A 144179-nucleotide genomic window follows, 5' to 3' on the forward strand; every position below is an offset into this window, starting at 1 on the left:
CCTCTGATGTTATCTCAAGGGAAGAAGACTTAGTCTTCTTCTTTTTTTAATTTTCTAATAAAGGGACTCACTAGCAAAATCAATATCTCTGCAAAATGTTGACACTTCCACAAAAACAAAACAAAATGAAACTAAATACTTATTTCCTGAATAATGTTGCACCATTCTGAATTGTACCATGACCTATGGACATACTTTGAACACAAAGTCCCTCCAGGGATGAGAAATGGAGTCTGGGTGAGATGGAAAGAAAAGACATGGTCTAGAAAGCCTGACATGCTGTGCCCTCTTTCAACTCCATTATGTAGACTGCTCATGCTAACATATCCTGAACTCAGTATCAGAGAGGGAAAGAGGCTGCTGTGGGAAAGCTGGATGATTTTCCTGTTGCTTGTGGGAACAGAGGCAGTCTTAGCTGCCAGCTAGGACTAATGGCAGTGTTTTAAAAAAAATGCTGGGGTTGTTTAAAACCATATTTTCCCCAGTTGTCTAGCATGGTGACTGAATCTCCCAAAGTCCAAAAGTCTTTGTCTTGGTGCCATGTGGGATCCCAGCCCTTGGCATTGTGAAATGCTGGATGAAATCAATTAATTGGCTGCCAGGAATATTCTTAGGACCAGGCAAGGCTCTTTATTTCTGCCTTTCTCAAAGTTTTAAATTTCCTTAGTAGTGATTTTCAAATCAAACTCCTACAGAACATGTTACTTGTTCTGTGACTAAAATGTTTAGCGCTAAATTGTTCTGCCACTAAAATAAAATAATGGAGACTACATCCCAGTTCACAGAGAAAACAAAATTACAGAGTAAACTGATATCCAATATAAGCTGTTTCTTCCATAAATGTTCAGTAACCCTTCAACACCCAAATAAAAAAGTAGCTCATCAGAATGAAAAAGAAATGTAAGAAATATTTATGCAGGTGATTAAAAGCTTAGCCCTTGGAATTCTAACTTGGCCATTTATGAGGGCAAGTTAATCCACTGCTTTACACTTCAGTTTTATCATCTGTAAAAATGGGGGAAAAAATAACCTCATTGTGTAGTCGTATTAAATCAGATAGTTATTAGATAATTATAATTATATAATGCATACAATCATTTTACCTGGTACATGCAATACACTCAGTAAATATTGATCATTTTCTAAAAGATGTGGATAACTGAAAACATGAAACATCATCCTCTGTAAAGTATTTTTTTCCTAGTTTGTGTGATGGAATTGTATGCATGAGTATTTCACTGGGTTCAGAGATATGCCAGGAATTCTCAAGGCTCTACCACTTAACCAAACTTACCAGTAAAGCAATTAGAATTTTTATCCAGCCTTGAAATCCTTTCCACTAAAAGTGAAAAAATTTCCACTCTGCCAAAAAATCCACTGTTTTCTAGGAAGACAGGGGCTCTTGTGCTGAGTCCTAAATTCTACTTTTTTGTTTCTCTTCAATTACTTTCTCATTCTTTTTGGTCAAAGGATGGTCTTTCTGTTGATTCAGTTTTCCCAAATGCTCACATTTTCACCAAGCTCATGCTCCTCTTTCACAAAGCTTCTTGCCTTCTTGCGGCTCCAGACCGCAGCGTTGTTCACTCTCCTCTACCATGTATGAACCCATATAACGGTGACCTAGTTCTACATTGTTCTGATTTTTTAGGCTTTGTTTCTTTTGTATCCAAATATTTCTCCATGACTAGATTATGAGGTCCTGAAGATAAAGATATTTATTGTTAATTCTCATAGCTCAAGCAAGTGTAGGGTTTGCACTTGGTGCATAATGAATACTTGCTTACAAACTCTTCTTTAGGGAGTCTAAAACAAGGGTTTACTCAGGCAATTCAAAATGGCAGGTAAGGATGTGGATTTAATACTAATAATCAGGTTTGTTTTATTGTATGTCAATTAATCCTCAAAACAACTCAGTGAGGTAGGGAAGAACTATTATAGTTATTTTTACAAATAAGGAAACTGAGTCATGAGAATTGAGTTACTTGCCCAAAGTTGTGCGGATTAAAAGCTGTCAAAGAAGCATGAGAACCAGGTAACCTGATTCCATATCCCATACTCTTCCCATAGTTCCGTGCTGGTCACCAACTCAATTGATGAAATATTTTCCTGCCAAACCTCTATACTATATCTAATACAACTGATCTGAGGCACAAGGTGCCATACTTTGGTCCCTCTGCCTGTTGTCCTAGAGTCAAGTGCTCTCACAGAGAAATTCCCTTCCCAGCTTTCTTTGCTGGAACTAAATTTACATAAGACTTGAGATTCTGGTCAGGGACAGAATTTTTGCATTATTCATTAAAATGTTGTCTTTCAGAGAGGAATTTATGGTATGCCATGGAATTCAGCAATTACAGCAAGTTCCCAGGTTTGGAAAGGAAGTCAGAAGACAATAACATAAATACTTTTAGTAGCTAAAATAAATTTTATTAAAATATCTACTAGCTAAAATTCAGTTTCAATAAGAACATGGTACTGCTTGTAAACAGGAACTCTGCGTATTAAATATCAAATACAAACACTGTAGGAATGAGGTAATGTTAAGCTTGTTCAAGACTCTGGCTTTGATTCACTCTCAAGCAGTTTAAGCATTGTACTTAACCTGTTGGGTTAAATAAGTCAGATACATTACTTATTTCTTCATTGTTCTGACTGGTTGCTTGATGGAACAATTTAGTGGTAGTGCCTGAATTTCTACTGAACTGATGGTGCCCATAAATGCAGACTAGAGAGGATAATGTGTTTTTCAGATTGAAAGACACATTACAGATTTCCCAGTCCAAGGACAAATAACATGTACCAAATCTGCCTTAGCACAGCTAATCTATAAAACCACATGCTGGAGGGAATTTGGAAGAACTAATAATACTTTCTGGCAATTTGACATTTGATTCTTGCATGGTACTGGAAAGAGGCTGGGTTTGAGGGACAAAAGATTTGAATTCAAGTCTTTATTCCTGTCTCTGTAAAGTTGGGCATGTCACAAACTCTTGATGCCTACTTTCTTATCTATAAAATTGGATGATAATACCCACTGTACAAGTTTGTGGAGGAGCAATGCAGTTGTCTGTGATGTTTGTATTCAATAGTAATAAGCATGTGTAACTCACATGTCACTTGGGTCAAGCTGGCTCTTACAGATGGAGGTGAATTTCAATTGGAACCTCAATTTCAATACATATTTGGTAAATTAATGAAGAGAAAAACAAATAAAGCATATGTTACCTCCCAAATTCTGGAAAAGACCTCTTTCTGTTTCTAACTATCCCAATCCTTTTCTGTTTCAAGACTTACTCAAGTCTCACTGCTTTCATTAAACCTTTGATTATTGCTCTCCCTCTCATCAGATCTGTAGTGTTTGGCTTCTGACATTTGTTTTTATGGATTGTCTTTCATTGCTCTTGGATCATCTTTGTTCTACCCAAATAAATTGTGAGTTGCTTGAGGACCAGATATCTTTTATTTCGCTATGTCCTACTGGAACCAGCATGCTGCTATCCCCACAAGAAGCATTTAGAAAATATTTGAACAATTGTCTGAAAACTAGCCTGATGGTGCAATGCCTGGTGGCTGACAATGAGAGAACATATAAAGGAATGCAATTAGCTGCTATGCATAATACTAACAAATGCAATAATGTTAATATTATGCATCCTTAGTTTTGAGAATGCGTATTAAAAACTTCTTGCTTTATGAAATTAGCTGCATGTTAAGAGTATTTGCATTTGCATTTTCTACTTACCTTTTTATGACACAATCAGCTTTTGACTTGTATCAAAACTATTCATGGGAAGTGGATGTGGCTCAACTGATACAGCATCTGCCTACCATATAGGAGGTCCAGGGTTCAAACCCAGGGCCTCCTGGCCTGTGTGGTGAGCTGCCCCACACGCAGTGCTACTGCATGCAAGGAATGCTGTGCCATGCAGGGGTGTCCCCCACATAGGGGAGTCCCATAGGGGAGTCCCACGAGCAAGGAGTGCGCCCTATAAGGAGAGCCACCCAGCGCAAAAAAAGTACAGCTGGCCCAGGAGTGACACTGCACACACGGAAAGCTGACTGCAGCAAGATGATGCAATGGAAAGGGACAGATTCCTGGTGCTGCTGAGAATGCAAGCGGACACAGAGGAATGTGCAGCAAATGGACACAGAGCAGACAATGGTGGAGAAGGGAGGAAAGGGAGAGAAATAAATAAGAAGCCGATCTTTAAAAAAGAAAAAAAAACTATTTATGAAATATTGTTCACAGTTGAAAACCTTTGATGAGAAATGTAAATCCCCTAACATTCTGAGATACATTGAATTTAAAACCTGCTAGAAAGCCTGATCTTTGTTTAAAAGTTCATTTCCTTTGCGGCACTATATTTTTCCTGCTGGCTCACTACTAAGGCTATTGTTAAATACTATTGATTCAATACCCATTAATGAGCACCTACTATGGGTCAAAAACTGCAAGCTACCAGGATTTGAAGATAAATAAGACAAAAGCCCTACTCTCAAGGACTGTATTTTCAGGGGAAATGAACATAATTTTAAATAATTATCCTTAGAACATTGTGGCAAAAGCAGCGATGGTGTTTTGTACATGGTATTTTGGGATCACGCCTGAAGGCCACCTACCCTGGCCTGGGAGGAATCAAGAAAGGCAGGGGGTGGGGAAGCAAGAGGCAGCGGACCCTACCACATGGAGGGCACCGGTGCTTTGATAAGAAGGTGAACCTACACCCATGGCCTAGGGGGAGCATGGAAAGTACAAGCTGTAGAGTTGAAGATTTCTGTGTTAGAATGATCACTCTAGTAGCTATGGGCCAGTGGGATTTGAAGGTGACAGGCAAAAATGGGGACAGGGAGACAACTTAGAGAGTTGTTCCAATGAGTTCTACTTGTAGTTAATTTTCATGGAGCTATAGACTCTCCTTTAAATATTTAAATAGTTAATAGTTAGTTAATAAATGCCAGCTATATCCTGGGCACCAAATACAAGGGTCAAAGAAAACATTTAGTTACTGTCAAAACAGGAAAATACAAAAGCATGACAAGTGCTATTGTGTATGTTATGGCAGCATCAGAAGGGAACTTCTAACCCATCCTGGGAATCAGGGAAGACAGAACTAAGAATTAGCTAGAGAAAGAAGGTACATGTACAAAGGCATCCAGGCACAGGGTAAATAAAGTGAAACGGCACAGAGGCCTAAAGGGACATGGTCTATTCAGGGAAATGTAAATAATTTTACATGGTTGGAGCATAGACAAACATGAGGCAGAGAGAAGGACACTAAACCACTCAAAGGAATGCGTGTTTTGCTTAGCAGGTAGATAGGGATCTCAAAAGTGTTTTGAGCGGAAGCAACAAAACTGGATTTATGTTTTGGAAAAATCTTCCCCCAGCAGATGGAAGGATTTCCTGAGGGAAAGTCTGGATCCAAGGAGATTGGGAAGAAAGAAAGAGTCTGAATAAAGGAATGGATAAAAGAATTCAAAATCAAGAATTACTTAGGAGGTGACAATTATAGCCAGTGTATTTCACAGTACTCAGAACACATGTGAATTCATGGCCTTTACTTGAAAGGGCTCAGTTAAGGTGAGGTGGTGAGGCATGTGTCTGTGAAAAGATGGAGGATTTATTGTTATGATGGTTATGAGTAATCTTCTTTCCTGTTTTTTTTGTGTTTTTTTTTTTAACCATGGGTTAGAAACTCAAAGAGCACAGTGTAAATGTTTGGGAACACAAGTATGAGAACAACAGTGAAAAATCATTGAAAGAATATGTATTAAGAGTATGGAAGAAATGATCAAAGGGCTTGCCACTTAGAAAGTTAGTTAGCCAAGAATAATCAACCAAGTAAGTCATTCATTCACTCAACAAATATTTATTGATCACCAACAATGTACAAGATACTTTGCTAGGTTGTGAGGATATACTAATGAACCATGTATAGCATAGCAGCATTAATTGACCCCAAGGTTTCAAATGCACTTTGACATGAAGTTCATTTGGTGCCCATGCTGGATGAGACCTTAGGTGGTGAGACAGCAGATGACATTAGTAATGTAAGCTAATGACAGTATAGCACAAAGTCTATATTGCAACACTTATGCTATGGGGTCAGCCAGGCCTGCTTTTGAATTCTGCTCTGATGTGTAAGGTTTGACCTTGAGAAAGTAACGACCTCTTTTAGCCTCAGTTTTCTCATCTGTAAAAGTCACTTTGTAAGGCTCCTTAAAGTATTCAAATAAGGTTCATATAAAGGGCTGTGCAAAGTGGCTTCTTAGAGTGTACACAAACAGAAGTGTTCATTATTATCTTCTTCATTATTTGGCATACACATTTAAAGCCACAGTTCAGTTAAAGATCTGGCCACTTTAGGAGCTGGAGACCATCTCTGCATTCACTGAGGCCAGTGCAGGCTGGCGCTGCACATGGCATCAGAGGCAATTAACCTTCATGGCCACTGAAATTGATACTTCATGTATAATGACCTCATGGGTTGTAGCTACTGTTAGCTTCATACTTTTAGTAAGTGGGATCTTTACAAGGTCTAACAAGAGCTGAACAACCTTCTTCCACTTCCTTGGGTTGTGTCCAAATTCCTTTACTGGGAATTAATGCTAATTAAAAATAATGAATGTGTCTATTGTATTTGTTATAAATTGCAAATTCCAGTGACCAATTTGGTTTATGATGCAGGTAACCTGCACACTCTGAGATAATATTGGAAAACAGCCTCATGAGATGGGGTAGGCTAGAGCTTTGAGATCAGCCTAATATATTTCTGCCAATAAACCAAGTCTCCTGGGGTTTAATCAACTGAGGAGAATGATCGTGTTTATTGAACGCGCTGATTCACTAGGCAGAAAGATTCCCAGAGCACACACAGCAAAGATAAATAAGACTGGGAGTCTGTATGGAAACAATTGAGGAAACTGAAGGTTAAAGCAAAGGCAATTACTGTCTCAGTTGTCAGAGTAATTGTGCTTACTCAGGTTCGATTGAGTTTATGGAATTAAGAGTTTGTTATTTAGTGATCATTTTAGAAGGAAGACAAGGAGAGTTATTGTAGTTCCATGAAAATTTGAATCTGTGGCTGATTTTATTTTGGTGGGTGAGGACTAAATTTATATGAAAAAGTAGAGTAGCAACATTATCATCTTCAGACCAATCAACTGACTTTTAAGGCCTCCGGTAAATCCTGTAGTCTACCTTACAATGCCATATTTTCTTCCAAGGGCAATATTTAAAAGATTGGAAGAAACCTGAGAATCATTTCTTCATATTGTGTAATAGTCAATTATGGAATATAAAAGCAGGGTATGAAAATGTTCTCTCTCATTACTCCCAATAGGAGCCCTTAACTCCAGGTTAGCAGAGAGGACCTGGGCTTTGAAAACAGTCAAACTTGGGCTTCACTAGCTGTGTGACCTTGGGCAAGTTACTTATCTTTGAGAAACCATTGAACCCATGTCTAAAATGGCAGTAAGCATACCAATCTAGGGCAGCCACGAGTATTAAAGGGGAACACCTGTTTGCACATGGCGTGCAAGAGTCTGCAATCCACAGCATCTTCCTCTTGCTTTGCCTGCCTAAACAACTGAATGGTGACCTGGCAGAGTGTAGGACAAGGTTAAGATCCCGGGGTCCTGAATTCTAAATCTTGCTTTACCGCCTACAGGGTGTTCTTGAGCCTATCATTTACATGTGAATTCTAGCCTCCTTGCCATTGATAAGATGTGAGAACTGGACCCATGAGCTCAGAGGCTCCCTTCTGCTCCTTGGGGATCTTTACCTCCATATGTTTTGATCAGGGAGTCTCTGCTCCTGGCATGCATTTTCTTCCCCTTTCTACCTGTGCTAATCTCTTGTATTTCACCAGCCCATAATTATCCTCCCACCTCTGCAACAGCCTAACATTTACTGTATCACTCACAGTGTGCTTAACTCTAAGCAGGCTTCTCTTATTCATTCACCTTTCAGGTTTTTAGTTTTTGTCACCCTATCTAGATTAAAAATCTCCCAGAGGAAAGGAGTATGCTTTCTGTTTCTTGGTCTTCTTTTGGTTTGTGCCAGGATCACAGCAGGCGATTAATAATGCCTTGATAAAGGAACCATCGGCGTTAGTGTGTACAAAAGGATGGTCACGTGAGATTATGGACTTAGAATGAGCGCTGCTGCTATTCTGGGAGGGGTCGAGTGTGCTCTCCCCATCTTACACCATCTTCACCTCTTTCCATTCCTTCTCCAGAGATCCGCAAATTTTCTTGAGGCTTATATGGAATGTGTACATGGAGAGAGCTAAGAACCTGGCTTCACTCCGTGTGAATTTCTGCTAAGTGAAGTCCCTCTGCAAATGAGCTGTGCTGTTTCATGCCACGAGAGCTTTTCCGTTTCTCCCTCCTGGAAGCCAACGGGCAGAACCAATCTGCATGACATTGTGCTGTTGCAGTAGGGGCAGGCAGACGTGACTCAGAGCATGTTTGATTTCCAAGGACATTTTTCCACGGGGTCATGGCTAATGAGTTTACCTTTGAGCCTGCCAACAAAAGAGGCCCACAGAGACAGCCAGGTAAGCTGAAATCCACCAGCCAGAGAGGGGAGATGCTGGACACCAGCATCGCCTCTGAGTGCTTGCCAGGCAACCATACACTCAGCTTCAGTCCGGCTAGTGGGCAAGAAAAAGCACGGTCTCAGCAGGGGTAGCCAGAAAAAGCCAGGGTTATATAGGCTATCTCCATGAAATCACCACAGGTGCTAGCATTTGTCTAACTCTCCTTTATTTATTCATCAAATACTTATCGAACACTTACTATGGGTCAGCCCCTCCTCTAGGTGCATGGTTATATATCAGACCCAAAGTCCTACCTCCTGGAATTCATATGCCAGTCTAAGATTTATTGACAATATCAAAATTTGCACAAGCTTACATCTATATTATTAACCCAAGCCCCTTTGCCTCTCATGGTTAGTCAGCAAGGTTTTATCTTATGTCTACCAAAGTCCTGGAGTTGTGCTAGCTGCTCAGATGTTGCTCTCAGGACAGGTTCACAGGCATTGACACCAGTATTGGCGTTCAGTAACCTAGCATGGTGGTATGCACTTTCTGAACATGCAAGTGGCAATTGTTGGCTGAATGCTGTTGGCTTGCCCACTCACTCATCATTTGTGCATAACCTCTTAAAAGGCTGGAATTAATGATTACTCAATGATGCTGGAGGAAGCGAGCATGAGATGGCATTAAACCCCATCAAACCCAGAGCATCATCAGAATACCTTGCCTCTTAAGAGAACTTCATAATTTTCAGAGTGTTTTTACACTTATTTTTGATTATTGATTGCTTAGAGTTTTAATAGGTCTTCCCACTAAAAACTGAAAATCAACCAAAATTCCAGATTAATTTAAAAACCTGTCTTAGATGCCCACTATGTGTAAAACACCTTTCTAGGCACTGGAAAACTACCAGGTAATAACAGAGGCAGGATCCCTGCTCTCAGCGGCAAAATGAGGACAGAATCCCAAAGGAGAAGGAAGAGGACCCCTAACCAGTCTGGGGAGGCTCAGGAAAGTTCCCCCGGGAGGCTGAGCCTATGCCTGGAGCTGAAAGACCAGTAGGACTTCTCTGGTGAAGGGCAGAGGCGGGGTAGATTTCCAGTGACCGTTTTAAATGTTAGTTTCTCATTGGCCGTACGACAGGCTGAACATCTGTTCCATTGTCTCTGGGGATGGTGAGAGACGTTGAAAAGAGCAGGTAATTCTACATATTAAATTATAACCCACCAGGTGGCCATTTAGATGAAAGGGTCTGGCTTTACAATCTCTTTCTTTCCATGAAGTCACCATATGCTCATCTTTCAGCTGAAACCTGGTCCCAGGGCTGAACTGCTTAGCAGCCAGTGACTGTTTTTGTTCCATAAGATTAAAATCAGTTTTTTAAAAAAATTATAAACATAATTGATAGTGGTTGTGGCTGGAAGTTGGAGAAGGGGAAAATGCATAAGGAATAAAGAAATAATTAGTAATGCTACAACACAGAGTGAACTGTAATGTACATTTTGGAATATTTCTCATCAGCGTTTTCTACTAATACATACGCACATACCCTCACCTTGATAACTGGGCTCCTTCTGGGTGCAGAGTGCTACATTAAGGTGAGGAGAAGAAAGAGGTCACACACTGGTAGATTTCCATACCTAGCAAGGTGGTTTTCCCTCAGGGGTGAATCTAATAAACATGCTTTAAAACAAATATGGAGTTTTGATTGTTTTTCAGTTTTTATGCAATAATGGATGTTAAGTTCTGTGAAAAGCAGTAAGCCCCATGAAAATCTGCGCTATGTGTGGATATACTATTCCTTACAATGACTTTTGAAGCAGGTATGCTTTCTCTACAAAAGAATAACTTGAGTAAAAGAGATCCAACGTGTAGTTCATGGGTGAGAGGTAGCACACCTGTCTAGGTTCAGGCACCATTTTTAAAGGGTCCTGCTTATCCATATTCACCAACTCTGGACCCCAGGGTGGTAGCCTGGTTCAGGTCTCCCTCCTCAGCAGTCCCAGAAGTGGTTTAATTACAATTGGTTGCAGCGCTATAAGGTGAGTGGATGCTATTGACCATATTCCTGTTTTGTTGGCTTCCTTGAGGTACAAAAAAGTTCGGGAGTGGGTTCCATCCAGCAGCATTGCCCCTCATTAACAGAAAGAGAAGAATCTGGGAAAGGGAGAAGAGAGCCAAGGTGGCTGGGGCCACATGCCACATGGGAAACAGCCAGAGAGAAGGAAACCCCTAATGGCAGGGGACCAAGAAAAATTTTGGAAGAACGGGAATATCTAATGTAGATTTTTCAGCTATTTTTTTTCTGAATTTGTGCATTCACTATGCTTTTATGAGAACAGATTCTTCTGAAAGAACTCAAAAAAGTGTGGACTCCCTCACTTTATAATCTCTTGGAATGCAGTGGCTGGTATATAATAAGAACTTAATATCTTGGTTGTCATATAATAAGCACTTAATTTATTGATTTAATGACTGAACAAATTCCTGAATTAATCAGAGCCAAAATTAAGACCCACCTCTTTCACAAACTTTTCCTATTATTGACCTATACTATAATATCCATCTTAGCTGATGAACCTTATTTTAAATAGATACTAACTTATACTCTTTCTCCTCTTATGTACAAGCTACTCTGTGATGCTTATTTAATTCTCTCTACAACCCAATGGGATGCGGTTACTATTATTACCCTTACAGGTAAAGAAATAGCATCTCAGGGAAGGTAAGTAACGTGGCCAAGGTCACACAGCTGAAAAGAGGCAGAGGCAGGATTTGTGCCCAGGCCATCTGAATCCAGAGCCCACAGTCTTTCCCACTCACTGGAGAAGTCCTGTTTGGCCTTCAGGGCCAAGCACAGACTCAGCCTCCTGGGGAAAATCTCCTGCACCTCCCAAGACTGGTTCGGAGCCTTCCCCTGCTTCTGGAGCATATCCCTCAACCCTCTAGTTCTTTCTTGTCTATTTTCTCATATTTCCCCTATAGACCATTGGGCCTGGGAGGCGGGAGTCCTGTCTCCCGTCTTCCCCTCATGTCTTTTCATGGGGCTATTCTCGTGAAGTTGGGAAAGGCATTCCTGCCTGTACTGGGCAGATGAGGCCGCTCTCCCCCAGAGCCAGCTAGCCTCCATTCCAGCTGCATCCACACACCCAACCCAGCAGGGAGAAGGAGGCCTTCAACTCCAGCCCCAGGCTTCTTCCCCTGGAACAGACTGCCTTACCAAAGCTCTGTACAAGTACTTCAGTGCAGATGTTAGAACTCATAGAATCCTAGAATTGCAAAAAACCACAACGATGACTTAGCTCAACCTTCTCATTTTAGAGGTTAGGCCCAGAAAGGGGCTGTAGCTCCTCCTAGGTTGTGGAGTAAGTTAATAGAAAGACAGGCAGAGAAGTAATGAAGGCACAGAGAGAGAGAGCACCTGCAGTTAGAAAGTCTGGGATTTAATCCCCACTCTGACTCTCAGTAATAATTGATTGACATATAAAATAAACTCTTCAGATTCAAGCAAAAGTTGATAATGTCCTTAATGTATGCAAATAGTGACTTTTTTTTTTTTAGTATTAACTTCCACATTGATTCCACTTGGCACAGGCTGATCTTTTTGGATTGCTTTATCTTCTATTTTTGACTTGTGTGTGTTCTCACCTGGTCTGCTCCTCATGGCTGCTGGCCTTTCCACCCCCCTCACCCCCCACCTGCCCACATCCTCTCAGCTACCTTTTATTTTCCTCACAGCTGCCAAGGCAGCCAATCAGCCTTGCTTGTCTCAGTTCCAGCTGTGTTCCACGCACCCAACCAAGGCCACTTCCTGGCTGCCATTGTAAACCACCCCTGCAACTGCTAAAATATTAATGGCTTCCTTTGTGGGAAAAAAGAGAAAACAAACCAAAACAAAACACAGTGAAGCCTCTTGTAAATTAATATTGCCAGAGAGAGGCAATGAAATGGAAGAATAAAAGTAAAAACATACTTTGAAAATATGTTTTAGAGTTGAAGCAAAGGACACCCTGAGCTTTGCTTTTCCCGTCAAAATACTGGAATCTCGCCGTGGGAAATGCAGTCACCTCCGGCTGAGATTCACCACCTTGACGGCCTAGGTGGGGTGGATTTCATCTAGGTGCATGGTCCCTGTGGCTTTGCCTGACTGGCTCCTCTCCTGGGCCCACTGAGAAAGGAGGAGGAAAAGGTAGGATCAATCAGAAAACAAAAGGTTAACAGTGCGGATAAAGGATACAGTGTCTTCCTGTGGTTAAAAATGGAAGGGGCGTGTTGGTGGGAGGAGGGCTGAAGGATGCTGAGGAAAGATCAGGATAGACTCAAATGCCAAGAAATGTTCCATCATTTGTCCAACCTTTAATTAAAGCACTAGTTCTTTAGGTTTTAATTATCTGGTTCCCCATCCATATTCTGTCATCGCCCTCATTGCCCCTCTGGTACCTTGCATGACACAAATCACAATGTTCAGCTGTATTTCTGAATGAATGGATTAATAATCGGGAAGGGGAGGAGTTGAGAGCAGAGACTGATTCTTCATGTTTGCAGGATAACGAATGTTAATATTTTTATTGCTTTTATGATGGTGGAAGTACAAAGGGCTGGGGACTTCACAGGAGGAAGTAAGATAGTGCTATATCTTTGCCAAAAACATCCCTAAACTATGCTTAGAAGAGAAGTAAAGAGGGTTACCCAGGGCAGCTGTTCCCACCCAGCAGCTCAGGACAAACTAGCACAAACCAGCAAACCCAGGTGCAGTTTGACAAGAGTTCCCTGGGGCTGCAGGGCCTTCTCAAGAGTCCTGACTCAAACCTCCCTATTCACTTCCCAAAGCAACCAAGCCACTCTCCCCAAAGTTCCCAAACTGACGCATTCTCTGTGCTCTCTCTTCTTCCTTTTTATTTTGGCTCTTGAACCCATTTTCGCTACTGGGTATGCTAAGATTCTTCCAGTTTAGGAACTTTTCTGACCCTAAGTCTTTCAGCTATGCCTCCTTCTATCTCCCCATTTCACGTTCCACTTCCCTCTCTCTTGGTGCGCAGAGCTCTGTACTTGCACTTCTGAGCACGCATTGCTCACTTGGACATATTTTTAGTTGGGGATGGAGTGGAAGTATGTCCATCTAGGCCAAGGGACTCCTTTGGTAAGGTCCCTGAATTTCAGTCAACAGTCCTAGCTGCAGAGAACCCAGATTTTGGCCCTGCCCTCCACTACTCAACTTCTTTGCAGATACTGCTCAGCATCAAGCCTATTTGCAACTCATTTTGTAGTAAAAGCAGTAGCAAGGCTGTGACAGGTACTGCAGGAGCCCAGCTTTTTTCCTGGCTATGAGCATGCACACTGTGGATGTGATGTGTAAGAAGACCATTGCCAGTCACATAAATGGTTGCTATGGAATGCGTTGAAAGTGAGAAATATAGTTTAGCTGTGGATTTATTATAAGTGTGATACTAGTCAGTAAGCCCTGGGAAGCTGGCATTGCTGCTACCAGCCCAGGGAGAGGAAATGAAAGCAGCAGAAACAGCTCTAGGAGTTCCATGGGTGCGTTCCTTCAGATGCCCTGCCCCTTTCCCTTCACTCAGGTTTGGTATGTGACAAATTTAAACATTTGCAAATTCACAGTCATAGTCAGTCATCCGGCACATTATGAACTTCCACTGGCGATCCCTGTGGGGAGAGTCAGAAAGCCAAGGTCAGTGAGAAAATATATCACCAGAGGAACAATTAAGAGGTGGAGGGGTAGGAACTGAAGGGACACTTTGCTCTTTGAAGACATCGCTATTAATTCTCTAGCAAACTGACAAATAACCAGCTGTGAGGTCAGGGGTCCTGGGCTCCTCCTCGCCCTGGTGGGATTGCACCTTCAGCATGAACAACCAGGTCATTCACTGGGTGTGTGGTCAGCTCACCACTGCTCTGCTCCAAGGGTGCCTCAAGGACATATAGGTCAACGGCTTGGAATGAAAACATTTATTTAATATTATCTCCATGATTTTAGATAGGCCATCCATTTGCACATTGATTGTTTTCTTGTAAGGATTATTTAACATGTTCTAGGCTCTGTGAGTTTCCTTTCAGAAAACGTGATTACAGAGAAATGGAATGAGGAGAAACAACTCTAAAACCCTTACAAGTGGAAAAGAAAATGTGTCATTCTTGCATAACAAATTGAATTATTTGGTTTAAGGTTGAAATGTTTGGTTTAAGAGTCAGGGGGAGGTATGAGAACACACAGGATTGCTCAATTTTTTAAAATGTCGTGTGGATACATTTCAAGCATTGTTCTTTTCTATGGGCAAACCTATCTTTCTCATTCATCCATTTAACAAAGATCGGTTAGGAGTCCATCCTGCATGGCACACCTCTCATCTGATATCATTTAACAATGATTATGGCAATGATAATAGTTGCTTCTATCTAGAGAGCACCTCCAATATATCCCATGTTGCACTTATATGCTTGCATACTGAGTCCTCACAATAATTCATTATATCGGTGAAGAAACAGGCTCAGAGAAAATATGACTTGCTTTAAAATAACACGAGTAATAGGTGATGATTTGAGATTCTCACCCAACTTTGTCACACTCAAATCTTGCTCTTTTTCTTACACCACACTCTCCCCAACTAGGAGCCCACAGTCCCACCAGAGGACATGACTGTCACACCCTTTGCACAGTCCAGATGAAGGGTAAAAAGTAAGTGCTATTCCATATTTGATCACACAAATCCTTCCAAACCACAATGGGATCATTTGGTTTAAAATGCTCCTTCCCCCTTTACAATCTGCAATACCTCTTCGCCGTTCAGTCCATCCTAAGCACCAAGACTGAAAAGGCTTGCACCAACCTCTGAAATGGAAAGTGGATTTGACCTCTCTCAGTTCTGGGAGGTAGCTCTTCCTGGTACCTAGGAGCACACTGCTCAAACAACCCAAGGCAGGCTTTATACTTCCGAGACTTTTGGTCCAGTGTTTTTGATTAGGACAGTTGGATGTAGGGTCCTCTAGCAGGAGTTTTTGAGGGTCTGGGTGATCAATTACTTATTAGTATTCCTGCAATTTTTGTCATCAGAGCCCAATGGCCTATTTTACATGGATTTTAGCAAATTGGTAGCATGCGTGTTGGTCAACTGAATTTCACTACTGCAAACCAAGAGACATGGATAAATAAAATCTTATGGCTAGGAATTCACTCTACTTTTTACAGATGTAGAGCAAAATTCAGACCTGGTCCAAAGAGGCTTGACAGGCACTCAGCCAGGCTCAGTCTCTGATTTCACTCCAGGACAGATTCTCAACCAGGAGCAATTATGCCCCCCAGGGACATTTGTCAATGTCTGGAGACATTTTTGGTTGCCACAATGGCAAGATGGTGCTACTAGCACCTGCTGGGTAGAGACCAGGGATGCTGCTAAACATCTACAATGCAAAGGACAGACCCCACAACAAAGACTTATCTGCCCTCACGTGTCATTAGTGCCAAGGGTGAGAAAGTCCATCCCAGGAGGATTGCATATGGATTGCAAAGTCCCAGCAACTGTATCTTGTGCTGACAATATTACTCGGTAACCTCAGCATCTTCCAGCACAAACAAAGGAGGTCAAATTATGCATCTTTTAAGCAACTGATTGCTAGTGACTGCAGCAAAATTGCATAGATATAATTCATTTTAACAAACTCAATGACCTATACATCAATTTTCTAGAATTCTGGACAATGTACTTAACTGAAAATTTCCAAGTCAACTGGAATTGGGCATTTTAACTGTCCTAATATATTTATTTTGTCATAATTTTAGATGGTAGTTTTTCTTGACTGTATTATTTCCTTCTTTCTGAAACAAGAATATTAAATTATTTCCTAATAAATTTTCTTATAGCCTTGGAGACATCAGTAGGAATATTGCGTGCCCACTATACTGTTATTCAGCCCTGCTTTCTGACGCTATACGTCCTGCTGAATGACACCAGGCTTCTATGCTATTTGAGCCCTTGAATCTTTTTTTTTCTTTTGTAAAACATATTTTTTGTGTATCATTTGTCATTCAGCTATTTCTTCTCATTGGTGAAGAGAATTATCATCTTCCCTGTTCCTTTTCTAATTTTCTGCTTCTAAAAAAATAGATTACCAAGCTAGTGAAATATGTTCCTAAAATAAATATGAATGATATGTGATACCTGAGGGATTCTCCTACATGTAAACATATGGGTTTTAGTTCATGGAGCTTGAAACATGTATTTTGCCTTTCCAGAGTTACTTAATATCTTTTTTCCCCCTCCAAATTCTGGCCAAATTAAGTAAACTTCAGTTAAGTGAGATACCAATTCATTTAAAAACAAGCTTCCACAAAAGATAAGTGACAATGAAATTCATCATATTCATTATCTATTGAGCTAATGTAAATTATATTTGGGTTACAAAACCTTTATCTAGAACACTGTAAGAATTAATTTGCTGTGAAAAGTGATTACCACCTAGCTAACAGGGTAGGTTAAACCAGGATTTTGACACCTGAATTTATCCTCGCTTCTCTCTATACAACTAGGGAGACGAATTCTTGTTTTCTTCTTTTCTTATTATTCTGTTTTGATATATTTGCAAAAGGATTGGGGAACCGATTGTGAGGGAAAGGGGATGCAAAAAAGCTAGGGCTGTTGTTTCTTTAGGTTATTTAAATTCTCCTCTTTCCCTTCTAAATATCATTGGTAAGTTACCAGTCACCTCCCCTTGTTTGCTCTCTCCCTTCCCACAAGGTGGAGGTTATATAGGGGAGGGGGTTGGAAGGGATCCAGTTTGGCAATGGGTACTCCTTCAACCAATTTTGCCTTCTCCTCCTGATGTTTGGTGAGAAAAGTGCTCTTAGAAATTGAGTGAGGGGACAGGCTTAGAACATCATGGCTCTACTCTAGAGGCCATCTTCCTCCCCACAGGTGAGCTCTCTGAGAGATAAGTTCTTAAGAAGAGTTCACTTCTTATTGCCTCCCATTGTTCAGCCAAACCCCCAGCTCATCCCAGACCAAGGAGGAAAGTAGAAGAGGGAAAATCCCAGAGAAAAATTCCTGCTGAAGTTTTTTTCTGGTTCCTCTAAGCCCTAGTCCATGGCGAAGCCTCACCTTTCCACTGCAGAGAAAGTGGTCGCTGCTCCTCGCATATAGTGATCGTAATTGTAGGAGATCATGTCTATATCCTCACCATAGTGGCCTGGATATTCTGTTGTCAGCCTAAGATAGAAGAAAGGGTTAGAGAAAAATGATAAAACAGATCATTAGTGCAGGGAGTAAGCAGGAAGCATGTTACATAGAAGAGATAGAGTTTGAATGTCTTGGGATACCCAAACCAAATTTAGATGACATCCACCAAACCACTCCAAGCTGCAAAAAAACAGACGCTGTCCTCCAACTTCTCATCTTCCCTTTTCTTGCTATTGAACTATACCCTGGAAAAGAAATAGGGAACTACAGGTCTTGAGGAAGATCACCTAATATCAGTATTAGTCCCATTCTGTTTGCATCAGTTTGAACAAAGTCCTCAAACTGTGAATTGTGACCCATTAGTAGATCATGAAATCCATATAATTGGCTATGATCAGTTCTTAAAAAGAATAAATAAAACAGAATTTAAAATACCAGAGAATGCATTGCACACAATAAGGATAAGCTCTTGAGTACATATGCACTTGTAAAAGCTTAGTTTCAAATATGTAGGTGTGGTTTAAATGATGTTTATATTGTGTGATAGTTTAATAAGTATTTCTTACTCTTAGTCATTATCAAAAAAATGTTTGAAAATATTTAACTAAAATGTAAACTCAGAAATGGGAGGGTCTTTTCCTTGCCCACCATTATTTCTCTAACACCTGAAACAGTTCATGGTACATTGCAGTATTTGCTGAATAAATGAATGACCTGGAGGGAGTGACCTAATCTTAGTTTCCTGATCTATGGAAGAATGAAAGCTATCTTATAGGTTTGTTATTGGGATGAATAAGAATATGTGTGATATAATGGCGCATGGTGAATGCTGAATCATTAGAAGCTATTTTGTTTCTTCTCCCTCCCTCCCCCCAGAATTAAGTCAATCTTGGCCCTCCCTATGCCTAGGCTCATTATTGTCCTGGAATAAATCTAGTTCTTTCCAAAATCACATAGTTCTAATAATAACTTCTGCCCTGGGAATCTTCAAGACCAAACCAGTCTTTTCATGTATTAACTGGCTTCCCCATAGTTTTTATATATACCCCCAAGGCTGCTCAGGAAACACCTAGTTAGTGAATTCTGGTAATTTCATCTGATCAGGGTCTTCAGATTACTGTATATTGATGATGGAAAGATTTTGTCTATGCAGAACAATGGCCGTTCTTTCATTGTAAGGATTGTCATGAAATCTTGAAAAGATGGGTTTTTAAACTGGAATTCCTGGTTCCTAAGAGAATCTCAGTGCTTAGATGTAGCAAGATCAATAGTTAGCCCAAGAAAACCAGGAGTTAGCCAGAGCCCTGGGCTAAAATCTCATTCTCCTGATTCATAATCTTCCCTTTTTACTCATCACATAGTCTCTTTTATTCTCTGCTTTTTCCTCCTCTTAAGACACAATTATGCTCTAGTAGGGTGCCAAGCCCAACCCAGAATGGGTTGCATGTGTTTTTGCTTAATGTGGCCATGATGGGAAATAAGACCCTGTTAATTCAGAAACCGATTTTGTGCTTCCAAAAAGACCTAGAACCAGTTCTTCCTCTTTCTAATGAAAAAAAAAAAACAAAAAACAAAAACCAGTTAGTTAAATATCTCATAAATGGACCTCATAGTGCCTCACTTGGATCTCACTGGTTTTTGATCCATGAAGATTCTAGTTAGAGCTGGACTAGAGTTTACATGGAGAAGAAAGAGGGATTTGTTGAGAAATAATGCAAATTAGGATTACAAGAGAGGGGAGAAGGGAGGTTTTGCTTACTTCAGAGAACACAAAATATTTTTCAGAACTTTGAAAGCACTTTTTGGAGACTGTGAAAAAAAAAAGCTAAGTAACAAATATTTCTACTAAGGCAGAATTGACACATGGCAACAATGCATTAAGCCAAACCTAATCACCAAACCTATTTAGAAATAATAATGCTAGATTTGTATTTTTTAAGTGTCTACTCTGATCTTCCTTCTGATTACTTGGATAGCTAAGCATTATACATCTGGAATAACATGGGAAAGAAAGGCTTTCGTTTCTTTAACACATTAAGAAGTTTTAAGTATCAAAGGGAAGAAAAGTTATCCAATGCTCTCTTTAACTAGAATTACCTAATGCTTCATTTTTGGTGGTGACCAGACACAGGCCCCTATCCAATTGGACAGCTTGTCCTGGGGAGCCTTCCTGGGGTGACTGCTGTCCAGAGTGCTCCTAGAACATCCTGGAGAAGGTATGGGCATGTTCATTAGTGCATTACATCTTGGTCCTAGTCAGAATTTTTGTTTTTTTTTGTTGTTGTTGTTTAATTGGTTGTTGTTGTTTTGTTTTGTTTCTGTTATAAAACCATAAGATCAAGTTTAGACTATCTTACAGAACACTGGGTTAATAGGGATGGGGGAGGAGGTTGACTCTTCATGGACATGACCCCTATGTTGTGAAATAAAAAATACAGGGGGTAAAAAGACCCCATTTGTTGGTAGAAAGTAAATATACTAAACACCACCCATAGTAGAAGTGCTGCTTCAACATGGCCCAGGAAGTTGTATGTTAGATGTGTTTCCATTTAGGCCTTGATAAAACACAAAAAAAATCTAATAAATAAAAACCTCCAGTAATAGCTCCTCATAGAGAAATTAGAATTTAAGCTTTGAGAACTAGACACTGAGACAAAGACATGGGGACTTGCCAGGAAACTCAAAGGAGCTACACGGAAGCAGAATGATCATGGATTAAAAACCTATGGCATGGGGCTTTGGGAGGATGGGCGGTAGAAGAATTCAGTATAGTTCTAGCCTCCTTGTGAATTATGAGGTCATTTCAAGCAGCTTTTTTTGGCAAAGCATACTTCATTCTGAGCATTGCCACACATTCCTATACCAATTAAAACAAAAAAGTCATCCATTTGGCAAGATAAAGGCAGGGGCAGGTCAGAGAGGCATTTATTCAATTTACTGACATGAATCTATTATTCAAGCTCTTCTATCTTGAGCCTGAGCTTTATTTATCACTTTTCAAAAGACTACTCTGTGTGTTCCCCCTTCCAATTTTGGATGAGGGCTTATTGGGTTACAATTTCTACTTCACAATATTTTTTTCTGCTTTCTACAAGCAAGACAAACAGATAAATAAAGAATTGTTCCAAAGATGAAAACCTGATAATATAGAACGACTTGTACATTTTTGTGCATCATATGAGGTTGAATGAGATGGAAATAATTTAAATAATATCTTAATTATGAGCTGAAGAAAATCATTCAAACTGAAAGAATTTTTACAATTGATGTAGAATTATCTCATTTAAGATTCTTAAAGCACAGAAATCACCATCAATACAACTAGACTCTCAAATATTTGCCAAACAATATAATATCACCAACTGACCAAGCTTCTGTTAGAGGTCATGGTTCTTTTGTTATAAGAAAAGACATATCAAAGAGCTGAGCCCAGATATGTGCTATCAAGCCCATTTTAAAAAGAGGACCAGAGATACATTTTAGTGATATAGGAGACTAATTTTATTCCTTGTCAGAAGATTGCGTGAGGACTGATTAGGTTTTTAATTGTTAAAGGAAAGGAATTTGAACCTATTCCTCAACAGGTAGTGACTCAGTATAAGATTTTGTGAAAGCCTATCTCTACTAGACCTTATGATCACTAAGTGGTTGAGCTTAAAGCCAAATTCCACAGCATCAGGATCTGTTTGTTCTATCTATCCAATGTGCCAGCAATTAGGACAATTGGATTATTTGGTGTCATCCTGGGGGCTCATCATGGCAAGGCATGTTTCTTCCTGGTATGTACATGAACAACAGGTCCTTTTCTCCAGGCAGAAGTTCTCATTGTTCCAAATCAGCAAGTGTCACAGCCCAATCTTATCTCACCTTAGAGGGATACCAGAAAAGCACCACAGTCTCCCTACAAAAAAAACTGGAAGAAAAGTCCAGCATTGATGTTAACAAACCATAATGGAGTACCCAAGGAAGCCATACTTACTTCAGGCTTTTTTCAAAATATTATTCTAATTAGAATATTTTCTAACCCATTCTTTAGAGGTCAGCAGAAGCTGAAACATTTTCGAGAAGTTGCTTCTGGTGGACCCAATCCCTAATTCTGCTTTGTTCCTGTCATCTTTGCTCCCCAATTATTGTCTTATCTTAAGCCTCCTATTCAAATGTCCTATTATTTGTCAGCACTGCATATTTAGAGTTTTATTAAAAAATAGATTACTTTGTAGCATCATTATTTCATGGTGATGACCAATGTGTTGAGCTCTTTGAGAGATCACGTGGTACATGGCATCACATACACCTTTTATGATCTAGTTTAGCAGTGGGCATGGTGGAAAAACTCAACATTTGTAGAATAGACTATCCAGGTAACCCATGCGGTGCAGCAGTGCTCCAAAATGTATTCAGCAAATGCAATGAATGTGCCACAATGATGAAAGAGGTTGTTGATGTGGGAGGAGTGGGGGGTGGGGGCGTATGTGGGAACCTCATATTTTTTAATGTAACATTTTTTGTGATCTATGTACATTATAAAAAAGATAAAACAAAACCAAACAAAAAATATTTACCTCAATAGCTAATTAAAAAAAAAAAGAGAGGATGTCACTTTCTTCTGGGGGAAATTGTTGGAAAGTTTATTAAATAAACACAGTGTGTTTGTGACTATTCTTGTATGATGCTTTGATGCTTTTCCAAGTATTATGAGAATTTTTCAGGGTAGGTGACTTTGTCAATGGCCTGACATGTTCAGTTGGTACTTGTATTAGTTAGGGTTCTCTACGGAAATAGAATCAACAAGTGATATCTGTCAATAGTATGCAATTCTACAAGAGTCTCTCATGCAGCTGTGGGGATGCACAAGTCCAAGTTCCTCAGACAGGCTCCAACCCGGGGCTGCAATGAAAGTCCAGTGAAGGTTCTTGACAAGTTCTGGGAGATGTTGGCTGTCCAAAGATGAGCTAGGAAATTCTCTCTCTATGCTAGAATCACTTCCCCTTTTAAGGCATTCAAATGATTGGGTTAAGCATCACTCATTGCTGATGGCAATCTCCCTGACTGATGTAATTATAACCAGCTATCTATGATTAACCACTGCAGTAAAGTCAATGGTGACTAAAGTCCATAAATGCCCTTTTTTTTTTTAAAAAAAAAAGATTTATTTATTTATTTTTCTCCCCTTCCCCCCCACCCCAGTTGTCTGTTCTCTGTGTCTATTTGCTGCGTCTTCTTTGTCTGCTCTGTTGTTGTCAGCAGCAGGGGAATCTGTGTTTCTTTTTGTTGTGTCATCTTGTGTCAGCTCTCCGTGTGTGGCACCATTCTTGGGCAGGCTGCACTTTCTTTCGCACTGGGCGGCTCTCCTTATGGGGTGCACTCCTTGCGTGTGGGGCTCCCCTACACGGGGGACACCCCTGCATGGCAGGGCACTCCTTGCGCGCATCAGCACTACGCATGGGCCAGCTGCACACGGGTCAAGGAGGCCCGGGGTTTGAACCGCGGACCTCCCATGTGGTAGACGGACGCCCTAACCACTGGGCCAAGTCTGCTGCCCATAAATGTCCTTGTATTACAGTTAGCTCAGTGCTTGCTTGACCAAACAACTGGGCACAATTACCTGGCCGAGTTGACACAATAGCCTAACCATCACAGTAATGCATCAGGTCCTGTTCAAATTAGTTTTATAAAGACAGAAAGAATAAAACCCAAATGTGCTTATGCATAAAAAAAGGCACCCATGTAGGAACAGCAACCCCAGCTTCTTCCCCAAAGAGCAGGGGAAATTGGCCAAGTGGGATTGAACAACAAGAATCTCTGCTAGTTCCAAAGTATCCTTCTCTGAAAAGAGTGGGCAAACCCTAGGGGTGTGAGGAAGTGTCGGATGTTCACATTTGTCTTCTTGTGGCTTTTAGGGGTTTATATTTCAAACAGTTCAAATATTTATCTCCACAATTAAACAAGTCCTAGAACACAGTTCCAAGAATATTTATGGCTTATATTAGAAAAAAAAAAGTCCTGGAACATTTTCCAAATTGCTCTCTTGGAACTGAGTTTCTAGTGTACCGTCCAAATCCAGAGCTGATCAGAAAAACATATTCATTTTGACTCATGTTGGCTTTCCTCAGCCACATTGCCTCATGGTCGCCCTGGGCTTGCACATCGATGGAGACAACTCCAGTTGCCACAGTTCCCCTCCAACTACACTAACTGCTTTCTTCTCCATTTTTCTATTACATACTTACTGTACTGGTATCTAATACTTCACTTGTATAGATCTTATTTCCTCACCTAGATGGGAGATGGCTCCATACTGCGCAAAGAGCATGGGATTTGGAGGCAGATATACCTGTTTGAATCACATTTGGAACTTTGAAAACAATCACAACTTCTGAACCTCAGTTTCCTCATCTGTGTAATAGTATCATAATTTCCAAGTATGGAAAGAGTAAATAAGCCAACAGATGTAAAGCAGAAAACAAAGTACCCAGCACATGGTAGGTGCCCAATAAATGAAAAAAAAAGATTATTAGCATCATCATCATTATTAGCAACTCAATAAAAGGCTATGAATTGACTGACTGATTAAATGAATTGATAAATGGAGGAATGAATGAATGCTGCTAGAACTGAGGAGAGGGGAGAAGACTAGATAGAAAGAAGCGGCAAATTTGGTCTGTAATGGAGAGGCTTACTCTGTTCTAAGTTGCTCGTAGGGCCTGGCCTTGGAATAGTCATACTTACCAGCCACATCTCTGAAATTTATGCTTTTGAAGTTCTAGCACAGGAAGGAAAGCATCACCCAAATGCAAGCAGCAAATATATGTCTAAATTATAAATATGGTACAGTCATTATGACATCCACTCAAACTGATAAAAAGGACAATTGATTTTGCTCAAGCCAGAGGGCTGTTGTCTGCCAGGATGAGTGCTTTGTGCATCGTGAACTGCAAGGACACAGTTATTAGTTGGCCACAGAAACATCTAAAGCCAGTTCAATCTGCTTTAAAATGTAACGTCCAAACCTATTTCTCAAATTATGGGTGTTTCCATCTCTGTAATAACAGCTTTCAGCCTACGGCTTGCTTGGAGGCTCCTGGGAACATCTCTGGACAAGCCGTGGCTCAGTAGTGGGGGTGAGGGACGTCATGCCAGAGGGGTCTGGGAGGTCACTCCTGTCCCTGCCAGGACTTCATAGGAAGCTGTCATGCAATCATTCCCCATCTTATCTAAAAATCTCAACAATGTGGGTAAGAGATAAAGATTAGTCTTTGAGCATTTTGGGGGGGAAGAGGGGAGAAGAGAAGGATGTTCTGATAAGCTGGTTTTATTGTTGTTAACTGGAGCTATCTAGGAATTCAGAAAACACATTCTCTGGCTTATGCACTGTGCAAAAAGGAGAAGGGAGCTCAACTGTGGAGAATGCAAAGTCTGAGAGTTACAGAACCTCAGGACTGGAGGAAAACATAAAGGTCATCTAAGCTGATTCTAAAGGAGGACATTATGTTTTTGTTTGAAAAGTAATGCCTGAGGAATCTCATAAAAGTTCATGGATCTGAAGAAAAAGAATTTTATAAAGGAAAATAGGGCTCAATTAAAAACCATCAGTTCCCTGGACAAAGTCTCAGCACACTGATGGGAAACCATCTCACAGGAGGCATGCAGCAGCTGGAGTGTTGGAGAGTGAAAAATTATTACGAGCAGTCTCTAAGGGGTTGTGGCTACCTCAGTGACATGTGTTTGTGGTTTGCAGGCCACCAGACCAAGAATCTCTCTATGTAAATAAATATGCATAAAATTTACATATTTATCCAACCCATGAGAACCATTTACTTAAGGACATGTCTGCATCTATCAGGAATTCTCTTTCTTGCAGAAACGAGACCAGCACTGTGGTTCCCACAAAACAAATAAATCCCACCCTCACTCAGGAGTTGGTTGGATGATTTGTTTTGTCCTGCATAGAGTGGGGACATTTTGAATCCCTCAGTGCTTGCAAGTGTGGACACTAACAGCTCACTCAGCTTTTTCAAAACAGCAGCAGGTTTAGTGCTGCAGCATGTCCTTCAGAGTGGGACGGGGGAAATGCTGCCCTTACCAATGCGCATCCGGTGCCCTGGGAGGTAATTCAGGCTAAAGTGGTGGAAAAATTTCAAACAGCAGGGTGATCAGCAGGTTTCACTGTGGGAAGATGCAGAAAAATACTTCCCACTCCACAGGACTGTTAGAAGGATCAAATAAGACAATGCACACAATGCACGTGGAAGAAGTCTTTATCAACCATAGGCATCATCTTATCAATGTCAGTTTGCGCCACTGTTCCCTCTCCTAGAGGTCCGTGACATTCAGTTATTTATTTGACAAATTTAGCAAGGGCCTCCTTTGTGCCAGGCATTATGCTGAGATGCTGAAGAAATGCGACCTAATTTATGCCCTAGAGGCTTCCTTCACTTTAGAAAGACTTATAATACAACGTCATGACTCAGGCAATTTAAAGACGCCACTAAGATGTCTAGACATACCGGTGGGAGAGTGAGTCACACTCTGCACACTGTGGTGCAAACTGCAAGCTCATTCTGCTGCTTCTCACAGGTTGTCTTTGCAAAAGTGCCGCTTCCCTTGGTAGCTTTCAGCTCTGACACCACACGATTGGAAGTAGCAGCCATCCAAATTGAAGCCTGGCATGTAGGCACTCATTTCAAAGTCCACTTGTCACGTCTTTCTGAGTGATTCTCTCCCCTGTCTCTCTACAGTTAGGTTCACTGACCATTTGTGGCTCAATTGGATGAGCGTAGGCTACAGAAGGGTGGGCCTGGGGTGGGGGGTGGCGACTGTCACTGCAGACCAAGGCTGGGGCCAGATGTTGCCACTACTCACCAGAAACTCGAATGACTCCAGAACTTGAGAAAAGTTGCTAATCTCTTTGTCTATCAGGTCTTTGTTGCTACATATATAGTTTTGTGATCATTAAATTCTTTTTTTTTTTTGATGTACCAGGACTGGGGATTGAACCTGGGACCTTGTATGTGGGAGGCCAGCGCTCACCGACTGAGCCACATAGGCTCCCCTGAGTTTATTTGTTCGTTGTTTTGCTCATTGTTTGCACTTATTGTTTGTTTGTTGTCTGCTTGTTGTTTTTTTGCTTGTTGTGTTTGTTGTTTGTTTCCTTTGTTGTTTGTTTGTTTGTTTCCGTAAGAGGTAGGACATGTAGTGCTTGCAAGGAAGTGGGAGGAGCCTGGGACAAGCCCTTGGATGGCAACTCTAAGAGTGGAGCACCATTAGAAAAACAGAGTTTTGAGACAAGAGGCAGTGACCTTGGGTCTTTTGAGTCTCAGCATCCAAATAAACAGGTGAAGCTTCAAGCAGCCATATGCTCAGATTGGTGACACTGATCATGGAAATGTATAGAATATGGAGAGTTGGGAAAGATGTAGCTGTTTCCCCCTTTATCCTACCTGTACCTCCATCCAACCCTCACCTCTGCTAATGGACAATTTTTCCAAAACTAGTGAGCCTCAGATTCTTGCCTGCCTTTTCAACAAAAGCCTTGGGCCCTATACTCCCTGTTGCCATTCTGTGTGGCCAGGATCCAGGCAGCCAGCTGGTGAGGATGTGGCCAGCAGACATGGTGGCCTCTCCCATTCGTCTTGACAGAGAGGACTCTCAGTGATGGGGAACGCAACTGCCCCAGCCCAGGGAGGACAGAGTAGATACCTCCTGACACTCTCTCCAAGTGAGCACATTTCTTCCTCTGTGTAACCAACCCTAGCTGCAGGTTCTGCTTCCTGCAAGGCAATCTGGACCCCAATGAGGTTTAGCCTGGGTGGTCTGTCTTTGAAAGATCCACTGGTCAGTGAGGATGTTGGGTCTCTGCTGAAGCTGGAAGGGTGAGAGGATTCTGCCTACAGATGGGCCAGCTCTGCATGATCATAACTTCAATCTGGATTGCTGGAGTCCTTTACAGAATAAATTCAGATATAGAGGGGATAAAGTCATGAGAAGCAAGAAGCTGGAAGCCAATGGAAGTAGAAGAGAAAGAAGAAGATGCCATGTGCCATGTCATGGAAAAAGCAGCTCTGGGGTAGCCGCCAGCCAACCCAGAACACCAGAGTCTTCAAGGCGAAAGTAGAGCCTTGCTGACACCTCGATTTTGGACTTCTCCTAGTTTCAAAACCATGAGCCAGTAAATTCTGTCGTTTAAGCCAACCTATTGTAGATTGTTTCGGCAGCTATGAAACTAAAACACCCAGAAAAGGTGGTCATCATTTTAAGTGCTGGACCTGAGACTCATTAGAGAAGTAAAGCAAGTAAAGCTGGAGACAGCACGTTTTTAATGCAAAGGGGGAGTGCAGTAGGATCAAGGTCAAGATTTGGACTCAAGTTTCCTGTTGCCCACACCATGCTCCTTCTATATTTCACCATGTGAGATCTTTAGGTCTCTCTTGATACAGGAGCTATCACAATTCTATCGTTCACCCCAGCGTGCCTGCTCATCCACTGTGGTCAAGTAAGAACTGCTTTATCGAAGCATTTTTGGAGAGTTGGAGAAGATTCCTGCTCCGTCCCACAGCTACTCATATTAACTGACTTTGAACTCTGAGTTTACCCTTTCTTACTACTTAGAAAAACAAACAAAAAAAAACTCCTTAAGCTTTTGGAACTCCCTGTCCCTAGAGACACTGAACCCACTTTGGCATCTTTGGAGTAACATTGTTTGATTGCAGAGCATAAGCGTAACCCACAAGGCTGCTCTTCCAACATCACACTGCAGAGAGATAAATCACTTGAGTGAGCCAAACTGCAAATGTTGACACTTTTGGATTCCTTTGACCAACGGCAGAAATGCCTGGCTTGTTTGCAGACAGAGGTTGGGACAAGTTGTGTTATCAACACTTAGTGTAAGTTACCAGGGTAAATAAATATATACATACTTTCTTGGGTCAATTAGAAAATTAAATCAGGGACTTTTGACAATAGCCCAGGGGGAAAGGAACACAAATTCCCAAGGCTGAGATTAAATACAAATTGATCTAGAAAATAAGCAGCCTCCTTTTTTATAGCAGTCTGTCTATAATTATGTACTATAATTGACACTCTGGTTGACACTCTTACCAGTGACAGGTTTGGTTTCTCCCAAAGAAGGCCTGTCAGAAAAAATGGGTTCCCAAGCATGTCCCACAGCCTTAGATATGATGAGAAGATAGCATGGTAGTGGGAAAAGAGCATGGAAACAGGGGTCAGTAGAACTCAGCTCCAGATTTGACATTCCATGACATAGCTGGGAGCCTTTGGGCAAGTCACTTCTTTGCTTTATTTTTCTGCTTCCTTCTCTATCAAAAGAGATGTGGAAGCATTGGGTTGGATAACCTGTAAACTCCCTCCCAGTGTGAATATTCTTCTAGCCCATTCATTCATTGATTCATTCATCCATTCCACATATCTCCTCCAGCCCCAGCAGTTGTGAGAGGTTGGGGATGGCTGCCAGACTCACCAGCAGGAATACGGGCACCTCTTGCTGTAGCGACAGCAGTAAAATTGCCATTCCCGATCCAGCACTGACTCGAAGTAGCGGCTCTGGAACCCAGCCACCAGTCCATTGTTGGAGCATGTTTGGTACCTGAAGACAGGAAAACAACCCCAAAGAACATAAGGAGATTGATACACAGACAGACCCTCTCCTACAACCCAGTTTCCTAAAATTACTGAATCTCACCATTATTTCATTGGCTCTAGATTTATTCCACATCTATGTAAATAGTAAATAATTTATTGTATTTGTAGAAATGATTATGTTCATCATTAAAATTCAAGTGATTTAGAATCTTTCAAATGTAGGAAAATTAGGAAATGCTCTTCCTAACATATCTCTACGAATGTATAATTAGGTGGAAGAATGCATATGTGGATGGATATGGAGACATCTAAAGTGTTACAAATGCAGGATTGCATTAGTCATCCTATTTTAAAATAAAAGAGAATAAAATTCATTTCACTTTAAAATTTAAAAAGAGAATATATTTCATTTTACTTTAAAATAAAAAAACAAACCAAAGAAAGAGAATGAATTGATGGCTTGCAAATAAATGTTTCTTCTGCTCAAGATGAGAGCCCAGGAAGTTTAGCACAGGGATGCTCGTTCAGTCTACCTCGTCTAACACATGAAGCCCGGGTGCCTGCTGCGATTTGTCCAGGGCAACCCAGTCACCCGCTGGGAAGATGGGACACAGTCCAAGCCTCACACTATTTTTCCAGGAATCTTTCTGTCACCCACTTGATCTGCAAGTGGTCTTCGTGGTCTGTTTTGCTCAGACTGCTAGTCCCCTGTGCCCACTGTGGGTCCTGGCACAAGGAGACAGTCCTTACAGAGTTGTGAGGGACCAAATGAACTCCTCAAACTCCCTGTGATGGTTCCTTTACCTGTCCTCCCTGCTCAGTCCTAATTTTCTGAAGAAGGTAACTGCCTCCTCCCCCAACTCTGTCCTCAAATCCTCCCTGGAGCTATGTGAATTTTCACTCTTTCATTCTACCTGTGCTGCTGCTGGTCTGAGAATCGGCTGCTTTATCTTTGCAGAACCTTCCTACCTTGCCTGGTCTCTCTCCCTTACCCCACAGCATCTCTGAGAACAGTATAATCTGTTCATCTTTTATTGGGTCTCCAGCACCACTTTTTTCCACTCCTACCCCTTAACCCCAGCAGAGCCTTTCATCTTGCCCCTTTTTGCTGAGTTGATGAGGGTGCTATTCACCTGGCCACAGTAGGTTCCCACCTGCTTGGAGTGAGGTCTCTCCCAAGCCTTTCCAAAACAGGCCTTTGACTGCCTCAGTTTTTCACATTTCCTACCCACCCCTGCCATTAACTATGCTGTGCCCCCTCTTTTGAGTGGGCAGGGCAGGAATTTTTCTAAATGGCACTACCTGAGTGTTGCTAGAAATATACCCCTGCTTTCCAGGTAAAGATAAGTTTCCAGGAAATAAAGTGGATAAGGAAAGAATAAGTACCTGTGCTGACCTGTGACAGAGACTTTGCTGATGCCAAACCGGGATTTCATTTTATACTTTTTAATTGCTGGAACTGAGCTGATGAACCTCACAAAACTAAGATTAACTATTTTGCTGTCTCTACCAGGAAAGCAGTTGTCCTTTGTTCTGCTGTTGCTCACATCTCCTCAGAAGGATTACTATTTTGGGAAAAGCCCAGGACATTTCAGGAAGCCATGTGATTGCAATGGACTGCTAAGGTCATGGTACAGCAGAAGGGCGGGTGTGGGGGGACTAGTCCATCCTAATGCCTAGCAATGTGGATAAGTAGTAATGCCAGTATAACCCTCTAGGAGTCCTAAACAAAACCCATTTGTGTCCAAAGAGGGAAATAGCAGCACACTGGTCCTCTCTGCTTCCTCCCCTTTCATGTCACTAAAATGCCACCTTCTTCTGAGACAGAGCCCTCACAGAAGTGAGCCAAATCCATGCGGTGCAGCAGTGCTCCAAAATGTAGTCACCAAATGCAATGGATGTGCCACACTAATGAAAAAAGTTGTTGATGTGGAAGGAGTGGGTGGGGTGGGGTATGGGGTATAAGGGAATCTCTTATTTTTTTTAATGTAACATTTTTTGTGATCTATGTATCTTTTTTTTAAAAAAGGACAAAAAAAAAAAAAAAAAAAAAAAGCGAGCCAAGCTGTGGTTTCCCTGGAGCTGTTGTGCCATTGTTTTGGTTTGTCCTGTGTACTCAGACCACGACAGGGAACAGGGTTCCCGTGGTGGTAAGTTCCCTGGAGTAAAAATAAATGGAGTAAGATAAGCTGACCTGTTTCATGGGGTACCAGTTCTGAAGGCAGTCCAAGTTCCACGAATTCCCCGCCGGCTGTCAGCCAGGCAGCCAGCCCTACAGCCCTGTATGGGAAGTGTGTGTGTCACCTTCTCACACACCTCCTCAGATAATGCTGTTCTGCGGAGATTATTTGGACACCTACCCACCCAGAGCCTAGGAACATACGGCTAAAGTTATATCTAACTTTAGATACAACACAATTCCCCTCGCCCAGGTTTGGTCCCATTGCCTCCACGTTTTGGTAGAGTGAGCCTGCTCAGGGAGGTTGGTAGTACACGTGCCCAACCACAGTGAGACCAGTCCACTGAAATGTAGGGGTACGTTTTTACACTCATGTGGGGAACAGTACAGCAGAGTGGTTAAGAGTATGGGCTCTGAAGCCAGAATGCAGCAGGTTTTAGAATCCTGGCTCCCCCACTGTGTCCACTTGGGCAGGCTTCTTAACTCTTATGTCCTTAGTTTCCTCATCTGTAAAATAGGCATAATAATAGCGTATACAATAAAAGTTACTGTGAAGAACAAATAAGGCAATGCCTATAAAATGCCCAGAGTAGGGTTTTTTAATGCTTAATAAATTATTTTAATAGATTATTTACTATCATCTTCATACTTTCATTTAGCCCATATGGCAATTGTGAGTATGTGTGAAAGCTTCTTTTGGCTCCGCAGTCTCCAGTCACTGAAACAACATAGGTGGACTCATCTGCATTCTCTCAGCTGCTCTTTTCATTTAAAAAAAATCTCATTAAGAGTGCCTGTCTTAGCTACTGAAACCCACTGGCTTTGTAGCGCAGTTACTTTTATATGTCTTATCACCCCAGTAGAGGGTGAAGTCCTTGAGGGAAATGATAATTTCATCATCATCTTTGTATTTCCCCCAGTGCCTGACGCTCATGTTCAGCAAATGTTTGATGAAGGAGTAAATGAATGAATGACTAGTCAGGCCATCGTCTATTACCAGAGGCAGAACTGACCTTTAAGAGCCCATCTCTCAAATCCATGAAGGGCCCCGAAACTCCCTCCCAGCAGGAGCTCCTGTGGAACCTGGGTGGGTGACACATCTTCCAACTTCCACCTTCTCCCTCAGGCACAAAGCCTACTCCAGAGTAGGGGTACAAAAATGAAAACTTTAGGGGGAGCAGGTATAGCTCAGTGGTTGAATGCCTGCTTCTCATGTACGAGGTGCCGGGTTCAGTCCCTGGTACTTTCTTAAAAAAAAAAAGAAAGATAAGAAAACTTCAGGCATCCCTCCTCCATTCCTCTCACTTTTAATCACTCTTTGGAAAAGCACCTCATTTAACAAGGCTCACCTGAACACTGACCAGGCACTGCAGGAATAGAAACACAGGGACCTTCAGGAGATTCAGAGGTGAAAGGGGGCAGCTAGAGACAGGGAGGGGACAGAGGGAGCTGGAGAGGGCCTGCCTGAGTCAAGTTTTCAAATTCAATTTTTTTTTTTAATGGCGGTGGTCAAAAGTCAAACTTCAGGCTCTGATTCACTTCATAGCACCTGGTTTTTTCTTCTGACTAGTCCACTGAAAAGCAGCTCCCCTGGGAATTGTGAACTGGCATAGACTCCTAAGGACATTCCCTTGGAGCACAACTGCTGCACTGATTCTGAGACTCTCTCCTCTCCATTTGAGAAGACATACTTTCTTTCCCACTGTCCCTTTAAAGGCTGGAGACTCGGTTTCAGTTTCCTGAAGTGAAATCCTTAGCCTTGCTCTACCTAACACTCGGCACTTTGTAGAAGGCAAGTCACAAGGCAGTTACCCTTCTCTGGTAATGACATTCGTGGATCTGCTCTGAGAGAGTGGTCTTTCTGCAAATGGCTTATCTCAGGGTCATCACCCTGAAAGCAAAGACAGAAAACCTTTTTCCTGCATTTGCAATAGTAAAACATAAAAGCAGTGGAACACAGAGCAAAGAGCCCTTGTTGAGGTATCAGCAGCCAGGCATTCTGGTCATTGCCCTGATCTTAACATGCTTTGATACCCTTGAGCTTTACCTAAATCATTGTTAGGATTAAGGGAACTAATGCCGAGAGGATGAGGAGAAATTGGAACCCTCAGGCACTGTTGCTGGGAATATAAAATGATGCAGGCACTGTGGAAAGCAGTGTGGTAGATCCTCAAAAAATTAAATACAAAATTACCTTATGACCTGCCAGGTCCACTCTTAGTTATATACTCAAAAGAAGAAAGCAAGGCCTTGAATAGATACTTGTACGCCAAAGTTCATTACAGCATTATTCACAACAGCCAAAAGGTAGAAACAACCCAAGTGCTCATCAACAGATGAATGAATTAACAAAATATGGTCTATGTGTACAAAGGAAGATTGCTCCACCGTAAGGAGGAGTCAAGTTCTGAGAGATGATGCAGCCTGAATGAACCTTGAAAACATTATACTGAGTAAAATGTCAAGACACACGACACTGTAAGTCACTTCTGTGAAATATCTAGAAATAGCAAATTGATAGACAGAAAGTAGATTAGAGGTATGAGGAACTTTAGAGAGAGAGAGAGAATAACGCCTGTAAAACTCTTGGCCAAGACAATAACTGGAAGAGCCATGATTCAAACTCAGATTTATGTGAGGCCATAGCTCACATTCATGAGCTCTCAGGAAGCACAAAAATAGTTTCAGGATAGTCGGTTGGCTCTGGGTCAGCACTTTGGCCGGCTTTCTCCCTGTCCTCTGTACTCTTCATCGGGGCTTTGGATGGGCAGCATGACATCGGCCAGGACTGGAGGATGCAGTCTGGTTTTGTTCGTGAACTCCTCTTTGGGATTTAAGTCTCTCCTAATCCTTGCTAGTCTCTGTTCAAATTTACAGAAAGTCTAAATTCTTAGCAGTTTGGCGGTGGGGTAGGTTTGGGCATAGAACAGAGTAAAGGAAAGCAGAACTGTTTTGGCCAGGAACTTTCAAAACCTCATAAAATGGCATAAAATGGATGGGGCTGGTTGTGATAGTCTCTTCCTTTCTTCCCTCCAAGGTCTACAAATAACCAGATGTGTTTCCAGGGCTGCTGGCCAGAGTCTCCAATCCACTAAGGGATGGACCGAAAAACAGTTTTGCATAGAGTCAAAACATATGACTAACTCCCTGGGTTGGGGAGACCATGTGACATAACCTCCTCGATTCCCCCCCAGTTTTTCCCCACAGTAGGAGGAGGGCTTAAATTCCACCAAAAGAGTTTCATTCTTTTAGATTAAACCTTTGACTCCTGTTAATGTTTTTCCCAGAATAATCCATTGAGCTGCTATCAGGCATTTGAACATAGTCCACAGAATTTTAGAATGTTCACTAAGCCTTTCAACAAATATTCGCTGTCACCTACTCTGTGTCTGGGGCTGTACTTGGCCTGGCAGACACTGTGACAAGATGAATATTTGGGAGAGGAAATAGATTGGTGCCAAAGATAGCAAAGCAGAGAAATAGGAGTCTGAGTAGGGATGTGGGGTGATCAGGTGACAAGGGACAGAGACAAATATTTTGGGGGTAGTTTCCTGGGTCAAAGGAACGTTTGAAGTTCTGGATTTCTCTCTTATGACCCCTTACCCCCTCTTGCCCTTTCTGCTGGTGTTTATGCCTACTTCTGCCAGCTGGGGATGACAGTTCCTAAACTGGTAGGATTATGTAACAATTAAAGAGATGCCCTGTGTCAAGTGTCTCGCACAGCACCTGGCACAAATATGGAGGCTGGAGAGGTTGTAGCTCTTATTATCACTACTATCATAAATATTTGTAATTCAACAGACAGAGAAGCCATATCCTAGTCTCCAAAGACCACTTTCTGTAAATGTTGGGGCCCACATTAGGAATTGTCAGTGTTGAGCTCCTGCAAGGGACTATGAGATGAGCACAGAAAATGGATATCAGAGAGTAAATGACAATTTCAAGCCTAACCTCCTCCAAGGAGTCTTCCTTCCTTGATAACGCCAGCTCGTACTGATTTTTCTTCCTTGTGGCCTGTTTATATCACCATCACACATTTATTTCACTCATGCTATCAAGTTATCGCATGACAGAGGGAGATTTTTGAAGGCAAACATTGCAACACACAGTAACCATTCTCCCACCACAGTGTGGGGATATGAACAGTTTCTATAAATAATGCTGAGTTGTCCTCAGTCTGCTCTCCTCCTGCCCTCATCTAGGCAAGAGCTCTCCTAGCTTCAAAATTATACATCTGTTAATTGCTCCACCAGATTTGAAGATGATGAAGCAGAAATGGCCTGATGAGCAGCTTCTCTGGATAGAAAAGTCATAGCAGAGGACAGAGTAAGAATACCTTCCCCATCTACAAATACCTGCATCATTTTGGAAAAATACAGGTAGTAGAGGCTACTCCAAAGGCCTCTGAGATGATCCAGATTATCCTGAGATATACTTATGTCTCGAGAGCAATTATGGCCCAAGAGCAATTCCTCGCAATGCAGGAATTGCAGGCTTAAAGACAAAAGCTTGCAAATAGCAAGTACTGCAATATTTGTCGACCAAGAGATGTAACGTACCTCAGTGTCTCTCTTAAAATATGTCAAGTATTCAGGATACTCAAAATGCACCTTTAATATTATAGATTATAATTGAATTATATATTTCCTAAACAAAATGATACATATCAGGGGCTTTGTAATCTAACAATTTGTATGTTAATTCCAGCTTTGTAATTTACCAGCTATGTGATATTTATAAGTTACTTAACCTCTCTGAGCCTCAGTTTCCTCATAGTCACAGTAGTAATCAGTAACCTTAATCAAGCACTCATCCTCTGCCGGACATTGTGCTACACTTGCATTAATTATTTTAATCATCAAAACAATCCTATGAATTTGGCTTAAACAATCAGTTCCTCTTCATCACCACCATTTTTTATGTATAAGGAAACTCAAGTTCAGAGAGGCTAAGTAACTTCCCCTAAGGAAGAACAGCCAGTAATGTACATATATTACTTCATTTAATCCTCACAATTCTAGGGTGCTATATTTGTAGTTGGAAAAACTGAGGCTTAGAGAATTGACAAGATTTACCTTAAGATAGTAGTGGAGTTGTATTTTAAGAAGTGTTCTGTCTGACAGCAAAGTTCATAACCTTTCCATTACTTCAGGATAACTCAACACATACATCGCATGCTTTGTCTCCCTCTTCCTCTCCCTTTTCCTCTGTTTCTCCTTCTCTCCCTCTCCCTTACTGGAAGTGGAAACCCTAGGGAAGATGCGCTAACTCTATGGAAATCTCTTAATAATTGGAAAGATTATTTCCGGCAGGTACCCGGACAGAAGCAAATTCTCTCCTGGGAGAAGTGAAATTTTGCTATCCTTATGAGAACAGCCAGGAGCCATTTTGCAGAGTTCAAATTGCTCCAGGAACTGATTCCTAGGACTTAGGTGAGTGACCTAGACAGAAAGTTGGCAAGAATCCTAGATCTGCCATAATTCTGTCCTCCTGCACTCAACCTTCTTGTCCTCAGAAGTCATTCTAACATGGAACTGATATCTTCCTTAGCCCAGCACTCACTAGGCTTTTACCCAAGAACAAAAATAATGCAAACGTTTAACAATCTACCAGTTGTCATGAAGTATCAGACTGACTGGTTGGGTTTCCAGCTCTGCCCCTCACTAGCTGAGAGCTGGCGAGGCATGTTTCCCAATGTTTCTGAACCATAGTCTCCTTGTGTGTAAAACGGGGGTAATAGTAACTAACACCCTCGCCTGCCTCCCCATAAATTCGTTTGTGAAGATCAAATAAGATTAGACAACGACAACTCAAGGGCAAAGACTATATATTAATCATCTTTACATTTCTGGAGTCTGACAACATTTGTGATGATAAGTATTTGGAGATGAAGAAATGAGCAAAGGAACATATGAATGAGGGACTCTTTAGAAACTGTAAATCACCACACAAGGTAGGGTAAGGTCATAGCACCCATCTTTAGGGTAACTATTTCATTGCTTCATTCTCTTGGCCTTCATTCCTAATCTATGAAGTAAGTACAATGCTTTAGGTTACATCTGAGACCCCTTCCAGTGCTAGTAATTTTTATTCTCTTATGTTGTTTTTCCTTTAAACTCCCAATATGCACTCTACCAGCCTGCATCATTATCTTGTTTTTTAAACTTTTTATTTTAAAATAATTTTAGATTTACAGAGAAGCTGTAAAGGTAATACATAAAGTTCATGTACATCTTTCACCCAACTTCCCCTAATGTTATTTTATACATGACTAAGTTACATTTATCAAAACTAAAAGTTTTGAATAATGAAAATGTTTTGGTAATGAATGGTGATGAAGGTAGCACAACAATGTGAATGCAGTTAATAGCACTGAAACATATACCTGAACATGATTAAAAGGGGGAATATTAGATTGTATAAATAGTAACAGAATAAAAATTTTTAAAACTACATGGAACTATACTACACAGTGGACCCTAAGTTAAACCATGGACTTTTTTACATTATAAAAATGTGCTATCATCAATTACAGCAAATGTTCCGTACCAATGCAAGGTGGTGGGGTGGCATATGGGAATCCTGCATTTTATGCACGATTATTTTTCAAACCTGCAACTTCTCTAATAAGGAAAAAAAATCTTTCACCTTTAAAAAAAAAACTAAGAAATTAACACTGGTATAACCCTAAACTCTAGCCCTTTTTTCGGATTTCCCCAGTTTTTCCACTAATGTCCTTTTTCTGTTCCAGGATTTAACCCAGGGTACCAATGTTGCATGTGGTCCTTGCAGCTTTTAAAAAAAAGAGTAATATTTTATTTTGTAAGCTTATATAGACATTAAGGTTAGGGGAAGATGGAAATCTAATAAAAAATGTGTCCTGAAGTAGCAAAGCATGTCAGCTGTCCTTGGTTCTATGCCATTAGAGCCTAAGGAAATCTGAAAAGATTATCCTGCAACAAATTTGCAACAAACTCAAATGAGATGTGAACGTTAACATTACAGGCAAGAAAATCAGCAGGCTGCTTTGATGAGGACTTTGGGCACACTGGCTGGGATTTTGACTTACTCTAGGGCTTACCAGTCTAATTTATTCTTTCAGTAACTATTTCTTGGAGGCTCCTCTGTGTCAAGCACCATTCTAGGCACTGGAGATACAGGAGTGAATGAGACAGAGTCTGTACCTTCATGAAGCTTACGTGCTGGTGAAGGAGATACCAATAAACAAATAAATGCAAATCAAGTGGTGACAAGCACAATGAAGGAAACAAAACTGATTTAGGGCCTCAGGAGGTGGTGCTGATTTCGAGACAGTAGGCTGGGAAAGGCTTTCTGAGCAGGCGGTGCTGTGCGTCATGAATGCTCAGAGTCAGGCATCAGGAGCCTTGCTCAACGCTGTACACAGCCTTGGTCTTGACTGCAGTCAGATTATGAAAAACTTTAACTCCCTGCCCAACATATCCAACTTCAAACTGACCTTGATGCTAACATGTCTCGGTGGGACACCTTTCCTTTCTCCTCTCTACAGCCTCATGGCTCATCTTCGGTGAGTTCATAAATTCAAACAGTCAAGTCGAATAAGAGTTGCCATTTTAAAATGCCTTTCTGGGGCCTTTGAGGCCCAGGAAAAGAAACAGGTGCCAATAGACAGAACGTTCTTTCTCTGCATTCAGACTTCATTTAAAGCTGACTTGCCCAAAATGGCCTCAACAAACCCCAGATTCTCGACACCTTTATTGACTGCCCTGGTGTTTCCATCCACTGTCTCTCTTTCAAGCAGCACAGTAACACCCTCTGACATCTTGCGAGGTGGGTGTCATTGCCCTTTGCCTGAATGCGGAACCAAATGCCCAAGTCCACAGAGCTGAGACCTGCTGGAAGCAGGAGGTGCAAAACCAAGCTCCCCGCTGGCAAACACCAGGCTCCTGACCACACTGAGGCTCAGCCTCGCTAGAAAATTCCAGCTTTGTCTTGTTCCATGCAGCACCCACTTGTAATTGCCATCAGTCCTTGGGCAGCCTTGCCCTCTTGTAAAGAAGCTATTGTCTGTGTACCTGAGTTTTCACATTATGATTCAGGGAGGGAGAGGAGCCTGCACCTGAGGATGGCCGGAGAGACGGAAAAATCATTTGACCCTGCACACCCCAAAATGCCGCCTGCCGGCTTTTCACTTCTCTCCCACAGGCCAAAGAAAATCATGTTATTTCACCCTCTTCCTTTTGTGCTTTACTTAAAATAGTATTGGGAGTTAATGACAGACTAGTTGGAAAGTTTAAAACTAAACATCATTTGGCTTCTCTACCTAACAGGGAAGCAAACGAGCATTAAATGAATGCAAGAAAAATCCAAGTGCATTTTCAGGGGCAGGCACTGGCCCAGGGTACTAGAGCTGTACTTCAGAGATGGTGTGGTCTGACCACTCATTTTTCAAATGAGGTCCTGGGGCCTACAGAGCTGTCCAAGGCCGCACTTTAAGTTATCATGAGAACCAGGATTTAAATCCAGGCCTCCTGACTCACAGCCCTGAGCTCTTTCTTTGTGGTTTGAGAAATCATCCCCTAGTGTTTTACTGTGACTCTAACAGGGGGCCCCATTCGCATATGGACCCCGAGACAGAGAAGTCGACGGAGAGCTGTAACTAGGTCATTTCCACGCTCCATGCCAGGCAAGAGGCCCAGCTGCAGGGAGGCTCTGGACTCTGTCGGTCATTGGCGAACTCCCGACTCTGAGTCAGACAGCCATCTGTCGGACGGGATTTCAGATAATTAACTCTCCTCGGAGGCAGTGGGGGTGGAAGAGGACGACCCAGTGAAGGTCGTCCAAGCAGAGCCCACCTAGTTGCCAGCTTCAGCAACCCAGGATGTCGGTCCCCGCCCTGCCCTGCAGCGGCCTGTGGGACCCCTCTCCCCACCCCTCTCACAGGCGGGCCCCATCACTCCAGGGCTGCTGCTGTGACCTTGCCAATCCCACCTTCTCTCAGGATGGAATCCTTCAGCCCAGGACCGTGCCTTGGAGCCTACACCGGGCCGAATTAAGATTCAGTGTATCCAAATCCAGGCTCTGCCTCATTCCAGCTCAGAAAACACCTGATCTCTGCGCTATAGTTTGTCCACCCATAAAATGACAAATGGATTTGTTTGGACATTAAATGAGATAATCCACGTAAAGCTCTCAGCGAGATGCTTGCTCAATAAATGGCAGCTGTTTGCATTACTCGGAGGCCTCTGTTCTAGTCTGGCTCCCCCACCCTTTGGTGTCTCTTTCTCTTAGATTCCTCATTTTTGATCTGTTTGTCAGTTGAGAAACCCCCAGAGTTTTCGGCCTGACCACGCGCCACCTCCCCACTACCCCCTGGGCCTACGACAGCCCCACAGAGAGAGTTCCGGACTGTTCTCCGGATACCACACCCAGCCTGCCAGCCGGGACTTCCTCCTCCCTGGGCCTCCTCCTCCTCCCTGGGCCTGCCCCCTCCAGAGTCTACCTCTCCCCTCCCTTCTACCCCCGCTGCGGCACTGGCTCCACCTGGCTGCTTGAATAGACAGGCCGTGGCGTCCTGTCCAGGAGCACCGCAGCTTTTGAACAGATAAAGCAATCCCCACTCCTCCACCCCCTCAGAGCAGATGAGTGAAGCCATGAAAGGTAAGGCCCAGTCGCCCAGCAGTCAAGAGTTAGCTGCTGGGATGGACCCTTGACAAGGCCGTGGGCCTGAGACGTGGTGGGGACGGGCGCACCCCGCAGTGGAGAGCAGGCTCTGACCAACTCCATGTCCAATTTCTGGGCAGAGCACAGTCAGATGAGGATGTCACCTCTCTCCAAAAGCCTTTGGGAATCTATTTCCCAGCATTTGGACCCATTTTAAATTCAGCCAGGCATAAGGATTGGCGGAGAGCACATGTAATCGGGGCAAGAGAATGCTGTTCAAATTCATATCCCCTTGACTCATTTTCTTTGTCCCCTCTCCCCCATTCACTTGCTCTAAAGCAGTATTTTCCAAACTATCTACAGTGACAGCCCAGTTGTTGATTTTTCCCAAATTGTTGCAGAGTGATACAACAGTAAAAAATAATTATTACAAAAATAAAATGCCATTTGGGTGTCCCAGCAATATTTAATTGCCGTAATAGTTTTTAAACATGTTGAGCTTCTATACTCATCTTTGAGCAGGCTGGTAACAAACAGTTCACAGACCCACACCTGTCCCTAGACCGAACTTAGAGTGCGGCTGCTTCTGGAAGAAGGAGAACCACAAAGGGGCCCATCCGCATGCCACTGCCCCTTCTGGGTTACGTCTGCTCAGCTGCAGTCCTGCCCCACCCAGAGCATGCCGAGTGAGGTCCCGGAACTGTTTGCCCAGACTCGAGGCACTGCTGTTCCCTGAGAGTCAAGCAGCCCACAGGTTGGGCTACGCAGAGATGTCCCCAGTGCCAGCCCCGTGAGCTGCCCCTTACCATTCCGTTCCAGCCCTGTTGATCTCCTCCCACCAGCACTCCGTGGGCTCCCCGAGGCTCTGGGGCGTGGGCATGCAGGCGTAGTTCCATTGTCTGTCAGAACCCTCCTTCTTGCTGAAGATACTCCTCACGGCCACCACCACCTGCCCCTGGGGACACTGGTAGCTGAAGCCCTGCCGGTTCAGATTCACCCACCCATCATCGGCATAGTCAGGGTACTGCTGGTACGGGTACCCGTAATCACCGTACTGGGCCCAGGCCACGGTGACCAGTGGCAGAAGTGCCCACAGAAGAGTGAGGTCCATGCTGCCCGGGCTTCTGGCAAGAAATATAACCCTCGGTTTGCTGGGCTGGCCGTTTTATACAGCTGCTGCTGACATGTGGCTTCCAGATGTGGGTGAGCAGAATCCAACTGCAGTGTGTCATTATTTAAGCAAAACTTTTCAGTGAGGAGATGTCGGCCACAAGTACTCTCAGCTTGTTTTAAGGTGGAATTCTAGGAACAAGCAAGCAAAATTCCCAGAGTGAAAACGGCTTTGCACATAGGTCATAAAAGCAAATGGCTTCACACCCCTTAGAAACTTTCACTGGAAAACAAAACCGATTAGCAGCATATTTTTCCCTCATCTCTCAGCACCTCTCCTCACTGCCCTCCTTCCTAAGAGCAAACCTCTCTATTTGTTCTCCAAACCACTCTGCCAGGACTGCATAAATATCCAGAGAGTAATTTCAAAACACCAAAATAATAGAATGAAGGGACAGAGTCATTCAGCTTTCTGCTAGACCAGATGCCTCGTTTCCTTTAAGTTCTCAGCCCAGTATCTTTTAATCCTTGAGTGTAGGCATGGGTGTACCAGTTTGCAGAGCTGCTCTGAAAATTCCGAGGGTGCATCTCTGAAGTACCATGGGCCCGTGAGAGAGACAAGTTGGGTGTTATTTCTGCACTCAAGTATCCTTCTGGCCATACCTATAAACTGTACTCTACTCTCAGCTTTGTAATGGAGTTTAATCTCAATAATTATACTTTTTGCCCTTCAGTGGTTTTCTTTTCCGTCTTGTTGAGGTTTCTTTTTATTGAGGTATCATTTACATTTAAAAATTCATCCTTTTTAATGTTTAATGTATAATCATGTAACCACCACCGCAATCCAGACATAAAATAGTTTCATCAACCCCCCAAAATCTCTTCATGCCTTTTGTAGTCAACCACTGCCTCTAAACCCAGCCCCTGGCCACCACGGGTCGTCTATTGATTCCTATAGTTCTGCCCTCTTCAGAGTGTCAAATCAATGGAATGCAGAGCATGTTGGTTTTTTTTTTTTTTTACCTCCTTTCACATAGAATAAAGTGTTCTTATTTACTGCTGAGTAGTATTCCACAGTATCGATGTGCCAGTTTGTTTATCCATTCTCCTGTTGAAGGACATTTGGGTTGTTTCCAGTTTTGGGTGATTATTCATAAAGCTGCTATCAATATCTGCATACAGGCTTTTGTGTGAAGAAGGTGTTATTTCACTTGGGTAAATACCTAGGAGAGAGATTGTGGGCCATATAATAATTATATGCCTAATTTTATAAGAAACTGACTTCCAAAGTGGCTGTACCTTTGTGTATGCCTATTAACAAATCACTTTTGAAAAAAAATTTAGCCATAAGCTTGTAATGGTATTTCAGTTGATTTAGATTTGTATTTCCCTAATGACTAATGCTTTTGAGTATCTTTTCATGTGTTTACTGGCCATCCATATGTCTTCTTTGGTGACATGGCTGTTCAAATTGACACTTTCAGCACCCCTTAAGCACATAATATTTCCCAATATTATCAGGATTGTTCTTATGGAAGTTTCTTCAAATCGTAGTTGTAGATCAATCATATCATAAAGCCCTGTGAATTTTTCCCCCTTTTTTATTTTTTAAAAGATACTTCAATTACATAAATGTTACAGAGAATATACAGGGGATTCCCATAAGCCCCGCTTGCCACACCTCCCACATTTTCCCACATTACCAATATCTTTCATCAGTGTGGTATACCCATTACAATCAATAAACACATTTTGGAGCATTGCCACTAAGCATGGGTTATAGTTTATATTGTAGTTTATACTTTCTCCCATTCAACTCTGTAGGTTATGGCTACATATATAACAGGCTGTATCTGTCATTGTAATGTCATTCAGGTTGATTCCCAAGTCCTGAAAATGCCCCCCATTACACCTGTTTTTCCCTCTCCCTAACCCCAGAACATCCATGGGTCATTGCGTCCACAACAATGGCACTTCCTCCATTGCTAGAATCACAAGTAGTGTATAGTAGAATACAAGTTAGTTTATTTCAGTCCATAGTTTATTCCCCAATCCTGAGGACTCCGGGATGGTGATGCACACTCCATCATTATTGTTTGATCCCATACATCTGATAGATGGGACTCTCTCCTTTGCAATTGTAGGCACTCTCCCTGTGAATTAAAAAAAAAAAAAAAAGAGCCCTGGGTTCCACTCCAGGACCACCAGAATATAACCTCAGAAGGGATCCAAAGGAAGCTACACTTTAGGAAAGGTTTTCCAGGTAATTCTTTTTCACACTAAAGTTTAAGAACCATCCTCCTAAAGAATGTAGAACAAGGGAAAAATCACAGTACAAATACTGTCCCCTGCCCAAGAACATTTCACATTTATCAGATGCCATTTAGATTAGCTTCAACATCAAGTTAACTTTGAAGGAAAGAGAAAGCTAGACACAGGAATAAAGCAAGAGTGTGTGCATGCACGCGTGTCAGCAGTGGGGTGCAATTTGTTATGGTTATGGTTACTGAAGGGAAGGCCCTGGGCTGAACAGATCATGAGTCCCAGTTTTATTTTTAGTACCATCTTCTCCCACCACCTCTATCCTGAAATGCCTTAGTTTGCCAAGGCTGCTATGGCAAATACCACACAGTGGGTTGGCTTAAATGACAAGCATTTATTGTCTCATGGCTTTGAAGGCTGAAAGTCAAAAATCAAATTGTCAGCGAAGTCAAACTTTCCCCCAGGGTCTGATGATGGCAGCCCTCCATCACATGGCGATCTCTCTCCTCGCTGGCTTCTTCTGCCTTCTGGCTTCTACTGACTGCATCTAAACATCCTCTGCCTTAAATGGATTTCAGTCATGTGGATTGTTTCCCACTCTGATTCAATTTGGCTTCATTTAAATAGGATCTTCAAAGATCCCACTCACAAATGAGTCCATACCTTAACTAATAATGGCATCTTCAGAAGTCCTGTTTGACAATGGATTCATTGGACCATCACAGACACAGATTATGACTTGAACATGTCTTTTGTGGGGGACTTGATTCAATCCTCAACACCAAAATACTGGCCAGTGCAGTATGTGGGTGGCATCAACAAAAAGTGCTGAGTGAGCTGCTGGAGGGATCATAGAGAATGGAACAAACAAACAGACATAAAGAATGTAAGCTGAACAAACTCAAAGTTTATCATGTGTTTTCAACTAAGTTACATTACTTTCCTTACAACCTTACACTATATATTAGGGAGCCATTATTAGATGTTTTTCACAGATGAGTAAACTGCTGTCTAAGTGTATTTTTCCCCCAAGTTCCCAGAACTAGAAGATTGTAACCCTCAGGTCTTCTGATTCCTAAACTGGCAATCCTTCAAAACTGCAGTTACTGATTATAAACTAATATTTAGAAATAATTGCCAAGTAAGATATTTATAAAATTATTTATATTAACATACAAACATATATAACTAATTTACATTATGGATTTTTATTATTATTGTCAAAGTATGCTCAACAGGTTTGGGACTTTGAAGATCTGAGGATTAGATCACTAGTTTTTCAGGTGTGATCCCAGACCCTGCAGCACCATCATCACCAGCCTCACTTGGGAACTTGTTAGAAATGTAAATTCACCAATTCCACTGAGACCTACTGATTCAGAGAGTCTAGAGGTGAAGCCCAGCAATATATGATTTATCAAGTCCTTCAGGTGATTCTAAAACATGCTAATGTTAGAACCATTTTGTAGACTCTACATTGTAGATAATGCTTCTGTCCAAATTCCAGGAGTCACTTCACAAGGAGTAATATAGTGATACTGAAGTGAAGGTGGTACAGTCTCTATCTTGAAGCCTATCTGATCCTGGCTCATTCCTTTTTATTCCAGAGCCCACACTTGAAAACTATGGGCTATATCACCTCTCAATAGACAAGTGTATTTGAGATGTTTTAGAAAGATTCTGCCAATGTGCAGTCACAGGCCTGGATTTTCCTTCTTTTTTCTTTCTTTCTTTTTCTTTTTTTTTTTCTTTTTTAATAACAGCTTTCTTGAGATGTACAATTCACCATTTAAAGTATACCATTTAATGGCTTTTAGCATATTCACCACAATCAATTTTAGAAGATTTTCATCATCCCAACAAGAAACCCTGTATCATTAGCAATCAGTTTCCATTTCCCCTGAACATTCTAGCCCTAAGTAATTACTAATCTACTGTCCATCTCTATGGATTTGTCTATTCTGGGCATTTCATACAAATGGAATTAACCAATACATCTGCTGTTTTGTGACTGGCTTCTTTCACTTAGCAAAATTTTGTCAAGGTTCATCTACGTTGTCGGATATGTTGTAGGATAAATCAGTACTTCATTCTTTTCTCTTGCCAAATCATAATCCATTTAATGGCTATACATCTTTTATTGATCCATTCTTCAGCTGATGGCCATATGGGTTGTTTCCACTTTTTGGCTCTTTCGAATAGGGCTGCTATGAACATTCATGCTCAGTTTTTGTGTGGACATATGTTTTCATTTTGCTTAGGTACATATCTAGGCGTAGAATTGCTGAGTCACATGGTCACTCTATTTAACCTTTTGAGGAGCTGCCAGAATGTTTTCTAGAGCAGCTGTGCCATTTTACATTCCCACTAGCAGTGCATGAGGAATTTCGCCACAGTCTTTCCAAAACTTGTTTTTAGGCCAGGGTTCTTTTGAAAGTTCTGGAAGCCTACAGTTATTCCAGGTGACACTTTCAGGGGCCTGGATCCACTTCTATCTGGCAGCTTTTTCAGAGCTATTATCCCTTCTTGAGAGATTCTGAATACACTTTTTTTACTTGATCTCAATGGGGATCCCCAAGAATGTCCAAAGAATCAATGTATCTCTCCGAGCTGTACTTTAAGGGACAATTCCTCCTGCAGGTTGCCAGGGAACAGTGCAGACCTAGAGGTCACCCTACTGCAGACCTGAATTCACTTGGAGTATTCTAGGTATGACCTTGTTGTCTCCACAGGCAAACTACAGGGAGGACAAAGGGCACGGCTCATCCTTACGCCTTGATGCAGCTGGTAGCCCCAGATGAGAAGATGGCTAGCTTGAAATATTGGCTGGGAAATATTGGTGGAGTTTGTCTTTGCAGACTGTTTTTTCTTTCTTCTTTTAATACCTTTTATATAATCAGGATTTGGCTGCAGCTCCATGTGGCCAAACTACATGGTCTTTATACAACATATTGTCAGGAAGTCCATGGCAAGTATCTGCTGAACAATCTGCATTCCACCTCCAAAATGAATGTTTGCCAGTTTCCTGGTTTAGCTGAGTAAGGCCCTGAGTAGCCTAGACTTGCCCAGGTGTCCTCCCTTCCCTCAAGCTTGCTGTCTTTTGCACAATCCACTGCTTTCTCAGATCTTCTGCAGAACCCACCATTATGGCATTGGGGTTAGACTTGGAGAAATAGTGAGCTGAGCTCTGAGGTTGAGGAAAGAAAGAAGATTGGGCAGGGTAGAATAAATTGCACCAACTGTGTGCTAGACACTCTACTACATGCTTTCTATATAACAGTACATTTAATCTTCCAGCAGTCCTAGGATAATCATTTTATGGTTAAGGAAAACTAGGTTCAGAAATGGCTAACTAGCCAGAATTTTCATAGCTCCTCCACAACACAAAAGAGACAAATTCATTTGTCTGATGCTCTTAGAAAGAAGATTTTATTGCTGGGATACCAGATAGTTATGTCAGAGCCTCAGATGGTCCTGAGAAGAACAGGGTCTTTTGGAATCCAAGCACTTGGGTTAGAATCCTGCTTCTGCAAGTAAGCTAAATGACCTTAGACCAGAGTTTCTCAGTCTCGGCACTACTGCTGTTTTGTCCTGAATGGTTCTTTGTCATAAAGGGCTGTTCTGTGCATTGTAGAATATTTAGCAGTGCCCTGTGCCTTTACCCACCAGAAGTCAGTGCACCCTTCCTCCCTTTTCCCAGTTGTGACAACCAAATATGTCTCCAGACATTGCCAAAAATGTCACTTGGAGGGCAAAATCACCCCTAACTGAGAACCACTGAGTTAGACAAAACCAGTAGCCTCTGTTTTTATCATCTGTAGAATGGGGGATAATTACAGTTCTTGCCATTTTCACCACTATGAGATTGTTGTGAGAATCAAATGGTGGCCAGGTAAAGCCTTTTAAATAGTAAAGCTGGGTACAAATATAGGTTGTCATTGCTACCTCAGAGAGAAACATTAGAAAACAGGGTTGAGTTTGCATCATCATCTGCACAGTCAAGAAGGTTCTTGCACAGATGAATGGATGGAGGGGCTTGGAAATGAGTGAAGCTGGGAGGGTGTTGTTTCACCACTCACAGGGACTCCATTAATCCATGACCAAGAGTGAGCATGGCAGAAGTCATTAAGAGGGAGTTTGCAGGAAGAGGTGTTAGGAGAACAGGGCTGAGGGCTGAGGCAAAGAGGGAGGGAGGGAAATTCAGGAGCCTCGGGAGCAGGTGGCACATGGAGGATCCAGCCTGGTGGAGGAGGAGAGTCTTCTTGAGTACTGGCACCAGGATTCCCTTGGACGCAGAAAGGGGAGTTAAGCCAGGTTAACTCTCAAATACTCGTGAAGGAAACTCACAGCTTTAAGTGCCTAAGTGTTCTGGGACATTTGAGGATGAATGAGGCCTAGAGAAGTGATGGATATGAAAATATTACTTAAGTAACTGTATATGAGCTTGTAAGTGGAGCAACAGAAATCTGAATACCTATTACAACCTGCAGCCCATGACCAGCTAGAGATCATGCTAGAGGTATGTCCTGTGAGAAGAAAGCAAGCCAATCAGAAACTACTTAAGTGAGGGCATTCCAAGCCACATGTCCTCATTTGAAATCAGTTTTATAAGTGTTTTTAACTTAAAGTTATGAAATAGCAGTGCCTTTAATTTGGGAAGCAGTTTGCATAAAGTATATAAACCATCAATAAATATTGATTCTCTTCTGTTTGTGAGGCTTTAACCTGATCTCACATCTTTGCATTGATAGAGGTCGTAAAGCTGACTTTATCATTTCCATTTTATGACTTGGAAATCAAAGCTTTGAGAATGAGAGTGATGTCCAAAGTTAGAGAAATATTGCATGACAGGGTCCGGACACAAACCTGTGTTTCCTAGTTCCAATTGAGGGTCTTTTTTTTTTTTAAAGATTTATTTTTATTTATTTAATTCCCATCCCCTCCCTGGTTGTCTGTTTTCTGTGTCTTTTTGCTGCGTCTTGTTTCTTGTTTCTTTGTCTGCTTCTGTTGTCGTCAGCGGCACGGGAAGTGTGGGCGGCGCCATTCCTGGGCAGGCTGCTCTTTCTTTTCACGCTGGGCAGCTCTCCTCACGGGCGCACTCCTTGCGCGTGGGGCTGCCCCACGGGGGGACACCCCTGCGTGGCACGGCACTCCTTGCGCGCATCAGCACTGCGCATGGGCCAGCTCCACACGGGTCAAGGAGGCCCAGGGCTTGAACCACGGACCTCCCATGTGGTAGACGGACGCCCTAACCACTGGGCCAAAGTCCGTTTCCCCAGTTGAGGGTCTTGAAGCATAATGCTTTGCTAGTAGTCAATCCCAATGAGCCCTGCCATGTTTTTCTGGGATCTAGAGAATTTGGCATCAAGAGACTAGGTTATAGGTTGTGTGTACCACATGAAGATATGTTGAAGTCCTAACCTGTGGATCTGACGTTATTTGGAAATAGTTCTTTGTAGCTATAACCAAGTTAAGATGAGTCATACTGAAATAGTAGGCCCTAATCCAAGACAACTGATATTTTATAAGAAGAGGAAAAGAGACACAGAGACACACAGCAAGATGGCAACCATGTGAAGATGGTGGTGGAGATTGGAGTTATGCAACCACAAACCAAGGAACACCTGGGGTCACCAGAAGCTAGAAGAGGCAAGAAGATCTTCCCTTAGAGACCTTGGAAAGAGCATGGCCCTCCTGACTCCTTGATCTCCTACTTCTGGTTTCCTGAACTACTGTTTTAAGCCACCCAGTCTGTGGTAATTTGTTACAGCACTCCTTAAAAATGAATGCACTTGTAAACATGTCCTTCAGGGAAGCAAGGTGGCCCACCTAGAGTGCTTTAGAAGAGCCAGACCATACACATTCACCAGCCCCTTCCCTCTGAGAATCCTGAAGGCAAGGAGGTGTATGTGTGGGGGGAGCATTTTAGCTAGAGAAGTAGCTTCCCTGACAGCGACTTTAGCCACTTGCCCCTCCAGAGGAGCCAACATGTCCATTGTCTCTGTCAGTTGGCTCCTCCAGCACTACTTCTACTTGCAGCTTCCTCTGATCACATCTGGCTTATCCTTTGAGAGTCACATTCTCGCTCCCATCTCTGCAGTTACATATTTGTACTTCCTTCTGGTGCTGTACAACCAGTTAACATCAATGGGTTTCAGAGGTTGGACTGGGCTACTGAAGAAGCCTACTGTCTCTCCCACCTCTAAAAGCACATGCCCACTCCAGGTAAGTATTTCTCAAAGTGAGGTCCGCATACCTCACGGTCATGGAGGAGCATTCTCACGGGCAGTAAGATTCCAGGGTCCTCTGTCAGTCCTACTGAAGTGGAATCTCTGGAGGTGGGGCTCTGGGATCTGCATTTCTAACAAGATTCCCCCGGGTGACTTTTATACACAGCCAAGCCTAGAACCATGGGCATATTTATTCCCTGAGGGTATTTCTGATTTTGTCTTCTTTCTCAAGTAAGAGGCAGCAGGCAGCAGGCTTCTCCGCCAACTCCCCGGTGTTGGTCAAAGCACAGGCGTGCTCCTGGCTCCGAGGCACGTGGGCTGTGCTGAGGGCTTTGCACTCTATTCCTGCTCCCGTGGAGCCACCGCCTGCCTGCTGCGCACACGCCGCCCACGCAGACAGTGACAGGGCAGAACTGAGAACGGCAGCAGAGGCAGCAGCTCAGCCCTCCCTCCCTTCTCTGTCAACAGCCTGGAGTTGAGCACACTGCACACTAATTAGTGCTATTTTCTACCCCAGTGTTCAAAAATGCTGCAATATCAACACCTACCAAAATAATTCCACTTTCTTCGGCAGTGGCCTGACTCCACCTAAGCAGAAACAATATTAGAGACTGCAGGATTTCTGCTCTGATGCCTGAGCCCTGCGGGCTGTGCATGTGTGGGTATGTGTGTGTGTGCATGTGCACACTCACTGACCTTACTTTTAATCTCTCGTGAAAATTAAATGAGACAATACATGTAAAGTGCTTACAACAGAGCCTGGAGCTCAACAAATATGTGCTATTGTTTTGCAAGGCGACACTTCACTCTCTGGATCTCGCCTCTCTCTAGTCCTATGTCCTGAGGCTTTCTGTACTGCATTAAGTGCTCTCTTACCCTCGGGGTGCTGCCTGGGCCCAGCCAATGGGAGGCACACACAGAATACTGAAGGATGACAGGAGAGGGGGGTCAAAATTTCATTTCCCCTGGCTCCCTTCCTGCCAGGCCCTGGCTGGCATGGGGTGGGTTTCTCTGTACGCAGCCGTGGCTTCTGCTGGCTGGCCCTTCTACCAAGACCAGAGCTTCTGCTGGCTTCTAGGAACAGCACTCCCTTGCCTTGCTGCCTCAGGCCTAGGGATGTTGTTTCAGCAGTTAGACTGCCCTGAGGTGTTTACCCTGAATCCTGCTCATGCTTTTGTAAATAGTTCTTTTGTTAATTCTCTTCAGTCACCTCTTTTTGAGTATGTACCTAACCCCTGCCCGGGCCTGACTGAAAAAATTGGCTGGGTTCAGTACACTGAAGACCCTAACACATTGGCCCTGGCCATAGAACTGGAGGCCTGTCTTCTGCTGCTTATAGTCTTAAGCTCCTCAGGAGAGAAGAATGTTCTCCCCAGGGGAGGGATGTAGGGAAGCATAAACATCATTCCTTTTTGATGTGAAGCCAGGCCCACTTCTATCGGCCACTCTACTGCTTCTCAACCCTCCTATCATTCCCTCCAAATGCTGACCTTTGCAACCTTTCCTCTTTAGTAAAAAGCAAACCTTTCCTGAAATATGTTGGGAATACCTCTGATTTGTCCTTAATGTGCATGGGTCATTCTGTTCTACTAGGCCACTGGAGCTCCGTCCCTGGAGATGTCTGAACCAAAATCAGCGTCTTGCTGATCTGCATCTTACATCAGTATGTCTAAGCATGGCACACACTCTTATGTTCAATGTGTCTAATGTCATCCTCATACTTTTGAGGGACACACTACCTTAATTTTACAAACAAGGTGACTGATGCTTAGAGCGACACTTGCCCAAGGTCAGCCAGCTGGTAGAGATGTTCCGTTCTGAAGTCCGTTGGAAAACAAAGGCTGTGTTCTCCAAGTGAGGGATGTCTCAGGATTGCATCAGAACCACCTGGAGCTAGCCTGTATATATATACCCACACACACATATATTCCTGCCCTCTCCCCTTTACAGATTAATGTGGACCTGGAATGGGATTCTACAGTTATTTTGCCTGCTCCCTCAGTGGCCTGGAATGCTCTTTTCACCTCCCTGCTTCTGAAAAACTGCTCCTTGCTTGGGTCTCTACTTAATCCTCAGTTCCTGGGGAAGGCTTCCTGACAGCCCCAACTCAGACGAATGCCTGACTCCCGCACCCCCCAGACTATAGGTTCCAGGAGGGCTGGTTCCGGATCTGGAACTCGCTGTTGTTTCTTCAGTGTAGAGTGCTGGGCCTGGTACAGTGTTGACATGTAACACAGCACATGTCTGTTGACTGAAACAGGGAGACTGAGCACACCCTTTCAGCCTTTTGACTCTACACATATCTACCACCTTCAGGAACAAGGGATGAATTCTGTTTGTCTGATATCAAATTCAGAGCAAGCAGCAGCTCAGAAAAAAAATTGTTTTTTTTCTGATGTATTTTTTGACAGATGACCCGAGGGTAGCCTACAAACAGCTGCTGTCTGGAGACCTAAGGATAAACCATCTGAAAGCAGTGAACCTGTCTGTAGTGTTCACCACTGATCCCAGCGCCCAGCCCAGGCCTGGTATAAATTGATTGGAGATGCTGAATCAACATTTTGTTGAATGAATTGAAAAAGGTCAGTTTCAATGAAGTAAAAGTACCTTTCACTCCTCCTTTCCCAATACACACCACTCTCCACTCAAAAATATTTCCAGGAGTCTCCGAAGCAAGATTTGACATAATGTGACCTTCTGACTAATGACAAACAGAGAAAATGATGAATAATAATTTGTTGCACAGCATATGGCAATATCCAAAACAAATGGCTTTCAGAAAAAAATATGATTCATGGAGCAAAGAGGCCAAACCTAAGAAAGTACCATGCCTTGTAAACTAAAGTAATCAATAGCTTCCACTTAAAGAAAAGCCTCTGACTGCAAAAGAAAAGAACTTCTGATCTTTTCAGCCATATGTATGTATGTCATGATAGCTTCTTTAGCCATCTCTGTATATACGCATATTTGTATGTGTGTGTACAAATGTGTCCATGATAGCTTCTAACTGAAATATATCCATTTTGTGACATTAAGTCTAGATGAGAGAGCTCATTTCAATTGGACCTCTGAAAGAAAATGCACTTTAACTAAAAATCATCAGTAGCTATCAAGAGACTTTTGAATTTGGTAAGCTCCGTAAGCCAAATCATCAACACATTCTGAGGTATTTTGGTTTTAAGGCATTTGACCTGGTGCCTTACAGACACACTAAATGGCCCTTGTTCTCTCAGGCACAGGCATACTTATTCTGTTTATTTCACTTCAGCCATTAGCACTAAAGGTTCCTAAGGCCTGGGTTCTAGGTTTTCTCCCATGGAGTGAGACAATCATTGTTCAGTTACACCTGAGTGTATCCGGTATCTTCCTTGCCAGCCTTCTCAGCTTCCCTCACCACCTCCTTCATTCTCTCTCTCAGATAATACTCCCCCAGCACCAGTTTGCCCCTCCAAATTCTCCTGTGGAAGGAATGCCACAGTGCCATGCGCCATCTGGCTTCCTGAGTAGCTTCTGAGGGGCTGCATAACAAACCCTGGAAGTTCTGGGCAGTGAGGGCCTCAAGTGAGGATGGGTGGGGAAATATCCCTCCTTCCAAAGGGGAATCAGAAATGGAGGGAAATGGGTGGGCAAATATCCCCCCTTCCTCTTTCCCAGGGACTGCTCCAAGGTACAGTTTCTCCATGCAAACTCCAGACTCCCAGTGAACATATCACTTCACACTTCAGCTCATTCCTTACCTCACTTACCCCATTTTCTTTTTCCTTAGTTAGGTCTTTTAATTTTAAAAAGTCTCAGTTTTCTCTAACTAAATCTTCTAGAGAAAGAGAAAAGTTTGCAGTGACTGTAAGAACTCAACACTGTCTACCATGGATTCTGTAGGACTAAAACATCTCCCAAGAGCTCTGTCAGCCAATGGGGTTGAGTCTTCAGGTGTGATCTGGCGCAAGGGCTTCTGGGCCCACACCTGCAAGGGGGCTTGTTTTCAGGGCACAGGATGCATCAGATATCCCAGGTCTCCCAGGCCTTGTAAGGGATTTCATTAGCGCCCACCAGGCCCACAGCATTTCATCCATGTGCCCAAGAGCACTCGTCTTTCTTGGTGTTCTGTTCTCTGTGAGCCCCTCCACATTCTGCTTAGCTTCTAATTACACAAACCTGTAAATGTCAAAACCTGTAATGGCTGGAGTATGGTGAGAATAGCGGTAGCTTAGGCAGCCTCCTAAATCAAACCTTCTACCAGCATTGAGAAAAAGGAGAGAAAATCCCTGAGACATCGGGACCCCCAGTTCATTTCCTAGCACCTACCTCAAGCAATGTTCTCATCTAAGAAAGGAAACGAAATGCTAAAATCTCTATTGACCCCCGCCCCTTCCTGGTATGTAAGAAAAGCTTCCTAGATCTTTGCAAATGGTAGTTTTGAAATGCTGGTGGGACTGGGCCTTTTCAGCCCATACTTTTAGAGCTGAACAGGCATCACGCTTTGTGTCAGAAATGGGTGTGAGTGACAAAAGGGGGTGCCTCCTGCCTTGCCCTCCTACCCTCACCCCTCCCGCAGAGTGGTCTCTGACAGTGATGTCTCACAGTCCCCAGCGTCAGGTTCCATGGCACCTGGAGCCTGCAGGACCTGGAGGCCAAGCCCTTAAACGTACCCTCTTAGCCCCAAACAGCTGGCGCTCCATGAGCCCAGCATTTACTGAACACCTCAACATAGAACAACAACTCTAAAACCGAGCTTCTATGCAGGGAAAGCTGGCCTAAGACCTACTCAGGTCTCGTTTTCTCCCCCATAACAGTCTCCACAGGCTGTGAATACAGTTTCTTCCTCAAAGAGAGGACCTTCCGCCAACCCATCAGTTCCCTCTGGGACCATGAACATAAATTCCTAGAGGAAACCCACAGAACCTAAAGCCTCTTTACATAGATGCCTGTGGCTGGAACTCAGGAGCAAAAGTCAAAGGCTTTCCACAGCCTCAGTGCCAGTTTCTTGCGGGAGTGGTCGGAGCAGCCAGACACGTCAGCAAGGGCAGAGGGACACTGTCCTCCAAGCCCAGCCCTTTAATGTCCTCTGACGGGGTCAGTGATTCCTATTCCTCAGCCTTCAGCTAACTGGAAGCTGGCTGGGACACTCAGAGGCCAGCGGGCTACAGACTAGAGACAGAAATCAAGTGAGCGTCCAGCTAGATGGACATTTTCTGAAACTGAGACCACTGCTGCCCTCCGAGCCTTCCGAGGTGGCCAGGTCTCTGTGTGGCAATGGCGCATGCACTGGTAGCAGGGCAGCCGGGGAGGGCGACCCCAAGTATCTTCTCCAGGCTACCATGGCGGGGAAGGCTATGTATAGGGGGAGAAGGGAGAGCCTGGCCAGGGGAAACCCCACTTCATCTCGTTCAACCAGGAGATCAAACTGCTCAGCAGCTTCAAAGCCAGCATTTGCCACTCGGATTTCAGGATCTCCAGCACCTTCCTCTTCTTCTGCTTCTCCTTCACAGTCATCAGGGAGACCCTGGGGAGGGTCATGGCTGGGCACCTCAGCTGACTTTGAACACACCACAGGTGAGAATCCGGCCAAGTCTTCTGCCTCCAGCAGCCCCTTGAGGCAAAAGCAGGACCAGCAGCCCAGGTGGAGGTGGAGGCAGAGCCGAGAGACTCTAGCCGGGTGTAGGACAGCCTGACTTTCTTAGACATTTCCAAGACTCTGGCATCTGGGTGTCCTTCTTTGGAGCTAGATCGAGGTTCAAGGGGTACAGCCCTGGAGCGGTGGCTGAGGTGACAGACACGCTGCATGTCGAGGTCCTCCTTGGTAGGTTCCTTGCTAGGAGGGTTGCTTTCTTTCTCCAGGAAAAAGGCAATGCTAGGGCTCCTGCGAGGCGATGGAGAGCTGGGACCTCTAAGGCATGGGCCACTGTCTTCTTCAGGACCATGGGCTTTCTGGCTGGAGCCGCTGGGGTGCCTTCGGCCAGATTTCAGGGAGGATGCTCGGGAGATCAGAGCCTGGTTTCCGCTGGGACCTGTGCAGAACCTTGGTAGGAGATGGGCCTTACGCCCAGAGCACCGGGCGGCCCCTGTGGACTGTGATGGCCACCCAGACGTTTCTGGTTTTGGCCTCGATGTCCTCCGCAGCCACTGCTGCGGTAGGCTGGATCCAAGCTGGAGGGCCGCCAGGCGCTGGACATGTCGGAATTACTCGCCCAGCCGAGGAGGAAGCGGAAGTCCCACTTCCGCCATTTCCACTCAGCCTAGGTGTTACCGATTTGCATCTCCCCAATAGATCCTTAAGGTTTTAGACCTTACCTCTGGCTCTGATTTTAGAGGATCCTGGGAAGACAGGGTAGTGAAACTTGGGCAAGTTAATAATATCTAAGCTCTGTTTCCTTCTCTGTAAAATGGAGGAGTTAATAGTTCCTACCTCAAAGGATTGCTTTGAGAAGTGAGTCAATATATGTAAGATACTTGGGAGGTGCCAGACACCTAATGACTAGTAAATAATGTTAGCTGTTATATAGTGTAAGTAAGAATATTTTGGTTTTGCTAATGAGAATCCTCCATTAAATCCTAATGCTTTGGGAACAGCCAGATAATTGTGTAAATATCTTGTTTTAAAGAGATCAGCCAAAAACAATATAAAACAAAACCAGACCAAAACAAACAAAAACCAGCATGTGGGGAGAGTTATTAGTGGAAAGGGGCCTGAGAAAGTAAATGTTGTTTTGACCGGGTCTCAGCTCATTAACCTTAAAAAAAAAAATCATGATTATCATAAAAAAAAAAATCTGTTCCCTTTCAAATGCAAAATGGTACTTCCGTTTAACTCTATAAGCAAGTATATCATGGCAGTGACTTTATGGAAGTGGCAAAAGTTGCCATTTGCATACTTACATGGGGGACAACATGGTAAGCTCTTTATATTTATTATCACATTTAATTCTCACAACCACACTTCAAAATGGGATTATGCACATTTTAGAAATTGGAAAACTGATTCACATAAAGAAGGTATTAATTGCCTAAAGTCACGTTGCCAGGTAGGAAAGCACCTGGGATTTGAACCTAGGAATTCTAACTCTAAAGTTCACAGTCTCATTCTTCCCTATATTTGGAGGTAGCCTAAAGTTTAGCTCAAAAACCAGTTATTTATTACAATGATGGTAAAGGACTGCTAGTACTGACAGAATAGAGTACAAAATACTTATCTGTCTTAAAATGGTGATTTTTTTTTTTTTTAACTACTTGGACATTTTACAAGTGAGATTGCATAGTTTTGAAAGAAAGTGCCCCATATGCTGCAACTCTTATCCACTGAGTTGTCCTGGAGCTACATGTAGATATATGAACACAAATATACACATAAATGCATGCAAATAAATACACAAGCACACAAAATATAAACGCAAAACCATACAAACACAAATATATACACACATTATCCTAAAAATCTGAAATAGACATTGGAAACATTAAAAGGTGGTTTACAGGAAGCCCATGATTTCAAACTGCAATACTTAAAGTACCTAGCAAACTGGGACAGCGTTCTGGAGCGTGAGGCTCCTTGAACACACAGAACTTCCGTAGCACTGCACACACCGGAGTCAACACTGCCATCTCAGCAGAATGTCCTAAGTCCCTGACCAAGTGTCTCCTTCGTGTTGTTCTCAGATTGCCCTTCTGTTGCAGGCACATCTATCTCTTGGCCTGAGAAAGATGAATCAGGCTGTGCGTGGGGTCTTAAACTGAGAAGAGTATAATTTTCCCAAGTGGCAAAAACCGACATTTTCCCATGGCTAACTTAAAAAGAACCAACAATGTAATCTTAGCAAATCATTTAGAGTTCCTAGATAAAAGATATTATGTAAGCATTCATTATTATTGCAGTTGGAAGGAAGAACTAATACAGTGAATATTTTTAGGGTCTGGAATGGAAGGCTTTGAGTCAGGGATAATTTACCATGCCTTTGCTGGTTTCCTTTCATTGTAGGCATCACCAGGAGGCTTATCTTTAAATCGGTTTGCTAGGCCCCAGTCAGATTGATGAACTGTATTTAGGACAAGAGCATTTTCCCTGGAACATTTGGGCTTAAAATATACTCATATTCATTAAAAGTGGGATAGGACCTATGGAAGTACCTCTTGTGTTAAGGGGAAAGGGTCCATATCTCTTCCACTCTACATTTCTATACACAATGTTCTCTGAAAAGACAATTACACCACGATAACTCAGATTCTTACGTGTCACCAATTTTTGGAATGATTCACAAAATCATTGTTTTTGTGAATTGGTTGTAAGAAATTCTTTTGCCATTTTAATTGAAGTTGCATGCTTGCTATACCTGGAGCTGGACAACACGTATTTTTCCCATCTGTGATTGTAGTATACTCAAACAGTTACTAAAGCAAAATTATTAGTGCTTTATTTGGGAGCTTTTGGGTAAGTGGTTAACTTTTCTAAGCCTTGCTTTTCTCATTTGTTAAACAAGGGGATTGGCTTAGTTGACCTGAAATTCTTTCCAACTCTAACATTTAATGTTTCTATATTTAAAATACATTCTAGAAAAGAGTCATTATTGAGAAAGATTAGGAGTTATCCTCTCATGGTTTACCTGCTGTTTCTCCCCCAGAGCTGTATGATTTAGCCACATCAATCACTTTCAGGTGCCTTAAAATACCATGATGGTTCTCACGTCCTGCATTCACATAATCTTCCCACAGCACAAAACAGTCTCCATGCCTCCTTATTCACCTGCCTAATCCCATTTCACTTTACAGAATTGCCCCTAGGATACCTTCCTTGACCCTCCTATTTCCTGGTTCAAGTTCCCCTATGGGAGTACTTCCTACAGTGTACTTTGGCTGCCTGTTTATTTTTAGAAACTTCCTCTAGACTTTAAGACTTTTGAAATAGAAATTTCTTTATTCACCTTAAATTTCCAATGCTAGCATCGCAACTGACCCATAATAGCTGCTCGATAAATAGTTATTACTGTAATTATAGAATTTTAAACCCTGACCTGTCTTAGATGGTCAATTCGGTTTAGTGACAGCACCCGGCCTGTAGGTAATACTTTCACACAACATGTGACTGTTCCTGGGTTGTTCTAAGTGCCCATTGTTGTGTGGAACTTCTCAATCAGTCACCAGAAGGGTTAGGCTACCTAGCAGGCAGTTGGTCCTTTACCCATGGCCAGTTGAAACACACACTGTTTTCACTTTTCTGGAATGGAGAAAGCAGTCCTTTTGGCAGAGTCTCCCCTGGGCCCTGGAATCATGGGAATTTACCTTGCCTCCTTTGTGGAGATGATCTGGATCTGTGTAAGCAGCCCCCAATGGGTCTGTTCCAAGAAGAGCTCACGAGACAATGGTAAATGGTAAAGAAATACTTGTTACCATTTATGGCAAGTCCAATGCAAAGCCCCCCAAACCCTGCAAGGAAGAGAAAACCCCAAGTTCAAACTCCAGGAAGGAAATCCATCTACACATTTTGACTCGATTCCTTTAAAAAATGGTCCAGAGACAGCCAGGCATAAATATCTGAATACAAAGTATTGGTAACCACTGTAAATATTAACTGATGATCTATTCATCCCTTCTGCCATTTAATTGCTATCTGATTTTGGCCAAGGTTCTTAACTTTCTGAGTCTAAGTTCTTCCATTCATAAAGTGGGAAAGTACTACTGTCCTTGGCAGGTAGTGGTGAAAACTACTCTCCTCACATTTCTTTCTCATTGCCAGTTTACAATCCAACTGATGATATTCCGACTGATAACAGAAATTTGGTGGAAGGGATCTAGGAATTTTTCTTCCTCCTCCTCCTCCTCCTCCTCCTCCCCCTCCTCCTCCCCCCCCTTTCCCCTCCCTTCCCCTCCCTATCCCCCTCCTTCTCCATCTTTGTTTGCTTTCATATCCTGGGTTGGAGAACAGAAGGTGAATGCATAGTTATGGCTAAAAGCCCAAAAGACCTTTGATCTAATCTGTAAAGTCCTTTCCCTTATGGATTATGACGTGGGAAAGGAATCATTGGGCTTTAGAGTAAATCCTTGCTCTTCAACTTTCTGAGAGGCCTTGAGCAAATTAACCTGTCTGAATCTCTTCAAATGTAAAAATTGAGATAATAATGTCCAGTTCTCAAGGTTATTATGAGAATTAGAAGAAGTCATGTCTGTGAAGTGTTCAGGCAATGCCTGGCACATGGTAAGTGCTCAATAATTAAGAAACATTCCCTACACAATTTTTCCAGGCTGTCAGTCTGGTCCTCTGAGACACTCTTCACTCTGCTGGTTCTGCAAGGACATGCACGCTGGAGTGCTTTCCATCTTCTACCTGTTAGAAAACCTACTCAGATAAGCAGGTATGGGGTACAGTGTGAGGACAGGGGGGTTCTGGAGTCAGCAAGAACTGCCTTTGGCAGTTAGATTTATTTGAATTAGATGCCTATGTTTGTCCAGAAGGAAAGGTGGGATTGTTGTGAATATGAAATGAGAAAATGCATGTGAAAGTGTGGAGCACAATGCTTGGTAGTACACACCCAGTAAGTGGTATCTGCCTGCTTTTTTCAGCATTAAGAGCTCAGTTCAAATGCATTCTGAAGATTTTCCTGATCACCTGACAAAGATGTAATTGCTCTCTGTGCTGCCATAATGCATTGCCTGTATTTCATTTCAACCTGAAATTGTCATGCTGCCCTGTGTTATAATTAGTAGTTTATATGAAAGTCCCATACAATACCATGAGCTTCTTGAGAACAAAGGCTTCTTGTTTCAGTGGTGTGCTCCACACAATCAGTGGGGGTACATAATGAAGGCTCAGAAGTCATTGCTGAGGAAGTAGATTGACTCAAGTGGTTGAGCTCTTGCTTCCCAAATGGAAGGTCCTGGGTTCAGTTCCTGGTGCTTCCTAAAAAATACAAAAACAAACAACAAGCAAAATGAACAAAAAACCAACTCAGTGGAGCTGATATGGATCAGTGATTGAGCACCAGCTTCCCATATTACACAGTCCCAGGTTCAATCCCCAGCCCCTGGTACCCACCCCCCCAAAAAACAAACAAACAAACAAACAAAAAGCCATTGCTGAACTAAAATAAACAACAAATTAAAAAAGACAACTTCTGCCAAACATGATAACTAGGACAGACAATAACTAAAACATCAAGAAGCAAGCCATGCTTAACAGTCACCTTTTCGTTGAGAATGAGAAGAGATCAAATCATGCAAATAGAAATTCCATTTTATAATAGAAATCACTGAGAAAAATATTTACATGTTGGAATCAAGGGACTTAACTCCTAGAGTTAATAATATTAAACAAGCTACTTGGAGAACATTGAAATGAATGAACAGAGCAATTTCCCTTAGGTTTATAAGAAAAGGGAACCAAGGTCATTTAAAAGATGACAGCTAGTTTAACCTTTCAAATGCAACTTTACTCTCACCCATTTAAAGGCAAAGTGGTTTACACATTGTATATGTACAATAAATATTAATTGTTGACTCATTCACAGATAATATTTATGGACTGTCTAAAAGTATAGCTACATGTGTAGTCAACATCTCACTAACAGACTGGGAGAGAGGTAGGGATGAGAACTGGATGCGGGGAGAACGGGACAGGAATTAAACTTCTTCAGGTTTCCACTCTTACTGCTTCCTCTTTATTTGTGAAATTTTATATTCTCCATTATTATCCAAGACACTGTTGTGCAACCATCTCACACCCAAAAGACCTGTTGGATGAGAACTGTGGTATGAGGTTTCAGATGTCAGTGTTAGATATGGGAGTAATTTTCCATGAAGCAAAAGCAGACAACACCTCCCCAACTGGAGGGCTTCAACAAAGAAGACCAAACCCTTACCTCAAGCACCAAACACGGAGCAGATGCAATGAAGGAGAAAGGGAAGGAGGGAGTATTTATTCAAGCCTATATGCAGCCCCCATCCAAAGACAGAGCCAAATCCCAAGAAGGTAAACCCGACATTGTTTTACTGATTTGCAGCGCCTCCTCAGCGTTAAAGGGCCATTTACATGTCATGGTGAAAAGGAACATTTTCATAAACTACTTTTAGTATCTACTGTTTCATTCAAAGGACCAGGGCCTGGGGATGGTTCTCTTATGATCCTGAAACACAGACTTGTGCTCACGCCTGGGCCCTGCTTTATACTCAAGCAGAGTGTCTGGCAGGTTACTCAGCCATGCAGGCTGGGGTAGGGGAGGTAGTCGTTTCCCAATTGGTGAAATGAGGTGGTTGTGGAGCTGATATGCAAGGCAGTGGTTCTTAACCTTTGGAAGATCACAACAACTTGGAGAATCTGATAACCATAAACCTTCTTTCCAGGTAATAGCACATATGTTTGACATTTAACGTACATTTTTGGGGAATTTTTAGACACCTTGAATCCACCCACAGACAATGAGTTAAGAATCTTTGCTCTAAAGGATCCTTTCCTAATATTTTCTGACTATGCCTTAATACCTAGATGTGGTAAAATATGGAGAACTGCTCCTACCCTCAAAGACACCAGTTTTAAATTCAATATTCCAGAGAGCAAGTATCAGGTTAAAAATGAAAAATCTTGTATTTCCTGACTTTTACTCTATATAGTATTATAAGCTTTTTATCAAATGACCTCAAATTCTAGGTCTTAGGTTCTTTTCTGCATATTTGTAAATTAAATTAAATTTCTCCCAATGAGCCAAACTTTCTCCTTGCATTATAATTTCAAAGTTATTTCCCCAGGAAAAAGATATTTTAAATCTAGACTGTAAAAAGAAACAAACAAAATAATCACATTTTTACTGAACTGATATTCACCTGTGGTACCTCATTGACCTGATTTCCTTTAGGGAGCCACCCTAAGGAGGTCACTGTTTCAGAAGGTTAGGAAAACAAACTTATGGACTGACCACTTAATGAAAGCACTGTGCTGACACAATCACAAATTCCTGTTTAAAAATCTGCTCTGTGAGCTGGGGCATTTTGAGATTGCTCCAACAGGTCAAGAGAAGACAAGCCAAGTGGCCAGTGAGAGGTGGCAAACAGGAAATTCTCCAAAGAAGGAGATAATGTCTAGATAATGTCACCATCATAACATGGCTAAAATCTCCACTGGAGTAAAAAGTATTGGGTATCTTAGCAACCTCCCCCCATCACAAACTTTTTTTCTATTTAAAAGCTTGTCCACACATTCTTAGCCTTCTTCCTCCATCTTTTGGCAAAAATGGCAGAGTAGGAAGTACAGTTTGAGGTCACCAGGAATATCTGTGTGCATCTCATCCTCCTGTTGCAGTGTCTGAAATCCTGCCGGATTCAGTTCTTTGGGCCTAGATACTGAATCCCCAGCTTCCCCCCTTAACACTGTAAATATTCCTGGAATGGTTCACAGTTTAATGAGGTTAAAATTCATTATCATAATATGAAATATGGTCTTTCAGTTTAGTTTCTTATAGCTAGCTGAGACTGAAGTACTGGGAGACCAAAGACAGGATGGTCAAGGACAATTACATTTTGATTTGCACCTGGAAGAGGCAGAGACCCTGTAAAGCAACTAAAGTCCCTTGGGCTGAGATGGGATAGGGGTGGGGAAGGGGCACGGGGAGGATGGAGAATACTGAAGAGCAAGTAGAGGACCTGCAGATCAAATAGTGCCTGATTTTTAGTTCCACCCCAAATAATCCCAATCGGCTAACAAGAAATTGTGTGTCCCACACTTGTCTGGATGTGTCAGTTAATTTATTTTCAAGACTTTTGCACATGGTAGGCAGTAAAAATATTTGTGGAATGAATGAAATTATCACCAACACCCCTGAGCCATATGATAACTAAATTAAAATCCTTCTCTTTAAAATGCAGTTCTACAGCTGGGGCCTCCTTAGAGCTGACTTTTATCAGTAACCGTATGGCCATCTGTCCCAATTGAGGGACTTTAAGGTCATTCTTCATCATTCTTCATCCCTGGTTTCTTTCTACTCGTGGATTATGTGTATTTCATCTATTTCCTCTCTTTTGCTTTGTGGCCACGTTGGCAATACAATTATCACTACCACTAATTACATTAATGACATTTATTGAGCATCTCACATGTACCACGCACTAAGTAAACATCTCACAGTGCATTAGCTCTTTTGCATCGTGAGTGTATTAACATTATTCCCATTTTACTGATGGGGCAATTGAAGGACTAGGAGCTCAAGGTCATTCAGTTAGAGCAGTGGAGCAGGTTTCAATCTCACGTTGGGTGATCAAAATCAGGGCTCTCATCATCTTTGTGCATAGTAAATGGCCAAAGATATTAGTTGCTACTGTTTATATTTGTCAGCTGTTCACTTGGGTAAAGGATATTGTTAGGAAGGAATCTTTTTGTGTGATTTTACGGAGAAGGTAATGCAACAATATTAAAGATGGCTACCTTAATGGCAACTATTTTTCATTTTCCTTTCCAGTATTTACTGCTATGTCATAATAAATAAAAAAAAAACCAGAAGACCGTGAAGGGGAAAAAGTCAGGGTCCTCAAACTCTGCTCTGCAGCTTGTGCTCCACAGTGACAGTGACTGGGCTGCTCAGTGGAGGTACTGACAGGGCAAACTGAGGAACAGCTCAAGGTTCGCAAGGAATAGTAAATGCTGCGGCCTTGGCACCTGTTCAGTGTGGAAAATATCCCCTCTTCTAAAACTGGACCCAGGAGAGCCTATCACTCATCACAAAATACAAGGACGTGATCTAAGGAAAAACCAAGGCCAGCAGGTGACTTTGAGAAGTACCCTAGTTCTCTCTCACCCCTCCCTAATCCAAAAGATCGGGTACTTGCAAGTTTCTGCTTTCTGGGCAGAGCAGGGCTCCCTGGTGCCATTTCCCAGGGGAGGTCATGTCGCCTCTAGCAGTTGCTGTACTTTCTGCCTCATTCTTCTAATCAGACCTGGTGGAAACCGCCTCTCACCAGTGAGCCTGAACCACCACCCTGTTCCGTCCTGTGGAGCAATAAAGGCCAAGTTTGGCTTGTGCTAGTAACACAAAACCAGCCCAGGCTGCCCTGGGTCACACCTTATCCCCTCGTGCGGAAAGCTTGTCCCTTTTTGAGTTCCAGCCTCTACAAAGCTGGAAGGTAAAAATGGGAAACCATACCTTGATGACAGATATGGCGGTTTAAACATGTGTCCTTGTTTAATCTTCACATAGCTGTTAAATAGATTGGACACCCCCTAATTTAACAATGGGGACGCTATGGTTAAGTAACCTGCTAGAGAATGTCAGAATGGAGAATTAACCCTAACTGGTCTGTGTGCGAGGTTGATGCTTTTCCCTGTGCCATATGACCTTACAGCCTCTCCCTCAGGCTTCTGCCTTCAGGACTCTTAAACAAGATACCAGTGCCCACTTCCTGCAAAACAGCTGTCTCCATGCGCCATTCATTCCACAGACCCAGGATTGGGCTCCTAAATGTATTCCTCTCTTGCCCACTTCCTACTGCAACTCAATAACATTCACTAATCTAGGAACACCTGTTTATGTAGTAGCCCTCACCTGTGGTAAATTCACCTTTACCCATGTCCCTGAAACCCTGAAACTCATACTTCCGAATATTTCTAAAGCAGGGGTTCTTGACAAGGGGTCCATGAGCTTGAACTGAAATTCAAAAAAAGTACTATTCTTGTGGGGACATGTTGGTACAGGTGTGATATATTTATTAAATAATATACAGTATAGTGTAGACTTAGTATGGGTTCTATGGTTTTCTCCTGACTGGCAAAGGGGTCTGTGGAAAAAAATGGTTAAGAATCCCTGAAGCCAGTGCTGATTTCTGGTCCCATGCTGTGACCTTTAAGGCAATGGACAGAAAAGCCTGGGCATGGTGTAGAGCAAAGAGCATGGGGTCTAGAATCAGACAGGCTGGTCCCAATCCTGACTCTCACTTAATGGCTATGTGATCTTAAGTAAGTCCCTTAACCTCTCTGAACTTTGGTTTGCTAATATCTACCTCCCAAAGTTGAATGTGAGAATTAGTGATAATAATTATAACAGACATAACAGTGAGGGGATATAGTAGATTCTCAACAACCTGTAGTGATTTTTACCATTGGTACTTCCTTGGCATGTGGCTCAGGGAAACTTTCTGCCTTTGCCAAGCCTCAGTTTCCTCCTTTGTAAAAGAGAAATAATCTAGGTCCCCTGCCTGTCTCATCCTTTCTTACAAAAGCTTCATAAGGTATTGTAAATATTGAGTTCCCTAAGGAAATAGAACATATGAGAAGATTCTTGACATCCTGACCATCACACAATGTCATTATATATTGTTAGACAACTTCTTTCTCCAGAGCTTATTGTTCTTGGCATTAGTTTATTCATTTTCTCACCTTCCATTGAGACATTTATTGAGCTATTCCAGAATAGTAATGCCCCTTCCTAACTCTCATAAAACACATTGTGAGACTGGGGTCGTATTAGTTATCCAAAAACTGATCAGGCTACATCAAAGCCAGTTTTTCTGGACCTTTTATGGCCCATTCCAATAACCTCCTGTCAATCTAATTGAAAATCTACCTAATTCTTTTGGATTGGTTCAGGGATTTATTAACATTTATTGAGCACCTTCTAGGTGCTAGTTGCTCAATATATAAGGCCTAATGGCAAAACATGGGAATGATTTTTGAGTAATATGAATACTTTAATAGCGGTATGAATAATGTTCTTTGAACGTGCCAAAGAGGAAAAATGAATTCTGCTTTGTGAGTCAGAAAACAGGGCATCTTCATAGAATAATAATGATAGATATTTGCTAAAATGTTTCCCAAGTGCGAGGAAAGTACACTTCCTTTATATGCATTATATCCTCTAATCCTCCTAACAATTTTTTTAAATTGCTATTATTATTACTCTAATTTTAAAAAGAAGAAATGGAAGCTCAGGGAAATTAAGTACTCTGTCAAAAGTTCCATTTCCACCAACCCTGTGGAGGAAGAACCTGCATTTGTACTAACTGGACCATGATGCCCACCACAGGGAAAGGACATTTGCATCCTTTGTATGTGCCTGGTTATGTCCTAAGCACTTTACTGGCATCGTGTAATTTAATCCTCGCCACAACCCTATGCGATAATAGCATTATTGTCCTCATAAAACAGATGAAGAAACTGAAGCTCAAAGAGATTATTTAAGAAAACTTAGTCTCACATGACATCAAGTAAAAAAGGTTGAGATTTGCCTTCATCTGACTGATTCCAGAGTCCACACTCAATCACGATGTCACTTTGCTCCTATACATAGTGGTGATACTTGAGCCCAGACTTTAGAGTGGAGCAGAATTTCACCAGAGGAGAAAAGTATTTAAGTCATGAGTGTCAATCTGGGTGAGGGGAGGAGACTCACAGAGTCACAAGGGAGATAGAACAGAGAGCAGGGCTTCCCAAACTTGAAACGCGTGGGAACCACTTCAGAATCTTTTTATAATTACAGATACCGGGATCTAACCTAGACCTGCTAAATCAGAAGCTCTGGGGACAGATATCTTTTATTATTAAAAATAACCTCAAGTGGTTCTGAGGCTCACGATAGTTTGAGACTCACTAGTCTAGAGCCAGTTCTACAGGGTACTGGAGGAAGGGAGAAGATGGAAAATGAACATTTCCTACATCAATCTTAAATATGCCTCCATATATTAGTTGTGACCTCAGATCATGGATAAAACTAAGCCACCTGGAACATGCCTTTGGGCCAATAGAACTAGAACTCTATCCTCTAAGAGTTCTCCCAGTAGCAAAGGACAGCAGGAAGAGCCCAATGCTGACCCAAATAATATTATCTGTGATCATTATTGTCTCCACAGTTCTTGAGTATGAGGAAGCTGGAATAAGCAAATGAAGGCAGAGCAGGGGGCACGGCCACCAGTGACAGGATGAGTATAACTTTTTGAAGTCAAGATAGGGACATTAGGGAAAACATTGTGAACATCCATTAGAAACCTCCCTGAAAGCAGGAGTCTGGATTTGATTTTGCTCACCAGTATATCCCCAGGTTAAGGGATGCTATATTTGCCCAGGTCCCCCATCAGGATGGAAGCATGTATTCCTCTGGCTGCTTGGGAGTGTTGACTAATGGTTCAAGTTGGTAGCTTCCCAGAAATTACCCTTGGTAAAAAGAAGTTTGTTACACAAGATTTTGTCCCTTCCCCAGTGGCACCCCAGTGACTGGTCAATAGAGTGATACAAAAACCTGGGCCCCTGGCCTCAATTCAGGGTGATCCTGAAGGGCCACTCCCAGCTCCATGGCTACAGCTGGGATCGGCTGAGGTCTCACTTGAAACATCATCACAGTACAGCTTCTTCTGCCTAATCCTAGTTCCTTCAACCTATATTATATCCAAAAGCACTTTTCAATAAACCTGCAAGCAAATTCATGTCTTACAATGTTTGCTAGGGAACCAGACCTAAGACATTCAGTGCATCACATTTTGTAGGGTTCAAATAATGTATGGAAAGCTGAATCAACCTTAGAAGACAGTACAGTTGCTGGTAAAAATCAATTCAGTTGAATATAAACAGCCCTTAAGAGATGAAAAGGATTGGAGACCATAGCCTCATTCCATAATTTCATAGGCAAAAATTCCATAAGAAAAAGTAACCCTTAATTAATGAAGATGCCAAAATGTCTTATTTCTTTGAATGACAGATTTTAAATATTTGCTGAAGGGCATGGTGAACCAAAAAAGTCATGAGTAGCCATAGTCACATAAATGTCAGTCAGCAGATGACAAAATCCTTTGCAAAGATGCCTTGCCATGTGTAAACCAATAGACCTGAGAATTTTCAAATGAACATTAAGCTTCCATTAATTTTCATCTGGCCAAATTAACCATAAGGAGAGAGGGCAGCTGGTACATCAATTGGCATCTATCAGGCCAGTTGCAAATTATGTTAGTGTAAGTGGATCAGGAACATGTGAATTAAATTACCCTCTGAATGTTGTGGGTATAATCATTAAGACCATCATCCTGGTGGAGGGAGTATGTTGCTTCATAGCCCAAATACCACTGCACTTGAACTCGTTACTCTTCAAGATTCTGTATTAACAACAGCATTTGATGTCTTGTTTGAGATTCTCCCCACTCTATTATTTTCTTTTCAGAGGCACCTGGGGTAGTACATCAGAGATGTTCTATGTCACTGGATTGTTTCTGATTGGGGCACAGAATGACACAGAATATGGAGAAATAGAGAAATTCCCTTGACCACCACCCTCACCCGCATCATAATAATCTCACGGACTCAAACCCAAGTCTCTTCTTCATTACTACCACCCTGAACTGAATGGGTAGAAGGCCTGTCTGGAAAATGGCCAATTTGAGTTCTTAAAGATTTCAGGACTTTTCCCCAACAGAACCTGTGAATAAAATTTGGAATCCTACCACTGCGTAAGTAGCAGGCGAGTTCTCTTCTCTGTACTATCTTATTTCATTATTTTGAGTCTTCATGAGCCTCAGAGAAGTAGAAACAAATAACAAGAACAAGCTCAGAAAGGAAGTAGATTGCTCAAGATTGCATGTTGATGAAGATAGCACACCTGGGAGTCAAACCTAGGAACAGATGGACAGGCACCACTAGGACACTGGCAAAAAAAAAAAAAAAAAGAGCAGGAATTCAAAATGTGGTATAAGCGACCACTGTCTTAGAAAATTGAGCTAATCCCTGGTGACCTTGGTGACCACCCACGTTAGAGGCACCCCCACAATAAGGTAACTTGTCCAACTTAAACTTGTTTCTAGGTAGAGAAAGAAAAGATATTCCCTGAGAATTTTTAACTGTAAGTCAGCCTTCATGGGGGTTGCATATTAAATCCATATTATCTGTTTAATTCAAGTTGAAATTTTATTTTTAGATGGTCTCACATCAGTATCTTCCTCTATTATCTGGTTAAAGCAATCACAAATTATTTATGGAAGAATGTCCCTTTAACAGGAGCCTTTTCCACACAAATTAAATCAAAAAGCATAGAAGATACAGGCATCATGTCTGAGAACCAGCAGAAATAAATGTAGAATCAGGCTCACAAAGCCTTCATATATTGAATTTATCAGATGCAGCATGTAAAGTGAGTACGTTCAATAAAAGACGTGCCAAAATCTTTTGCATATCTTTTATTGATATATATATCAATAATATATATAAAATGATAAGACACAAACTTTTCATGCAGTTTAGGATCTCACAGCTGAGTGATTCATGGATCAGGCGGCATCCCATTCAGAAAGTAGAAGGGAGCTCTGCTGAGGGAATGGAAAGGGGAAGCTCATGTAGGGCGATTAAGGAAGCAAGTGAGGAAATGTTTTTAATAGGGGTCTTACAAAACGGAAGCAGATATACATTGATGAGTGTGGTATGTTTATCCATTGTGATAAGCTGTCTCTACTGGACCACAAGTAGTTTTCTAACCAGGTGTTGTTTATTAGCAACCCTGCAGGTATATTCCATTTTCTTTGAAAACTCCCGCAGGTCAATTGTTTTTGTCTTTCAAAAAAGCCCTCCTTGGAAAGGGATCACCTCCCAGCAAAGTCTAATGCAGGCAGCCATTTTATTTTATTTAACAGGAATAAGAGATTATAAATTGACAAGGCAGATTCAAATTAAGAGCCAAAACTATAATACTTCAAAAATAAAAACTCATTGGATCGGCTAAGCAGCAGATTAGACACAGCTGACAGCATAAGTGAAAGGGAAGACAGTTTTGAGGAAATTAACCAGAATGCAGCGCAGAGAAACAATGAGACCAAACATATGAAAATTATGGACAGTAGAGGCTAGATGAATAACAGGTCTAATCAGAGTTCCTGAATGAAAATGGAAAAAAGGCTCCATTTTGGAAGCTGAGGGATGAGCGTTTTTAAAGAACTTTTGCTTGATGTGAACCCTCAGTTTCAGAAAGCCCAAGGGAAACGCAGGCTCTAGGTTTTGTGGTGGCTGTGGTTGTCCTGAGTGCAGCACCAGCTTCAGGTTGCTCCAGCACTGCCTTTGTGAGGGCTGGGCTACTGAAAAGCTTCCCCGCTGTCTCTGTTCACATGTGGGCCTAAGGCCTCTCTCCTGGCTCCTTCTCTGTCCCCAGCATTAGACTGCTGCTGCTTGGTTCCCAGTGCCCACTAGTCTGGCTTTCCTCAGGCCCTATGTCTCAGATCATCAGCTTTCTCTACGATCCTGCCAAACCCCAAGCATTAGGATACAATCCAGGATGGACCCAGGAAGATGTCCAAACTTTTATTTTGTTTTATTTTCCTTTTACCTTCTCCCAGACACTCTGCATCTACTTTTGACCTGGGGTGACAGACAAGTAGCATGAAAGTCCTGTATTCTTAGGAGATGAGGGTGTAGGTAGTAGTTCATGCTTTACCTGCAACAGGCCCACAGTACCAAAAGATGCTTTCTCTGGCCTCTTTCTTATAAGCACCAGATAGATGTCTGTAGTAAAGTCTCCTTGAGTCTGTGGCTCCCAGGGATTCCATCTTTCACAGCCATCTACTTGACCTTTAGCAATTTGTTTAAGAGTATTTAGCTGCCTTCTTATAGTCATATAAGGTCAGGTCATGCTTAAGTCCCATCTCTCCTGGGAGGTCCCTCTCCCCCTCAGACCAGTCCCAGACTGGTGACAATTGAGCCAGCTCATGCTAAGCCTTCTCCACACCTCTCAGCTGTTAGAAAGCAGGGTGGGCTTTATTCTCTCTATGGGGGAAAGGTGTGGTGGGGTGGGGGGCTAAGAAAGAACTCACCCAAGAGAACAGATGAAGGGTTATTCCCTTTTTAAACCCAAGTGTCTGCCACACAATAGCAAGATTTTGATATATATGAGTTGAATGATTCAAGAGGGAAATGTTATTGCTTATTTAAGCATTTGGAAGACAGAATGTCAGAATGGTTAAGAATTCCCATCTCTTGAGATTGGGAAGCTCGGACTGGAAGTTCAGGTTGTCAGTTCCTGGGCGTGTGACCTTGGGCAAATTGTGTATCTTTTTAGGCTTCAAGTTCCTTTTCCATGCAATAAGGTTAATGAGAGTAGCTACCCTACAAAGCTGTTAAGAAGTTGAAAAGTGCCATGGTATGGAAAAGTCCTGAGACAGTGCCTGGCCCATAATGAGCACTTGACCAATGTAGCTGTTTTCCTCATCAACTCTCCTGGTATCTTCCCATTGTATGTAGGCCTTGGAAATACCCCGTAGTTGTTTTTCACAGAGTGGTGGACTGATAGTTATTAAGCAGGAAAGAACAAGTCATTGCCAATGGGGAATTTGGGGACCTAGAGAAAATTAGACTATCTTAAAGCTCTATTAGATCTTGTACCCACCCATTTCATTTGCTCTTTTTTTCCCCTTTAGAAAATGGAACAGAGAAGTATATGAATGGTATTGATTGTGGAAGCTGGAGGTTGGTAATCCATCAATACTCCAGTGCTCGCCACATCTGTGCCTATTTCATCACATATGGAAAAGAAATTCAGAAGAATAAATGAAAGGTTAGGTCCATGTGTCAGAGGAAGAAAGATGTACAAGAAAAAAAGGCAAAATGAAGAAAGGTTTTATGGACATGGCCGATCAGTCATTGTGACCCAGTTTCTGGGGAAGACCCTTGACAAAGTCAGATGATGAATTTGCTAACACATGAACCATCATAGCTGTTTATAATAACAAACCAGCTTTACAAATACTCTCATATAAACTAATTTAATATTCTCCTGTGGCAGATTGATGGGCTGCTCTATAGATAAAATAAGTAATAAATACAGCTTTTCAATAAGACATAAGACTGTGCCACAGATAAGCTAGGAGCACACATCTGCTGGAGGCTGTTTCAGTGGTGAATGGATGCACCACTACTCACCCACAAATGTGGTCCCGGCCTCCCAGCACACGCGGCCACCGAGGGCACAGCTAGAAAGATGTTGCTGAGAGTATGTGTCTCTCTTCAGTTAATCCTGAGTTATAAGGAATGACTAACACCTTGCAGACTAAAATTAGAATTCTGAATAATCTTGCCAAGTCAGAGAAGTAATTAGTCATAAATTGGATGAAGTCACAGACATGTAAGGTCAGAGCAATTTTTTAGAAAGAACACCTTCGCATACACATGAATGTGGAGATAAATGCCTAAGGGAAAATACATCAAGAAAGGAGCTGTGCCTCTTTATGGAGAGCTATAAAAGGAACTTACATTACAAGCTGTTTGAAAACCATAGGCTTTGGAATAAGACAGACTTGAATGTGATGCCTCTACCAATTCAACGTCCTAGAAGTGTTCTTAGACAAGTCCTTACCACTGCCTCCCCTGGTCCCATTTGCAAAACTTTAGAGGGAAAACAATCCCTACCTTGCACAATCGTTGTGGGGATAAATGAAGAAATTCCTATGCAGCAGACACTAGTGTTTGCCTTCCCAACAGCCACTTCCTCCTTCCTCCTCATTAACAGAAAATTCAAATTTTTATTGGTGGCTAACTCTCCTGGATGGTGACTGCATTGCAGCTCAGGGGTAAATCCTGATCAGCCCTGGCATAGTTTGCCGGGAGTCTCCTCTCTGTAGGCTTCTTACTCTGCAAAAGAATAAATGTTTTGGCTATTTAAACCAGGGCTGTTTTCATATTTATTGCCCAAAAAGTCCTCACTGAAAAAATTGTGAAATGCCTACTACATAACTGCTATCCACAAGAAGGGGACTGTTCATACCTTTTAATGATTATTCAGCCCCCTGTGGCATTTGGCCTGTTGAACCTCCTTTCTATGAAAGTCTCTCCTTTTTGGCCGGGGTCCCACTACCACTCTTTAGGCTGCTGCTTCTCTGCCTTGGAGGACAGCTTCCCTTTCTCTACCGACCCCTCAAACGTCATTATTCCTCAGGCTTCCATCCTTAAACTTATTCTCCTCTATTGATCTCATCTATTCCCTTGGTCCCATCACACTTAAGTAATTATCTCCAGCTCATACCTTTCTTTTCAGCTCCTGACCCTATTCCACTGGCACATTGGACATCTCTTCCCAGATGCCCTGTCCAAACTGAGGTCGCATTTCTACCATTTCCTCACTCATCCCTGCTCCCCACCCTCCCTTCCCTTTCTTGAGGAATCAGCCATATCACCATCTTCCTATTGTTTCAAGCCAGAAACCTGCTGTCTCTGTGGCTCCACCAACCCCTTTACAGGCAACCAATTTACTTTAATAGCCTCCAATCTTTCTTATCCCCTGCATCTTGCTTGATTCACCCTTTCTGGTTCATCATTTCTAACTTTCCTTGTTTCTAATCTAGGTTATTGCAGTGGTCCTTAGCCAGACTCCTGCTTTCCAGTTTCTTCTCCTCTATTCCATTTTCCTCTATAGTAGGGGTTCTTAGCCATTTCTGTTTCACGGACCCTTTTGCCAGTCAGGTAAAAACCACAGACTCCTTATTAAGTCCACACTATACTAGGTATTATTTAATAAATATATCACATCCGCACTAACATGTCCCCACAAGAAAAATGGTTATTTTGAATTTCAATTCAAGCTCACGGACCCCTTGTTAAGAACCCCTGCTCTATAGGTAGAATGATATTTCTAAAATACAAATTTCATCAAGTCACTACCCTACTTTAAATCACCTCTGGTTATTTTCAAGATAAAATGTAAACTTCAAGACAGGGACCAGTAATTCTCACCCTGACAACCTTAGAATCACCTAGGGTAATTAAAAATAATACCAATGTCCAGGCTTGAATCCCAGAGATTTCTATTTAATTAGTTTAAACTAAGAAATAGTTATTTTTAAAAGCTCACCTAATTACCTAATGTAATTAGGTTTAAGAACTACTGCACACAGCTTAATTCTTCAACCTCACCACTAGCTGCTTGCTTATTAGCAATTGTTCTAAACATTTTGTCCTTGGTTGAACAGGCAAGTTATCTCAAAATCCTGCCTTTCACAGGTGCTGGAAAGACTTTGTTCACTTCTCACCTAGTCCCTGCTAGTCTGGTAAGTCCTTCAAGACTCGCCTCAGCCATCATTCCTCTGGGAAGCTTCCTGGGACTGGGCTGTGTGCCTTACTATGTATTTTCCACAACACTCTGAGCTTTCTGCTAATACAGCCTTGCACCACGTATTACAAATGTGTAATCATTTGTTTTGCTCCTATATTGTGTTCCCTTAAGCTACATATTTTATTTCTGCATCCCTTAAGTAAAGAAGAGGTCCTGTAATAAAAATTTTTGTTTCTTTTTTTCATTTTTTTTTTATTAGAGCAGTTGTTGGCTTACAGAAAAAATCATGCAGAAAGTACAGACTTCCCATATACCCCTCCCACACATGTAGTGCTTCCTATTATTAACATTTTGCATTAGTGCGTCCCCTTTATTACAGTTGATGAACCAATATATTTATAATTATGTTATTAACTGTAGTCCATAGTTCACATTAGGGCCCGTCAATACAAATTTGTAGAACGAAAGAATTAACGGATCATGGCTGAAGGAAAGTATTGTCTCAGGGAGAATAATAGCCCAAGTTAGATTCCTTTCTTCACTACTAACTAGCTGTTGTTGGCAAACTCTAAGATGGCTGCCAATGATCCCATATCCTGTATTCCCACTGCTCTGTTATGCCCTCCACTTGAGTGTGTCTAGACCTACTGACTCATCTCTAATGAACAGAATTCAGGATAAGCAGTGGGATGACACTTTTGAGATTAGTTTGTGAAGGGATTCTGGCTTCTGTGTTGGGTGCTCCCTGTCTCTCACTGGCTCACCCTAGCCAACAGTTAGTGAGGAACTGAGATTCCTAGTCAACAGCCTGCAAAGAACTGAAACTTACTGACAACTACATGACTGAGCTTGGAAGTAGATCCTCTTCCAGTTGAATTTTCAGGCACAACTTGATTACAACCTAATGAGAGAACAAAAGCCAAAGGCACCCAGCTAAGCTGTGCTTTCATTCTCCACTTACAGAAACTGAGAGATAACAAATCTCCATTGTTTTAAGGTGCTATATTTTGGGGTAATTTGCTGCAGAGCAATAAATAACAAATATACTGGCTGAGTAGTCATATGCAATGATTTAACTCACCACACTCTAGTTTCTTCCTCTAAACAAGCTTATTGTTTTAATATCAAGTATGTGCGATCCTAGAATAAATGGGTAGAAGGTGCATAGTAAACTGCAAAATATCTGCTGCAGTACCCAACTGTGCATTTCATTAATTTAACATTAAATGCCTATAAATGCTTTCTTTTTCGCATTTGTAATTGATAACACCTGTAGTAAAAATCACAGCATCCTCAATGGCTGTTTTAGTCCTCTATTTATGCTTCTCTGTGCTTCTTTGCTCAAAAGAATTCTGAAAAGGTGAATGGGTCTTATATCTGAAGGCTTATTCTGCCTTTGCCTGGGCCTTGGGCCATGGAATGGGCACCATTATGGTCAGCACAACCATTCAGTGAGGGTCTTTTTTTTTAAAGATTTATTTTTATTTATTTCTCTCCCCTTCCCACCCCCGCCAGTCTGCTTTCTGTGTCCATTTGCTGTGTGTTCTTCTGTGACTGCTTCTATCCTTATCGGTGGCACCGGGAATCTGTGTTTCTTTTTGTTGCATCACCTTGCTGTGTCAGCTCTCCATGTGTGTAGTGCCATTTTTGGGCAGGCTGTACTTTCTTTCGCGCTGGGTGGCTCTCCTTATGGGGTGCACTCCTTGCACGTGGGGCTCCCTATGTGGGGGACACCCCCGCGTGGCATAGCACTCCTTGCGTGCATCATCACTGCGCATGGGCCAGCTCCACACGGGTCAGGGAGGCCCAGGGTTTGAACTGCGACCTCCCATGTGATAGGCGGACGCCCTACCATTGGGCCAAGTCCGCTTCCCTCAGCGAGGGTCTTTTACTTGCCTGGCACTAGGCTGACTCCTGAGAATTCAAAGAGCTGTAAATGTGGTCTCAATTCCCGTGGAGTTCACCATCTAATGGGGTGGTGAAGCCCTGTAAAGCTATATGAGCAATAGAGCACATGGTAAGGCACCAACAAGTAAGCATAGATAATGGATCCTACAGTCTTCAGAAGTGGAAGTGATGGCTGAAATGATCCCCAAGAATTTATTTGCATTTAAGCCTATTCACTTTGCTCTATACCATGGTGTTTTAGTTTGCTAAAAGCTGCCAAGGCAATATACCATAACAGGGTTGGCTTTTACAATGGGGATTTATTAACTTAAAAAAAACTTACAGTTCTGAGGTTGTGAAAATGTCCAAATCAAGACTTCATCAGGTGATGCTTTTCTCCCTGAAGACAAGCTGTGGGAGATCCTGAGCCCCTGTCACATGACAAGGCACAATGGTTGTGCCCCTGATCTCTCCCTTCTCCTTCAGGTCTCCTTGCTTTCAGCTTCTGGCTTCCTCCAGCTTTTTCTCTGCTCCTGTGGCTTTCTTTCTTCTGGGTTCCACTGATTTCAATTTCTTGCTCTCATGGTGTTCTCTCTCAGCTCTATGGGTTCCTCTCTGAGCTTCTGGAACTCTTCTCTCTGTCTCTGTGGCTCCCTCTCCCCATATTTATCCCATTTATAAAGGACTCCAATAAAAGGATTAAGACCCACCCTGGGCCATGCCCTACTGAAGTAATCTAATCAAATGGCTCTTAATAGAATCTAATCTAAAGGTCCCATCTATGATAGGTTCACACCCATAGGAATGGATTGAAGAACATAATTTTCTGGGGTCCACAGAAGCTTTGAACTACCACACATGGTATCTCTGACTAAAGAAAAATTAGCAAGATATTTGAATAGAACTTTAAAAAAATTCCAGTGGTTTCCATCTTTTTTTTCACCTCAGAGTATTTTTCAAAAATCCATCATTCCTTCAAAAATTATTTTTGAATACCTATTATTTGTATAAACACTATGTTTCATGTTGTGAAGTATAAGATGCATGAGAAAAGATTTTTCCCCAAATGTGAAAATAACAACAACAATAATAAAAACACCACAATTTATTGATTGCCATGCATTGTGTTAAGAGCTTTGTTATATTGTCTCAGTTCATCTTCACAAAACCTGATAGAAAAATAAAAATTATTTCTATCAATCAGGACCAGATGAAGGCTCAGAAAGGGGGTGTAATTTTTCCAGGATGATACAAGTAGAAAGTGCCATAGCCAGGACTCGACCAGACCCTTTTCCTCCCTTGCTTATTGTATCTTACTGCCTTCCAGTCTGTCTTTACATTGGCTGTCAATAATATCAACAACCATTTTATAAAGCACTTTATCAAATCATCTTCATGCATCATCATATTTATTTTTACAATGAAACTCTGAAATCAGTATTATTATCCATCTCTAGGTGAGGATACAAAGGCCCAGGCAGCTTAGGTAACCTCTCCAAGGTCATCCAGCTAATTTGAGGTAGACCTGAGAGTCAATGTATGTAAGAGTACACAAGAGGGTTGCATTTTAAAGTAGGAAACCACACTATGTCAGAGGGCACATTGTCAGATGCTACAGAAGAGCAGGATAGAGAGGGATTATTGTGGTGTGAAATGAAGGGTCATTGGTGGAACTGACTGTCCTTAAGGACGAGAAGGGCGGATATAGAGAAGCCAAAGGGATATTTCTGTGGGGAAGCAGGATGAGGTCAGCTATGTTGAGGAAGGAATATTTTACGAAGGTTTTGAAGACCTGGGTTCTAGTCACAAGTCAGCCATTTAGTGTAGGATCCAAGGCAAGTTCCTTTGCCTCTCAAAACTTGCATCCTCACATGTAACATAAGGGTGATGAATGCTTGTCCAAACAACATTGTTATGAGAACTGAAGGGATAATATAGAGCTAGTTGAAAGAGCCCCCTCCCCTAGAATCCAGGGCCTCTGCTCTCCAGCCTTCTTTCCCTAGCACTCCACTGTGGCATCTTATGGAAGACAGGAAGGAGAAGGAATCAGCCTTGATTGGGCATCTCCTATGTGCCAGTCACCATTTTGCTCTTTCTAGGTGGTAGGTGGTCTGAAGCTTGGGAGCTTTGTTATTTTTATGAATTCTGTTCCTCTGAGGCTCTGCTTTCTAGGCCACAACTGCCTAGTTTAAACGAATTAATAATACTAAGGTACTGAGGATGACTTCCAATCTTCTGCATAAAACATCTGTATTTTAACCAAAAGTTTTGATACCAATATTTAATACAGTGTGAGGCCATGGATGTGGCTCATATAGACCTGAGTTGCATCCTGGCTCTGCTACATCCTCTCTGTGTCACCTTGCTCCAGACAGGTGATCTCTCTGAGACTATTCTTCACTTGTAAAATGGGAATAATAACAACTACTTCGCTGGGTTGCTAAATATGAACAGCAACTTTGTCTATAAAAAGCCTGGAAAACTAGAGATTTTACAAATTGTAGTTATTATTATTAATACAAGTAACAAGTATTGGAGGACAATTTGATATGAGACTGGAAGGACTTTCACAGGCCTTATATCACCCTATGTGGCTACCTTGCTTGTTTTGTCAGTGTATGATATTTCTCCCATATTGAAAAGATAAATAAATACACTTCAGTCTTTTCATGAACATAGCATTCACAAGGAAAATTCTACCCAACTAATCTTCATACCCTGTTTGGAGATGGGAGGGGATCTAAAACACAAATATGTAATCTTCTCACCCCAATCCAGACTGTATCCTGGGCAATGCTTGACCTCTTGAAATGCTGCTAAACCTTTGGGCATCCTGTAGGAAGAAGAAAAATTAATATAAAATAAGCACACAGCCTTGAGAAGGACTGAGGGCTTTCAAGTTGTGGTGTTTTTTTTCCCCCCTTCAGTTTTCAAAGGCTTGAGGAGCATTCAGCATAGTCTCTTGGTCCTCCTTAAAATTTGGGGCTTTTCAGCTTTGGAATCCAAATCACTCTTCTGGATGCTCTCCCAGAGCAAAGCTCTGGCTTCATGTTCTCTGGACGGCAGCCATGATAAAGACATTTGCTTCTGCCAGCATGTAGAGGGGATACATGGAAAATACTGCGCAGGCAGGAACACAATCAGGAGTCTCTAGGATACCTCAGCCAGGAGGAATCTTTGTCATTGGCTTCTCAGGAAAGAGAAACCATGCCTTCCCCTCCCCACTTGGCTAGTCATCACCAGTATTGCAGAATTGAAAAGAGTTTTGAAGGAGAACGTCCAGAGAAAATCAGAGTTCAGAGTTTAAAAACAGGGTCTCCATCTGCATTTCTATCCTGTGGGACTCATGTGTTCATATATTTAGGAAAAACTTCTTCTGGGACACAAATGTGCCTTCTTCCTAACCGCCTGTTCTATGTCATGTATGCTTTTTTTTTTTTTTTTTTTTAACTTTTTGGATTCTTTGTGCAGAGATTTGGTTTAGTCATATTCCTATCATGATTCCTATCTTGATTAATGGCATGCTGTCATCTCTGATCCATGCAAGGCCCAATTTTTTATATTACTTTTCCCTTTATCCCCCATTTCTCATTACGATTCCTCACCATTGAGGACACACCCTCAATAAAAACTAAGGTATTTTTATAACATGTCTTTTTATTAAAGTTAATAATTCACAAAGAACATTACATTAAAAAACATAAGAGGGTCCCATATAACCCACTCCCCACCCCCCACTCCATCATTTTTTATAAATTATATATTTTTGAAGATAAATACATCTCAAAAAATGTTAGTTAAAACACTTAGGCGGTTCCTTTATAGCCCCCACCCCCCTCACCCCACTCCTCCCACACCAACAACCTCCTCCATCATTGTGGCACACTCATTGCATTCGGCAAACACATTTTGGAGCACTGCTGCACCACATGGATAATAGTTTACCCTGTAGTTCACACTCTCCCCCAGTACATTCAGTGGGTTATAGCAGTATATATAAAGTCCAGGATCTGACCCTGCAATATCATTGAGGACAACTCAAAGTCCCCAAAATGCCCCCACATCACATCTCTTCTTCCCTCTCCCTGCCCTACTGTGTCTGCTTTCTTCACCTCAATGCTACAGTTTCTTCTATTACTAGTCACAATAGTTTTATAGTAGAATATCAATAAGTCCACTCTTATCTGTATTTTATTCCTCCATTCTGTGGACCCTGGGATAGTGACATCCACTCCACCTCTAGATCAAGAGGGAGCTTAGATTCCACATGGATGATGGATGCAGTTCCTCCGCTTGCAGTTGTAGGACTCTTGATTCCCTGATGTGGTGGTTGACCATCATCACCTCCCTGTTAGCTGACCTGGAATAATATGTCTTTTGATTTATGTGTATCCCTGGAAAATATATAGTGGTATTTTGTGCATGTGTTTTTAGTTTACATAATTAATTGTGGCTCATTAAATTTCTTGTATTGTCACTCAGTGCTATGTTCTGATATATATTCACTAGTTTGTTGCTTCTGAGAACTGAATAATATTCCATCTGATGATAGATATCTATCTGTGGCTTCAAATAATGCTGCCATGTACATTTTTCTAAGTGTCCATATGGGCCTGTGCAAGAATTTCTCAGGCATGTTCTCTGGAGAGAGGCTGCAGTACCATAGGGTACACAGATAGTTAATTTCACTAAGAGCTGCCAGATTACTTTTCAGAAAGAATATGTCAGTTCACAGTCCCATCAACTATGCATGTGGGTACCTGTTTCTCCCAACTCATTAAAAATTTGGAATTTTCTAATTTTTTAAGTTTCGCAGATTGAGTAGAAATTTGGTGGTATATTATTGCTATTTTAATTTTTTATTTCTCTTATTGCTTGTGAGATTGAGATTCTCTTTATCTAACATTATTTGTTCCAGTTTTGCCTTTTGTAAATTGCCTATTCATATCCTTTACCCATTTTCCTATTTTTTCCCTTGATTATTAGCAGGAGTTCCTTATATAATCTAAATATTAATCCCTATTTGATTTTAAACTTTACAAATATCTTCTGGTATTACACATTTGTTAATATTGTCTATCGTGCCTGTATTGAACAGAAATCCTTAATTTCTATGTAGTCAGATCCAACGATTTCCCACCTTTTAGTTTGTGCTTTTAGAGTTGTATTTTAAAAAATCATTTTCTACCCAAGGTCATTTTTACTCCTATAAGCTTTAAAGTTTTACCTTTCACATTTAGGTCTTTAAACCATCTGAAGTTCAATGTATATTTGACATGAAGAATCTAAATTTTCATTTCTCAGTGTAGTGAATCAGCTTTTCCACAATCAATTAAACAATTTATCTATTTCCCACTTCTGTCATATATCAAGTTTCCTTACTCACATGCTCTGTCCTGGACACTCTTACCTGCCCATGTTTTGTCTGTTTGTTGCTATGCTGACATATATTATTCTCTATTAGATATGGACAGTTTTCCTCATTGCTCTTTTTATTTTCCCCTTCAAAATTAACTGTGCTATTTCTGAATCATACTTCCATTAACATACTAGAATCAGTTTGTTAAGTTTTTCCAAAATTTCTGCTGGAGTTTTTATTGGAACACCTTAAATTAAGAGATTCATTTGGAGCAGAACTGACAAATTTATATCAAGTAATTCTATCCATTCATTCATTCATTCATTATTCATGTCTTCAACTATGTCTTTTAACAGAATTTGAAACTTTTCTCCACAAAATTTTGGCCATTCCATGTAATTTCTATTCCCAGAAACATTAGAGATCCTGGATATTAGGAATGACATCTCACTTTCTATTACCATTTCTTTTTGGTTATTTAGAGCATAAGTTGAATTTGTACTTTGCAGCCTTGCTGGACTCTCATTAGTTTTCAATGCATAGCTGACTTCTTTTATCAGGAAGCAAGATGCACGGCTGCTCTTTAGACCTTCCCCATGCTGAAACTTTAGCAGAAATGCTGGCTTTTATTTTTTTAATTTAATACACCAGACACTATTTGAAGCACTTTGCATGAATTATTATAGCAACCCTCTGTGATTTTATTATTATCTGCATCTGACAGATGAAAAAATGGAAGCTAAGAAAAATGTGTTGTGTCAGGTCACACAGCCAGTAAGGACTGAGACAAGACCAGATAGCTCTGCTCTAAAGCCCAGGCCCTCTTGCTCCTACTCCAAGTATGGGTCAGTCCCAGACTGGTTTCAATGAGCTAGGTAAAGTCCATGTTATTTGTCTATACAGTCATTTTCAATTTAAAAAAGTACAATTTTTATAATGCTAAATTTGTTCAGATTATATTTATTGAAATGTAATTTTTATGTTCACTCTAATAATGAAAATTTTAAAAATGAACTAATAAATGCAAAATTGGAGGCTGGAATTTCGTATATCTTTAATTTTTATTAATTTTTCTGGTAATTATTTTTATTATATTTTACAAAAGTATCAGTTAATGATATTTTGAAAAAAAAATCTGCTCATTTCCCACTGACAGTTTGATAAAACACTGAAAAAGACTATATGACCTTCCTCTAGAAAGGTATATCTTGCTGGCTTAAGTGACTGAAGGTCCAAATAGGGTGGAACAAAAGTTATGAACCAGTACTTATTTTGGTGCCCAGTTGTGTCAATTGTTTTAAGTAGGTGATAGGTATTTATGAGATGCTCAGATTAGAAGAGAGCCATCCCAAAGAAGCCCTTTCTACAAAGAATGCCTTGGACCACTTCCTTACAATGTCCCCACCCAGCCCTCTCTGCTACTTCTAACCTTAGTGTCCAATGGGTCTAAAAGGCAAGAATCTACTGTTGGCCCTGGAAGTACAAAGCCATGTCAGAGCTATGAGCTAGAGAAAGGCATTTTATTCTAACAAAAAAAAAATACTAATCTTCATATTCAACTCTTTCCTATTGTGTAAAAGCAAATATTGAGCTTAAGTGTCACACTCAAGTATCTGGAAAGTTAAGTTTAGGGTTGTTAACAATGTTAAGTAAACTCTTATTTAGAATGCTAACGTACAGCATTTGAACATGGACTGACATATTTAAGCTATCAGCAGAGCTGAGTTTGTATAATAAATTGAGATATATCATTGAGTTTGTAAAGGTATATGTGCTCTCTCTCTGGGGAACTGCAAATTATTAAAAAAGAAAAACATTTAAGATTAAATCAGGGAAACGGACTTTGGCCCAGTGGTTAGGGAGTCCGTCTACCATATGGGAGGTCCGCGGTTCAAACCCCGGGCCTCCTTGACCCGTGTGGAGCTGGCCATGCGCAGCGCTGATGCGCGCAAGGAGTGCCGTGCCACGCAAGGGTGTCCCCCGCGTGGGGGAGCCCCACGTGCAAGGAGTGCGCCCGTGAGGAGAGCCGCCCAGCGTGGAAAGAAAGAGCAGCCTGCCCAGGAATGGCGCCGCCCACACTTCCCATGCCGCTGACGACAACAGAAGCGGACAAAGAAACAAGAGGCAGCAAACAGACACAGAGAACAGACAACCAGGGGAGGGGGGGAAATTAAATAAATAAATAAATCTTTAAAAAAAAGAAAAAAAGATTAAATCATGTTTGTCAGGAAAAGTTGTATAGGATAGTCTTCTGACAGCTCATTCAACGTGATAGGGCAATTCAATGAATTTGCTATCTGGGTTTTGTTTTTCAGTGCACAACGTTTCCTTGCTTTGAACATTATAATTAGTAAAGCTAGCAAAAGTGATATGATTTTTACATTCGGATTTTAACCTTTCTGTGTGTCACTATGAAAAGATTTTTATAGCAGTCCTATTTAGCTTATAGAGAAAATGGGAAAAAATCCAAATAGTTAACATAAGGGTATTTTTAAGCAGGCCAGCTCTACAAATATCCTGAAATACCCACTGCATGATCTTTTAAAATAAGTAAGCATAATATATCAATACATAAAAATGGCTCTACAACTTCTGTTGAGTGTAAATCACAAAATCGGAAAGTGGAATATATAAAAATGACAACTGTATAAAAACATGTTCATTTCAGATAAAGAATTGGAATTTAACTGGGTAACATGTATTGTACTTTTTTTTTCTGTAAAGGTATGATAAAACATTTAAAAATGCATTTTTATGCTGCAGTGTTAAGAAAATCACATGAATGTATTGACAGTTTGGATGAACTTGGGGACTTTCATAACTCACATACTGGTAATAGGCAGCACAGAAAAATAAAAGAAAGTATGTTAAAGAACCATCCAGAGGGGAAGCGGACTTGGCCCAGTGGATAGGGCGTCCGTCTACCACATGGGAGGTCCGCAGTTCAAACCCGGGGCCTCCTTGACCCGTGTGGAGCTGGCCCATGCGCAGTGCTGATGCACGCAAGGAATGCTGTGCCACACAGGGGTGGCCCCCATGTAGGGGAGCCCCACATGCAAGGAGTGCACCCTGTAAGGAGAGCCGCCCAGCGCAAAATAAAGTGCAGCCTACCCAGAAATGGCGCTGCACACAAGGAGAGCTGACGCAGCAAGATGACACAACAAAAAGAAACACAGATTCCCGTGCTGCTAACAACAGCAGAAGCAGACAAAAAGAACATGCAGCAAATGGATACAGAGAATAGACAACCGGGGTGGATGGGGGAAAGGGAGAGAAATAAATAAAATAAAATCTTAAAAAAAAAACACACAAAAAAATATCCAAGGGTCAGCAACTATGGCCTGTGGCCAAATCCAGCCTGTTACCCATATTTATAAATAAAGTTTTCTTTATTTGCCTATTTGTTTACGCACTGTCTATGGCTGTTTTTGAGGTATAAGGGCAGAATTGAGTAGTTGTCACAGATTCCATATAATCCACAAAACCTAAAATATTTACCATCTGGCTCTTTACAGAAAACATGTTGACATCTGATCTAGATTATTGTTTGGGGGGATATGGTTATAAAATACATTCTCATTCACAGGATTTCCATTTAAATAACACATATAAAGACAACATACAAAACTGCTCCAAATTATTTAGGTCTAAGTCTGCAAATAAGTGACACTGGTCGATTATAGACCCAAGAAGATTTGTGAAAAAATCAAGACACTATTTTTCAAAGTTGAGAAATTTCAGCACATAGGAGTTTATTTCTAGCTAAAAAGTCAGCCCCAAGGGTGCCACAGCTTGCTGAAGAGAGGAGGTGATGAGAGTCAGAGCTGACCCTAGAGTAAACGTGAAGGAATATAATCTAAAGCACTGCCTGGGCTACCTCGGCTGTTCAAGACACCCTTAGGAGCTTTCTGTTTTCAAGACTATCATGCAGGAAGCAGTCTATCCCCTCGGATAAATAAAATCTAGCAGGCCCAACGTGCAGAAACCCATGCTTAGTCCCACATCAGTAAAACCAAAACCCTAAGCTAGTTTCTATTTCCTGTAAGTGCCCAGCTCTCCCAGAAAACAAATTTAAAAACAGCCAATCAGTTATTGCCAGCTAACTTCCTCATTTCTAAGCAACCAGCTGCTCCCCACTTTGCAAGAAGCCCTAAGTAAAATGACCCTGAACAGCCAATCAGAACGCTTCCTCACTTGCTTCTGCATTAGCTCTATATGACTTTCCCCTTTCCACCGCCATGAGGGAGCTCCCTTCTACTTTACAAACAGGATGCTCAATAGAGCCGTGGGATCCTAAATTGTATGAAAAGTTTTTCTTTTACCAGTTTTAGTGATGAGCACAGAATCCAAAGGCAACTGCTGACAGCTCTGGAGACAACGAGAAAGGCAGGTGAAAGTGCAGTAGAACCCTTTGAGTTCTCTGTCCTCGCCATCTGAGGGAGTGACCTCTCAGTGTTTTTATGGCAGCATCAGACTAAAAAAAGAAAAGTTTGATCTACGAATTTCCTGAAGATGTCAGAGTGAGAATGAGTCTTAGGGAAAACGAATAAGCAGTAAGCACAGGAAACTGCACACTCCTAGAGACAACTTCTGCCCATCATCACAGACTTTCTGTTCTTCTGCTGGATTGCCCAACCCCTTCTCACCTACCCACTTCCTTACCTCTTGAAAGATTATTTTCTGTCTTGAGCTGCAGGTAAGTGGCTTGTTCTGAAAAGGATTTATAGTTTGTATCCAGTAATTGCCATTCAGAACCTTCCTGACTCTTCTTGGTCCTAGAAGGACTAGAAAATGGCTCAGTTTGCTTCCAGAACAATTAACTCTGTTTTGAGGTTGTCTCTGGATACAATTACAGTCTTTATGGGAGAAATACTTTAGTCCCTAAAGAAGCAATTTAGTTGTTCTTGGTAGTTTCTAGGGTGAGATAAGAGAGACTGATCTTCTGAGCTCTTCTTTTTCACTGACCCCACCCTCCCTGGTCTCTAGACAGATGCGCGCACACATACATGCAACGTGTGCGTACACACACGTACATGCACATTCCCCCTTCACCTACACCTACATGCACACACGCTACGGTGGATAATGATCCCAGAAAACATGGCAGAAACAGCAAAAAAGGAAGCGTTCTGAAATGTGGCTGAGTGGAGAGCTAGAGCGTCAAGGGGGATTGTTTTAACCCCTTTCTACCCTTTCTGTGCCTCTCCTTTTCTTCTTTTCCTCTTGGGCCAGTTCCTCCCCCAAAGCATCCCCAACCCTGCAGCTAGAGGACTCATACAAATTCTTCTGGGACTGAAGAAAGTTTTCTGATTAGTTTGCACTAAAGTGTTAGAAACTAGGTATGATCCCTTTCAAGGATATTTACAAGTTAAAAAAGGACCAAGGGAGACTGAAATGCTTCGCTAAAGTAAAGGTATTTCTAATAGTTGCATTTTAAACATTGTGGCACCTGGTGGGAAGGGTTTTGGGGGAGAAAGGGCTACTGAGTGTCGCTGGCATCACACTACCCGGAACGTGTCCTCCCTCCCCTCCCTTTCTGTACCCACTTTGCGTAGCGGCTAAGAGCCTCCTCACAAGCCCAAACTGACTTGCGGTCCAGGCACAGCTTCATCCCACCCCCAGCCAGGTACCCTGCAGACTCCACAAACATCTAAATAACAAATGCTCTCCAAGGATGCTCAGACAGGGGCTGGTGGTGAGGTCACAGCTCTGCTTACTTTCTTCTACCCACTCCTCCTCCACTGGCTGAATTGGATCAAAGAGGGCCCATCTCTAAGCAGATATAGCTCAAGAGAGGAGCGAGTGTGAGTGAGAGGGGAGGAGAGAGCTAGAAAGCAGAAGCTTGCTGGAGAGAGGAGGTGATGAAAGTCAGAGCTGGCCCTGGGCCAAACCCTAAAGTGAAGTTTATTTTGGGAGCTCTCAACCTTCTTAAGCCTTGCCATGCTCCCAAGCTGGCAACTCCATTCCAGTGCCATCACGGACCTGCCCTCCTGTGGCCTCATCCCCAAGTCCAGACCTTTTTCATTCTCTGTCTTCAAAGGATACCTGAGCAAACATTCATTTACCTGGCATCTTTTTTCTCTTTTTCAGAGCCTGGCTCTCTTTCTCTGAAAAGTGAATGTGTGCTAAGGTTCTGGTGCATATTAATGAATTAATTAGTTCATTTTCTCCAAAAAACATTTACGTTTTAAAAGGAGCAAAAAAAAAAAACATTAAAATTCCAAAGTTATTCCCCTCCCCTTCAAAAAAAAAAAATAGTAAATTTAGGCCCCTGCCCTCAGCCAGTCTTGCTTGTAAATACCCGTGTCTTCTCGAGGGTGTTTTCCAGGGATGAAAATGACTTAGGTCTAGAGAAACCATAATTCAGAAGCTGAATATTAAATGTATAGATAACATTCGAATTAAAGTTTTCTTTTTAGTAACTGTTAGCTGATATTTTGATTTTCTTTAGCCTGGATCCCTGATCCAGATTCCCTTACATATGCAAGTATATAGGTTAGCTAGAAACAGGAATGGGGAAAAATACAAAGGCAAAGACTCAGTGGATGGTTAAATTTTATGGGAAAGCGTTTCGAAGGCCCCAGTTTGAGGGAATCAACTGTGTCATTTGCTGTTACTTATTACAGATGGATCACTAGGCAAACCCTATGAAGACTGTTTCTTTCTCCTAGTTACCATTATTCTATCATAATTGTTGGGGTTTTTTTTTCCCCCATGAAAAAGAGAAGCCAGTAACTGAGAACATGTTGTGTGAAAGTTTGTTTTTCTCTCATAACAGTAGAAAGAGCTTTCAGATGGTGAACTATGAGTGTCTTCCCTATACCAAACCTCTGCCCTCATCAAAGCTTTTTCGACCTCTTTGGAGGTTAGGAGCTACTAAGGGGAGGAAAAAGAGTTAATTTTACAACATTAAAACAGAACTTTTTTGTTTTTTCCATATGACTTGAAGTTTCTGATTGTTATTCTGCTTTCCCCTCTCTGTTTCAACTAATAGAACTGTCCCGGCACTATGGGATGAGGTCACTATTTACCTTCATTCTATGCAATGTTCAATGGTTGTTCTTTAGGTGCCTGAAGCTTGCATGTTGATAAAGCACCAAGAAGAATTATTATTGTCAATTTGTTTTCAGCCCCAAAGATGATAATAGGACCAGCATGTTCTCCTGCAGAGGAAAAAAGAAAAACTTTAATAAACATCAAAAATCTTTCAAGTACTTGCTAAGCACCTTTGGGAGTCAAACCACCTGCAAAAGGCCATCAGGCCTGCCTCCTTTGAAAGTTGTCAATTGGAAAGGGAATTTGTGAACCTGCTTGTGGAGGTCAGGGAGCTTTGTCATGTAGCTTCTTCATCAAAAGCATCCTGATTCCTCATTAGCACAAACTCTCTTTCTGAAGACATTTCCTTTGATTTAGCCACTCCTACTATTGACCACTTGTTTAAATGTTATAGCCTCTATTCTTTCATCTTTTGCCTAGCAATAAAGGAAATCTTAGTGATTATGTATTTATAGGCACTCTCTAGACTGTTGGATTAATTCATGTATCAATTCAATCAGTCAATATTGGATAAAATCACACTTGTGCCATGCACTGTGATAAGGATACAAAAATTGAATAAGACAGTCCACCACCTTACCCATAGTGAAGTAAGAGAGATAGACACGTGCGATCCAGGGTCATTAGTAAGAAGATGAAGTGTGTAAAAGACATGGTAGATGTCAAGGATGGAGGTGTGAACAATTTGTTTTTATCTGTTTTTGTTTCATTTTGTTTTTTAGTTGGAGGTACAGCAGTGTTGGTTAGGGAAGGCCTTTAGAGCTGAGGCTTCAAAGATGAGCAATTCTACTCCAGAAGCCAAAAGCCCAGGTTCTCCTCAAACCTGGACCAGCCATGCAGACAATAACATTTGAATAACATAGAAAGCTTGGGTAGCTTAGTCTCAAATCCAGTACTGCACTTCTTCCTAGCATCATTAACTTGTCGTACCCATAGCTGAGACTAAGGTGAAGTCACCTAGACTGCAAAATTTAAGGAGGCTCTCATCCCCAGGGTCAGGTAAGTGCCCACTCTGCACAGGAACAACCAGAAAGTGAGTACCTCCTTGAATGTTCATTCTTCCATCATAGTAGTTATGTTCTTCTTCAGTAGCCTGTTTACTGATTTATAGTCTTCAAATTTATCCTCAAATATCCTTTTAGATCTCAAAATGAGGATTCCTTGTAGTAGTTGCCATGATGTACCATCCAGATCTTTCTTCATGGTATTCTCCCAACTGATGGGAATGTTGCTGGCAGACAGCCCTGAGCTATCTGCCTTCTTCAGAATTGCCTGAGCTGAAGAGAGTTGCCTTGCAAGAGTCCGTGCTCCTTTCCTGGGGCAGCCTTCATTCAATGACATTTTTGGAACATTGGAATTGTCCTGCATGACGTTGCAATGATGTATATAGGCCATTATATATTTTGTCATAACTTACAAAATTGCATGGGACAGAGTGTAAACTATAATGTAAACTATAATCCATGGTTAGTAGCAGTGTTTCAATATGTGTTCATCAATTGTAACAAATGTATCACACTAATGAAGGATGTTGTTAATGTGGGAAAGTATGGGAAGGAGAGGGAGTGGGGCATATGGGAATCCCCTGTATTTTTGTGTCACATTTATGTAATCTAAAATTTCTTTAAAATAAATTATTTTTTAAAAATAATAAAGACCATTCCCAGAGGGTTCTTTCCAGAATGTGGATATAATCTAGCAAGCCATTCACTTCATACCAATTTTCAGTGGCTCCCCATGGCTAACATCTGTTCATTCATCCATTCATTCATTCAGTTAGCATTTATTGAATGCCCATGATGAGCCAGACACTGTGATAAGTTCTGGGACACAAAGTTGAACAAAGCAGAGCCTCTACCCTCAAGGAGTTTACAGTCTGGTGAAGAGGAAAAATATTAATCAAATAAATATCAGATAAACTGAAATAACTTCTTTAAGAAGTTTGACAACAGAGAGGTTTATGATATTATAAGCACTTACATTATGTTGGTGCAAAAGTAATTGCAGCTTTGCATTGTTGAAATTTGCTCTTCGATATTGGAATACATTCTTAAAATAAATGTGGTTATGTTACATATCATTTTAATGTGCATTTCTTTATGTTTTTTTGCTAATGACTTATTACTTGCTGTTTACTTTATATTTATTTTAGACTATGGAAATGATGTTAGACAAAAAGCAAATTCAACTGATTTTCTTACTTGAGTTCAAAATTGGTTGTAAGGTAGCAAAGACAACTCACAGCAACAACAACGCATTTGGCCTAGGAACCGCTAACAAAAATACAGTGGTGGTTCAAGAAGTTTTGCAAAGGAAACAAGAGCCTTGAAGGTGAGCATAGTGGTTGGCCATTGGAAGTTAACAGTGACCAATTGAGAGCAGTCACCAAAGGTGATCCTCTTAAACTCCACAAGAAGTTGCCAAAGAACTCAACATTGACCACTATGGTTGTTCGGCATTTGAAGCAAATTGAAAAGCTGAAAAAGCTCAATAACTGGATGCCTCATGAGCTGGCCAAAATTCAAAAAAATCATCGTTTTGAAGTGTCATCTCTTATTCTACACAACAACAATGGAATATTTCTCAATCGGGTTGTGACGTGCAATGAAAAGTGGATTTTATATGACAACCAGCAATGACCAGCTCAGTGGTTGGACTGAGAAGAAGCTCCAAAGCACTTCCCAAAGCCAAACTTGCACCAAAAAAAGGTTATGGTCACTGTTTGGTGGTCTGCTTCCGGTCTGATCCACTACAGCTTTCTGAATCCCAGTGAAACCATTACATCTGAGAAGTATGCTCAGCAGATTGATGAGATGCACCGAAAACTGCAAAGTCTGCAGCCAGCTTTGGTCAACAGAAAGGGCCCAATTCTTTTCCACGACAATGCCTGACCGCATGTCCACAACCTTTGTTTCAAAAGTTGAACAAACTGGGCTATGAAGTTTTGCCTCATCTGCCCTATTCTGACCTCTCACCAACTGACTACCACTTCTTCAAGTATCTCGTCGACTTTTTGCAGGGAAAACTCTTCCCCAACCAGCAGGATGCAGAAAATGCTTTCCAAGAGTTCATTGAATCTCGAAGCACAGATTTTTACACTACAGGAATAGGCAAACTTATTTCTTGTCTGCAAAAATGTGAAGATAGTAATGGTTCCTATTTTGATTAATAGGATGTGTTTGAGCCTAGTTATAATGATTTAAAATTCATGGTTCAAAACCACAATTTCTTTTGCACCAACCTAAAGAGTTTGACCTCATCATGGGCATCAGGAAGGACTTCTCAAGGAAGTGTCTTTCTGGATGAAATTTAAATGCCTTATTTTGGAACAGAAGATGCTTCATACTCTGATCCCAACTCCTTTTATAGCTTCACATTCCATTAGCCCACCCCACCCCATCTACTACAGTCATTTTCACTCTGTGCTTCTGTTTACTAGCCTCACATGCCTCTTTTTATAATGTTCCTCTTGCTATAATTCCCACCCCATCCCACCTTCCCACCTTCTTAATCAAGCTACTCATCCCTTAAAAATCAGCTGTCAAAAGTTCCTCTAGGAAACATTTCCTCATCCCTCAGTATGATTTTGATGTTGCTCAGTGTTGTCTCTGTGATGGTTAAGTTCATGTGTCAACTTGGCCAGATTGTTGTGTCCAATTTAGTCAAGCAAGCATTGGCTTGATTGTTACTGTAAAGATATTTTGTGGATTTAAAGCATTAGTCAGTTGAACATATCTATGGTTGATTTCATGTCCAGTCAACTGAGAAGATTGCCTTCAGCAATGAGAGCGGTCTCATCCAATCAGCTGGAGGCCTTAAAATGAGAAGTGATGATTTCAGCACTAATAAGAAAGAGTTTGCCTCTCTACTTCAGCCAGCTAACTTCTCCTGGGGAATTCATTGAAAACTTTCATCGGAATTCCTAGCTTGCAGCCTGCCCATTTGGATTTGCCCATTCCCTCAGTTGCATGAACCAATTCCTGTAATAAATCTCATAATAGTGACATTAAAATAATGTACATTACATTCTATATATCCTGTCAATTCTGTTCCCCCGGGGAACCCTTATTAATATACCTCTTAACAATACTCACATATTTATGAACTTTAGCAAGACACCTAGTGCTATGTATTAGTCTGTATTGCATGCATGCAAACTTCGATTTATTTTAAGTTTCTTGAGAAATGGGGTCATGTTTATTTGAGTTTATATTCTCCATAGTACCTGGAACATAATAGAAAAAAAAATTATGACTTAGTGAAAAAATAAAATGAATGCATGAATGAAAGGGGTTGCATATTATATTATGGCCCTACATATCCCTTTATAAACTTAATCCCTGAAAATTTAGCACTAAATTAGCTATATATCAAGTATGATAAATACAGAGCCTTTAAGTAAGCAGGCTTCAGGCATCCTGTAAGCTTTTAACTAAGCAATCATGGGGTATTATATTCAATTTAGTCATTTAGATGGTCAAAAACAGATATCTTGCCATTTTCCACTCTATTTGATGATCCTATCCATTTCTGGGTAATGTATCAGCCAGAAGTTAATCCAGGGATTTATTTCAGTAGAATCATGTTAAAAACACTCTATCAGTGCTTTCCTGGAACACAGCCTAATGGGATCTCAGCTGCTACATACCATACATAAAATGCTGTTAATCTCAACTGGAAAAAGAGAAGATAATCTATGCACCGCTTGGTTTTTACTTAGAAAAGGATTGGGGATAAGCAGAAAGGGTTTTCTTGATCAAACTGACAAATAAATGTAAATAAATCACTAAATCTAGATGGATTTCATTCAAAAATTTTGAAGGAATTCAAGTGACATTGTGAAACTATAGCCATTCTCCAAAAATCACTACTACAGCTACTACAGCAGAAAATTGTCAACATGACTCCCAGCTACGAGATGTTTTCCCACAAGGGACTCAAGAATTGATTCATTTCCATATTGTTCAAGGATGTGGAATCACTTATAAATGAAGAATGCTTTGAAGACTTGAGCAAGCATAACCTCCTGGGAGAAAGGCAGCTTGTTTTCTGCTAGGGAAAGCCTTGGCTGACTGATATAATTTTTGGGGGTGTGGGGATGGTGATGGTAAGTTGAAACATCAAAAAAGAATAACGAAAGGATACTTTAAACAAAAAAGTAGCAGCATTTTAATAGTTCTTGATAAATAAAATAAGTGAAGGAGCTTAGGGAAAGTGGAAAATTATACAAGCAATTTTGGGGGGCAGAGTAGGCTCCTTTTTTAGGTCTAATGGTAAATGAGAGTCTCCATGGAGATGTACCTGGAAAATCTACAACTCTACATATCCTTAGGGAGCTCATTGTCTTCCTTTCCAAATTTGCTTCTTGTACTATTATCTTTTCCTCCAATGTAGGAAAAAAGTCACCAAAATTCTCATTTCATCTCCCACAAGAATTAGCTTACAAAAACATAAATCTGATAATGTTGATTCCCTGATTAAACTGTCTAGTAGCTCTTCATAACTTATAGAGGAAAGTGCAAGTGTCTTAGCATGGTGCACAAAGGCCTTCAGCACTTGGCCTCTGCTTCCTCTCCACCCACAGCTCTTACCAGCTTCCCCAGCATTGAAATAGCTCCCTTTTGATAAATGTACCGTGTAGTCTGAGGCTTTTATAGACCCCAAAAAACCCATTCCTGTGGGTGTAAGCCTATTGCAGGTGGGAACTTCTTTTGATTAGGTTGCTTCGGTAGGGCATGACCTAGGGCGGGTCTTAATTCTCTTACTGGAGTTCCTTATAAACAGAATTAATATAGAGAAAGGCACAGAGAAAAAGATGCAGGAGCAGAGAGACAAAGGCACAAGAGCAAGGGGCTGCAATCAAAGGGATTAGAAGGTGAAGCAAGGAACCCCAGAAGAAAAGAGAGAGACCAGCAGATGCCTCGTGTGCCAGTCTCCGGGGAAACAGCACTCCCTGATTATGCCTTGGTTTGGACACTGCCATGGCCTCGGACTTGAATGTCTGCAGTGTAATAAATCCCCATTGTAAAAGCTGGCCCGTTTCTGGTATATTGCTTTTGGCAGCTTTTAGCAAACCAAAACGTGTAGAGTTCTTTATTCACTCCGAGGTTTTGTACATGTAGCTTCCTCTGCCAGGGATGTCCTCCATCCCTTTCTCCTTTGAATGAATTCCTGGTCATCTTTCAAAATTTAGTTCGCAAGTCAGCTCTTCAGTCAAGAGTTCTGGTCTCAGTTTTAGCTCAATTATGCTTTAGCAAAACCCTCTAAACATATCTACTTAGAATTATCACCTGAACACTGGTATAAAACACCATCTAAAATTAAAATATTAATGGAGTATTGAGAGAGAAAAGGGACAGAAATGAGTAGGCCTAATGATCTTTAAAGGTCATATTATCCAGCCAGTGGCATCTTGATTTATTCAGCAAAAGATCGATACTTTCTTATAATCCCAGGAAGAGATGATACAGGAGATAAAGGTGGGGCACCAAAATCCTCTGGAGCCAGAGACTGGGGTTATAAAGATGGAAATATGGAGCAAAATGAATATGCTAACACTGTGTATTTACTTCATATAATAAATGAAAAAAATAATAAATAATTAAAATTTTAAAAAATGAACTAATAAATAAATGAAATTAAAACAATTGAAAATTTTAATATATTTTATCCCGTGTGACCTTCCCCTTTTTAGATCCATAGATAGAGGTTGGGGTGTTTGGGGGGGGGGGCGGTCAGAGAAAATAGGAAAAAATGGTAAAATAAGAAAATATATATGGAACACTAGTCTACCTATATTCCATTTCTATCTACCTTGTTTCATTTAATCTTCAAATGCCTGTGGTGAATAAGATGCTGTGGTTCCTAGTCCCATTTTAGAAAGGAGTAAGTTGAGGCACAGCAATGATAAGACACTTACCCTTATCCCTGTGGTAAGTAATAAGAAGTGGAATAAGAACTTTCATCTAAGAGGGGTTGCAGTGCCTCTTCTTGGTATTGTGATATGCTGGTATTTCAGAGCAGACACCGAATCCCCTTTTGCCCCTTTTACCCAATAAGATATGAGGAGAAGTCTGCTAAAGGGTAGGGGTGGGGCTTAGAGAAAGACTTCAGGCTGTACGTTCACCCCTAGAGCATTTCCTTCCGAAAATATGTTCTTGCAGACCCTGTTAGTTTCAGGTATCATACAATAATGTGCTTCAGGGAAAAGTTTAGTTTAGTCCGGTTTAGTCACTCTACACCAGGAGGAAAATCTGGGTTTAGTCACTCTAAAGAGATAATTAACCACTCCAGGGATTAATTTAAGAATGGGCATGTAACATTGTTCTAGTCAAGGAGACATGAGGAGAGGTCTGCTTGGGTGGGGGAGGGAATGGAAGGAGTGCTTCAGGGAAAGATTTGGTTCTGCTTTTTAAAAAAGGAGCTTGAGGAGAAACTACTGTTTCTGTCTTTAGATTTGCCAACAGCATGTGATGCTTGGAGCTGTGGCAGCTATTTTGGGACCATGAGGAAAGTTAACCTAAAATTAGTCAGCTATCATGTTGAGGAAAGTGTGGTGGAGATATAGAAAGAAACTATATCTTTGATGATGTTGAGCTGCTGAATTAACTAACTTGTAACTGCCTTCAGTCCAGATTTCCCTTATGTGAGATAATACATTTCGTTATATTTAAACCATTTTGTATTCGGCCTTTTGTCTCCTCAGCCTGACATATCCTTACTGATAAAGCTCTATATTCTCACACTTGATGACAGCGGTTTATTTTTCCTGATATAATATATGTGCACATGTTTATGTGCATGTATTTGCTTAGGGGATGATGAAGGAAAGATAAATGTGTCTCTCTTTATCAAGAATTGAGCTATATGTGAGAATCTTTAGGAAGTTAGTGGTTTCAGTGCAGATTTTAAAAGTATAGAGGAAAACTGTAGATGAATTTTGAGTAGCAGAAATTTAAAGCAAGGAAAGGACAAGTACTATGTAGCAGAAAGGAACTATCTTCAGGATGGGAAATTTGTGTGTGTGCTTTCCTTATTCCTCCATATATTTCATTTTCATTGACTGTCCAAAAGACTGAAGAATCTTGAACTAAAGTTATTGCGTGGTTTCTGTCAGGCTCATGCTTAGGACAAAGTTCAAAGGCTGTACACAAAGACCTTCAGATAGTATCTTCTTTCATATTAAAAGTCAACTCTCTTCTCCACTGGGGCAGAAGAATTAAATAGAAAATATCAGACTTGGCGAGTTCCCAGAGTGGATATTTGTTGGTTGTCTCCCCAGCATCCTCCTTATTCTTTTCCCAGCAGTCTCTGATTTCCATTTAAAGATCCACACATTTCCAGGGAGACTCTCTGTTCCAGTTTGGAGCATGTTACCGAGGTTAAGCCAATCAGAATATTAATCCCCTGGGCCAGGGTTACCCAAGTGAATCCAATCAAAATATGTTTCAGAATCATTTTGGGAATCCAGTACAAATACTCTTTTTTTGGCTACTGAGTGGCTCTGAGAGCTTCCGGCAGCCATTTTCAAACAAGCCTTGGAATGAAGTTGATATCAAAAATCGGGTCCTTGATGACGTTGTCGAGATATTGAACTAAACCTTATTTGAAGGCAGCTCCATTTCTGGACTTTTCCATTTAATGATCCAATAAACTTACTTTATTTTTCACCAATTGGAGTTTGCTTTTGTTTTGTTTTTTGTTTTTTGTCTGTTTTTTGTCTTGTCATTTACAACCCAAAGCATCCCTAAGTGATATAGTCTGTTGAAGTCACCCAGGGCTTTCCTCTTGTTTCACGAATGAGAAAATAAGGCCCAAAGAGGAGAACTGACTTGTCTAAGGTTAAATAGTTCATAGCGGTAGATTTGATACTGACTCCTGTTCTGTGCTTTTCTCATCAACTTCTCAACTAGATAGTTCGATAGAAGTTATTTTCTAGCTGCATTAGGATGCCAGGAAGCTTTTCACTTACAAAACTAGTGAAAAATCTACTCCTTTCTGTGGCTACTGGGACTCTTTGATATGAAGCATTAAGCAATTTGGGGATTTATGGAATGAAATTATACGGGGCCATTCTGTTTTCTAACCTCTTATTAAGCCTATATATTATTTGTGTTACTAAATGTCTCTCTTTCTGGGCTGGACACAAGGAATGCAGCAAGTATGTATTTCCATAGCAACCAGTAGCCATGAAGAAATACTTTGCTGAAACAAGGCATTTAAGAGTAGATAGAGAGCCTAAATCCGATTTCTCCACAACTGTGTGTTTTCCTTACTTGCACACAAGTGTGTATATATGTAAATGGTATGTACACAAAAATATAATTTTCGGCAGCTCAGTAGCTAATCCAACCTTACTTGTCTTTTTTTTTTTTCTTTTTCATTTAGACAACTCTTCTCATTCTCATTCCCCTCCCCCACCCCCACTCTCTCCATCTCTCTTGCATCCTCTCTTTCATGGCCTACAAAGTAGAAATGACCTTTTTAAGTCCCCCCTCTTGAGACATGTCACCATTATTTGGAAAGGGAAAATCCTCTCTCTGTTTCAAATAAGCATGTACCCTGTATAGTGGCTGCTATGGAAATATTCAAAGAAAATAACCTGAAAAGATAAAGTGAAGAATGTTTTCTCCAAACCAGGTGAATAAAAATGAGATGAGTTACCTTGTGAAGCAATGTGTGAGAAAGCCTAGTTTTCTAACATTTTCTCACCATGACAAAAACAGCTGTAGACTGTCGCCCTACTTCTCAAAGCCCCAAGAGTAGTCCATGGCCCTGCCCCCTGCCACAACAAGGCACTTCTCACCCTACCCCCAAGTACCTTCTCTTCCCAGTCTTGTTCTCAGAAAAATAATAAGCTTCCCCATCTTCCCAAAATATTTAATTAACTATCCATCCTTTTTTTTCATTAACTCATTTATTCAAGAATTTTGGTTGAGCCCCTGCTCTGTGCTAGGCACTGTAATAGGCTCTGGAGAGGCAATGGTGAATAGGATAATGATGGGAAGACCACACATTAAATTCCTGATAATGGCTGCCCGTGCAAAGACAGAAGAAAGGAAATGGGACTTGTGGCATTAACAAACAGTAACATTTTACATCTTGAAATAATAGATCTGGAGTGAATGCAAAAAAAATGTTAATAGATTAAAAATCTTGGTTGTTTGTTATGGGGGTGATTATTACATTATTCTACATAAACAGAACTGTTTATGAAAATAAATAAAAATGTTCCTGAGATGTTAAATTAAGGTGAAGAATGAAACATGTCCACTTTAGAAATATGGAGGCTTTAGAGCCCCTGACAAAAGCTGCACCTGGGTATCACAAGTGTGCTGAAGAGTGAGGGGAGGGGAGAAAAGGAGAACCATGAGCCTGGGACATTCTTTCAGATATTTGACAGTAAAAGGGAAGAGAGAGATAGACTGGAAGAGAGATGCAGTCTTAGTCCTGTGCTTTTTATTGGGAAAGGCTTGTGCATGGTTTGGGTCTTTAGTGGATCCCAGAAAATCCTGTTCTTAAAGGGAACCCATTGTAGATGGACTCTTTTGATTAGGTTCATTTAAGGGACCTTTGATTAGATCATGTTTGATTAGGTCACTTCAGTTAAGGGTCTTTGATTAGATTGCTGGACCCAGGGTGGCTCTTAAGCCTTTACTGGATTCCTATAAAATGGAGGAGAGAGGAGAGGAAAAGGCGCCATTTTGCCCTGCCATGTGAGAGAGGACTCCAAGTTGCCTGCACAGGCAGAAAGTCAGAGAAACCCTGAGAGGCTGAGAGAGAGGCCAGAGACTGGAATTAGTGGAGCAGCCTAAAGCTGACCAAACAAGGCCTGAAAGGGAGTAGGGATAGGCGAGCCATATGCCTGATCACCCACAGCTGAGCTCAGGGAGAGGGGAGCCCTAGGAGAAGGCAGAGACTGGTTGCCATTTTGCCTTGCCACATGGCAGGAATCCAGGATTGCCAGCAGCTGCCCTTTGGTAAGACAACATCTTTTGGTACCAAAACATCTGATAATGCCTTGATTTGGATGTTTTCATAATCTCAGAACTGTAAGTTCTTACCCTAATAAATTCCCATTATAAAAGCCAACCAAATTCTGGTATTTTCTATTGACAGCCTTTAGCAAACTAAGACACATGTTCAAATGCCAATGAATGAATCCCATTGAGAAAGACTGGATATGCAAAGAGAGAAGGGGAAATTGTTCATTAGGAGATGAAGTGGAAGAGGCCAGAGCACAGCTGGAGGGACCAGAGTTAGTTAGGAGGATTCGCTTCTCTGTTTCTATAGAAGGAAAGAAAGTATGGGTAGGTGCTGAGGTAGGTAAGTTTGTAGTCTTGGTGGTTGAAAATTGAGGATGTTCTTTTTGCAGCTTCTTAAGGCATATATATAAAACCTTTATAGAGGTCAGAGATCATCATGGTGGTTGAGTTAATTTGTTCCTCACTGTTAAACTGACAGTAAAATGCTGTCTCAATACAGAAGTCCAGTTGTTCTTGAATTCTGTCCACCCAGGAACTAGAGTTACGGCTGCATTCTACCTTCTCATTGCTTCTAGAATCCAAACACTATTTTCATCTCTATAGCCACTGCCTTGTTTCAGGACATCTTTATTTCTTGTGTAGATTATTTCAACAACTTCCTGACTCACTGAAATAAGAACTCCCTTGCTAAAACATAACTCTATTAATAAAATTCTCCTGGTTAACACCCCTCCATAGCTTTCCACTTACTTTGGGCTGAAACTCTTACAAACTACCTACAAGATGCTTCGTAATCTGGACCCAGTCTGACTCTCATCATTCCTCATTGCATACTCTCTCTCTAAGTCACACCAGAATGCTTACAGTTCCCCAGATTTACCCATGCCCTCGGTATTAGTCAGCCAAAGGGGTGCTGATTGAAAATACCAGAAACTTGTTGGTTTTTATAAAGGATGTTTATGTGGAGTAGGAGCTTACAGATACCAGGCCATAAAGCATAAGTTACTTCCCTCACCAAAGTCTATTTTCACATGTTGGGGAAAGATGGCTGCCAACGTCTGCCAGGGTTCAGGCTTCCTGGGTTCCTATGTTCCTGGGGCTTACTTTTCTCTGGGCTCAAGGTTCCTTCCTTCCTCGTAATGGCTTCTCTTTCCTCTGGGTGCTGACTTCCCGGGTCTTCAGCATCAAACTCTTAACATCAGAAATCCCCAACTCTGTTCTTTGCAGTGCCTTTTATCTGTGAGTCCTCACCCACCAAGGGGTGGGGACGCAATGCCTTAATCATAACTCAATCATGCCCAGGTACAGATCAGATTACAAGCATAATCCAAGATTTCTTTTTGGAATTCATCAATAATATTAAAGTGCTACACCCTCTCTTGTCTGTGGGCTTTTGTGCTTGCTGTTCCCTCTGTCCAGTTCACTTTCTGCCACTTCCTAACCTTCCTGCTATTTATTCTCCAGGCCACCTCTTAGATGTTGTTCTTCCAGAAACCTCTACTGATCCCCTGGACTGGGTGGTTGCTTTTGAAAATGGCACCAAAACCATCCTGTGCATACTCTGTCATACATTCATTTATCTCTATCTTATTCTAACATATATATATTTGACACAAGGTCTATATCGTGTTTACAACTGACTCACTAACATTTTGCCTAGTACCTAGCTTACAATACATATTTAATGAATTAGTTTTCACCTGAATGTATGAACGAACTTTACAGAAAAGAAAATTGTTACTCAGGATGATCAAAGTCCTTACCTGAAGTCTCTCGACAAATAAACAAATGCAAAACCGAGACTTGAGCTCTCATCTCTTCTCTTTTCTCCTCCATTCCTTTCACTTCCTTCCTCTCCTTTCCCCTCTTCAACTTTTCCCTGCAGGTAGTCTCTGGACTATTTCACCCACATGGCTTACCAGCCATGTGGCTTACACACAAGGTATTTTCAACCCACACTTTTCTACAGAGCTCCAAAGTTACATCCAATGACCTAGTCAACATTTCCTTTTAGAGAGCTTATGGACATTTAAACTTAACACCATCTGACTAACTTAGTAACACCATCTGACTAATTTAGCCTTTGTGTTCAAAGCTTCAAAAGAAAGAAAGCCTGATTTGTCAGACATGGATCATTTGACCATTCTTGTTTCCAAACAATGCGTCATGTGCTAGGTAGAGATGAGCACAGAATGATGAGAATACAGAGAGAAAGGATCTAAATTTCCTGGGTGTGTGTGTGTATGTCAAATAAGACCTTCCAAAGAAAGTTATATGAAGGGAGAATATTTATAAGGAGACTCTCAACTTTATTCCTTCTTCTTTGGTTCCTGGAAGTTGAATGGTAAGCTAAGAGCACCATCCCATCCTTGGTGGAATATATCCCCAACTTTCAATATATAATAAACATCTGACATTCCAATTTAGACTCCTTCACAAGAGCTGGAGGATCATCATCCTATACTGGCTTCAGCTCAGCCCTTCTGCTTTAAGTCCTGACTCCAGAACCCTGTGGGATAATAAAATACAGATCATAGCTTGAAAATAGAGTGTGCATCTGGTGTGGATTGTTGTTTTGGTTTAATTAGGACTTGCTGTTTCCTGAAGTCCTATAATCTCATTTGATGAATTGTGTTGGTTACTCACACTGCAGGCTTTGAACATGTGGCATTTCTCGGGGAAAGTGACTCCCCCTTTCCTCTTTGAAAATTGTCTTTTAGTGCATAAAGAAAAAGCCAATGTGTTTGGATTCTTTCCTTCTCTTTTTTTTTGGCTGTCCAAATACAAATGCTGTGATAGATACTTGCTTCTCTAAAGGAAGAAAGTCCTGACTCTAGCAGGAATTCAACTCATTCAATTCAGCATTCTAATGTGAACCTACTGTGTGCAAGTCACAGTGGGAGTAATAGAGATGAGTAAAACAATCTTTTCTCACCCAGGGTTTCACAAATCAATTCAGGAGACAGACCCACTGACAAGTAACTAAAATATAAGGCAGGCCATGATAAGAGCTATAATGAAGACAATTAGCCCTTTCATTTGTTTGTTCCCTGTTCAGTTTACAAAGTATTTCCATATTTGATCCTCACAATGCCCCATAAGGTAAGTATTATTATCCTCATTACAGAGTTATAGATAACCCAGGCTCAGAGAGGTTAGATGTCTTGTCCATGTTCCCATAGCTAATAATTGACATACAGGTCTTTCAAACCCAGTCCAGTACAATGGAAGGACCAGGTAAGAAGAGAATAACTTAAGTTTAACCAATAAGAGAAAACCTCATGGAAGACGTGTGAGATGGGAAGGAATTCCAGAGTGGGAAAAAAAAATCTATGAGTAAAGAAATCTTTGGAGGCAAGATGTAACTGGAAGTAGCTATGACCTCATGGTGGATACCATAAAAATAAATGCAGCAAATAGAAATTGAGCATGATAGTAAGAACTCATGTGATTCTAAAGAACACTGTTCTTGTTCTCTAGAGTTATATAATTTGAGAAAAAAACATAAACAGAACACACTGGGGACTTATATAAGAGAGCATCTAAATAGTAACCCTACTGTGAGGTATGCACAAATGCTCTAGGAGACTTTCATTTTTATATATTTACGTTTTTACTTTATTTATTGCTTGATTGCATAATATTTTAGGGAGATATCAGAAATTGAGTTGGGCCTTAACAATGAGAAAATATTTTAAAATCTTTAGTGAGCCTCTGTTCAGACTGAGTGCTCTCAGTGTGGGTGTAGGCCAATTGGTGTTGCCTAGCAATGCTTATTGGCCTAGAAGAAGGATTGAGGCACTTAAGGAAAATGAAGCACATTCTCTGTATGAGGAGAGCTGAACTGGGCTGACTCATCCCACCATGAAACAACCTACCCCAAAGACTCTTAGAAGAAGAAGGGAAGGAGAAACCAGAAGAAGTTTGTGTCTCTTGAGCCAAGGCAGTCAGAAGCTCAACTGGATACTGATTGAGTTTACTTTTTTCTAGTAGGATGAAAGCACTTGTAGAAACAGGATTTCACTTAATTGTTGCATCAAGGTTTTGAAATAGATCAATCAGGTATCATAAATGCTTTTTGAGGGTAGTAAAGCTCTCAAAAAAATTAAATAACTTACTCAAAGCCACATTATTAGCTACTGCAGAGGCAGAATTCAAACCCAGGCATATCTGCTCTCACTCCATGTCAACCAGGTATTAACAGAGTAACCATTTCATATTGACTTGTGTCATAGCTCTTTAATTTAATGGTGTGGCAGAGGTGTAATGTACAAATTCACAAAGTTTAGGAAAATGACAAAGATTGCTGTGATCAAAGTTGGGAGACTATTTTTGTATGTGTTTGTGTGTGTGTACGTGCATGTCTTTAAGTAACACAGTTTAAAGAGAAAGCAGGTTGATTCCTATTTTAATGAGGAAGTCACGTCACCACATCTTCTTAGGGTGGTATACAGTGGTCAGATCGGAAGCTTGAAAGCTGGGTGAACATCATAAATTGTTCAGTTTGTGCACTCTCCTGCAAACGGAGTGGCTAGCAGGCCCCTCTAAAAGTGGGGACAGAAATGGTTCACACAGCTTTCTGGTGATGCCTATCATTTCTTCCTTCTTGGAGAACCCACTTATTCATTGCCCTACTTGACCCACCTTACCAGACCGCTAATTTGAACAAAGGCATAATGACAGAAAATGAAGCAATCAAATCCACTCTCTAATGAGAATTTGAGACACAGAAATTAAATCAGATAATTTCCAGACTGGTATTCAGATGGGATGCACTAATAGAGTCAAAAGGGCCTTAAGTTACTGAGCTACTTCTATATTAGTAGATACAACCCAGGCTCCCTGAGTGACACTTGCTGCTCTGACTCCCTGGCTTCAGACTTCAGGATTCCAGACCTCTCCAGGATCTAACAAATTAAAGATTTAAAATCTGGTCCCATAGAGTAGGGCCTTCAAGATTGGTGTGTGCCTGTGCACAGGTCATTTAATATTTTGAATATTATCCCTGGTCATATGATGTTTAGTATGAGACACCAATGAGACTGTCAAAGAGATGCTGAATGTGAAAGTGGATAGAAAACTCTGTAGCTCCAAAGAGAATTCTGGGCTGGGAATGCAAATTTTGGAATCATTAGCGAAAATAGAATCTTTAAATTCCAAAAAAAGGATAAGTTCTACTAGGAGGAAAATGTAGAGAGAGCAGAGGGGAGGGGACAGGAGGGGAGGGGAAGGAAGAAGGACTAGTGATGCTCCAATATTTGTAGTTTATTCTATGGCGGAAAAGACAATAAAGAATATGGAGGTGAAGTCAGCAAAAAAGAAGGAAAAGCAGATGAGGCATCATCATAGAAACTAAGAGAAGAAAGCCACCTTGGGCATGGTCAGCTAAGAGGTTGCTTAAGATGAGGCCGGAGTAGTGGCCATTGAATTGAGTGATAAGGGGGTTGCTATAGATGTCATGAAGGGCATTTTCAGGAGAATGGAGAGGGTAGAAGCCCAAATGGATTGTGTGGACAAGTTGATAAAGTGTGAACTGGATATGAAGCAATTTATCTGAGGAATCTTACTGTAAAAAGAAGCAGAGAAATGGAGCAGTACCCAGAGAGAGATATATTTAGTTAAAATGAGAGCTGATAAGAGCATATCTATGTTCTGATGGGAATAATCAAGTAGAGAACATCATCTATAAGAGGTGGGAAACCTAAAGGGCAAAGTTCTGAAGAAAGTCAAAGAGAGGGGATCCATTGCCCAAGTGGAAGAAAGAAGAGACATTTCCTCTATCAGAGAGGAGGCAACAAGCAGACAAAGGGGAGGTACAAGTACCTCTTTGTGGCACTTACAGTTTCTGCCATTAGCAGGGGTTGTTGTTGTTGTTTTTGTGCCTTTTGATCTGCCACCACGTTAACTTTTTTTAATACCTTTATTGAGATATACTTGACATGCAAAAAACTATACATATTTAAAGTGTACAACTTAATAAATTTTGACTTTGCTTGGAAATCTCCACAGTCAATACACTGAACATAACCATCACCTACCTGAATTCTTGTGTTACTTTGTTATTCCTGCCTCCAAACCCTCCCCACACCTTACACTAGCTAGGCAGACATTGAGCTGCTTACTGTCACCACTAATTAGTTTGCATTTTTTAGACTTTATATAAATGAAATCAAACCACATGTACTATTTCTTGTTTTTTTTTTTCACTTAGCATAATTATTTTGTGTTGTATTAATAAGCCATTCCCTTTTATTACTGAATAGCATCCCCTTTGTATGGCTATACCACAATTTGTTTATCCATGCACTTACTGAAAGACATTTAGATTGTTTCCAATTTGGGGCTATTACAAATAAAGCTGTTATGAACATCCATGAACAAGTCTTTGTGGGGCTATATGCTTTTATTTCTTTTTGAAAGTTACCTGAGAATGAAATGATAGGTACCTGAGGGTGAAATGATTGGGACATATGGTAGGTATACATTGAACTTTTTATGAAACTACTAATTTTTTCCCCAAAGTGATTGTACATTTTATGCTTCTAACAGCAGTGTGTGAATTCCAGATCTCCCATGTCCTTGTCAATAACATAATATGGAGTTTAGAAAAAAAAATTATAGCCATTCTAATAAGTTTGCAGTGGTATCTCATTGCAATTCCAAATTGCCAATGATGTCGAGGATGCTTATTTGCCATCCATATATCTTTTTTGATGAATTTTTATTCAAATCTTTCACCACTTAATTTTTGTTTTTTTTCCTCATTATTGAATTTTGAGAATTCTTTATATGTTCTGAAAACAAAACCATTATGAGATATTTTATCTGTGAAATTTATCTCAATTGTGGCTTGTCTTTTCTTTTTCTAAACAGTATCTTTCACAGAATAAAAGTTTTCCATTTTTATGAATTCTAAATTATCAATTGTTTTTTATATGAATTGTGCTTCTGGTGCCATATCTAAGAAATCTTTGTCTAACCCAAGGTCACAAAGATTTTCTCTCTTTTCACTTATAAAAGATTTATAATTTTGGGTTTTACACTTACATCTACAATCCACCTTGAGTTAATTTTGTATATACTATGAGATGTGGATCTAGTTCAGTTTTTTCCATAAGGATATGCAATTATTCCAGCACAACTTATAGAAAATACAGCATTTTATCCATTGAATTATCTTTGCACTTTTATCAAAAATCAATTGATCATATGTATGTGGGTTTATTTCTGGACCCTCTATTTCATTGATTTATTTGTCTCTCTTGTCATCAATTCTACATTGTCTTTATTACCGTAGTTTTATAATAAGTCTTGAATTCAGATAGTATTGAGACCCCAGGTATGTCCATCTTTTTAAAAGTTGTATTGGCTATTCTAGGTCCTTTGATCTTTCATACAAATTTTAGAATTGGCTTGAAAATTTCTGCAAAAACACCTACTTGAGCTTAAATGAAATCCTATGGAAGCCATATGTTAATTTGGATATAATCGACTTTTTAAATTTTTATTTTGAAATAATTACAGATTCACAGAAATTGCAGTGAGGTTCATGAATCCATCAGTCAGTGTACCCCAGAATTTAAATAATTATGTTCAATATTAAAACCAGGGATTTGACATTGATACAATGTGTATGTGTGTGTGCAGTTCCTTGTCTTTTTAATCATACTTGTAGGTTGGTATAACCACCACCACAATAGAGATGGTATATTTCATCATCACAAAATCACCCTTGTGTTACTCCTTTATAGTCAAACCCATCTTCTTCCCCCACCATCCCTAGCCTCTGGCAACCACTAACCAATTTTGCTTCTCTATAATTTTGTCATGTAAAAAATGCTATATAGATGGACTAATACAATACATTGACATTTTGAGACTGGCTTTTTACACTCAGCATAGTAACCTCAAGATCCATCCAGATTCTATGTATCAGTATTCCATGGTATGGACGTGTCATAATTTGTTTAATCATTCACCTGTTGAGGGACATTTTTTTTCCTTTGGTTAACTGTACTAAAAAATGGTATGTTTACATAATATGAGAAAATTATGCAATTACATTAAAAACACAAAACCTGTTTGCCTACCATGTAAAACATTGCCATTGTTTTTAATTTTATTTCTTTTTTCTTATGCTATTGAAATATTTAAGTATCCATTAAACAGTTATAAATCTTCAGGATCTCACAAAGTAGCATGTGAAAATTTTACCAAAGAATCAAAACAGAGCTCCAGAATATCTTTTAAAATGTAGTTTTTTCTATATAGTATTTCCTATAATGTGGCTACTATGGTAGATGAATCCATCTTTTTATCAAATTTATTGAAGCATTCATAAACCATACAATTCATCTACAGTGCGTAATCATTGGCATTTTATATAATCACAGAGTTAGGCATTCATCACTTAACTCAATATTAGAGCATTTCCATTACTCCACAAAGAAAGAGAAAAGAAGAACAAAATAACAATAAAAAAACAAAAACACACAAAAAGAAAAAAATACTCTACCCCTTAGTAGTCGTTCGCCGTGCCCTATGCAATCTTTCTAGCCTTCTCCTGCCATAAGTAAATGCTAATCTATTTCCGTCTCTATAATTGATTTGTATTTACATTTAGTAGAGACGGAGTCAAACAATATGTAGTATTTTTTATCTAGTTTCTTTCATTTAGCATATTTCCTTTTTTATCATTGATGAAAAGTTATTGATGTATTACTTTGCACTACTGTCCATAGTATACTTTGGTTGCATTTTTGCCTGAATATTCTGTGGCAGTTTGAGAATATTTATGAATTCCCCGCAAGAGAAAGATTATGTTTGTATACTAATCTATTCTTCTGATAGTCTTTGCTTGTATTGAGTTCAGTTGAGGGGACTTAGATTAGATTACTTGATAAGGTTGCTTTAAGGGTTTTGTATGCACTGTATTAGTGAGGCTTGACTCAGGATGAGTTTAAGCACAAAGCCCCCAGGGGATTGGGCCCACAGAGCAGCTCAAGAGACCAGCCCTGCTATAGGCCTGATCTCTTAACAACTAAACTTGGGAAGAAAAAGAAACAGCCGAGACTGAAATAGGAGGCCCAGAAAGAGACAAGCCCTATGCCTGGTGGCTCACAGCTGAGCTCCAAGAGACAGCAGATTCTGATGGGGAAGACAGAGACCTCCACAGAGGTTGGCTGCCATTTGCTTCACCATGTGGCGATAAAGCCAGGATCAGCAGTAGCTGACTTTGGTGAGAAAGCATGTCTACGGTGCCTTGAGTTGGACTTTTCATAGCCTTGGAAATGTGAGCGTTTACCCCAAATAAATACCCTTGATAAAAGTCAACCCATTTCTGGTACTTTGCACTGGCAGCCCTTTGGCACACTAAAACAATCTTCCTGATATTAACATCTTGAAACATTAATGTGCATTTGTTCTCTTTCAGAGGAAAACATTCTTATATATACACTATTAATCATACTCATTTTTCACAAGAGGGTTCACTGTGTTATACAGTCCCATGTTATATTTTTTAACTTTGCTTCACATGATATACATGACCATAGACCTTTCCTTTCAACCACTAACATACCCATATATTAGCAATGCTAATTACAAACCCTATGTTTTCACCATTTCTATTCATTTTGTTGCGGGACATTGGTAATTTTTAGTTTTTGGGTATTGCAAACAAAGCTGCTATGAACAATCGTGTATCAGTTTTTGTGCAAACATAAATTTTGATTTCTCTGAGATAAATGGCCAGGAGGTCAGTTGCTGGTTTGTATGGTAAGTGTAGGTTTACTTTCCTAAGAAACTGCCAAACTATTTTCCAGAGTTTCTGTACCAGTTTACATTCTTACCAGTGTGTGTGAGAGATCTAGTTTCTCTAAATCCTCACCACAATTCACTGTTATCACATTTTTTATTTTAGCTGTTCTGATAGTTTTTTTTGACAAATCACTTTCATTGATATATTAATAAAGCATAAATCCATCCAAAGTATACAATCAGTGGTATTTGGTATAATCACATAGTTGTGCATTCATCATGTCAATCACTATTAGAGCACTTTCATTATTCCAATAATAATAATAAACAAAATACAGATGAACAGAACAGCCTCATCACCTCATAATCTCTCTATGTTTCTCCTGCCATACATAGCTGCTATTCTGGTTCCGTCTCTCTAGTTAATTTGTATTCACATTTTGTAAAAACGCATATATGCAATATTACCCATGTTCGTATTTCACATGAGGTTTCACTATGTTGTATGGTCCCATGTTGCATTTTTTAGTTTTCCTTCTAATACTATACAAGACCTTAGACTTGCCTTTTCAACCACTGTCAGACCCATATATTAGCACAGAAAGTTATAAACACTAAGGTGTGCTTTCAATAGTTCTATTCATTTCCAAAAATTACAAACAATCTTTTTACCAATTCTGCACAGGTTCACCCTCAGCTTTCCATTCTCTATCCTCCTTATATTTTCTGATGACCTTTATTCTAATTATTAACTCTATGGGTTTACACAATATATTTAGTTCATAATAGCACAATCATATAGTATTTGTCCTTTTGTGTCTGGCTTACTCACTCAGCATAATGTCCTCCAGGTTCATCCATGTTGTCACATGCTTCACAACTTCATTTCTTCTTACAGCTGCATAATATCTCATTGTATGTATACACCACGACTTGCTTATCCATTCTTCATTTGATGGACACCTGGGTCGTTTGCCTCTTTTGACAATTGTGAATAACACTGCTATGAACATCAGTGTACAAATGTCTGTTTGTGTGACTGTTCTCAGTTCTTCTGGGTATATGCCTAGTGGTGGTATTGCCAGGTCACATTGCAAGTCTCTATTCAACCTCCTTAGGAACTTCCAAATAGCCCTCCACAGTGGCTGTACCATTCTGCATTTCTCCGACAGTGAATAAGCATTTCTATCTCTCTATATCCTCGTCAACATTTACAGTTTTCTGACTTTTTAATAGTGGCCATTCTAATAAGTATGAAATGATAACGCATTATAGTTTTTATTTGCATTTCCCTAATTGCTAGTGATGTTGAACATTTTTCCATGTGTTTTCTCACCATTTTTCCCCCCTTTGGACAAATGTCTATTCAAATCTTTTGCCCATTTTTAAATTGGGTGGTATGTCTTTTTATTGTTGCATTGTAGCATCTCTTTATATAGCATGGATATTAAACCTTTATCAGGCATGTGATTTCCAAATATTTTCTCCCATTGAATTGGCTGTCTTTTTACCCCTTTGACAAAGTCCTTTGAGGTGCAAAAGTGTTTCATTTTGAGGAGCTTCCATTTATCTATTTTTTGTTTTTTGCTCGTACTTTAGGTTTATGGTTCTTTAGGTTTATGGTTCAAGAAACTACCACCTACCACAAGATCTTGAAGATATTTTTCTACATTGTCTTTTAGGAATTTTATGGCTGTTGCTTTTATATTTAGGTCCTTGGTTCATTTTGAGTTAATTTTTGTATAAGGTTTGAGATAGGGGTCCTCTTTCTTTCTTTTGGATATGGATATCCAAATCTCCCAGCACCATTTGTTGAAGAGATTGTTCTGGCCCAGCTGAGAGGGCTTGACAGCCTTTTTTTTTTTAAGGTTTATTTATTTATCCCCAGCTCTCCTCGTTGTTTGTGACTGTGGTCTCCTCTCTGTGTCCATTTGCTGTGTGCTCTCTGTGTCTGCTCGTTTTCTCTTTAGGAGGCACCAGGAACTGAACCCAGGACTTCAAATGTGGGAGAGAGTGCTCAATCACCTGAGCCACCTCATCTCCCTGGTTTGTTGTGTCTCTCATTGCCTTTCCTCTTTGTGTCTCTTTTGTTGCATCATCTTGTTGCATCAGCTTTTCGTGCCTGCCCATTGCACCAGTTTACCTTCTCCAGGAGGCACCAGGAACTAAACCCAGGACCTCCCATATGGTAGGCGGAAGCCCAATTGCTTGAGCCATATCTGCTTCCCTTAACAGCCTTTTCAAAAATCATTGGAAAGTAGATGTGAGGGTCTATTTCTGCATTCTCAATTCTGTTCCATTGGTAAATCTGTCTTTATGCCAGTACCGTGCTGTTTTTTTACCAGTGTCACTAAGTAATATGTTTTAAAGTCAGGAAGTCAAAGTCTTCCACCAACGTCATTCTTCTTTTCTAAGGCACTTTTGGCCTTAGAAGGCCTCTTACCTTTCCAAATAAATTTGATAATTGATTTTTCCATTTCTGCAAAAAAGGGCTGTTGAAATTTTTATTGTGATTGCACTGACTCTATAGGTCAGTTTGGTAGAATTGATACTTTAATGATATTTAGTCTTCCCATCCATGAATACAGAATGTCCTTCCACTTATTTGTCTTCTTTAATTTCTTCTAAAAATACTTTGTAATTTTCTGAATACAGGTGCTTTATGTCCTTGATTAGGTTTATTCCTAAATGTTTGATTTTAGTCACTATTATAAATGGAAATTTTTTTCTGATTTTTTCCCTCAGACTGCACATCAGTAGTGTATAGAAATGCTATTGAATTTTTAGAAAATTAATTTTTCCCAATCCCTTTGTTGTTTGTGTTTGCTGTGAGTATTCATTGTGTGCTCATCTTCCTTTTTCAGAAAGTGCTGGAAACTGAACCCAGGACTTTATATGTGAGAAGGAGGCACCCAATCGCTCAAGTCACTTCCATTTCCAACACTATTGATTTTTGCATATAAATCATGTATCTTGCCACTTTGCTGAACTCGTCTATTAGTTATAGCAGCTTTGTTGTAGATTTTTCAGGATTTTCTATATATAAGATCATATCAGCAAATAGTGAAAGTTTTACTTCTTCCTTTCCTGTTGGGGTGTCTTTTATTTCTTTATCTAGTTTAATTGCTCTAGCTAGAACTTCTAGCACCATATTGAATAACAGTAGTTACAGTGGGCATCCTTGACCTGTTTCTGATCTCAGCAGGAAAATTTTCAGTCTTTTTTGAGTGCAATACTAGCTGTAGGTTTTTCATATCTGTACTTTACCATAATGAGAAAGCTCCCTTCTATTCCTATCTTTTGGAATGTTTTTTTGTTTGTTTTTTAATCAAGAAAGGATGCTGTCTTTTGTCAAACACTTTTTCTTCATCAATTGAGAGGATCATGTGATTTTTCTTTTTCAATTTATTAATGTGGTTTATTACACTAATTTATTTTCTTGAGTTGAACCACTCTTGCATACCTGGGATAAAACCCACTTGATCATGGTGTATAATTCTTTTAATGTACTTTTTTTTGTTTGTTTTAAGAGGTACCAGGGATTGAACCCAGGACCTCATACAAGTGAAGGACCTCAACCACTGAACTACACCTTTTGTAGTATCTTTCTGGTTTTGGTATTAGGGTGATGTTGACTTCATAGAGTGAGTTTAGTAGCATTCTTTTCTGTTCAGTTTTTTGGAAGAGCTTGAGCAACATTGGTATTAGATCATTTTTGAATGATTGGTAGAATTCACCTGAGAAGTCATCTGGTCCTGGGCCTTCCATCTTTGGGAGGTTTTTGCTTTGTTTGTTTTTTTGTTATTTTACAGAAATAGGATTTTATTTCTCATGGTCAACATTGGTTAAGATTTGATAGGTTTGGGAGGTTTTTGATGACTCAGTCTCTTTACTTGTGATTGGTTTGTTGAAGTCTTCTATTTCTTTTAGGGTCAGTGTAGGTTGTTCATGTGTTTCTAGGAATTTGCCCATTTAGACTACATTGTCTAGTTTTTTGGCATACAGTTTTTCATAGTGTCCTCTTATAATCTCTCTTTTTCTGTCAGGTCAATGGTAATGTTCCCACTCTCATTTCTGATTTTATTTATTTGCATCTTCTCTTTTTTTTTTTTCTTCATTCTAGCTAAGGATTTATTGATTTTGTTGATCTCAAATAACCAACTTTTGGTTTTGTTGATTCTATTGTGTGTTTTTGTTCTTAATTTCATTTTTTCCTGCTCTGATCTTTACTATTTGTTTCCTTTGGCTTGGTTTGTGATTAGTTTGCTGTTCTTTTTCTAGTTCCTCCATGTGTGCAGTTAGATCTTCGATTTTAGCTAATCTTTCTTGATGTAAGCATTGAGGAACTATAATTTTCCCTTTCAGCACTGCCTTTGCAGTGTCCCTTAGGTTTTGATATACCGTACTCTCATTTTCACTTATCTCAAGATATATACCAAATTCTCTTATAATTTTTTCTTTGACCGACTGATCATTTGAGTGTGTTGTTTAATCTCCATATATTTATTAATTTTCCCTTTTTCTGCCCATTATTGATTTCTAGCTTCATTCCATTATGATCAGAGAAAATGTTTTATATAATTTCAGTGTTTACAAATTTATTGAGACCTGTCTTATGGCCCAACATATGGTCTATCTGGAGAAGGATCCATGAGTACTTGAAAATAATATATATCCTGTTGTTTGAGGGTATAAAGCTCTATAAATATCAGTTAGGTCGAAAACATTTATCATATTATTCAAGCTCTTTTCTTTATTTATCCACTGTCCAGATATTCTACCCAATACAAAGAATGGTGCATTGAGTCTTCAACTATTATTGTAGAGACATATATTTCTTTCTTCAGTTTGCCACTGTGTACCTCATGTATCTTGAGGCATCCAGGTTAGCTGCATAAATATTTATTATAGTTATTTCATCTTGGTGAATTCCCTTTTATTAATATATAATGACCTTCTTCATCCTTTATAACAGTTTTGCATTTAAAATTAATTTTGTCTGATATTAGTATGGCTACTCCAGCTCTTTTTTGATTACTATTTGCATAGAATATCTTTTCCTAACCATTCAATTTCTACCTGGTTGTCTCCTTATGTATGAGCTGAGTCTCTTATAGAAAGCATATAGATGGCTCATATTTTTAAATCCATTCTATCAGTATATGTCTTTTGATTGGAGAGTTCAAGGCATTAACATTCAATGTCATTATTGGAAAGTCATTATTTACTTCTTCCATTTTTATCCTTTGGCTTATCATTGTTACATTTTACCATTCTCTGTCTTTTCATCTTTAATTTACCCTTCCTAGTAATCTTCATTTCTACATTCTTCTTCAAGTCTCTCAACCTTGTTTTTTCCTTTTAGGCTGCAGCACTCCCTTTAGTATCTCTTGTAATTCTGGTATTTTGGTAACATACTCTGTCAGTTTTGTTTGTTTGTGAAGACCTTAAGTTCACCCTCATTTTTGAAGGACAGTTTTGCCAGACACAAAATTAGTGGCTGCAAGTTTTCTCTTTCATTACCTTTAATACATCATATTGCTTTCTTCTCACCTCCATGGTTTCTGATGAGAGGTCAGCATTTAATCTTATTAAGATTCCCTCATATGTGATGTTTTGCTTTTCTCTTGATGCTTTTGGAATCTTCTCTTTATCTCTGATATTTGTCATTCTGAATAGTAGGTGTCTCAGTATAGGTGGGATTGTTCTGTTTGGGATGCAGTGTCCTTCTTGGATATTGATATAATGCCTTTCATAAGGAATGGGAAGTTTTCAGTCATTATTTCCTCAAATATCCTTTCTGCCCCTTCTCCATTCTCTTCTCCTTCTGAGATACTAATAATGTGTATGTTGTGTGTTTTGTCTTGTCATTCAATTCCCTGAGTCCCTGTTTCATTTTTCCATTCCTTTCTCTTTCTGTTCTGTCTTTTTCAGTTTAGATATTCTGCCCTTGAAATCACTATTTCTGTCTTTGACCAATTCAAATCTGCTTTTATGTGCCTTTAATTAATTTCTAATTTCACCATTGTGTCTTTCATTTCTGTAAGCTCTGTTACTTTTCTTTGCAGGTTTTCGTTTTCAAATTGTTCTTATTCTCACCCACAGTTTTCTTAATATTCTTTTTTCTTTATTCAAATTTTCCTTCAATTATTTGAGTTACTGTAGGAAATTTGTGTGATTATCATTATTAGTTGTCTTACATCCTGTATCTCATCAGGATATTCAGTTTATTCCTTTGGCTGAGCCATCTCTTCCTGTTTCATAGTATGGCTTGTAGTTTTTGCTGATGTCTTGGCATCTGAATATGTTGGTTAATTCACTCTGATGGTTATGTTGTCTCTTTTGCCTAGTGTTTTTCTTTCACGGGTCTTCTTCAATTTTTGGTTCAATTTATTCTAAGTCTTTAAAATTACCCAGCTAAGTCACCAATATCAGACCAAGGACTCACTAATGGAGTATAGACTTTCTCCCAAGAGTTGGGACTAAAGAGAGAATTAAAAGCAGTTTTTCTCCTTGAAATTTCCTGGCTGGCCAGCAGATGGCACTCATTGGCAAACCTTTCCACAAAAATGTTTCTTTCAACTTCCTCTTTCCTGTGCTTCTGGTCTGTCCAGAGCCAAGATTCAAAGTGGGCTCTGGTGGCCAAATTCACTGAAGAAAAACCACTCTCCACTGTCTGATGCATCCTCCCCCTTTCTTTGTAACATCCAACAGGGAGGAAGATGTCTGTGCCCCTTTCACTTGGCTGTAGTGAGCCAGTGGTTTTATCTAGGCTTATATCTTTTAAGGGCAGAGGATGGGTACCCCTCCCGGCCACCATGGGGATTTAGTAACTTATATTTGTTGTTTTGGGTTCTTCGTCTCTCTGTCTCTCACTCTTCTTGGGGTTGCACAACACTGTCCTGGTCTGCTTACCCCCAAAGCAGGTCCCTCAGACAGCTTTTGACACTTTCTCCATTGTTTTTGAGAGACACTTGAGCCCTGTCTGCTCACTCTGATGCCATCTTCCCAGAACTCTTCAACAGGTGTGTGTTTTTTTTTTTATTTCAATTTTCAGTTGCTCATTGTTAGTATGTAGAAAGCCAATTGATGTTGTATGTAGCTCTTATATTATGCAAACTTTCTAAATTCAGTTATTACTTCTCATAAATTTTTTGTAGATTGCCTCAGATATTCTTCATAGACTATCATGTTTTCTGAAAATAGCAACAGTTTTACTTCTTCCCCAATCCAGATGCCATTTTATTTTTTCTCTTTAAATGCTTTGGCTAAAACTTATGATATAGAATGAAAATAGCTAATGGCAGATATCTATACCTTGCTCCTCTTTCTAGAGTTAAAACAGTCAGTCTTTTACCTTTAAGTATGACATTAGTTGTAAAACTTTTAGAGATGAGGAAGTTCTTTCTCTTCCTGCAGTACTGTGATTATTGTTTTTCAAATTAGGAATGGATGTTGAGTTTTGTCAAATGATTTTTATATTTTTTCATCTGTTTATGTAGTGAATTAACAGTAATTGATCTTTGAGTGTTGAATCAACTTTGCATTTCTGGGACAAACTGTACTTGGTCATGATCTATTTTCCTTTATATATATTTTCAGATTAAAAATGTATTTAAAACTTAAGTTTTTATTTAAAATTTGCCTCTATGTTTATGAGAGATATAGGTCTGTTCCTTTCTTTTCTTGCAATGTCTTTATCTTGGTTTGGGTTCACAGTAACGCTGGCTTCATAGACTGAATTAGGAAATATCCCCTTTTCTTAAATTTTTTGGAAGAATTTGTAAAAGATTGGTACTATTTCTTCCTTAAATGGTTTGTAGAATTCATCTGTGAAGACATGTGGCTCTGAAGTTTTCTTTATGATGAGGTTTATAATAAAATTTTAATTTTTTTAGTAGATGTAGGACATTTCAGGTTATATGTTTCTTCTTAAGTGAGATTTTGTTGTCTGTGTATTTTCAGGAACTGGACCCATTTCATCTTTGTTGTTAAATTTATTGGCATAAAATGATTCTTAATGCTTTAAACTTTTAAAAGTATTCCTTTGTCATTCCTGACATTAGTTATTGGTGTCTCTTTCTCTCCTGGCTAAAGGTTATTTTGTTGATCTTCCTAAAGAATGAGCTTTAGGCTTCATTAATTTTCTCCATTGTTTTTCTGTTTTATTTCAATGATTTCTGCTCTAATCTTATTTATTTTCTCTTGCTTACTTTGGCTTTAATATCCTCTTTTCCTAGTTTTTTTAAAGTTGGAATCTGAGGCCACCAATTTGAGACTTTTTTCTTTCTAAATAAGAATTCAGTGCTATGCATTTCCCCTAAGTACTCTTTAGCCAACAAATTTTGATGTATGTTTTCTTCATTTTCATTAATTTCTGATGCTTTCTAAATTTTCTTTTAATTTCTTCTTTTTCTTTGACCATGAATTATTTAGAAGTATATTATTTAGTTTCCAAGTATTTGGGATTTTCCACAAATCTTTCCAATATAGATTTTTTAAAAAAATGAAGTATCAGGGATAGAACCCAGGACCTTGTACATGGAAAGCACGTACTGAACTACTGAGCTACATCTACTCTCCAAAAGAGTTGGTTTTTTTCATTAGTTTTGATGTTTGTTTGTTTGTTTTTAGGAGGTTCTAGGGATTCAGTCTAGAACCTTGTTCATGGGAAGCAGGTACTCAGCCATTTGAACTACATCTGCATCCCTGATTTTTACTTAATTTTTTGTAGTCAGATTGCATACTTGTATGATTTGAATCCTTTTAAATGTACTGATATAGTTTTATGGCCCAGAATATGTGTATCTTGATAAATATTCCATGTGCAATTGACAAGAATGTATAATCTGCTCTTGTTGGGTAGGGTGTTCTATAAATGTCAATTAGATCAAATTTGTTGATAGTATTGTTCAAGTCTGCTATATTCTTACTGATATTCTGCCCTCTTATTCTACTATTCGTTGAGGGAGAGATGTTAAAACTTCTGGCTGAACTTGTGCATTTGTCTAATTTTACTTGCAGTTACATCAATTTTTCAAGCTTTTCACTTTATTTTGAATTTGTTATTAGGTGTATAATGTTTAGAATTGTTATATCTTTTTTTAAATTTTATGTACTTATTTATTTCTCTCCCCTTCCCCCCACCCCCACCCCAGTTGTCTGTGCTCTGTGTCTATTTGCTGCATCTTCTTTGTCCGCTTCTGTTGTTGTCAGTGGCACAGGATTCTGTGTTTCTTTTTGTTGCGTCTTCTTGTTGTGTCAGCTCTCCGTGTGGGAGGTGCCATTCCTGGGCAGGTTGCACTTTCTTTCGCGCTGGGCAGCTGTCCTTATGGGGTGCACTCCTTGCACGTGGGGCTCCCGTATGCAGGGGACACCCCTGTGTGGCACAACACTCCTTGTGCTCATCAGCACTGTGATGGGCCAGCTCCACAAGGGTCAAGGAGGCCTGGGGTTTGAACCGCAGACCTCCCATGTGGCAGACGGACACCCTAACCACTGGGCCAAGTCCACCGCCTGTTATATCTTTTTGATAAATGGACTCTTTTATTATTATGAAATGAAATCCTTCTTTTCTGATAATATTATTTGCTCTATAATCAAGTTTATCTTATAGTAATATATAGCCACTCCAGGTTTCTTTAGAATAATATTTGCAGAGTATATCTTTATACATCTTCTTGCTTTCTAATCCAGTCTGATAGCCTCTGCTCTTGATCAGGGTGTCTAGATAATTTTCATTTAATGTGATTATGTATATGGTCGGGTTTATTATTTTTTGTTTTTTTAATGTGCAAGGAAATTTTTTTTGTCTTTATTTATTTTTTTAATATTACATTAAAAAAATATGAGGTACCCATATACGCCCCATCTCCCTCACCCACTCCTCCCCCCACAGCAACAATCTCGTCAATCATCATGAGTCATTCATTGCATTTGGTGAATACATCTCTGAGCACCACTGCACCTCGTGGTCAGTGGTCCACATCATAGCCCACACTCTCCCACATTCCACCCAATGGGCCATGGGAGGACATACAATGTCCAGTAACTGTCCCTGCAGCATTACCCAGGACAACTCCAAGTCCCAAAAACGCCTCCACATCTCATCTCTTCCTCCCATTCCCCAACCCCAGCAGCCACCATGGCCACTTTCTCCACACCAATGCCACATTTTCTTCAATTACTAATCATTATATTTCATGAATAGAATATCAGTAAGTCCACTCTAATCCATACTCTATTCCTCCATCCTGTGGACCTTAGAATGGTTGTGTCCACTCCACATCTATATCAAGAGGAGGCTTAGATTCCACATGGATGCTGGATGCAATCCTCCTGCTTTCAGTTGTAGGCACTCTTGGCTCCCTGGTGTGGTGGTTGACCTTCTTCAACTCCATGTTAGCTGAGTGGGGTAAGTCCAATAATTCAGAGTGTAGGAGTTGAAGATTGTTGAGGCTCAGGGCCTGGTTATCATATGGTCAGTCCAGAGATTCAGATCCCCTGGGTGTATATTAAACCCCAGCACCAACTACAGTTCTGGTAAAAGTAACAGGAGAGGCTTGTGAAAAAAGATCACATCTGAGTCCAGCTCCATCACACAGAAACACAAACTCCAAAGAAGGGCCAACTGACATGGCACTGAACTCCATCTGCCATGACCATAGAACATGTAGGTCTCTGTAGCCCTCAGAAGAACCAATACCCTGGGTTGTGTCTACTTTATCTGTCTCTGGGACTCTACTGAGGTGTGCATAAGGGCAACTCCTCTGATAACCTCCTGGCTCTTTTTGGAGACTCATAGCCATATAAACTCATTTGTACTTTCCATTTCCCCCTTGATTCAGGTCAAAAAGCATTTTTAACTCCTGGTATTATATGTAAACTGAGATATTCTGCTGGTCCAAGTTGACCCTTTTATTCAAGGCCATTTTCTAGTTACACCATCAGCTGGTACTTGGTAGTAATCCCTCGGCACCAGGAAGGCTCATTCCCAGGAGTTATGTCCCATGCTGGGGGGAAGGCAATGCATTTACATGCTGAGTTTGGCTTCAAGACTGGTCACATTTGAGCAACACAGAGGCTCTCAGGAGGTAACTCTTAGGCACCCTGCAGCTCTAGGCCTTGTTCTTATTTCAGGTGCACAGGCTCACAAGCATAGTCATTAGTATCAAAGGCTCATTGTTGGACCTTCACTCTTTTTCGGTCTTTGCCATTGCACTTGGGGGATTGTTGCTGTTCCTTTAAAGACTGTGATAGAGCTCCCCTGGCTAGGAACTCAGCACTCCCTCAGTTGTTGTTGTTAATTGTAGCCACTATGAAAATATCCAAACATTTTTATGTACTGTGGATGGTTGGGTTTAAATCTAAACATAATATCATTTGCTTTCTCTTTGTCTCATTTGTTATTTCCCCCCATTTTCCTCTTTTCCTGCCTTCATTTAGATTAACTAATGTTTTTATTATTCCATTTTATCTCTTTCATTAGCTTATTATTTATAACTAATAGTTTTTAAAATTTTTATTAATTTTTTAGTTGTTTGCTTTAGTGTTTAAAGTATTAATATTGAAATTATCAAAGTATATGTTCAAGTAATATTAAACCATTTCAAGTAGCACAGAACATTTTAATAGTATACTTCCATTTTTTGTCTCCCAGACTTTGTGCTCTTTTAATTTTAGACTGTAAGGATTTTCTCTACTGTCTTCTTGCTTGCATTACTTCCAAAAAGAAGCCTGCTGCTCCTATCTTTGTTTCCCTGTGTATAATGTGTTCTTTCCCCCTTCCCTCCTCCCACCCATCCCCACTCCCCCATAATGCTTCTAATCTCTTCTCTGTATAACTGGTTTGAAGCAATGATGTGCAGAGAGGAAATCTGGACTGTCCGCAGTTAGACCTGGTAAGAGGCTCTGCATGGTGCAATCCACATGTGACATAGGGAAGGCCTCAGTAGCCATACAGAAATAAGATGGGAAATACTGCCAGTGAAGATTTGGAGTAAAATCTGGCAAAAGGATAAGAAGGGAAGGGAAAAAGAAAAAGGGAAACAGAGAAGAATTTCTTCCCTTCTCCAAAACAGGAAAAGATTGATGCTTCAGTTTTCTGTTATATCAGAGGTACAAACCTGGAAAAGAAATTGTCATGAGTCAGGATAGACTTTTATTTGGTATGGAGAATAATTTTTAATAATAAGTGTGGCAAAATATGCTAATAAAGAGCTTGGTATCTAAAACCTTCAAGAAGGAAATGAGTCACCTTATTGGTTTGTAGACATTCACCCTCCGGAGGTGGTGGGTTACACTAGGTCATCCTGTTAACTATTCTTTCTGAGAATTCATTGTTTATGCAGACAAATACATATGGAAAAATACTTCTTATTATATAACAAAATTGATAAAAGCTGATATTGCAAGTGAAATTCAAGAAAGAGCCCAGAAGTCATATTCCAAAGACAGCCTGCTTCATTTTAGCTGTGTGACTTTGAACAAGTCACAGCCATTTTAGTCTTATTTTCTTCAACTATAAAATGCATGTAATAAAATAAATGTTCCTATCCAACAAGTCAGACTATTACAAGGATATGACAGCACAATGCTTGTGAAAAGACCTTGTCAACTCTAAAGGATCACTTTAGTATTACTTTTCATTTTCTTAAATGAATTAACTCAATGTAAATTAAAAGGGGAATGAAAACTTACACACGCACGATGGGCTTTTGTGGGAAATGATTTTGTCAGCAGTGTGTACTTTGAATAGGAATGAAATCCTAAAGGAGAATCCAGAGTTTGTGAAACTCCTAGAATAGCAGCTGGTGAGAGGGAGTAAAGAGAGGGAGTGAAAAATGTCTGAAGTTTTAACATGCAACAGATATATAACAAAAATAAAATAGAAAAAAAAATCACAGCTAGAAAGAATTGGGTCCAGCTACTGCTTTCAGGTAGAGACCTGGGTATTCCACAGAGGTATCCAACCTTTAAATTACCAGTGCTACAGTTATCAATTTCTGTAGTAGTGGAATCCTGCCATAGAAAAGAGAAAAACCACTGTCTTTAAAAGGTTTAATTGATTCCTACTCCTGAAATTATAAGAGGTTGTTAACTATGCAATCCACACATATAGAATAGCAAGTTTTGCTCCAGCAAAGAAGGATATGAAATTATTCCCCTAAGCCAGAGATACTATTGCCATGAGATATACTGCATTTTAAAAAGTTTGACCCCTAGTGGATATATCAGGCATAAAATCGTAGTCACAACCTGAAGGAAGTCTTGGTGGACAAAAGGAGTCAGGAAGGAGATCTACATTAAGCATTAGCAGTCTATCATTTTCTTTGCATTCTGAAACAGCTTTCATGGAACTAGTGGGTGAGACTGTCTGATTTTTCTGCAGTTCACTGTTAGTACTCTTTATGAAGTCAATATATGATACGCCCACACTTGAAAGTTTTTCATAAGAATTGCCCAAATAAGAATTTTCCCCAGTTTCCCTGATAAATTGATCAGTGATCTCCATCCACTAGCCCTCTGACTCCTACTGAAGCACAGTAATCTCCAGTTAGAGGACCACAGGGTTGGGACAGATTTTAAAGTTCACTCATTCATTTCTTGGCGTTCTTCATGTTCTATATGCCGTGTTCTGTTCTGTACACTTTACATGCATTAACTCATTTAATCATCTATTCCACTAACATTTGTTGAGCTTTTGCCAACCTCATACTGTATACAGGCCATATGCTGTAACATCATCCCTTCCCTCAAGGAACTCACGACAAATTAGGTAAATTACACCTATAAACACAATGTCTAAAAGCAGTGGTTCATTATGTCCAGAGAACTACAGAGACATGGAGGAAGGGTACCTTACCCAGTGGGTAGAGGACAGGGGCTGGGTCTGGGGCAGCTTCCTGAAGAAGGTGTCATCAAACACTGAGCCTAAAATGTGAGGCAGATATGGTAGAGTGGAACTGAGGACAGGGGAAGAGTTAGCCAGGTAGTGGTAGGGCTCAGGTGGTGGTGAGAAGGATGTTTTAGGCAGAAGGGAAAGCAGTTAAAAAGCACGGAAGCAATAAGCAGTACAAGGTCTATGAAAGCCACAAACACAGCCATCTCAGTGTTCTGGAATGCCAAGACTGAGGTAGATATTAATAGCAGGAGAGGAGGCTGAAGATGTGGACAGAGTTATATGAAGGAGCCCTGTGTCAGTGGAAATCCATGGAAGAATTTTAAACAGGGCAGATGTTATCAGATTTATATTTTTTATAGTTCATATAGCTTAAATAGTCTTTTGGCAATAGTGGAATACATTATTGGTATTGTGAAACCAGTTAGGACATTTGTGTCATTAGCACTTTTTAAATATATTTTTTTACTTTTTTTAAAAAAGATACATAGATCACACAAAATATTCCATTAAAAAATATAGGAGGTTTCCATATGTCCCACTCCCCACATCAACAACTTCTTTCATTAGTGTGGTACATTCATTGTTGTCATTAGCATTTTAAATATAAGTAAAACAAGTTTTCATACCACCAATGTAAAAAGCTACTTCATAGCAGCTGCATCCCAGTGGAGTACACTATAGAATACACTGAATACGTACAAACATAGTGAATCAAGTATACCAAGGAAACCTTAACTTTTTTTTTTTTTACTTTCATTTAAAGTTTAAAATTTCCTCCTTTGTTATTTACTTGAAGGGAGCCATGGTTGGGCCATTTTCTGGTTAAAGACTAAAGAGAACTGAAAAGAGTCAGGCCTCTTCTCTTCTACTCTTGTCTTGGCTATTGATTAGCTGTGAATAAGCCTCACATTTCTCAGTTATAAAATAAAATGAATTGAGATGCATGGTGTTTGAGGTCTTTTTATGCACAAAACTTCTAGGAAGCAATTTCTATTCCTTTAACATTTTCTTATCTTTAAAGACAATTGGAGACAAATGCATAATTACCTTTATGTTTTATCTATCCTTATTTGTGGGTAGGACAAGTTGTGTGACTACATATGATAGCTAAACCTCACAGATCTGCAGTATGAATATTGTAGATTTAAACACACTAAAGTCTTACACTAAATAGAACATAACACATTTCTGAATATGCCAGGATACTAAATTAACTATCCAGAGTAACTTCATGTAGCTTTATGTGCCAAAATGAGTCAGTTTTAATTTTTAAATTTTCTTTTGTTTTTAAAAATTCCTCCTTTATTTCTTTGAAAGATGTCCTGATTGAACCTGTATCTGACAAAAGGTGAAAACTAGCTAGTGGCTTTAGCCAATAAGAAAAATTCAAACATTTTTGGAACTAAAATTATATTAACATTTAAATTGTCAATGATAACTTCCTACTGTGGTAGAAAACAAGTAATTATTGCTAAATGATAACATTTCAGGAGTATACATGATTTTTATTATTATAAGTTTCATAGCCAGTAGTAAGAGTTATGCTATACTTTGTTTCACTAATACCTAGTAGTAATATAGGGACTTGCTTAAGCCAGCAAATGATTAACCTTCACATTTAAGTATAAACAAGTCCCTGACTCAAATTGTTCTTTCTTTTTAAGGACATTCATAAAGGGACTCTAATTGCTTTAGCTGGGAAATGAACCATCTATAACTGTTCAGTTTCATGGTATTTGGTCTCATGCAATTGGATGGTTCCTGCTCAGTTAATTAGATCCATCTAACTACCCAAGTTATTGAAATGGAGAAAATAAAAGATTGATTCAATACTTTCTTATGACCAATGATGTGACATCTTGTCAGAGACTTATGCTTATGTTCCTCTTATTAAAAACACCTCCCTAATTCCATCACCCAAAAAATGGGGTGAGAAGGTGACTGAGTTATCTAGGTTATCCATCTGCACTGTCTAAAATAAATACATGATAAATAAAATAAACGTTTGATTCCATGGGTATCAATCCAGTTTTAAAAATAATTTCCCTTGAACAGCATTAATGTATTTGGGCATATATGGACTGAAACACATACACTTTTTCCATGAAAAAAGCATAAGTGCAACGTGAGGAACCCATGGTAAGAAACAACCAACAATTTTGTACCCCAGGTGTCAGTGGGTCATCATAAAACTGCCAGTGGCCAGCAGAAGGGGAAGGGGAAATGACTGCCTGGAAGAGAATGCCTTGGGCAAACACCAATAGGACTGCCTCAGAGAAGGGCAATATTTATATTGCTGTTGGTAGGGATGGATACCAATGCAAATCACTAAAACTTTACAAAAGTCTTGGCATATCCTGAACTTGGCAGGAGTTGGTTGGGACTGTGGCATTTAATATATCCTTCCAACCCTTTAAATGGATGTGATTCCCACTGTCTCCACTCTCGATTCCATGCCCTCTTTCCATCTTGGGGTGCGACGGTCACTTTGAGGTCCACCGTGACAAGAGCGGGATGCAACAGTTTTGTGTTTGTGGTTCAGCACAGCAGTCCAGGGCTGGGAACAGAATGGGGATTGAGATACAGGCTGCATGTAGGTAAAATTTCCCCACAGCATTCCTGTTGATAAATTCAGTGGTCTCCCACATGTGGTGCATTCACTCCAGGGGTAAAGATGATCCATTGGGGTACAGGATGAAATGATTAGGTATTACTTACATTAATTTATGTTTGATTTTGGGTTTATGTATATTTTATGAAGTATATAGTACATTAGTATAATAGTACATGTATTTTAAATACATACATACATATCTTGGAACTAGTTCAAAAATCTTTATTAATAGGGATGCATGACCAAAAAGTTTGGAAAGCATTGGTGTTGTTTTTAAAGTCAATGAATGCATTTCTTTTAAGGGTCTTTTACTTGTAAATAGTTCCTCAGATTCCTGCGACCTATTTTTCAGCCAATCCTCTTAAGGGTTATTAAACCATCCATTTCTACAAAGGTATTCTGTAATCTATAGGTGTTCTTCTAGAAGCAAGATCTTCAAAGGAAGATTTAATTAAAAAATATAGAGGAAGGTACAATTTATCTGAAGCTTTCAATTGATTTGAGTGACATTAAAATTTGTAGGATAGATGAAGATTAATTAGGGATTGCAAGATTCAGTGTTTTCTGGACAATAAGGGTCTTTATTTTATCCAAATGTATTTGATGATAAAATCATTAATGGAATGAGTATGCATCTAGTAGGAGAAAAAAAAATATCCACAGCACATAAACACAAAAACCCTCATTAACAGTTGTTATTGGCAGAAGTAATACTCAGGACAATAGGTCTTCCATTTATTTTTGAAAATTAAGACAATAACATTTCGGTAGAATTCAGTTCTATTTATATGCACCATCAGCTCCAAATGGTTCTCTCTCTGTGTGTTGGATCCAGCTGTTAAATTCTTCCCAAAGGCCATTCTGAGCTTCCGAATTACAGTGTAGTGTGGAGACTCCTGTGGTTGATAAACACCCTAATCAATGCCTTTATGTAAATTTGGAAGAGAATGTGAAAGACAAACTAGCAAAATACACAAAAAAATGCCATTTTACTGGGATGATTTGGGTTATATTTTTCTTAGTATTTTTGAATATTATATCATGATGATTTAATCAAGTATAGATAAAATTGAGGTTTTTGAGGTAGAATTGCGGTATTTGGATGCTCAGTCAATACCTACATGTGAATTTAATCCCAGCAGAAGGAAGACATTCCTCACTAGGTCATTGTTTATAGTCTATGTAAACCTTTACCTAAAGTTATTTTAGCTGATGCTTGTGCTTTTTGGGGAAGATCCAAATCACTTGTTCTTTCTGTTTACTGAGATTTATTTGGAGAATGAACCAAAAACTACCTGGGTTTAGAAGTGGGAAAGTTATCCTCTTTTTCTGCAGTTACTATGTTGAGGAGCAACCTATGGTCAAAGAGTTGATCCACTGTCTGGTGAGACACAGGAGCATACTCTGGAGGTTCTGAAAGCTCTTGAGGGGCTGTGGGTTTGATGTCTTGAAGATCAATAGCTATCTCAAACTCAACATGTTCAAAAAAGGAACTTCTAATCTCCCTCACTCCCTAACAGCACAGCCTTCCTCATCTCAGTTTTGACAAATCCATCCTTCTAGCCGAGTGGATTAAACCTTGGAGTCATCCTTGACTCTTTTCTCTCACACTTCTGTAATTCATCAGGTAACCAACACTGTGCACTCAATTATCAAAACATATCCAGAATCTGACCACTTCTCATCTGCCCAGACCACCAGCATCAATCACCTGGACTCACTTCCTAACAGTTCTCATCTCACAAGGATAGGCAGTTTCTATCCCTGCCTTTGCACAGGCTCGAAAAGAAAAGCAGAGGTAAATACAATAAAAATGTAAATAGGATCATGTCACTCCCCTGATCAAAACCTTCGCTGACTTCCCACTTCATTCACAGTGAAAGTCCAAGTCTTACCCTGGAGTACAGGCCCTATAGGATCTGCATTATCTCTCTGACATTTTCAGAGGGTTACTCGCCACTCTGCTCTAAAAGTGCTCACTTCTTTGCTTTCCTCAAAAGCACCAGGCCCGTGTGTTCCCTCCTTATGGACGTTACTTTTGTTTTTTCTGCTGAAACCTTCTTTCCCCAGACATATACTTGTAGATTACCTTACTCCCCCAGCTAGAATGTAAGCTCCATGAGGGAAGAGCTCATCGGCTATTTCATTCCCTGATATATCCTAAGAGCCTAGAGCAGTTGTACCATTCATGTAGCAGGTGCACATTCTTTGCTGAATGAATGAATAATGAAGCCCTGTGACCAAAGCTTCATTTCAATCCCCATATTCTATAAAAGTGGGAATTTAAATAGCATATATTCAATAACTGATCAGCCATGCTTGAACTTCATAATTCTAATTAATAGGCATGTTTTCCCTAATAGAAAGCAATAGAATAGAAAGATCTGCCCCAGTGGATTGAGTGAGCAATCTTTCTCCCTAAATGGTTTATTTTGGGGACTCCCTAATGATTCCTCTTCCGTCACTGGACTTCTGTTTTTTTGGCTTACTATTTCTCATTTCCAGAAGCATCATGTTAAAATGGAAATAGCACTGGAGAGGTAATAGATTTAGGCACAAATTGTTCCTTGTATTTCTTTCCCCTGCCAAGGAATAGCAAGTTCCTGGGCAAAGGCAGTGGCAGAAGAGAATAAGCATAGTACATTTTGATGGAAAGGGAGTAGAAAGATAGATCCAGAATCTGAGACTCTACTCAGAGAAGGCAAGCCTCCCTTATTCACTTATTCATTCAAATGTCTCCTGCAGTGCTGCCTACTGGTTACCTTTCAAAAAACACAAGGAGTGCACCAACCCCAAGAAGAGCCAAAAATAAATAATGACCATGCCTGCAGTGAGCGCTGCAATGCAAGGTCCTAGACAGGGTCCGTCCGCTAAAGGATAAGCAGTGGGAGATTGCTCTGGAGGGGAGGGCGTTGACAGGGAGCTGCATGAAAAATGCCGCTGATCTCACAGTTTTACACTCAGCTCTCTGGATCTGGTTATAGACCAAACATCCCCATGGCTTCGTGACTTCACTCTTCATGCAATGTTCTGTAACACGTAGATATAACCAGAGATTGTTGGGGTCAGAAGGAGTTTCCACAATCAGATAACCTGAGACCCTCAACCAGTTTTGTACCAAGACTCAAAGTGCTTAGGTTCCTGCCTTATTCACTTGGGTCCACCAGGAGCGCTCTTTGCCAACTCTCTTGCTGACAAGTTTCAGTGCTCAAACACCCCAACAGGGAGCAAGAGCTTGCTTGTCTAATCAGCTCTTCACACTACAGTCTATACACAGTTCTCATCTTGTTCTGTGAAGATGCAGAATGAATTACAGATTCCTTGTAACCCTGCAGATACAGGCAAAGAAAAATGACTAAATATTTCCAGAAACATTTGGAGTCTTTTAACTCTTTTGACAGAGTCTAGTTTTAGTTTCTTTAATTGTTATAACTACTGACTAAATTAGCTTTTCAAAATCTAGCTTTATAATAATTTGTAGTTGTAAATGTACTGCATTTATTTAAAAATTGCAACTTACTATGTTGCCATGAATCAGAAGAGTCTTCTCTGGGCAAATTAGTGAATAATGTCACTGTGTCTGCCTTTTAAAATCCTGGTGTATACCTTATGTGGCTCATAGGTATAGAAATAATGCTTATGTCTGCACATATACAGAGGAGCACTCTACTTTAGAAACACATTTAATGTTTTAAAAAATCCTTATTCGCCAAATGAACAACCCAACTGCTAGGAGAACATTGGTTTATACAGCACTCCCTTGAAGCTCTTCCATTAAATACAGGGAACTTCCTTAGTGTTATTCAATTTACATAGTATTTTTCAGGATCATAGTAAGGTGCTCTTCGGAAGTAAAGAATAAAGACCCTCTCACTGCTTTCTCCCTTTAGCTCTGCCATCTTATCACCATTTATCTAGAAATCCCCTTTCACATTCTTCATATATCACTGCTTTTCCCTTCCCAATAACATTGATGTGGGAATAAAGGTCCATTTTATTTTTCCTTTGATTTGAAACACACGGTCATCATTTTCTTCTGTGTAATTTCCCCCTAAAGATATAGAACATGAGTATGCTTGTCTTTGCCAAGAAAAGCAAGCTGATCAATACACATGAGATTTTTTGGAGCCCATTTCTGAGTGTTGGCTCTGATAAACCAAGGACTGTCATTCCTCTCTATGAAGAAGAAAGTAAAAGTTCCATTATCACATGGCTTCACATGATAATGCAGCTATAAAAGCTTTGAAAAATCATGCAATTAAAGGTATGATCCAGATCTGTCTAATGTGTATTAATCAGCTACCAGAGAGCTGGTTCCACTGCTAGTCATTTCCACACTTACACCAGAGTTTAATTGCTATGAATATGCTGGGAGGTGGGGTAGCCTCATTATTCTGATAAAGGCACAGATGCCCACACAACCACTGGTGGCAGAATGAGTATTCAAGCCATAGCCTCTGGAGCTATCCTGCCACATCCTCACTCACAAACCACCAACCAACGCAGGCTTTCGGTGCCTTTGTGAGTTATCTGTTAGGGCTTCTTCTATTCTGCCTGCTGGTCTGTGGTTTAAAAAAGCTAATACAGACAACTGAATTAATTAGCAGCCTTAGAGGAGTCCTGTCTTGTCATAAACCCTGTTTAACTGGATATTGTTTCCCCCTCCCCCATGCTCCTGTATCACACTGAGTGTGTTGCATTTGTTCACTTATATTGCTCAAAAAATGTCTGCTTGCCTTAGGGCCTGAAGTTTACAAAAGTTGAGGAAGGGCTATTGACTGTAGCTATGAAAAATGGAAATGTGTCATCACAAGAAGTTCAATAATACCAATGGACACAGTACAATAGTACACAAAATATATACAAATTGTGAATATAATAACTTAATTATAATAATTATATAATTACTACTTTAATTAGATTATTACTACATAAAGTATTTTAACAATATCTTAATAACCTGGCAAGGCTCAGGTCATATAAGATAGTTGTACCATGGCGTATGTTTGTTTTTCTTGTAAGGAAAGACAGAGACAGAGAGAGGTACCCAATGAGATGAACAATGGAGCCCATCTATGCCAGTTAAAAGCTGGTGATGAGTTCCAAGAGCCTTAGGCCTTGCCAAGGAGAGTCCAGAACAAGCCAAACATCTGCCCTCATGGAGATTTAATCTAGAATAGGTGAAGACATATAATATCTAAAATAATTGAGTTATATATAGTATGGTAGAAGGTAATATGTTTTGTTGATTAAAGTATGGAGGGAAAATGGAAGTGCTATAGGGCATTGCATCTAAGTCAGCCAGTGAAAATCTTAGAAAATTCATTAATCACCTTCTGAAAACAAACTTGGTCATTTGTTTTGACAGAAAAGTGTCCCATTTCATTTGGATGTTCAGATTTATCAGCATGCCAGTGTGCTCAGAGAGGGAGGAAAGGATTTGGGAAGAGAAGAGTAATGGGAAGCAACTTTTTACAAGTTATCAGTCTATGAGAATGGATTCCTTTATTGACCACTTCCCCTAAAGTTGTCCAAGTTGACAGAATCTAATAAAGTGGCAGAGTCCAAATTCATATCCCAGCCCCATGACTCTCATCCTTTAACCTTGTCTCTTCCCCATTCTGTTTTTTCTTGGGAGTGTTCCTGCAATTTTATACCTCCCTCCAAAAATAACTGAGTTGAAGGAAGAATTAGAAAAAAATGTTCACTCTCCTTACATTTAGCATACATGTCAGATTAGTTTGGTCCATGTATGCACCCCACTTTTTTGTTCTCTGTTCATTCATGGCCACAGTCATCATTTCTGTCAGCCCTTACTGGAGACAGGGAGGTCTTAGAGTATCAGCCAGCATAGACATCTTCAATCTTCCATTTGCTGGGGTGACAGTTGTTGTAGGCCTTCATCTGCTAGCTAGCTTCCTATTATTCCTTTTCCAGGCAAAAACTAATTCAAATAACTCTTTTCTTGAGACATTCCTAAACATGACCTCTGTCCTTAGTCGCTGTGAGTAAAGTTCATCAGATCATAAAGAATTCTCCGTCTCCTTGAAGCTCGGCATTCTGCTGCTAAGTTGCTGAGCTTTACTCAGGACTAACTCAGGACCTTGGATGTGACCTTACTCCCTTGATTGTTGCTGTGCCTTTTGGGACAAAAGAACAAAGAGTACTTTTTCCCCCTATTTCCTTTGTTCAGGCAGCTAGGGGTGAATAAGTGAGGGCCCTGTCATCATCAGGATCATGAACTAAACAGCCTTACACCTGGGCTCCTACAGGAATACCAGTGAATGGCACAGCTGTGATGGGAGAGAGGGGAAGTGGGCGGGGAGAATGGAGGAGCTGTGTGTGTGTGTGCATGTGTGTGATGTTGAGTAATGGAAGAAGTGCATTTACCAGCTCAGAGCCTGAGGAGGTATCAGCTTTCTGTGGATAACAAAGGACAAAAACACATTAGTAAGAAAACTTGACCTGTCACACTGTGGTGAATTTTTCAAGATGCATAGAGATGACCCTGCTATTAAAAATATAGAGTGTAACCTTGAAATCAGCAAAAAAAAAAGGAAAAAGTTAATGCTTAGCCCCTTCAGAAAGGAAGTTCTAAGAAGGTAAGCCTACTAATTATAAGTGCTAGATGTAAGGTCTAAAACATGGTGGCCTTTCAGATAGAAAAGAGACAGTGACCAAATTCTCTGACCTCTTTGGTTGGCATGGTAACAGAGAGAATAAACAGCCCTTAAGCTGGGTGCAGAACAAGATGCCCCCATTTCCAACAAGAAATGTTTTTCTTCAGTGATCCCAGAGGAGGTTTCCACAGCAAGGAGAGTTCTGTGATGGTTCTCTTGAGACTCTTCCTCCCTCCCTTTATGTTTCCTAAACAGAACATGTTAGGTCCCTCTGGCTGTCTTGATTCCATTGCACTCACCTGAAGAGCAACATTTTTGGATGTTTTCCTTATATTTCCTTTCACTACTTTTTACCTGGTGGTGTGCTGTCCTCCCTCCTATTCACTTCCAAAAAAGCAAGAACTCAGGCCTTTAAGAAGCCAGAGGAAAGCCAGGTGGCTCAGTTTTAATCAAAATAGTTGGTGACGGAAGATGATGAGGTAGGGCTGGGATGAAGAGGACTGACATGTTTCTTTTTCTTTTGATCTTGTGAGCAAGAGATCATTAACCACATCCTTCCAGAAAAACACTCAATTGTTCAAGATGGCATAAGATATGGAGGGTAAGTGGTGAGCCCTAGACCAATAGGTCTGAGCAGCCACAAGGCAGGATATGGGAAGGATATGAATCACACACACTCACACACAAGTATTTTTGCATCGTGAAATTGTCTTCTCTCATCATGTTTAAAATTTAGAAAAATTTACACATTAGGGAACTTAAAGATAGAGAAGACATGATGTTGTGATGAGCTGATAAAAGCATGCGCCATGGAGTCAAGCAGTCCAGTTTCAACTACTCCATCTCTACTTACATCCAACCTGACTCCCAACTCTGCCACCTATTAGCCATGTGAACTTGGGCAAGTTATTTCACTTCTCTGAGCCTTGTTTTCCTTATCTGTTAAGTGATGATACATACCTTTCAGGTTTTCAGTAAGGAGTATGAATTTTATAGTTTAAACTATTATAATAATAGCACATGCTGGATATGCAATACACAGTCATGAAGAGTACTAGTGGCAGTAGAAGAATGCTCCAGGGTAGTTGGTTTTTAACTAAGGATGCATATGAGAATCACTGGGAAGTTTTGAAAATCCAGGTGCCTAGGCTGCACCCCAACACTATTAAATAAGAATACACAAGATTGCAGCATGCAGCCAGGACTGAAAGCCAATGATTTAGGTCACTCATCCCAATTCAGACCTACAGGGAGCTAAGAAAACATCTACTTGAATCACTAAAAATACCATAGGCATACCTGCGTATGTATAGAGAGGGGTTCAATGTAATTTTAAGCTACTTAAATCTATTTTCAATTACTTCTTTTATAAGTGAAATGAAATGAAAATCACACACATTGCATTGAGTTTAGGATATATGCATTTTGTCTGCCAAGAAATTTTTAGATTTTAGAAATTAAAAAACTTCAGATGTAAATATTTAACAAAGAATTTGTGAAAATTATGCTGAAGATTGGAGTCAGTATCTAGAAAATACCTACTTCCCAAACTCCTAACTCTGTCATCAGAGGCCTGAATACTTTTCCTTTTTCTTCTTCTTCGGTTTTAATTAATACATCATCTTCCAACCTAAACTTTTCTGGTCTGCTTCTCTCAAGGATGAGAACACTTAATCTGAAATCGCTTCATGGTTACACTGAGCAATGAAGGATCAAATCTGGAGACCAGAATATGAACCTAGGAATGAAAAGAATCTTTTCATATCCTATGTATTCTAGTAACAATGTTTGCTTGCAATGTTATCTACAATTCTGGAAATACTTCTGTGGCTACGGTCAATTCATGGTGCCAGGATCTGGATTTCGTGCAACGCTCCCTCAGAAGGTCAGTATCTTCTCCATGCTCAATTCCTGCCAGGAGATCTCACTGAACTGATAAGAGCATCCTGATAGAAGAGGCTCAGCCCCTCTGGGTCTGAGAATAAGCAGACTCTGGGGCTGTGTACATGGTAGAAGTTCAGGAACATCAAATGGAAAGTGCAGCCACAAAGACCGTATCCATGGGTCATTCAAGTGGTTGATATTCCCACTTTAAGGATTTCTTTGAGTTGGGGAACAAAGACCCCAGCAAAGAATCAAACATGTAATCTGGGAGGAGTTACTATTCTAAGCCATTATCAATCACCAACTCCTTAGAGCAAATTGGTTTGTTATGTTCATTCATCAATCATCTGTTATAAGCTTGCAAGAATAAATAGAACACTTTAAGAGGGTGATGGAAAATATAAGTTGTGATAGATTATTCTGCTATTTTTCCTAGAAAATGCCGCACATGGCATTCATGTATGTATTGCATGAGCTTGGGAGATGAGCTTCATTGCCTGGTGATGCCCTGGGCTTAAGAGGGAAGTTCCATCTTGCAGTGTAAAAAAGGGTTGTTTTTTTGTGTCTTTATTTATTTTTTCAATATTACATTCACAAAATATGAGGTCCCCATATACTCCCCACCCCCCTCACTCCACTCCTCCCCCCATAGCAATAATCTCCTCCATCATCATGAGACATTCGTTACATTTGGTGAATACATCTCTGAGCACCGCTGCACCTCATGGTCAATGGTCCACATCATAGCCCACACTCTCCCACGTTCCACCCAGTGGGCCATGGGAGGACATGCAATGTCCGGTAACTGTCCCTGCAGCATCACCCAGGACAACTCCAAGTCAAAAAGGATAGTTTTAGGAGGACAATTTCCTGTGTCACTATGTGGCTGGTTGGAGGTGGGTGAACAAGCATTTGAATGGAAAATACAAGCTTGGTATTTTCCAGTTGCTGGAGGGGTGGCTCGCCTATCATACAAAGGTGAGATGCTAGGTAGAAGCTGTAACTGGCAGTAGAGGGTTCCAGAGTAAACCAAGTTGCATGGCATAAGGTCTCACTCTTCCATATATTCTCTGTTTCCTCATTCATATCACAAGTAATTTTTAAGCAAGGAACAGACATTTTTCTCAGCATTTGGAGATACTCTGGTGAATAATACATATATTTTATGATTTCCTAGAACTCACAGTATAGCAAACTGCTCTCTTTGAGTCCAAGAAATAAAGGTCAATTTCTTCTGGAGTCTCATGAGTATAATTACCTAGCCAGGCTTGGGGACATAGTTCATTTTTAAGAGTAGAGACACAAGGCAAGGGAGGCATATGTGGGAGAGGTGCCAAAGTTGAAGCAATGATACCTGATGAGTTCAGTGAAGGCCCTATGGGCTAGATGGGCACAGGAAGAAATACAGTGTTCCAGATGCTTTTTGAAAGAAAATGGGATACCAAGATAACAGACATATATTGGGACTGTCCTAGGAAAACCAGAAAGACAGATCCTGTGAATTACTATTTTAAAATAGCAGCAGCAAATGAAATACTTTCAGGTAAAAAATTGTATTTCATGATTGGGGGCTAAACTTTTAGAAATTAATCATGAGCTGTGAGATTAACCAGCATTCCCTTTTAACTGTTGCCTTTTAACATTCATGTGATACCTATTGGTCAGGCCCTATACCTGTTCAGTATTTTATGTTCACTGAGTGATTGCACACTCAAAAAGCAATGCAGGCCTAGTATGCTTCATGTACTGTGCTAGGCACTGGGGCATACTGTTGAGCAAGATTGACCCAACACTCCAGTCCTCCTAAAGGTTCACAGCAACGCTCTGCTGCTGGGACTTTTTATTTCACAGCTGTAATATATCTTCACCATTTACAGATGAAAAAATGAGAGTTGCCAACAGATTAATTTACTTGACTTTAACCTTATAAACTAAGATGCAACAGAATCAAATCTTATGCCCAGGTCTTCTCACTGCAAGTTCAATTTATTTCTATTACCTCATAGCTATAAATAAAATGATTGTGGATCTAGAGTAAATTATGGCAGATTAAACACTCCCAACTGCAGCCATGCTAAAGTTATAGTAAAAGATTTTATGAATGTATAAGGAAGAAGAAAAAGGCAAAGAAGACTATGGTCAATAAGAAATGCCAACAATATTTTTAAAAGGGAAAAGGAAAGGGCCAGTGCAGATGACCAAGGAGAACTGAGAAAGCAGGGACCTAAGCATCTAGGGGAAAATTCAAGAAATAAGAAAGCCAATTTAAGACATAAATCTCCAAAAAGATTTGGAATTACAGGTTTTTCTGGGGGTGTGGGTCTGGAAAGCTGTTAAAAAGAAGAATGATTATACGTTAGTATAAGGGGTTAGACTTCTCTTCTGCTTATCCTCTATAGGCAGGTGGCTGCCCTTCTCCCACTCTGGGAAATGACAGAAGTTTCCTCTCTACAGAGGTTAAACTAGAGTTAACTCTGGATTTGGAGACCAGTCCCTCCTGAGGACAGGGGATAAGACATTATACTGAATCATAAAAAAGTTAGGCTGAACAGTAAAACCCCCTCTAGCCTTCCCCAGCCTGGCACCCAGAATTCCTACAGTTAAGCTCGTATCTACTTTCAACCCAAGTTTCCAAACCAGTTTTTGGTGCCTCATATTTAATTATGAATTACCAGGTCAATATCTTCAATTCAAGAAATAGAAGAAAGACCAGAGTTAGAAAATAGGACAAAAGATAGGAAAACTGGAGAATCATCCAGAAGATGCAGGAATTGGAGAGAGGGAAAGTGGGGGAATGGGTGCAAGGTAGAAGGGTGAAGAAGATTATCAAGGAAATCATATAAGAAAATATCTAAGAATTGAAGGATGTAACTCTGAAACAGAAAGATCCACTAATGGACTTTATGATGAATGAAAAAACATTCATCATAAAGCAATTGTGTAGTGATCTACACAATTTCAGAACACTGACTATAAAGACATCTCAACTCTTCTTGAGGAAGGAAAAGAAAACAAACAACAGGTCACATCTACATGACTTGAAAGCAGAATAGTATTGAATTTATTGTCAACAGCACGCTCTTCAAATACTGAGGTGAAATTAAATTCCAACCTACAATTGAATACCCAGATAAACTATCACTCAAATATGAGGGTAGAATAAGGACATTTTCATTTATATGCAAAGTTTCAAAACATTTATCCTACCTGTATCCTGTCTCAGAATGTTGCTGGAGGATGTTTTCCATCAAAAAAGAAAATGCACAAAGAGTAAGGGGGGAAGGATCTAGAAAATAAGAGGTAAAAGCCAACATAGGAAAAAGGCAAAGGATATATTTGGGATAATGGTGAGGAGAAGACCCAAGACTACAGCAACTTAGCAGACTTGTGCACAACTACTGCTACCAAGAGAAAGAGCAGAGAAGGCTCCAGAAGTCTACCTTAAAAAAAAAAAAAAAAGAAATGCACTGATAGATTCTGTGATATAATTGACCATATTGAGAGGAGCCTTACAGATCTGGCAGAGAGTCTGAAAGTGAATTAGTGACAGAAAATTAAGCAAATAACCATAAAGGCGATGATTAACTCCACTGAAAAAGAAAAGTGGAAGAGAAATATAAGCTAAAGGGACATGTAGCTCAGCTATTAAGGCTATTAACATAATCATAATAATGTAAGTCCTGAATATTGATATAACCAAAATTTGTGAAATAAATATAGTTGGAAGAAGGAGGAAGAGGAAGTATATATGTATGGGGGCAGAAAGGAAGAGAGTTAAATCCTCTTCTGTTATAGAAGGTGTCTAAAATTGAAAAATCAAGAGTATTTCATTTAGCAAGATGGAGGCAAATCACAGAAGAAACAGCCAAAAGAATAGCATGGTTACATAGCAGGAATAGAATGTAGGAATGGGAAAGGAGGCTAAAAGCTTCTTTTTTTTTTTCAGTATAAACCTTGTGATACTATTTGAATTTTTACACTATGTACATGTATTATTTTGATACAAATGTAAAAAGAAATTAATGTGTTTGTGAAACAAATTAATGCATAAATACTTAATGGTAGAAAGTTTTAAGAAATTTTGATGCTAGTTTTTGTTCCTTTTATATCAAATTGGGCATGAAAATGTAGGAATCTAAATCTAATTATAGATTCGAGAAGCATCTAATTTTCTTCCCTTCATCTTTAACAGAAATCATAAATCCTGACCCTTCTTCCTTTGCCTGTCAGGATGTTTTTGATGGTTTTAGTAAATGCACAGCTTGGGAAATAAGAACATCAAAACTTACCTCTTGGCAGGCATTAGGATGTGAATCATCCACAGAGGAGCAGAATGTTCTGAGCTAATCCCCAACCTCTCTACTAGCATTTAGCATTCTTTGATGCCATTATCACTACCAAGAGATTATGTTAACCCAGGGCACAATTGAGGAATACTTAGGATGTTTTAATTAAGTTTATTGATTGGCGACAACAAAAATTCCACTTCTTCCATTAGCACACCGTCTCAGAGTGCTCCTGAGGAAGCCCATTATGAAAGGAAGGCAATTGCTTACATTTGCTAAAAGTCTTTCCCACGTTTCAAGTATTCCCAGTAAGGAGGCAAAAGAATATGCCAGCAATGCTCAAATTTTTAACTAATTTTCAGGAAACTAGGGGAAAGGTACACTGACTCTGGCAAATATTTATGTATAAGACAAGTGAGAATTGGCACAGGGCAGAGACTTTGAGTCACAAATAGGTAGAGAGAAATAAAGAAGTGCAGGAAATACTGAAAGGGAAAGAAAAGAAGGGTGGGCGAAGGGGTTATAGAGCAGGAAGAAAGAAATAAAGGGGTCAGTGAAGGGAAAGGAGGGTAAGAAGAAAAAGAACAAGAGAGGAAGAGTAAAGTCCATAGATAGCTGTTGCCAAGTCTTCCAGCCCCCTTGTATTCCCTGTGAGCCTGACAATCTTTCCTGCAGCACCCACCTCCGCTCCAGACCCTGACCTCTTCGCTCATGAACAGAAAATTTCTTTCAAAGTCTTCCAAAGAAGTTTTTCTTCTGCTGGGCTTGGAACAACAGGTCCCAGACAACAAGGTCAACGGGCCCCCAATTTCATTTGATAAATAAGTGGTTCTGTTGTCATCTTGGGGAAAAGACAAGCCCTGTACTTTAGCATGGCCCAAGGCTCCTATTGGCCATCCCTGCTCTCTCTGCAGTAGGGTTCTGTACGGAGGTGGAGACGATAGGCGTGTCAGTGTGGATGGGTGTGGTGTGGTCTGGTACATGGATGTGGGGGGCATGTATGCTTGCACATGTCTCCTAATGTCTAGTGATGGTCTCCTAATATCTGGTGGTCCTTGGCTGTGTGTCCATACATAAGGCTGAGGCCCTAAAAAAAGAATTGGGGTTCTCTCTGCATGGGCAGAGCTTGTCAGCCAGTGAGTCTCATTCACATGGTGATGAGCCTTGGACACAAATGTTTTTTGTAAGATCCCCTCTTGTAGGCAGAATGAAGGCCCTCAAAGATATCTATGTCTCGATCCCCAGAATTTGTTAATATGTTAGGTTACAGGGCAAGGGTGAAATAACATTATACAGGGACTTGACATTGTTAATCAACTATCACAAGTGTCCTTAAAAGTGGAAGATGAAGTTGGAAGACAGAACCAGACAGACAGTAGTGTGAGAAGGCCTTGCTCTGATGCTGCTGTCTGTGAGAGGACCACAAGCAAAGCAATGTAGGCAGTCTCTAGAAGCTTGAAAAGGCAAGGAAACAGAAGCTGCCCTGGAGCCTCCAGAAGGCACACTGCCCTGCCAATGTAGTGAATTTAGCCCAGTGCGACCCTTTTTGGACTGAAAGAACTGAAAAGATAATCTATTTGTATTGTTTTAAAATGTCCAGTTTGTGGTAATTTGTTACAGCAACAGCAGGAAATGAATACATCCCCCAGTGATATTATAGGCCTTTTCTTTGGGCCCAGACAGTTTCTTCAGAAAGGAAAGCAAGTATAATCCTGCCTTCTTGAAATCTGGTACCACACAGGGGAAGGACAGAGGAGGCAGGGGCTCTCATCATTCAGCCTGCAGAATGTCAGTTAGGTCCCGCGTGTTGAATGGAGTTGGGAGTTCAGAAAGAAGCCGAGGCAAACAGGCCGTGGTTAACGTGCGTTAACCAGGAATTCTTATTATCTTATCTCCATTTTATATTTTGTAAGTGAGTAAACTGAGACCATGTGTAGCTAAGCAATTTGTCAAATTCTAAATCCAGAGCTGCCCTACTCCCAAGTCCATAGTCACATCAACTTATGGCACCTGAAAAACAGTTGGAGTTGAGCCTCCCAGATTGACAAATAGCAGCTCTGAGGCATCTTAAATGTATGGGGATGCACAAGAACACCTTGACATGCTCATAGTGCATTTTCTTTAACCATCAGGAACAGAAGTGCCCCTCTATCTGAAAAGTGGCTGCCCAGCTAGGAACTATACTTTACAACTCTCCCATCCTCTATCATCTAGGTGTCTCCATGTGACTGCAGTGGAAAGTGAGCAGAAGTGATATACATTATTTACATGCTGAAGAGATTAAGGTGTGTCTTCTCCATTCTTTCTCTTCTCTCTTCCAGGTGGAGAGTGATGAGTACCTGTAATGTGAGATAGAGGCAAATTTTATTGTAATTTTTTTGGTAATTTTATTGCAATAAGCCACTGGTAATTTTGCTGGTTACAACTGCTAATATTAGCTTAACTACCACTGTAGCCAATGGCTTAGGGCAACATCTATTTGGAGGAGGAAGTGCCTTTTTCTCATAAAGTCACCTTCTGCCAGCAAAGTTGCACAACTATGGGGCTGCATCTGCTTAAGGACAGAGTTTTTGCCAATTTGTACAAGAGTGTTATATAGGATAATGGTGGTGCTATAATGAGGAAACTGAGCATCACAGTTATTCCCCATGAATGAGGAAATTTAGTGAATATGAGCAATAAGCCTGAATTAGGTCTCTGCCCTTTGGACATATCATCCATAAATATAAGAAATTGGGTAGTTTAGCAGGCCCAGTGCAGTGCTTGAGAAGACATGAACTTGATCATTAGACAAGTCAATGATACTTGAAAAAATAGTTTGAAATCTTGGCTTTCAGTGTGAGAAAGTGGGATTTTTCTAGTTAATGCTAGCTAGAGTAGGCAATAAGAGATTGCAATCAGTAAAGGCTCTTAGAAGTCTAAGATTTGATGACAAAAGGAAATGGCCACCAACATGTCTGATATGTCTGGAGGCCCAAAATGGGCAAGCGGTTATTCTGTGCTCTGGGAAGTACATCCACAGGAAGATAATGGGTGTGGCATGGTGTGGAGGATGGAGGGGTGCTTACTTAATATGGAATTTGATGGCTTTAGAGGCACCAACCATTCTTCTTTGATTTAAAGCAGCAATTATTTCCCTGGCTGGCTCACGTCAGGCTGTCAGCCTTTGAGCTCTGTTTCTGCTGTGCCATTGTCAGAATCAAATTACAGGAAAGGTCAGCATCATTAATATGTGATTTGAAAGGAGTGAAAATGTCAAGATACAGAGAACTGTGAGCTTCTAGAGCAGGGTTTCTTAACAAGGGGTCTGTGAGTTTGTATTGAAATTCTTGTGGGGACATGTTGGTGCAGGTGTGATATATCTGTTTAATAATACACAATCTAGTGTGGACTTAGTAAGGGGTCTGTGGTTTTCACCTGACTGGCAAAGGGGTCTGTGGAACACAAAAGGTTAAGAATCCCTGCTCTAGAGCTTGTTCTGGTGTATCTCACTCTCTTTAGTATTCGTTCAAAGGCATACAGGTCAAGATCAAGCCACCATGGAAGCTTATAGATCATTTGGTCACCTAAACTTGTTGACTCCTTTGTTCCTTAATGGACCATACCCCCTCAGATGCCTCCCAGTCAGATGAAAACTTGATGGTAGAGACCCTGCTTTAGTGTATCTCCAACAGCGCTTGCTTTGGAACCATCATCAATATTTGAACATGGATTAATTTATTCATTTAAACTTACACATAGGTGGGAATCTCGTATGAAATAAGTGCCTGTCTAAGAGATTCTAGGGATCAGGACAAAGACTTCAGGTACAGAAGACCAATAATTGGAGTTTCAATCCCAGCTGAGTCACTCATAATTTGCAGGACCTTAGATCAGTCCTTGACCTGGAAAATACTAATTTTCCTATTTTGTAGAATGAAAATTTCTCTTTGATATAACTTAAAATTTTTTAATAAATAATATTTAGGATGTTACCCTTTATATCATAATGAGACCCATTAATAATCAATTGCACAATCATTCTTAATTAGAGATTAAGTTATTTTAGAACAATAGATAAGTGATAATTACTCAAATTGCTAAGAACCTTGGCTTAAATATCAAAAGACCTG

General features: G+C 40.5%; 1 protein-coding gene and 1 pseudogene across 1 annotated transcript; both read right to left on the reverse strand.

The window, feature by feature from the left end:
- Positions 1 to 13078: 13078 nt before the first annotated feature.
- On the reverse strand, positions 13079 to 90123 carry DPT (dermatopontin). Its single transcript, XM_058310086.2, has 9 exons — positions 89992 to 90123; positions 80370 to 80434; positions 61467 to 61634; positions 60020 to 60163; positions 45183 to 45359; positions 41954 to 42449; positions 29205 to 29330; positions 17651 to 17758; positions 13079 to 14204 (listed from the first exon to the last, which is right to left on the reverse strand). The coding sequence occupies exons 6-9, from the start codon at positions 42256 to 42258 to the stop codon at positions 14138 to 14140; spliced, it is 606 nt and encodes a 201-aa protein (XP_058166069.1). The 5' UTR covers positions 42259 to 42449; positions 45183 to 45359; positions 60020 to 60163; positions 61467 to 61634; positions 80370 to 80434; positions 89992 to 90123; the 3' UTR covers positions 13079 to 14137.
- LOC101423327 (sororin pseudogene) lies at positions 55911 to 88571 on the reverse strand (annotated as a pseudogene).
- Positions 90124 to 144179: the final 54056 nt, after the last annotated feature.

Source organism: Dasypus novemcinctus, chromosome 13 (assembly GCF_030445035.2).
Source record: "Dasypus novemcinctus isolate mDasNov1 chromosome 13, mDasNov1.1.hap2, whole genome shotgun sequence".
In the NCBI taxonomy this organism is placed as follows: Eukaryota; Metazoa; Chordata; class Mammalia; order Cingulata; family Dasypodidae; genus Dasypus; species Dasypus novemcinctus.

Excerpts from the sequence above, each read along its gene's own strand:
- DPT (XM_058310086.2), bottom strand. The coding sequence starts at position 42,258 with ATGGACCTCACTCTTCTGTGGGCACTTCTGCCACTGGTCACCGTGGCC. Across the intron at positions 29,331-41,953 it reads AACAGGGCTGGAACGGAATG|GTACCAAACATGCTCCAACA; the intron begins GTAAGGGGCAGC and ends TCCTGTCTTCAG. Across the intron at positions 17,759-29,204 it reads AGGTGCCCGTATTCCTGCTG|GCTGACAACAGAATATCCAG; the intron begins GTGAGTCTGGCA and ends CTTCTATCTTAG.